The 116,534-nt window shown below is 41.9% G+C and overlaps 2 protein-coding genes, 1 long non-coding RNA gene and 1 other non-coding gene across 6 annotated transcripts; 3 read left to right on the top strand and 1 right to left on the bottom strand.

The window, feature by feature from the left end:
• Positions 1 to 1,651: 1,651 nt before the first annotated feature.
• TET1 (tet methylcytosine dioxygenase 1) lies at positions 1,652 to 61,578 on the top strand. The gene is made up of 12 exons (XM_072340051.1): positions 1,652 to 1,817; positions 8,630 to 10,669; positions 15,225 to 15,275; positions 28,019 to 30,530; positions 31,761 to 31,851; positions 32,448 to 32,541; positions 42,030 to 42,238; positions 43,396 to 43,546; positions 46,202 to 46,291; positions 46,731 to 46,868; positions 55,268 to 55,607; positions 60,238 to 61,578. The coding sequence occupies exons 2-12, from the start codon at positions 8,753 to 8,755 to the stop codon at positions 61,377 to 61,379; spliced, it is 6,735 nt and encodes a 2,244-aa protein (XP_072196152.1). The 5' UTR covers positions 1,652 to 1,817; positions 8,630 to 8,752; the 3' UTR covers positions 61,380 to 61,578.
• Positions 61,579 to 63,374: 1,796 nt separating this feature from the next.
• Positions 63,375 to 76,628, bottom strand: LOC140254308 (uncharacterized). Its single transcript, XR_011904138.1, has 3 exons — positions 76,277 to 76,628; positions 71,288 to 71,423; positions 63,375 to 64,879 (listed from the first exon to the last, which is right to left on the bottom strand). It is a non-coding gene; the product is annotated as an uncharacterized lncRNA (long non-coding RNA).
• Positions 76,629 to 76,731: 103 nt separating this feature from the next.
• On the top strand, positions 76,732 to 102,617 carry CCAR1 (cell division cycle and apoptosis regulator 1). 3 transcript variants are annotated; one of them, XM_072339857.1, is made up of 26 exons: positions 76,732 to 76,865; positions 77,451 to 77,567; positions 82,157 to 82,329; positions 82,885 to 82,929; positions 83,584 to 83,616; positions 84,565 to 84,758; positions 85,266 to 85,380; positions 85,463 to 85,655; positions 86,745 to 86,877; positions 87,228 to 87,389; positions 87,691 to 87,916; positions 88,821 to 88,934; positions 89,773 to 89,939; positions 90,659 to 90,869; positions 91,676 to 91,759; positions 92,417 to 92,602; positions 94,225 to 94,416; positions 95,465 to 95,701; positions 96,050 to 96,161; positions 96,391 to 96,432; positions 98,194 to 98,276; positions 99,210 to 99,356; positions 99,513 to 99,633; positions 100,211 to 100,396; positions 100,749 to 100,954; positions 102,087 to 102,617. In XM_072339857.1, exons 2-26 carry the CDS (start codon positions 77,495 to 77,497, stop codon positions 102,144 to 102,146), a joined length of 3,495 nt encoding a protein of 1,164 aa, XP_072195958.1. In that variant the 5' UTR covers positions 76,732 to 76,865; positions 77,451 to 77,494; the 3' UTR covers positions 102,147 to 102,617. The 3 variants fall into 3 exon arrangements, with proteins under 3 accessions (XP_072195958.1, XP_072195960.1, XP_072195959.1); XM_072339859.1 differs by lacking the exon at positions 96,391 to 96,432; XM_072339858.1 differs by lacking the exon at positions 83,584 to 83,616.
• Positions 89,558 to 89,621, top strand: LOC140254506 (small nucleolar RNA SNORD98). Its single transcript, XR_011904241.1, has one exon. It is a non-coding gene; the product is annotated as a small nucleolar RNA SNORD98 (small nucleolar RNA).
• Positions 102,618 to 116,534: the final 13,917 nt, after the last annotated feature.

Raw genomic sequence — 116,534 nt, forward strand, 5'->3', positions numbered from 1 at the left:
TGCTGGGTAGGATCGTCCTGCTGCTCACCTTCCAGCTTGTTAGCATTGAGAAAGGCTACAAGCATCTGTTTGCGTTGGTGAGAGTGAACCAATGATAGTTCTAATTTGTCTCCTAGATTTTAGCGGAGTTCTGAATAGAGCAGTAGCAGTACATATTAGTATATGACAGGAGCAAGCAAACACTATGTTCTAACCAAACCTTTGCTATCTTGCTGGTTGCTTTCCTTTGAGTTACTTTTGTTTTGTTCAAGCCCACAGCTTGCAATGTATTCCCACCTTCCTAAGAACCACGCTCTGCTTATGTGGGCTTTTACCATCAAGTTCCAGTTCTCTTCCACTTACGCCATGTGCAGCACTTGGACAGCAATAGTTTTGACTTCTCAAATCATGCATTTTCTCACAAAAAGAGGTTGTTACCTCTTCTTTTTAGCAGTGCAGGCCTTCAGCATGACAGAGCCCTTGATATCCAACACTGCACACCAGTAATCTCTGGTTACAGCCAGAACAGAGAACGCCTGCACACAGTTTAAGTTAACAGCCAGAGAAAGCTGACTAGGCAAATGCTTGAAATTCAGGTGTGTGTGGGTTCACTTGAGTATATCTGAAGTGTCTGCGAGCTTGGCTAAGATTCCCAAATGGTCTTGCATTTTGACTGCAAGGAAAGGAAGGGGAGGAGAGCAGAGCAGAGGATGAAGTGAGGGAGGTGATGGGTAGCCCTGGCACTGAGCCACTGCCCACAGGAGCTGGCAGTGACAATAAGCTGCGTGCGCGTCTATGCTGCTGCCTCTTCTTTCTCGTGTGCGAATGAAAATAGCTAAAAAATGTGAGTGTTTGGAACATCCTTGTAGGAATGGAGAAGGGCAGAGCTGCTGCTCTCCTGCATAACGAAAAAGCCTCCCTGCAGACTCGCATCTGAATAGCTTGCTTCGCATTTTAAGTGCTTTGTAGTAAGCAGCGAGGGATTTAATAATGACACTTAAAAACCCTGAGCTGCTTGGGGGTATTGTTTCATAGATCTATTTCCAACATCTGTTCTCTGAAGGGACATCTGAGCGGACAGCAGATTGGTGGCTGCTTTGCGCCCTGACAAAAGGCTGCCGTGATAACGACTGGGGAAGAGGACGAGTGGTCCAGCCTTGATATTAAAGCATACTGCTCACCCCTTCCCTCGGGAAAGGAGCAGCAAAAACCACGGGTGGCTTTTAATGGAAGGGGTGGAGGTGAGGAGAGCAGGGCACGGTTTCCCCTCGCAGAAGGCCGGGGCGACCCAGCCGCGTTTCCCGCTGTTCGGTGCGCTGTCTCAGGGCTCTTCGGCCGCGAGCGGAGGACGGAGCGAAGCTCCCTCATCCAGCCGGAGCAACAACAACAAAAAATGGTGATTTCAGTGTCACCTCCTCAGCTGGAGACATCCAGGCGGAACGGACCACCCGCCTCCCTTCAGCACTCCTGGGGCGGCAGGAGCGCAGGATCCGTTCCTCCGGCCCGAAGCCCGCTCCGGGGTGCGCGGCGCTGCTGCCCGCTGCCCAGGGGCGGGCGGCGGGGAATCCCGCTCCTGCCGCGGGGATCCAGGGCGCGTTTTGCCGCCTGCCGGGAGGGCTCGGTGCGGCGAGCGCCCCGCCGAGCCGCCCCCTCCCCGCTCCCTCCCGGAGGGTCCGGCCAGGGGCGACGCCGAGAGCACGTTTCGCGGCCCGGCGCCACCGAGGCTCCGTCTGCCGCGCTGCGCTCAGCGCGCTATGGGGACGGGCAGCGAGGCGTAAGCATGACCCGTGCCGAGCCCAGCCCAGCCATGCCCGCGTCGCCCCTTCCTGTTAGCTGCGGTACGTACGTGGGACGGCGCGTTGCTTTCTCCCTCTCCCCCCACCCCCTCCACTTTTTATTCTTTGCCCCGCTCCCTTCTAGCCCGGCCCAGCGTGGAACCGAGGCGGGGAGGGGAGGCTGCTGCCGGCCTGCGGGGAGGACGGGTCCGGTCTGCGCCGGAGCCTTCCTGGAAACCGGAGGGACGGAGGGGCGAGCGAGGTACCCAGCCCGGAGAGCCGGGACCCGCAGCCGCTCCCGCAAAACGGCGGGGGAGCTGGGACGCGCTGCGTTCTCCTTCTCCGCGGGCGCCGCATCCCCTCCTCGAGCCCCGGGATACAGCGGGAGCGGCCCCAGCCTCGGCCCCTTTGTCTGCCCCCTGCAGCCCCGCTGCGGGCCGTGGGGCCACGAGGAGCCTCGGCGGGCCTGCCCCTGTCCTGTCCGGCCTCTGCACCCGCAGCGGGCGGCGGTGCCCGCGCAAAGCCACGCGTGGCCAGGGCGGTGCAGCCTCAGGGTCCGGTCGGAGCCCTTCGTGCAGCAGCTGAGGAAACGTGCGCTTGCCAAGCTGGGTAGCTAGAGCGTGACCGAGCAGGCTGACGGGGCAAAGGTGTCTCTTTACATTTTAAAGCAGGAACCTGTGAAAATAATTTTTAAAAATTAGCTGAGTAGCGTCTCTTCCATGCTGTGCTCGGTGCTCTTCTTAAGGCGCTTTTGTGGAGAGGCAGAGAGCTCTTCCACGCAGTAATCACCTTGTTTTCATTAATGTCAGTCAACGCAAATTAAGCGTGGAGATGGAATCCAGAAAGCGTGGCGTTGGCCGTGGGGCTGGGCTGCAGCCCGGTGCCCGGCTGGGAGAAGGCGAGGCGCTGCCCCCGAGCGGCGCTCCCTCCGGCAGCGCAGGGGTGGGAGCGAGGTGGCTGCAGGCAGGAGGGGGCCCGGGGACAGCGGGCAGGGCCGGGCTGCACGCAGCAGGTAATCGGGGAGGAATTCGAGGCGAGCACAGAGCAGCTCTCTGATATCAGGGACTCCTGTAGAAACTTTGCTGGGTAATAATTCCCAATCCCCACTGATAGTATTTTATTGTGGCTGTTGTGCTATCCGTGGTTGCCGAAGCCGGTCCAAGCATTTCCATCCTACTTTCAGTTACTTACGTTTCAAAACATCTTTCAGGCAGAAAATTTCCAGGCTTAATCTTTGCCTGAAGGTTCTCCTCCACCTCCCCCTTCTTTTAATTGAGTTTGAGATAAGATGATCCAGTTAGGGTTGTTTTTAAAGGTGAAACCTTCAAGGAAGGGAGTCAGATATTGTCAGAAAGAAAGACACTGTTCAAAGCATCAGAAAAGTATATTTAAAGGGGGAATATGATTAGCTTAGGGGTTTTTGCTTGCTATTTTTATTAGTAAGTACCTGGAGCCATGTGGTGGAAGAGTTTTGACTTGATGAGCCTCAAGAATTAATTAAATGTGTTTACAAGTTTGCATTTGTCGGCATTAAGGTCAGCATTGGGCTGTGCAGAGCAGGCTAAAGTGGAGGCACGCTCCTGCCTGGCTGGAAGGGGTGATGCTCTCACATGCGGCTCAAGCCTTCACAATGGGTTTCTGCTGCCAGTAGTTTGCTTGAGGTTTAATCTGGTTTTGTGGTTTAAGCATGCATGATTCCTTGCAACTTTCTGATTGTTCTAATAGAGCTTTCCCTAAACTTGGAAGGTTTTTTTTTTTTTCTTTTTTTCCCTGTGGTGTTTTCCCCTGTTTTGCTCACTGAGCGCGTTTCAGAAGTTTATACTGAACTCATTACGCTGCAGTAATCTAGATGCCCTCAGTTCCTGCCCAATTCAGTGAGCCAGAGTGCATGCTTCACAGCAGCCCTCTGCTTCCCCTGCAGTGGGGGAAGTAGGACTTGGGGGCAGTCCTGCTTAAGTCATGTGGCACCTACTGCCCCTAGAGCAGAGGTGGGATTCTGAGGCCAGGAGGGGCAAAAAGTAGGATGAAGTGAATGTCTTGGTTCACGACCTGCTGAACTTGTGCAGGAAAAGAGTTTTGCTTTCAAAACGCATCCTGCAGTGCTTGCCCCAGGTTTGCAGTTAAGCTGCTGGAAAGTGTTGTCTTAACTCAGAGTTTTGAGTGAGTGGATAAAATACGTTCCTTTCACTCAAGAGTGGCAATGATCCTGGAAAGCAAGGTGGCAGGTGTATGCACAGGAAAACAGAAAGCGGTTCCTGGAGGGTGTGTGAGGCTGCAGCCCCGTTTGAAGCAGTGTTTCTGCAGAAGGAAAGCTCTGGGAGGCTGCGTGGCGGTGAGCGGCAGGCAGGGCTGCACTGCCTAGGGAGAGCCTCTGCGAGAGCGTGTGTGAAGTAGTTCCTGGTCCTGAGTTTCGTTTTTATTTCTTAACCAAAACCAAATGGATACTCAAGGATTAAAGAAGGGGGAGGGAAAATTAAAGCTAATTCCCTCCTCTTAACCCATTTCCCTTCTTTTCATATACAAAGTGTTGTACTGAACAGTCAGTAGATGCAGAGAATGGAGCAAGATTGAAAAGCGGGCTGACTTCAGTACAGCTGGGGAGAACATGCGAACATGCAGATGATGTGACACGGTTCCAAGAGGGCTGAAAAACGATTTTGTGCGTTGCATAGGGTCAGCTTTTCTACTTTCTGTCTTCCAGTGTCTGTTTTGTCTTCCTTTTAGAACACTTGCTGCTGGTAATGAGATGCTTCTCCATTCAAAATTGTAGATAAGAGGTTGTATGACAACTTGTAAGTCAAATGGTGACCCCTATTGCTTGGGACCTGTGTATTGTTATTTAAAATGGTTCTTATGAAAGTTTCTAGGTTTTGTTCCCCCACCAGGCTAATCCCGAGTGACTTTTAAAAAGGCATTTAAACACTGAAACAAAGTACATTAGATTGGTTCATTCTGGCTGCAGTGAAACCAGGCTCAGCTAGTCCAAGCTGCCTGATTTTTCTCATACAGCTGTGTTTTTCTTAAGGGTCACTTACTTTCTTTTATGATGTCAGATAAAGGCTGCCACCATTTTATGAAAACACACCTTCTAAGTTTTTCATCTGGTTATGAAACAGAATCTTAATGAACGCTACTTTGAAAAGGAAAATTCCTTTTTCTTTATTATTATGTGCAAAGAAAATGAAAGAGAAGCATTTAAAAAGAAAATTTTATTCTTTTTCCTAGAGGCATTCCATAGGGTTAAATCCCCCCCATTGCCTTGTAGGCAAGATTCTCATTATAATTGTCTGGAATTTTGACCTGGTTGGGACTAAAAGATTTAGCCCTTGATTAGCTTTTTAGCAGTATTTGCTGAGGATTATAGCAGTCAGTGGGATTGCTCCAGACTTATTACTGGGAGCAAAACTTAAGATAGTGGCCTTACAGCCTGCTTTTGTTTTTGCACATGAATTAGAAGAGAAGTCAACTCAAGCCACAAGCAGCTTCAGGATGCACTGCTACTGGCTGGGGCTGTTCTCTGCAAACCCTCCTGTACTTATTACCCACTTTATAGGGACGCCTGTCCTCTCTCAGGAAGGGACTTTTGGGGGGAGGGGTCCCATCTGACTCGGAATTCAGAAGAGACCACTGAAGTCAGTTTTTCTCTCCGGGATGATGAATACTGACAAGTTATTGCATTAAACCATTAGATTTGTATTTAATAATCCGGGAAGTTAACGTAGGTGTTTTGGTAGTAGGATTTCTTGCTTTGAAATGTGACCTGGTGTAGCTATTAGTTGTCTTTAAGAAGTGACATGAGGCAGTTTGCAACTGCTGCAGGCATCAACACAACGTCATTGACAGCCCTTTACATGGAAGAAGGAGGGTCAAATATTCCATAGTGCTGCAGAAAACAAATCTTGAGTACCGAGCTTGTAGCCACCTAATATTCTGATCCTAGATGTGGCAAAGTAAACATAACAGCAACAACATAAATTTAGTTGTTTCTTCTTCTGTTGTTGTTGTTATTTTGTTTATTTAAATTAATTAACGTATTTATTTTTCATAATCTACCAATTGTGGTTATTGTGGCAGAGCAGTACTCATCAGGACTATGGGAGTTTCTTTAAGGGGAAGCAAAGCCCTGGTGCTGACAGGCATTTCTCCCAACAGGCTACAGTCATCTTGGAGGTCAGGTGCTCTGTTCCAGATGGATGAAACTGGAGTTCAGTAATATAATAAAAGAAAAAAAGATGTATGTCCTTTAGGGAGCTACTGCCCAGGTGTCTTCTAAAGAAAAATTCTTTCCAGTGACAAAATTGAAACAAAATGGATAAAGCTGCTGCTGTTTTCCATATGTCCTTGTCCGTTTGTCTCTGACAAGTGCTAACAGCCACCTTTCCCATCACAGTGCTACCACAGTATCATATATATTCCTTCCAGTCTGGTGTGGGGTATTTTTGTTTCTTTATTGATTTGTTTTTTTGTTAAAACAAAGCAGGATGATCTTGCTTGTTCAGTCTTTGAAGCACCTGTGTTGAAATCTCTAAATGCAGGTAAAGACATATCATGTAATCACGATTCCAAAGAAAGGTTTTGCAAGGCTGTTAAAAATGAAGCTTCTGATTGGCAACTCTGCAAAGTTCCCCAAGTTTCTATAACAGCAGTGCCAAATGTTTATGTAGAAAAGTAGCATGAGCAAAGCATTAACACATTCAGTGTCTTCAAAAATCCACTCACTGTTTCCATTCTTGGTCTCCTGTTTTCTCTCACCCTTCTACTTCTGTTTCAGAGCTGATAAAGAGAAAAGGCCTTATCTCCTCTCCTCTGCTCCCCTCCCGATTCACACATTTCCATGATGCATGGCCCTTATTTGCTTGCTTTCTTTTTTGCTCTCCTGTCCATAGTCTCTGAAAGTGGCTTGCATTTCCTCTCCTACCACTGTTATGTAGCACCAGACACTAATGGCTACCAATGGGCTGTCTGCTGCTTGTTTGCAGCTGGCTTTGCAGCCCTCCAGGCTGTCCTTTGGAGGCTGGTTTCATCAAAACCACAGGAAAGTGGGCAGCCCTTTGCAGATTGCCAGCAACTGTTTCACGGACCTGTTAACCTGCTGCTGATTTGATGCTCAGCTTGTGGAGCGACTGGTTTTGGCCATATTCCTCTTCCTCCTTTCCATTCAGAAAAGGGTAAGGGAAGGAAAGCACTCAAATTACTTTAACTTCAGGTCTGTATTTAGTGTATTTCAGTGTCCAACCCAACTTCTGTGGAGCACCTCTGTGGGAGCTGTTTAGGTCTTTTAGCAATGGCCTTTGAAATATTACCTGCATGGCTATACATGTGTATTTAGTCTCTCTGGGTCAATTCTCCTGCAGTGCTATTAGTTTGTTTGATGTGAGTGGTTAGATTTGTCTTCTGATGTGACCTTAGAAGTGCGTTGAGCCTTGTGCTGTACTGCAATGCTTACTCCAAAGTGTTGTTTGAGTGCATGGAAAAAGTGATGTCTCAGTAATGTTAGTTTGATGTGCTCCTGCAAGATGCAGATGAGATACAGAATGATCACAGCATGTTTACATAGACACATGATATATGTGATTTATGTTTTCTATTACACAGGATCATTCAGCTTACTGCTGAACAGATGAGCTGGGCTTCAAAGAGCTTTAAATAAGCTGCTCAGAAGAGAGTAGGGAGAGTAGTTACTGTTGGGTTTTTCAAGTATTGTGACTGTGCAGCCTGTTGATGGCTGTGATGGACTTAGAGGTGAGTTTGCTGCCAGCATGCTGGTGAGGAGCAGTGGGAGCTGGTAGTCCTGTGCAGCAGCCATGCATGGTGGATATACTACACCCTTTGTGCTTGGATGGGTTCTTGTAGAGCCTGCCCTTTGCAAGCCCCATGCCATTGTTTGCCCAACACAAGCTGAACCTGGGCACTGTGATAATGTTATAAGTTTCTGAGGTGCTAGGAAGGCTGGGCTGCATCAGCAGGGCTCTGCCCTCCTTCACTGTAGCTCAGACTGGGCTGTGGGTAAGCCCAGCCTTGGTGACATCACCCTGCTGGCTTCAGCATGGGGTTGAGGTCATGAGGAAGAGAGTGCTCTGTCTCTCTTGCCTTTTAAAGTGGTGGGGTTTGGACCCAGCAGCATCCTTCTTCCTTTTTTTTCTTCCTTTATGAGTTCCTTTTTTTTTATTCCCCTCTCCTTTAAGGGAAGTATTTAACAGAATTTCTTTACATTTAAAAAAACAAACAAAGAAAAGCAATCTGCCTTTCAGAAAATTGCTCTGGAGCCAGAAGAGTTTGTTGTATCCTCTGAGATGCGCAGGTTGTGTTTGGGAGTTTGGGGACTTTTTCATCACAGTCATATTTGAAGACAAAAGCTTTGGATAAATATTGTGGTGTTTTGTTGATGGCAAATATAGTAGTAGTCATGATCATGAAGCAGAGGTGATTTCTTGCATAATACATTTGGTATTGCTGGAAAGGACCAAGACTTGCAACCTAGTACAGCGTGCTTGTACATGATCCCGGGAGATGACACTTGGAAAGGCAATTCTTCCCTGATCCAGTTACCTCCATGAGTACAAATTAAATGTCTTTAGAGAGGTATAGTTATTTCTACAATTGTAAACTGGATGTATATCATGATAGACAGCATATGGATGAGATGCCCTTGTGGTGGTGTATGGGTGTAACGCCAGCTAAACTCAGCTTTGTTGTTGTTTCTTCCCAAGTGACCGTACAGTAGTAGCTTTGTGCTCCACAGCATATCTGAAGACGCAAAGTTTAGCTGTCCTTACCCAAGGGGAGGGATGGTTAAGAAAACACCAATAAGATTGTAGATGCTTTTTTCATTAATTACATTTCTATTAATGTTATTTTATCTTTTTCTGTTTCAGAGTTGACTCTGTGTCGCTACAGAGAGCCGCAATGGGAGAGTGCAGTTTTCTGTTGAAAAATTTTCTCAAGAGCTCATGATTTTTTTCCATCTCTCCTCGTAACATTTCTACTACTCCGCAGACATGGCTCACCATGCAAGGCCTTCCAGATTAGCAAAAAAGGAAGAGATAGGCAAAAGAAAAACTAACCAGGGTAAAAAGAAATGTAGCCAAGTGAGAAAGAAAACCACAAAGACTTCCACAAAAGCTGTTAGTTCTGGAAAAGGCAAAAAGCCGGCACAAGAAAAAGATGTTAAGAAAAAGCAGCAAGAAAAGAAACCAATCATGAGCTCTTCAGGTAGATTTCTCAGGAGCAGTGTCACCAGAACCTTGTCTGGAACGCCTTGGGTGAGTTTGGAGAAAGCTGACAATATCCTCTTTCATAGCCAGGAAGCTTTCAACATCAATGGTTTTACAATGTCTCTTCGAAACCGATCATTCTCCCGTAGATTTTCTCAAGCTCCAACAATTGCAAAACCCAGAAAAGCTGCAGCACAAAAAAAGCTAGAAACAAAGGAAAAACATGAACAAGCTCTGGCCGTAGAAGAAGAAAACAATGTTGAAGCATCCGAAAAAGTGTTGGAACAGAATTTAGCACAAGATGAATTAGCTTCTCTGTCTGTAGAGGATATTCCATGCAGTGTAAATGAAGAGCCTGCTGCTACGTGTGCTGGTCAAGAAGAGGAGGGAGAAATACCTGAAATGAAGAACACTGTTCCATTCACCCAAGTAACAGATGACGGTACAGCAGAGTCAGAGGTGGTGTATGAGCACAAAGACCTGCCCTGTGAGCAGACACTCGTTGATCTCAATGCAAGTAGTGCAGCTGAAGCATTTGTTGAAGATGCTGCATTGGTGCTTCTGTCTTCTGATTCCATAACCACCTCTGAATCAAACTCGAAAGTGTGTATAGAAACTCTCTTCGACCTGGTGCCTAACAGTAAAGAACCTGACTCTGGTTCTATTGATACCTCAGATCCCAGTTCAGCTGTGCTGTTGGAAGACTTGGTCCCACTTGCTGAATCTCACACTGAATCAGAGTCAGACTTGGTGCTAACTAGTGAAGGGCACAACTCGAATTCTGCACCCACAGTTACCTCTGAGTTAAATTCAAAAGAATGTTTAGAAGATTTGAGTTCATTTGCAGAGTCCTGCTTAAAAGCAGATGGAGGTTTGGAGTCCGCAAATGAAGACCTTGGTTCACATTCCATCTCTGAAGCTGCCACTGGATCAAATTCACTTTTACATTTTGAAAGTGTAAGCTCACTTGTGGAATCCAGCATGAAACTCGTGGATTTTGTGCCCTTTCACAAAGAGCTTGACTCTTATTCGGATTTGAACTGTACAGTAGAGAATGCAGAATCAGATTCAAAAAATGTATTTACAGTAAGTGAACCGGTTTCTGATACCTCTTTAGCCAATATTGAAGTGGAGGATATTGAACAACTTGTTAAATGCATTGATGCAGAAACATTAATTTTGAATTCAGGTTATGTCCCCGCTCTATCATCAGATATAGAAAAAAGAGCAGTCGATAAAATGTCCAGTGAGAGCTCCAGAAAATTCTCTGAAGGCTTTGTTTCAGAATTGCCTTCAAGCCCGGAAATCTCTGTTCTTGCCTTAGAAAAAGCCATAAATGCAGATTTGCCAGCTGACTCAAGACTGCAGCAGAATGATTATTCATCACAGCTGGAAAGTGTTGGAATAAGCTTGAATTTGGTTCAGGACAACGTGAGCAACAGCACTCAAGCAGTTGAGGCCTCAGGGCCATCCTCTCTCACAAATCCGGCTGGTGGTTACCCTCCTGCATATCCATCTCTGCTCCCCATGTTAGAGAAAAAGAAACGAAGGCGTTGTGGAGTCTGTGAGCCCTGTCTGCGGAAAACCAATTGTGAAGAATGCAGCTGTTGCAGGAAGCGCAAAACCAGTCACCGGATATGTAAAAAGAGAAAATGTGAAGAACTGAAAAAGCCACCGCCACCGATCACACTACCTCTTGAGGTAAGCCAGAAAGGTCTCAAATTCAGTCACGATTTTGGGGATTGAGGTATGTCTGAAAACACTGCAGAGGGTCGTTGTTGTACAGACTTAGAGAATGAGGAGTTTCTGTTGTAGCTAGCAAGTTACATTGTGACTTTCTCTCGCTAGCCAGAGAAGCACAAATTAAAGTGAGCAACAGTTACTCTTGTTCCTGCTGTATTGATACAACAAAAAAAATGAGGGGCAAGCTTGGCTTTAACTCTGTGTTCCAAATACTGGCATATTGGCTAAAGCAATCGAGGGCATGAAGAGGTGAGAAAGATTTAAGTGCAAAATGTGTGGAGTGGGGAAATGAGGGTAGTCTTAGGATACCCTGAGATCTTAGGGAAAGGGCCTGTGTTTCAAAATAGCTATGAAGGTAAAAGGTAAGAGAAGGAAGGCTGCGTGCTCTTTCGAGTTAAAGTGATTTGCTTGTGATTACACGTTTGGTGGAAACAAATCAATAAACTTTAGGATGGGATTGTAGCTGCCTTTTTCCCCTTTCACATCTCTCTGCCTTTCTAATTGTCTGTTCTTCTGTTTCTTTCATTTCATTTCCCCTGCCTCTCTTATTTTGTATATCTTACCACATCTCCCCCACATATTCTCTTTCTGTTTCTTACTCATTTTTTCTGATCCATCAGCATTTTATAATCCAGGTCATTACTTTTGGACCAAAAAGGAGGGGCAAAGACAGTCTGTATGCCCCTGTGATAGCAGCCCTGACCTTCTGAGAGCTTTCAGTTCAAGATCAGGCTTTAAATCAGGTAAGTAGGGAACTGAACACAGATTTCCCACATCCCAGCTGACCTCTGAGCTGCAGAGTTAGCCTCTGCCGTCTCCTGAAGTTCATATAGTTGAATGGAGGCTGAGCCATGGAGAGGAAGTTGCTGTTTCAGTTGTTAACTTGCTGGGATATTTGCCTTGGGATGTGGGAAACATGAGTTCAAGTCTCTGCACCGTTATGGCACTCTGTGCTCTCTGAGCAGTTCACATTGCAGGGAATGAATGCACCTGCAAAACATTTCTGAACACCAGCTTCATTAAAACAGCGTGTTCTTACAGCAGGTAGGAATCCCAGCTTGCTGTGGAGCTCTCAGGAGACCTTCTGTTTGCAGCCCTCTGTCCGGTTCTTGCTAAGGTCTGCAGATGTGCCTGTTCTGTTTTCACAGTAGGCAGGCAAAGAAAAGAGTCCCATAGCAGTGAGGGGATATGATATGGGTAGATGCTTTGTGCAGGAAGTGTATTTAAAAGTAAAATGCTTAGGGAAGTAGGTTTAAATAGGTGGGCTTAAAGTTCATTAAAAACCCTCAATGTCTCAACTGCTCATAGAGAGCAAAGTGAGGGAAGGGACAACTAACATGTGACTTGAGGACATACAATTAAGCAATAAAGGTGGTGGAGGCTGATGCTGACTTCTTGCAGCAAGAGAGTAGCAACATTAAACCGTTCTGTATGTTTAGCCACTGGAGCTAAAGAGGCTTGTGGAAGAGAACTGATGGAACTGAGGTAGGAAGTGATTGAAAAGCCATGATTTAGAAAAGTTTTTGGCAGGGTCAGTGAAAGGAAGCACTCCAGCTTTTCTGTCAACCTTTGTTTTCCAGGCCAAACGTACTTCTTTTATTGTTGCTCAGCCTGACCTTCTCCTTGCAGATTTGCTTTGCCCCTTCACCTCTTTCTTCTTTAGGCATTCCTTTTTCTTTCTTTACAAGGAATTTCTTGTTTATATTCCTTTGGCAGCTTATTTCTTGTGTGCTTTTGTTTTATTGAATTGGTCACGTTTTGTTCAATGCATTTAGAGCTGCACCAGAGGCCTCTTTCATTTCTCGTTAAATTTTGTATGAACTTTGAATACTGCATAGAGGAAATGAAGTATTCCTGACATTTAACAACACGTCAGGTATTCTCTCATAAAACTGGATTTGAATGAAACCCGGTGCCTGTTCAGATGTTCATAGGAGCAAGTCTGGTCTCTCATGTTCGATAGAAGCACTGCTCAGAGGAAAATGAAAGAGGAAACTATTTCTGCAGTGTCTGTGTTGTAAGAAGGCTTTGAAAATGTTGAGATATAGGGGGTGGTGCGGGGGGATGGGAAGCACCGTGCAGCAGCAATCCTTTAGATAAGATTTTAGCACTCCAAAAGGGAATCCCGTCGTGTTTTCCCAGACCAAGATGGGGTTGAGACTACTGCAGCTGGGATTTCTGTGCCAGCGATGCCTCACAAATAGAGGGCAGCTGGGGGAAAAGTCTGTAGGTCTCTGTCCATGGTATAGAAAGGGAACTAAGCAATTAAAGAGAAATTAGATTGGCTTCAGTACATTCCTCGTTTGGAGGAGCTGTGTGTCTCTGCCTCGTATTGGTGGAATGTAAGCATTTTTTGGAGGTGATTCAGTGGGAGGAGGATGTAAGGGGATAGATGTTCTCTGCGTGAGCATAGTTTGAACATCGATGTTTTGCCTTAAAGGGAATGATTTCTTTTGACTTTAACTAAACAATGCAGAAGTCAGCAAAGTGGATGAGAGCTGTGTGTTGAATGACTCTAGGATAGCTGGTGCTGGGCTTCAAATCCCTGCACACCGTAAAGCGGTGTGTAAAGATAAAAAGGCTCTTATTCTTAAAGAATAACATCCACATAAACCTTCAGTGATATGTTACCATGTTACCTTGTTGAATGTAACGGGTTTTTCAGGGATGCAATGTGGGGAAGGCCTGGAATGGTAGTGCTGCTTCCCCAGGGGCTACTGCAGGGAGGCTTGCTTAGGCGTGGGGTAGAAAACATCCTGCAGTACGGAGGCAAAAGGGTTGCGTGTCACTGCTTTCTGGGGGAGCAGCCAGGTAAGTGAGAGGTGTCAGTAGGCATTGGAGAGGAAAAAGGCTTCATGCTGCATTATTGTCCCACTCTGGGTGAATAATGCAGGAATGCTCTGCAGTGAAAAGAGCATTTTGACAAGTTCCACCTACACAGGAGTGTGGAAATTTTGCATTTTCTCTCGTCTCTGAGACTGCTGCTTTCTGCAATAACATGGTAGTTGCTGGAAGCTGTTTTGAAGCTATTTTCTACCAAAAAGCCCATTTTATCTCAAGCAGTGGTCTGCCTTGCTGCTATTGCATCACTGTGCGCATCTTGGCGGTCTGGATATGTTGCAGGTCAGGGCTCAGTAGGTTGCAACAGCTCAGCATAGGAGGGTGGTGCAGGATTCGTATTGCCTTCTCCTGGGGAAGAAGCGTTGGCAGCAGCCGGCATTGCCGAGGTGCCCACGTTTCAGGGCCGCACTTGGGCAGGAGCCCTGACCCGCTGCCAGCTGGCTCCTGGGGAGCGTTTGCCTGCAGGTGGGTGACAGTGATGGCCCCGGGAGGCTCCCGTGGGACCCAGCCTCACCGAGGTGCCCTGAGACGTCTCATTCAGTGGCTGTAATCTGAGCAACGGGGAAATACGGAACAACAGTCCGGCCTGTTTCCTTGTGGGTTCTTACGTGCTGCCCAAAGCCCAGGCGTATTTAAGGAGCGTGCTGCAATTAGGGGAGGCTGGGAGCTTTCCAGCAGCCGCTCTTCTGTCTTGAATGGGAAATGGTGATTTAATGGAGAGCCCCGCAGCTGCTCTCTGAGCCGAGCCGTTTGCGGAAAGCTTCTCGGGGCCAACGTGAGATTCCGCTTGAACCTTTCCGAGGGGAGAGAGCCGTGCTGGCCGGGGCGCGGTGCACCTGGGCTTCAGGACCGAGAGCTCCCCTTCTGCCCAGCCGCAGTTAAAGCCCATCAGCGGCGCGGCGTCCCGGGGCTGCCCTGCTGCGGGGCCCGCGGCCGCCCTCCGCGCCCCCCCCCTCCTTCTCCCCGCCCCTCCCTCACTGTCGGCCGCGTGCACGCGCCGCGCGTGGGCCGTGTCCTCGCCTGACCCCGCGTGCCGCAGCCCTCGCGAGGCCGCGCAGCGCGGGTGGGGGCCGCGCTCGGGCCCTCGCGTTCCGCCGTGCGCGAGCCGAGGCGGGAGCGCGCGGGGCCGGCTCCGGGTCCGCGCCGCGTCTTGCCGGCGGCCGCCCGCACAGCAGCCCCTTTGTTCGGCCGGGGCCGGCGCGAGGGCGAGGGGCGGCCGCAGGGGGGCGCTGCGGGGCCGCGGCGTCCCATTGGCCGGGCCGGACCTAGACTTCGGGCGCGCGCGGCGCGGCCTCGCGAGGGAGCGGGAGGGGGGGGGGGGCGAGCGCCGCCGATCCGCGCGCGGCTCGCGCCCGCCCCGCCGCGAGGGGAGGGAGGGGAGGGCTCCGCTGCGGCAGGAAGCAAGATGGCCGCCTGGTGGGCGCCGCCGTGAGGAATGCGGGGCACCAGCGAGGTCGGCTCCAGGGGGGCGGCGGGGCCTCTCCCCTCTGCCGTCTCCGGCGTCGCCGCGTGTCGGGGTGGCGGCGGGGGGGCCGCGTAGAGCCGCCGCCGGCCCGCCGAGGTGCCGCATGTGAAGCACTCGGGTATTTGAGAAATATTGCAGTTCGATAATAAAACTGGAGGCGTCTGCCTTTGTGACCACCGCTTATTCTGCGATTTGATGTTTTTTTAGGTTCTAACTGAAAACAAAAGACCTCAGAGGAGGAAGCAAAGAGTTTTTAAGGTAACCGATGATTGCTTTAATATTTCTCCCTCACGTTAAGCGGCGTTTCTTGTCACGTTTAACAGCAGATCGAGGGTTGCGCGCTGGGACGCGGCGCTTTCAGCCCTTCAGCAGATGAGCTAATTTTAACGGCACAGAACATGTCCTTTTTTTTCCTTTTTTTGCCTCTCCCTGTCCCCCTCCCCCCATCCCAGCATGTTGTGTATATACACACCGGAGCCTCTATGCGGGGCGCTGCGGCCGGGACATTCGCTTCCCATTGTGCTGTGAGCCGCTTCACCCTCCGTGTTCCTTCCCTACTTGCAGAAGTAACAGCTGAATGCTGGGGGTGTTGAGCATTCGGATCGGAGGGCGAGAAGTCGTTGCTCTCACGTAAACTAAATTAACGGCATAGGAAGCTTCATGCTTCAATTACGGTGGTTTTGATTTCCTTTTTTCTTTAAACTTTAGAGCACCTCAAGTGAAACTGAAAATTCTATAAACTTACAGGGGCCTTCGGTTCACGTGGTAAGGCTTCAGCAGGGCTCTTAAGATGGCTATCTTGCATAGTAACAAAAGATTGGTGCTTCAACTCAACTGTTTCAGCTTGTAATACAAGTTTACTACATTTGTACCTAACTGGTAGCGGATTCGCGCTGCACTTTTCAGTTTGCGTTTGTTTTGTATGGAAATAGGTTCTGAATTCTGTTCTTTCAAAGTTAAAATGCTAAAGGGTGGATGCTGAAACTGTGAAAAGAAGTTAAAGAAAATGAGAAGTATGTAATGTGAACGTGTTCTGAAATAGTTTAGCGCTGTTTCAATACATAAACATTTCAGAAGTTGTCGGACATGGTGAATGTGATAAATGCTGAATGTAATATGGTTTTATTTGAAATCATTGTGGCTCCTTAGCAGCTTTGTCTTCACTGTTACACGTCATAGAAACTTGCTCAAAGGAGTCCTCAGTTTGTAAGACAAAGTTAGAAGTTAAGAGTAAGGAAGGAGCAAATAAGCTTACTTGGCTTGCAAATGTGTCTGACTTCTGTGTGTGTCTCTCAGTGTGGGTGCTGCTGTGCAAACCACCTCCCCCTATGCCTATGGGAATGATGATGGCACAGCACTAGCAAGTGTTCTTTTAAGAAATATATTAATCCATGACATTTGATTATTTCATTAAATCATAGGTATGCTCTTAATTGCCTATTTTAGTGGCTGCCACTTTTGCAGCGTAGTTCATGGTGTAGCTAAAGCTTTCGCATTTGTTCATCTTGTGCAGTGAAGGAGATAGTGTGTGAAATGAAAACTTCCTGTAAACCAGTCACTGTGTTTTGTAGCGTGGAATTGGTGCATGTACCTGTAGAATTAAGAGGAATGTTTCTTGACTTGGGTAGATCTGTTGTGTTGGATGTCTGTCTGCAGTAGGGGTTTGTAGTGAGTCTGCAAACTTTCTCTTGAACTCATTTTACCACTGCTTCTTATTTGATGGCAGGGGAAGTTGCTATGTAATATGATGCTGTCATTCCTATCCTTTCCAAAAAGCTTTCTGAACAGTTTTGTTGGTCTTTTTTCTTTTTTTCTTTTTCTTTTTTTTTTCCTTGTCTCTTAAGTGGAAAAAGGCTCGTCTGTTTTTGTGTGTGTGCATAGTATCATATGGTAGTCATTGGACTTGTGTTTATTTCTGGTTTGACTTTTCCTCTGCTGAATTGATTCTACAGTGTTTCTTTCCCCTTCAGTTTTAGAGAGCGTTCTTTCAGTTCGCTGGTGTTTTGTTCTGTGGTGCTGAATTGCATTCGAGTTGATTCACTTGTGTGCACCAAGTAAGGAGGCACGGTGCCCCTGAAGGCATCTCGTGGAAGCGGTTGTGTTGGTGCTGGGGAGGTTTTGTTTTGTTTTTGGTGGGGTGGGTCGGTCATGTTAAAATAGGTTGTGTTTCTGTCAACTGCAGGAAACCCCCCAAAAGCTTCACCATTTACAGTCTTCTTCTGAATGGCACTTTGGAAATATGATGTTCTGGTGTATGATTATGGCCTGCTTTCTTGGTGGGACTGCTGTGTAAAGTGGTGTTGTATCCACTGGGTTATAACTTCAGTCTTTTAGTTATCAGTAGTGGTCGAGTGAAACTTACCAGTGACATGTCAAAATAAATCAATAGATGTTTTGAATTATTATTAATATTTTGTTATTGTTTTACTGGGGTTTTAATTGTGTTTTGCTTCAAAAAAGGATTGTGGACTTGCTTAAGGAGTATTTGTAGCACTCTGCTCCAATGACAAATGGGTCTGCGTTTCTCCAGTCATCCTAAGTTTGTATAGATGCACATTTATTTCTTTGGAGAGCTAGCAGTTCCTCCAATGGTACTTTTATAAACCAACATATTTATGAATTCTACTGTACCAGGTTAAAGTAAGCAATGCTTTCCTGTTGAAAACAAGTTTGACGGATGCAAACATTATGAACTAAAGTGATAAATACTGTTACGTTGTAGCTTTATTAACTGTATGTCATTTTTTCATGCTTGCATTTTACTGCTTTTTCCTATCTATTGAAAGAGCAGCCATTTAGGATATTCTTCTGTGCCATAACTACTGTGTTTCATTCTCCATACTTATTTTGAAAGGATGTCCAAAATATTCATCTCTTTTAATGGGCAAATGCTTTTTCAAGAAAGAGTCATTATGGGGTCATGGAAATGGATAACAAAGAAGGAGCACTCGTGCTTTTTAGTCCAGGTTATCTTGTATATTTTCCCTTGTTAAGCAGAAACTTCTTACATTTCATCATCGGTAATGGAAAATCTAGATAGAAGGGATTTGTACTTAAAAATGTGTCTGCCTGCATTTCAGAGGGCATATTATACATCCTGCTTCACTTAGTTATTATCGTTCTCCTTCTAGCAGTGTGCTCACTCCATTTGGGCAGTGCAGCGCACCCCTTCTTAACCATGTTGGCAGTCACGTATAAATTTATAAATGCTGCTTGGGCAAACAGTGCAGTTGAAGAAGGCATCGTATTGTCCAGGAGATCTACAGTTAGCGGTAGCATCAGAAAGGAGAAGCCTCCTCCAGATCAAGATAAACCTGACAAAGAGGCACAGGCCGTGGTCTTTCTAGTGGGCTCTGTGGAGCTATGGCTGCTGTTTGGATGGTTGCAGACATTTGCTGCATTCATGGAGTTTTTAAAAACCAACCAACAAAAAGGGGGAAAAAAAAGACTGAAGAGAGAGATCCTCAGTAGTATATGCAGTGCTAAGTGAGTATTGTAACTGCATGCCCATTCTTTGTTCTCTGCCCGATTCTGTTTGTGTGTTTATGCATAAACACTATAGTGCTAATCTGTGCACAAGAAAAGCATAGACAACACCTGCGAAACTCTAAAATCAATTCGGTTTAAGTCAAACCAAAAGCAAGAGATTACTTGATATCCAGCACTTTGGGTTTGTTGGTAAGCCTTGTATTTAGGGGCTAGTGGGAGTCCCATTTCCATCGAAGCTACAAATACATACGTGAGCACTCTAATTTTTTTCTTCAATGTGTACAAAGCATGGTATTTCGTATCAAAAACAACGTTCAGATAAGAAGTTGCTATGACAGAGCAGCTGTTGCTAGTCCTTCTTAAAATGTTTGTTTTGGTGCTTAAATTGCACTATTTCAACCTAATGTACGTGTTAACAAAAGTTAAGAGAAGCAACTCTAATATTATGCACACTGATGCTTTGAATGAGCATGGCTTGAATGGATTCTGGAACATCTAAGTATGATTTTTTTAGCACAAAATGCCTGCCAGGATATTTAGCTGGAACTAAGTCAACTTTTCCTTTTTTTTTTTTTTTTTTTAAATAAGATATCAACAAGTCAGTGGATGGAATTGCAGTGCTGTGGGATTTTCTGACAGAGGAAGAAGGCAGAATAATAGGAGTTGGAAGGGATGTTGTACAGAAGACATGCTTTGAGTTTTTTAAAAGGACTTAATCATCTTGGAACGTACTCACTTGAAAAATAGCAATTAAAATTGCTTTGAGTACTGGTTGGATGTGTCTGCCTATTTCTTCTGAGCCTTTTTGCTCCCTTTTCCATCGGGAGTTTGCTTTTGGCACATGGCTGGCTTACACAAATTATCCAACTCTTACTTTTAGAACTACAGTAACTAAGGAGTAACTTAGCAGTTGAATGCTTTTAATTTTGAAATAATAATCTCGGCATCATTTTAAAAACAAATTATTTTGAAGGACCTTTTTGATAGCTGGATGTGTGTCTAAATGGAATTATATTCTCCTTTTGTGCTTAGTAGGCTCGTGTACCTCAGATGAAGTAAGCAGGCATGATTGTGGTTGTAATTCAGTACCACACTTTGTGCGGTCTCCAGTGCTTCCTCATGAGTAACTGTATTTCCTTTGTACAGTACCATTAAGACTTCACCTGTATATGGACATTCTTTTGAATGGAATCCTAACAAAAAAGGTCAGGTCTTTGTAAATGGTCTGTAAGTTAGTAATTGTACTCCGTGTCTTGGGGCTTGAAGCCAGTCCCTGGTGGGCTTTTTGTTATGGTGCTGATAGGGCTGAGCTGGATGCAGAGGTGCTCTTCCCTTACAGCCCCTGTCCTACAGAGTTCACCATCAGTGCTACTTCCTCTCCTTCCCAGAACTGGCATCCTCCTCCTCTTTTCCCCTGCAACTCACTGCTGGCTGCATGAAGCAGCTGTGGAGCGTAACACTCCTCTGCTTGCTCAGGGAACGCTGGAGGCAGAGGCACAGTGAGGCTGAGCCAGGCAGAGCCTGGCAGTTAGGGTGTTTGGGGTGGGAGGAGGGGGAGGTTTGAACGTGCTTTGAATCACTATTTGTTTAGATCTAGCCTGTCACTATGTGTTCTAGTGGGATGCTGAGGGTTCCACTGCTTTCCATTTGAGGAAAGAGCTTCTTAAAAATGCCTGTGATCAAAAATGTTGGTATCAGTGAAGTAATATTTGTGGGAAGGAAGAAAAATATGTCAGTGTGTTCAAGTAGGGCAGGTTTATAGGTATGTTTGTGCATGACTTACTTATTTCTAAGGAAGTTACAGCATTACTGCTTTCTTATTCTGGTTATGTTTTGTTGATAATAATTATTAATTATGAAACCAAGAACTTTATTGAATACTTGCTAAATGTAAGGTAGGCAATTGAAATAGCTTTGTAGATTCCAGTATTCAGTTGCCAGTGTTTGATGTTTGATACTCACACATTTATAGGTAATAACAGTATCTAGAAAATATGAAAATGGATACTATTCATGTATAACCCTATTCCACACTGCTAAGCAAGTTTTTTGTTGCTTACAGTAGCTGTTGCAGGAAGAAACCCAGTTAGAAGTCTCCACATTACTCGAGTGGGAGCAGATTTTCACTTTTGGGTGCTTTTTCTCTCTCTGATGTACTAAGATTTTACATACAGCATTAACACGAGAAAGATCTTGCAGGTACGATAGCAACAGGTTTTCCCATGGGCATTAGGGAGACTTGGCTTTGTAAATAGCAAAAGATTTAGCTTCCACTACAGTAAATTGATAGTGATGGGGTTTCATTTGGGCGCTATAAGCAAAGGATCCATGAGTTTTACAAAGGTGCTTTCTTTTGAAATGTCAGATATATGAAACTTATCCAATGTCAAGAAAAAAGCAAGCAGTAATTGCATAAAGGAAACCAACAGAAATCACTTGTCATTAATTTCTCTGAAGTCAGTGTATAGAACATGTTTGTCTGTCTTCTTACCCCAGCACTGCTAAGCATTCAGCCTTTTGGAACATTAGGATTTTATCAAGGCAAACTTCAAACTGAGTGGCACGTGGCCTGACATTCCATTTGGAATTCCTTTTTCAGTCTTCTTGTCCAAATTTATATCATTTAATTGACTCTCTGTAGTAAAAATTTAACTCTTAAGTTTCAATTGTGTAAAATAAGAATTTATTGACATTGTAAATTAGAGTTTCCATGTATTTAAAAGTACAAAGCGTTTAATTTTGTAGCAGATGATCATTGCCTGATCACTGTGATCACTGCAACCTTAAAACTGTTATTTTTGCAATGATGCAGGATCCTGAATTCTGCCTTGTTGCTGGGTAGTCTATCTGATCAGTTTTTTGTCTGAAAATTGCCTTTCACCAGTCCTCTTAATGTAGTTATCTCTGACTTAGTTATTCTTTTTAGTCTATTGCCCTCTCATTGGCTTTCAATCAGACTAGAATGTATGTGCCTGCATTGCTGGAATTTGTTGGTATTTGGAAATGACTTGGTGAATGACTTGCTTCGGTGTGTTCTTTGAAGCCAGGGCTGGTTAGCACTGTTAACTTAGTGAGCCACGGTGGCTTGGGATCTGCTATGCCAGCATGTAACAGGCTGTGAATAATGTAACTGGTTGTGGGACAGCTGGTTAAGCCCTCCAACTAAATCCTGTGTTAAGGAGCTGAATACACTTCTGGTTAGATGGTAGGAACTGGGGCATCACTTGAGGCAGCAGTTCAGTTCTCTAACTTGCATTAGCTCGGTTCACGTACCCTAAAGCTGTGCAAGGTCTTTGTGATATTTGCTCTTGCATTTGGGGGCTGTAAGGCTGAGTCAGTTTGTGATGATTGAAGCACCATGTTTTCAAGTCCCTTCAGGTATTTTTAACTTGTAAATTCCCATGGATGAAAATTGCAGCAAAGCATCTTAGTGACATGCTTGAAAGGTTCTTTTTACTCTGTACCTCTACAAAGATGTGCAACAAAGTTTCAGTCCAGACTTCCCAAGCTTTAAGTTAAAGTCGTTGAGTCTTGTTATACTTTTGTCTACCAGAACAAAGAGCCTTCTGTTATTAGCTTTCTTTTCTGCACAGACTTAGCAATAGTTTGTGGCCTTTCAATTTTCTTTGGTAAATTGTAGAAAGTGGACTTGAGGCTTTCACTCAAGATACTTCAATCTTTTGTTTTTCTCCTGGTCCTCCAAGACCTGTCCAGCATATCAATGTCTTGCTTGAATTGGGTATGCCAGGATTGGACGCTCTGCTCCACTGGCAGGTGTAAAAGTGCCAAATACAAGGCATAAAATAATCTGTCTTTTCCTAATTACATTGTTATTTATGCGCTGCAGAATCTTGCTAACTGTTTTGGCCATAAAGTTGCAACAGGAGTTTCTATAGTTACTGTGCAGTGTTTTATTGACCATGTTAATGTTCCTTCCAGGGTCATTGCTTTCTGAGATAAAACCTGTATTATATACATCAAGTCCAATGTCTTTGTTGTTAGATACACAGCTTCACCTTTATCTGTATTGAAGTGTTTGCTTGCAGTCAAAAAATCATGTCCAATTTTATCATTATTATCTATTCTTCTATCAGAATTATTTTCAGTTTTCTTCTAGGTCATTGCAAAGGATCTTATATAGCTGTGATAAGTTCCCTGAGGACCCTATTAAGAACACTGCAGGTTCTCAATATACACTTATAGGCTTAAATGTATGGTGATGACTTCATGAATGGGTAAACTATAAGAGATTAGCTAGGATGAGTAAATTCAAAGACTGAATTTATTCTTTCTCTGCATTTTAATTAAAGCATGTTAGGAGAGGGTTGTATTAGGGAATAGATACTGCTGGTGATTGTATGTCTAATTTTTCTTTGTGGGTTGAGTGCTGTGTTTCCCAGAGCTGTCAGTGTTTCTTTGAATGTCCCATTTCAGTGTTAAAGGTAAATGAATAAATCAAACAGAAAAACCCAAGCAAGATACTAGTTTGTATTGGCTTCTGTAGCAGAAAAGGTTCTGTAACAAGTTTTTCTTTAACACCTCCGCTTTTGGGAACCTGTGTTAGGGGAGCAGGGTGTCCTTCATGGTGGGCTTTTTGTGGTTTTGCTTTGCACTTTCACACCCCAGAGCACAGGGTTGACAAACAGAAATCTGAGTAATCTAATAAATATACTTCTCTATGGATCACAGTATGGAACCTTTAGAGTCTGAATAAGTGTTTTGCCCTTTTTGCTAGTAACTGCATCCTTTAGTGTCTTCTTGGGGAAGATCTTGTAGGCCTTCCTGTAAGTGGTATCACAGAAGTGTTACATAAGGTGAGCAGGAGAACTGTGATAGTGGTGTGGATAGATAGAGAAGTGAAGATACCACAGTGTAGTTGTTACTATAGCTCATTCTGGATATAAATATAGATGACTAAATCCTTACTCTGTCTGGTAGAGTGGATTTGCTAGCTGTTAAAAGATCTAGCATGAAGTCTTAGCTGCTGTAGTAACTGAGTTCCAAACTGAGGTTTGGAAGGGCTGGATATTCTGGGGCACAGGGGAGTTGTGAGTGGAGGGGGATCCATCCAGCAAATCACAGCTGGCTGAATTTCTCCAGCTTCACAGAACTTATAGTTGCTGTGAGGTTCCATCTAAACCTGCTTACACTTCTTTACATCCTTTTGCCAAGAGCAGTGATTATTTTATTTTGTTGCTGTAGCTTCTAAAATAAGGAATTATGAGCCTGCTGTAAATGCTCCCTCAATGCCATTGTTCCTGTGAGGAACAAAACATATTGAATGGGCAGGTTATGTTCTATTATTGTAGGATCCAAGTTGTTCTCTTTTCCTGAAGATCTGTGGGAAATGTGCTTTCTGTGAGCTGCTGTACAAGTGCGGTGTGCTGTGAGACGCATACCATTTCATGGCCATGGTTAATATGTAATTGGTGATAATAGATTTAAGTTTCTGGTGAGGTTAATAGGAATGAGCCTCTGCTTGCAGCTGGGCCCCTACTTAGCTGTCCTTTCCTCTGTCCTGGTTACCTGCCCAGAAACTCTGCTCAGCCTGCAACCTTGGGCAGCAACTATTTTCTTGTCTGCATTATGTCAGTCAGTGGCCCTACACTTTCCACAGCATCATTCCTCTGTTCAGACCAACGCACAGGGTGGCTTTCTTGGTAGAACCCAACATAGATGAGTGTTTCTCCAGGCCTGTGCTTTCTGGCTTCCCATGTGTATCTTCCATCCAATATCTACCTTTTTATCCCTATATGATACTCCCATACTTACACCTCTACTAGGCAGTATCCATCCTGTATTCCATGGAATTGCCCCATATCCTGGGGAGTAGGAATGCACTGCATAGGAGTAAATCGGTACTGGTCAGCTGTTGGCTGGTTCTTGCTTATCTCTTGGTGAAGCACTGACATCTGACAGCTGGACCATGAATAAAATACCCTGTTCAAATATTAGATTAAGTATATTGGTTGTCTTCTGTTTTTTCTTCTTCTTTTTTTTCCCCAAACAGTTTTTCTGGGAGAGCGTGCAGGGCCTGCTGCGTGGCTGCAGATGCTGTCTTAGGATCCAGACTTACCCACAGCACTGCAGAGGAAAAGAGGTGCACAGTGCAAGCTCTCCTCACTCACCATCCCTTTGCACTATTGAATGTTGTGATGCTGGAAGAGCTACCTTTCAGGTCATCTCTGTCATTAGCACAAGCTAGGATGTGCAGGCATTATTCTCATGTGTTGAGAACTCTGTTCCTATGGGGGTGAGGGAAGAATCTAATTGGGATGTCTACTTAGGGGATGTAGGTTGTTGTGCAGCTTGTCAAGACTTGTTCTGAGAGCCATTTTCTCAGTAGTTGATCTAGGTATCATCTGTTATTTCTGGTTTACAAGAATAATTACTGGCTGTTACCTTCAGTATAAAATGTGTTGTTACCACCTGTAGAGACATGGAGCGAGGTATAAACCTGCAGTCTACTCTCAGTTGTCCAGAAAATGTGGAAAAGTCTTTAGGGTAGCCTTGACGTTGTATTTTGGTTGTGAGTTACAGATATCTTTGCATTACTTCACAGTCATGTTGTATTAAAAGAAAAATCAATATTACAGTCTGACTCTTTTGAGAGTGATTTGCTGTAATTGGCTTTTCATGTATGCTTGGAAGCATCACCTCCTGCAGTGAAGTGTGTGTATAAGAAGAAAAAGATAGAATGTTGAAGTTTAAACAATCTAGCAATGACTACAGCAGGTTGCAATATTAACAATTGCAGTTTTATCTTGAGCATGGTTTGTTAGTGTTCTGTATATCCAGCTAGAACAGTGTTCCACTTCGTGAAGAAGAGATTACTTTCACTGATCCAGTTTATTCTACTGCTTTCCATTACACTTGTATGAAAACTTTACAAATCAATTAGATCACTCTTCCATGCTCAGCTTCCATGAATGTTAAGACTTGCTTGGAAGCGTGGTATCCTTCACTGTAGTTTTCAGTGCTTTGATTCAGGACTGGAAGGCAGACTTCTCCAACCAGGTTGTTCAGCTGCAAAAGCATTTGCTGAGCTATTGGTTGTGGTCTGCCAGACCTTGGCTGAGGAGAAGAATCAAAGGAGCTCTGCCCCTGCTGGTATGACTGTACTTCTTTTTATATAGTGAAACAGTAGCTTTACCTATTAAACAGAAAAGGCCACAGGAAAGTCCGGTGAGAGAAAGGGGGGGGTAGGAGGGGAAAGGGTGTATTTAGGATTCATTACAGTACAGTAATAAAAGAGGAAAAGTAGCACCGTGCTCAAAAGGAGGAGGGGTTGATTTTTTATTTTATTTTTTTTCCAAATCAAATTTTATTGTAATTTCTGTTATTTGTGTGGAAAAATAAAATATGAAACAAAGCCAGTGATACGATTCAGCTGGTTCTGTTTTCTTCCTTGTTGCACGTAGGCTGCTTCCAGTTAGTGGAAATTATGATATGTGTGGGGAATAATTTTATTAATAATGCCAGTTTGCTGCTGAGATCAGTTGGGTCTTATGTGGACACAGCACTGCACTTACATGCTCCTAACAGCTGACATACTTAGTATTTTCAAGCACAGTATTGCTTTTAGGTCATTAAAAGTACTTTACTGAAAAGCAGCGTAGTTGAGAGAGAAGAGGGACGTATTGCTGATGATCATGGTTGAGCCTTCCTCCTTTCTCTCCCTCTCTCGTTACTCTCAGTTTTGCAGACTTAGTTTTTTGTGGTTGGATTGAAAACCTGTAAGCACTGAGGAATGACTTTACTCTGTTTGCTTTCATCTCCTCAGCCTCCTACTCATTTAATTTAGTTTTAATAGCAGTTTTGCATAGTTGGGACAGCTTTTGGACTGATAGAGGTAGACTTTTATTGGTGAAAAGTCAGTAACTTCTTATTATAGTTCTTCCTGAAGTGCAGAGGAACAAACTATGTAACTGAGGTGCAGCTTTTGTGTGGGCATAGAATTGTGTGCTTTTACGTTTTAGTGATAGATCCTTCCAGTATTCCTCGGTACAGTTATGAAGGCCTATGTATAAATCCTTTACCTCTGTTAACAGTAGATTTACTTATCCACCTCTGTGGAATTCTTAGAAATTGCCTGCTGATCTCGGTTTTGGTATCATCTGATGAAAAAAACCTCAGGATCCAGAGCAGTTCAGGCTCAAAGATCTGAATCAGCATCTGTAATGTAATGAAGAAACATGTATGGTGTTTTTCTTAATTTCCATACATTTGACATGGCTGCAGAGGTGCTGGATATGTTTTTACATAGCATTTTCATAGGACTTCGGTGTCTGATAATATTTATGGCACACTAAGTATTCTCCGTTATATTTTTTATCATTTAGTGATCTGTCGTGAGGCAGATATTGGGCTCCAGATGGAGTTAGGTCCATATGCTTCATTTTGCCTAGGGATTTCTGAAAGGTTCGCCTTAATGGTTATAATTAATCATAAATCCATTTTACATTTGTTCTCATTTCTTGGAGAAGTCCATGCATTTTAGCTATGGCTGCTAGATCATGTTTGATTTAACTATTTTAAGTTTGGTGCTAAGAGTGAACTGCTGAAGACTTCTATGCAAATGTATTGTTAATTAACCAGTTCTATTGCTTGTGTCTAATTTGAAAAGCAGTACTGTTTTCTGTGCTAAGTAGGGCTGAAAGCTACAGAATATTTAAGTAACTCTTAGATGCTGCAATAATGTTGCTACCTCCAATGAGGTCCATATGTACATATTCTCCAGGACACAGGATTTTGACTCGGCTGGTTTTGACATTGTTGTAACCTCATGAATTGTATCATGTCTGGGAAGATGAAGGATGTATTAAACTAAATATTAAGAGTTTGATAAAATAGTAACAATGCTAGCTCAGTTACCTGCAAGACTGTTCAGAAATCTGAGAGGTACCATCCAAATGTACAAGGCAGTCATGGTGTTTACATGATAACTTTCAGATACACTGACACCATGGCTGGCTTATTAACCGTCTCACTTTAGCTTTTGTCAGTTTTGAAGGAGTTACAACTAGCCCAAAAATGGTGATTCTTACTAGAGTGTCCAAACAAGATGCATGTCAGTTTGAGTATAGCTGTAGAAGTATAATTATACCCAACTTTTTGAAGTCCAAGCTTTTAGATTTCCATCTTGCTTTGAACTGGAGGGAGACTTTCATCTGCTTATGCAAATTCAGCAAAAATAAACCCTCAGATCAGTCTTTACCATTTAGTGACGTCCTTTATGTGCTAATTCATTTTTTAAATTTTCTCCATATGCAAGCTTTCTTCTTCTGTGTATCCCATTAAAACACCTTAGAAAACACCTTACAGTAAATATGGATAGACTTCAGGCTTTTTATGATTTCCTATTTTGTTTTTTTTCAACATCTGTGACTGTGCTTAATTAGGATATTCCTCATATATTTACAGTAAGGTTTAATTGCTATGAGTCACATGCTTCTTATTTGTAATGTTTTTAAGCAGCTGTTACAATGTTTTTTATTATTATTATTTCATAGGCAAATTTAGAAAACAAACCAGTAAATGGCCGCAGACCAGAACTCATGGAATGCAGTATATGTGGTCATGGTGAAAAATACAGGGTGAAAGCAAACCAAACACAACACTTTGAAAATGCACAGTCTAAGGAGAAAGAAAGAATGACAGGCGTCGAAGCAGAGAAGTGGGCACATAACGAGAAGCCATCTTTTGGTGTTCATGTCAATGGAGATACCCATGGGACTGTGACAGGCCACGAACACTTGAGAAATGTAGAAAGAAGTGAAAGAGCAGTCTCTCCCAGTCAATTAGCTGAGCCAAAAAAATCATTTGCACAGACCATCAAAAATGGCATAAAAACCCTACATTACTCATCACCAGAAGCAGTTGCTTCACTGAAAAAAGCATCTGTGGAGGAAAGGACAGATTTGACGAGCGACTCCCATGCCCAGTGGATGAAGGCTACCAATCTGAATGACATAGTCAGCACTCTGGCAACGAGTGTTAGCTGTGTTCACCCAGACAGACAAGGAAATCTGTTCATGAAAGAGGAAAATTGTACTTGCAGTGTCTTTCAGGATTCTGATAAGTCAGTATTGCAAACCAGTTCTGTGTTGGATCCGCATGAAAGCACGTTTTGTCCTCCATTGGTTAAAGAGGAAGTGCATGGAGAGGATGGCTTCCAAGTACCTAGCACAGAGACACAGCATGAGAATCCTTCTCTCCAGCCAACCTTCTTGTCCCTGATTAAAAACAGAAACCTAACTGTGGAGCAGGTTGTAGCTATTGAAGCTTTAACACAGTTATCTGAAGTCCCTTTAGGAACATCTTCCCCAGCTAAAACGGAAAATACCGAATGTACAGAAGAAAGATCTTCCAATTTGCTCCATAGTTACAAAAGGGATATTTCATCCTCCTTTACATCTTCTACATTAAAAGAAATCAAAGACACTTACTTACAGAAAGAACAACAGCTCTTGACTCACTGTGCTCACTCACAAAAGCAGCTCCCAAATAAGCCAGTGTTATACAATGGCCAAAGTTCGATTTCTGAATGGCGTGATAAACCTGCCAATCTAGCTAGCGAGATGTATAAATTGCAGTTATCCTCAAGAGATACCAAAACTTTATCTGAGTTAAGGTCTAATGCAAAATCATTTTCAGGACTTAATACCAAGAAAAACTATGATCCAGTCACCCTTTCGCGGTGTTGCAATGTCCAACATGCAAGCAACAACTTGGATACTCTTGGCCAGTTAGATCAAAAGCCAACCTGTAATGATTTGAGCTTGGAAGCTAGTTCTTTAATCAAAGAAGGAGGAATTCACAGCCAGGATGAAGAAGACGTAGCTACACAACTAACTCAACTTGCAGCATTAATTGAATCAAACCGGGCAAATCCAGAACAGAAGAATGACATAAAGACATCACTGCTTAACCTAATATCCCATGAGAGGCAAGCAAAACATAACCAAGATCTGCTGCAGAGAAAAGAATCTGTATTTTTTAGGCAACATTGCAGTTCCTTACTGTTAAAGCAAAAACAGCCGACAAATAAAAAAGGAAATGCTGTACCATGGAAACCAAGGCACAAAAAAAAGCCTCAAGAAGCCCGCTATCAACAAATTAATCGAAACCAACTACAGTTGTTGTCATGCCAGCATAGCGAGTTACAGGACATTTGGATATCATCAAAACTGCACAAGCTTGGGCAGACTGTGCCACAGGACTCCAGAATAGCCCTGTCTGAAAAAAAATCACCACGAACCAAAGTACAGAAAGCACTGAATCAAAATGCGCTAACGTTGCAGGAAAAACCTAGGCTGTTTCTTCCTCAAACACAGATAAAATTCCATAGATTATCTGAGGTACCGCAGGAGAAAAAAAAAGACAGGTTGTTTGGCTATGAAGTGCTGAATGAGCAAATCAAAACTGCAGGCTCCAGTGACCCACCAGGCATCGTTCCACTGAAAAAGGACATTGCTGCATGTAACCAATATAGTGATCTGCTCTCCCGTAACCCTCTGTCAGTTTCACAGTTGAAAACAGCATCCTTGTTAACCAGACCAAGTGAAAACACACAGATGTTTACAGAAAAATGTAATTCTCAGGTACAGCAAGCAGTGAATGTTGGTCAGACACATCCTTTGCCTCAAACTTTTAGTCAGTCTAACCTGAGAGCTAGTGAAACACACAGTGAGGATAAAGCCCATGTTCAGCAAGGTGCTGTTGATCGGCAGGTAGATCTGAAGTCACAGATGCTGCCTGTTTCCTGCAGTGCAGGCCAGGTGCCAGGCACTGTGGAAGCTCTCAGGAACATGGAGTGTGCGGGTGAAGTTACCATCCTAACGTCAAGAAGTTTGGGTACTGACCATCCGCAGAGCACAGGCGACTCAGGGTGTTCCCCAGCGAAAAACACACTCAGCAGTTTCCTCGAATCACCTATGAAGTTTCTCGATACTCCTACCAAAAATTTAATAGATACACCTACAAAAAAAGGACAGCCTGAATTGCCAACTTGTGACTGCGTTGGTAAGTCATCCTTTCACTAGCTTTTGCCTGTACCTTTCTCACGGGTGTATGTTTGTGTTGCTCCCCTTAATTCAAGAAAGTATACTTGATGCTTAGGTGTTGCAAAAGGATACTTGTGTTGCTGTTAGGAACTAGAAGAAAATGATTCATTCCCTTCCTGTAACCTTTGCCCGGTGTTCTTCAGGCCTGCAAATAACAGCAAAATTCAGTATTTTTGGCCTTGCATCTGACCTGTTTAAATTCAGATTGAGGAAAATGAGTTTTTCTGTTTGTTTTCTCATTGCTCGCTTGTATGCTGTGTAACTTCATCTGAGTATATCAGATCGTGATTTCTATGGTCTCAAACTGGTTTCTGCATGAGCTGGGCAAAAACTTTCTCAATACCTTTTCATTGTTACCTAAATGCCTCCTGGCTAAGCAGCAGGGAATTGTTGAGGGCAGTTGTGTTCCTGTCATTGTTCGCCCTGAGGGTGATGGGAGTTCCTGTTAAGATTCCTATGTAAGGCTTATGGATGTCTCATCTCAGAGATAAGAGGAGAGGTGGAGATTAGGTAATAAATCCAGACGTGGAACAGTTCGTGTTGTAGCATGAGGTGTCAGATTGAACTCGGTACTGGGAATTTTGCAACGTAGTTTGATTGATGGTGTTGGACATGCTGTGTTTTCAAACTATCAAAGCACACAGATGAGGAGAAAAAAAAAACACTTCAGGGACTTAACAACATTGTACATGGGAAGATTTTTTCATCTTTGCTGCAGTGTTCTGAAGCAGCACTCTGCTAGTTAAGAGACCCAGATTGCGTTTTTTTGTTCTGTAGTATGTATGTGACTGTCAGCTGATGTTTTTTGGCCTCGATTCTCTGTTGTCTAAAATGAATTGATAATGTTTGTCTACTCACAAGGGCACTGGGAAGCTTACTTAGTCAATATGTGTCAGGTCCCGAGGTGAACGTTGCTAAAGAATGCAAGGTAATACTATAAATAGGATCTATTTGCAGCATTGAGAAAGAAAATCTACCAGAAGATTAACAGGAGAAAGCAAGCATAAAATAATATAATTTCGCTGTCTCTGAGGAGAAAAATCAGTCATGCTACTTATTCATTGCATTTCAGGGGCAGATTTTGTGTATTTAATTTGGAAGATGTTTCTGTAAACCATCTCTAAGCTGACTTGTAGTGGCGTAAATGAGATATGGATGTGCAAACTTAATTTTCTCAACCTGTTTATAGAGCAAATTATTGAGAAAGATGAAGGCCCGTATTACACACACCTCGGGACAGGACCAAGTGTTGCTGCTGTGAGAGAAATAATGGAGAACAGGTGAGAAAATGTGCTTTTTAGTGCTAACAGTATCTTTGCGTAAACAGGAAAGAAGAGGAGCTGTAAGGACACGAGTGCTGTTTGGCTTTGCTTTTCTGAAATTTTAGTTGTACTCATTTGTAAAGCATTTTCCTGTTCTGATGTGCTTGAGGGAAGCACTCGCCTTCCAGTTCCAAGTTCATGCGTCTTGTCTAAGCTCCAGCAATTTTAGCCAGAGTGCTCTTAGGTGCTGTTGAAGTCCATAGGGATGGCAGAGATTGGCAGCTGGCTTGGAGTTGGCTTTCTGGTGTCCTGCATGCAAACAACCTGTCTCAGATTGGACAGAAGGTGACTTAAGTGCTGTAGGACTTTCAAGCAGATAGCATTTCCTTTCCAAGTAACGTTCCCTTAGTGACAGAAGCTTGTTACTGGAGTAGATATTTCAAAATTGCTTTTGCAAATAGGACTTTGAATTTAAAAGTGGTTTTTGTTGTTCTAAATATTTTTTTTTCCTCTTCTGTTTTCAAAAAAGTAAAAAATAAAATTGTTGTTTTATTGAATGCATTTACTGTTTTAAAACGTGTTTTCTGTTCCACTCCTGAACTTTCTTAATGCAGGTATGGAGCAAAAGGAAGCGCTGTGAGAATAGAGGTAGTCGTTTATACAGGGAAGGAAGGAAAAAGCTCTCAGGGGTGTCCAATTGCCAAGTGGGTAAGTTTTTATGTTACAGTAGTAAAATTGTTCTGTGCGGTTTTTAAGTATCTAATGATGTGTAGTAACTTAAATATAATCTGATCTTTAATCAAAGTCTGCTTCTTCTTCATTTAATTGATTTACAAGTCTAACTGAATGATGAAGCTAAGGATGTCACTTTTTAATCGGTGGTTAGAATGCATTTGAAAGAGGTGCTTCACGAAGATGGCAGAGATGGGCAAATCAAGCGTGAGAACAGTTGGCAGTGTCTGGAAGCTGGAGGTCTCATGAAGTAAGCTGCTGGGAAGCATGAAAGGAAAAAAGGGAGAGTTGGAAAACTATACAGTAACTTTTTTTTTAAACCTTCTCAATTGTATAAACTGTCTCATATAGCGTGGAGTGCTTTGAGGGACTGAACTCACTGTGTGCAAACATGAATGTTATGGTGATAGTTTTCACCAAAGCCTTGTCTCGCATTGCTTCATGGGAGCCAGGAAATGAGGTAACAGACAAGCTCCAGGAAAGAGCTTGGGTAGAATTGATTGTCCTTAATCTTTGCTGAAACCACCGAGGGAGGTAAAAGTAGACTGGAAATCTTGTACGCTGAGTTTGGAAATAAGAAGTCTTTGCCTGTTGGAATATATATTTTTAATTGTTGCTGTATTTAGGAATTTCAGAATTAACGGGCTCATCTGATGAGGATGACAGTGCAGTTGGTAGAATGGCATTTGTGACTACAGAACAAAAATAAGAATATTATATATCTTATGTGAATGATATTGACTGCTTATGTGCTTGGAACAGTTAAAACGTGCTTTTCATACTCCACACGTAAACTGAAGTTCAGGAAGGGAAGGATGTGTGTGTTGTTTCAGATGATATTTAATAACAAATAGGCAAAAAATAGATGGCCAAATTTCAAAAATAACCAACCCCAAAAAAGGGACTTTTGAAAGAGGTTGGGAATTATAAGTTTTACCTCAGCAAACAGTTGTGAGCCTTTGAAAGGAAGAAGGGATTTAAAACTAATTCTTAAACTTTATTTTTCTGTTGCCAGTATCAACATATTGCCTTTTATGTGAAACAGAGATGATAGATTCAATTGTGCATCTGCATGGGTGTAGGTGTCCAACATGTGTGTGCAATGTGACAGCCAGAAAGCACTCAGTGCATGTAGAAAAGGCTGTTTACGGATGATGCTGCAGTTCAGTTAAATTTCTACATGTCCAGCATTTGTGAGAGGAAGATTTAACGTTAATTGAACAAAATTTCAAATGTCTTTTGTGGAGCAAAGACTTTTGGTGTGCAAGCTCAGACCTAAAAGGAATGAATGCCTTTCCAAGTCTGCTGTTACTGTGTGACTGCGTGATACAGGAGAAGGAAGGAAATCATGGAAATCTTCTCTGTTTCATCCTGTATATAATCTACGTTTTTTTAGTTGGTATTTTTAATGTGTGACTTAACTTCCGATTGGCAATGCTGACTTTAATCCTTAAAATGAGGCATATTTCTGTTTTGATTATGACCAAAGAAGTGTAATTTTGAAATCTGTTTGAAAGCGTATGGAAGAAGTTTGCTGTGCTCTCAGATGTTTGCAGTCATGAGGTTCTGTCAGCTGCACAGAGGCTTTCACTTGCTCATTACATTGCTTGCTGGGACACTCCTTTCTGCTTTGCAGATGGACGAGCTGCTGCCCCTAGGGCTCTTGAGAGACTTGTTGGCAAGAGCACCACGATGAAGCTCTTCCTTTTCACATTTGCTTCAGCAATGAATTGATACAGCGGTCATATTTAGCTGTTTTTCCCCCAGTAATTTTCCCTTTTGATGTGAATTTATGGGTGTCGTTAATCAGTTCATTTGGAACATCTTAGAATCAAAGGCTGTTTTGTACAGAATGTGTATATATGTCTGTATTCTATATATATTATGTATATTTGTATATGTACAATGCATGTATGTAATATACATATTATATATAAAATATGTGAGAATATGTATGTATTGTTCTGTCAATGGCTTCGTTTCATAATATTCATTTCCTCCTGAATTGTTTTCACCTGCGTGGCTCCATTAAACACTGAATGAGACGGGCTTCTTTTCTCCAAAATGAGCTGGCTTTTTCTTCCTTAGTTTTTAGTGTATAATTAACTTACAGTATCTATGGAGGTGATAACTGTGTGATTAGAAAACAGCAGCCATTCTGTGACGTGTGCTAGGGGTTGTCTGTCTTTGTCTTTCTTCTTTTTAAATTTCTTTTGCTTTTTTATTTTGTGCAGACCTACCATATTTCTGCATTATAAGTTAAAGGAAAAGGAGCTTGGAAATAGTGGGATTGCCGACCTGTCTTTCTCAGTTAGACCTTTCATATAAACATGTTGCAGTGCCTCCCCTGTTGCCAGCCAGCAGTGAGCGATTCATGTCATTCCCATTGTTTTATCATCACTTTGTTTGATAATGGATGCAGCCTCTCTCTTTTTTTTTCTTCTGCTCTCAGCATATCTGATGGGAAATAAAGATCACCTCAATTCATTTAAGTGAGATGGCTTATAAATCTTCTATCTCTATGATGTTCATAAGTGTCTGACTCCAGGTATGATCCTGCTGCACTAAATCCAAAGATGATGTCAGTGACCGCAGAGGACAGCTTCAGGTCTTAACATTCCAGGATTAAACCCATTTCTTTCAGTTTTCTCCTACTTGTTTCAGTGGATGTTGACTTGGATCAGCTTTCTGTTGTCTTCATTCAGAATCGCAGTGTAATTTCTAAGGCTGTAAGTTGGAATAAAGACAGGAGATGAGAACTGATAAGAGCAGCCAGGTTGGGTGGGAGGTCCTCCTTGCTGACAGCCTGTCTCCAGTGAGACACAAGCAGGGCAGCCAGCTCCCAGAAGACTCATTCACTTTCCAGTAACTCATTCCTCTGGGGTTCCCTAATCTGAAGGCTGTGGCTTGATTCTGCCTGTTATAGGTGTCTTTCTTTCATTTTGTTCTCTTGTGCTTGGAATTACAGTGGTGGTGTGGTAATGTTTTCAGCCTTGTGCTCTGTTCCCAGCAATTCCTAGCAGTTGGTTTTGCTTTTCTTTCTGTTGCAAGGCAGTGATTTCTACCATTATGCAAAATTCTCATTCCTGCATGGTAATGGCTATTAATGTGCATTGAGAATGGACACTACGCTGAATTTTATCCGCCATGCTTACTGCCCCCTCAGCAGAATGAACTGCTTCATTTGTTTGCGGATTGTGCTTGTCTTCTCTTCTCTGAATTACTCATCAACTCTTGTCACACTTCTATTTGCCTTTGACAAACAAGGATGCAAACAAATACAAACTTGAACAGAGTTCTGCAGAGCTCCCATCAGACACATAGCAGCCTTTGTTTCTTGTCGTTTCAGCAGTTATGGTCTTTTCCTTTGTCCCAAGAGACATTGTTTGCTTTTTTCTTTCTCTTCTTTTTTTTAAGAGCCTTTCCTAAGGGACCTTACTGAGAGGCTTCTGAGAATCTAGCAAGCCATGAAGTACGGCCAGATGATTCACAAACATTTGGTATCTCCCTGTGCATCATGCTTATCTATGTGATCACTGGTTTGTGCCACAGAGCTCCAGATCTGCTCCGTAACGACAATGGGGGTAATGCTATCATTGAACTGGGATATTCCTCCTAGGACCATTTCCAAACTGCTATCCTCTTCAAGCCTCCTGATACCAATGTGTTATAAGCCAAGACTACGCATATCAGATTTGAAGGTTCAGTCGTTTCAGTGCTCAGTTTCTGGGATGGATGCCATCTGATCTTGGCAAATCATGACTGTGTTTTGGGAAACAAGTGATCCTTTTCTCCTGTCGCTACTGTCCTATAACTGCTTCTTTGGGGGCTTTTAACTTCGTAAGGGGCGCAGCCAAGGGTTTTTTTCCTGAAGTGGGAATCCTCCCAAATGTCTTTTTATGAACACAGCAGAAGTGGTTTTTGCATCTCTGGAATCATATTCTCTGAGTGCGTTGTTCTTTTGTTTTACACCTGGGTGATCTGTTGACCCCTCCAGTTCTGTTAGCCTGCTAGGTGCTGTAATTTGTTTGGGAAATGTGGTACTGTGTGGCTTTTATGTCTTTCTCAAACTTTTTCACTTCTGTTTTGTTCTGGTTCCCTGTTTGGGCTTCCTACTTATAACTTAACAGAGCTTTTACAGTGTAAATATAGTTAGAAGCATAGAATCCTTAGAGTTGGAAAGGATCTCTGAAAGCCATCTTGTCCAGCTGCCCTTGGAGTGGCAGCCCTTTTTCTAAGGGCCTGGACTTAATATTAACCACTGAAACCAGATTTTCAAAAAGTAATGCTTCGATAATGCACTGTTAGAACCAAGCGTTTACAGATCATTGACCTGGGAGGAATTTGTGCCTGAATACTAGAAACTACATTTTGTAGAGTGCCGTGAGCTTTTGTTAACAATTGATTCTCCGCAGAAAAGAGTGTTTGTTTGCCTGTTTTTTCAGTGTGCTATCTTGGCTTCAGTTGAGAAAGAGATTGGGAATAGAAAAATTAAGGAAACTGAGAAGGTACGTGAGCTTCTCGGCTGCCTTACATGTAAGTTAGGGCTAAAAGGAGTGTGCAATTTATTAAAGAAAATGTAGTGATAAATGTGCGAGAGACTCTGCTCTGGCAGAGGTGACCATTACTAAGCAATGCTATCAAAGAGCTGCTTTATGTGGAGTCCAGCACCTCTATGCAGATTTTATTATTTCAAGGTTTTATTTCATACGGTTAACTCTCTTTATGATCAGATGGTAATACCCATTTGAGAAGTCTGGAAGGAAAACAATACTGAGAGTGGTTGGTGGTGATTTTAGTTGTAGTTTTGGACACGGTTGCATTAGAGCAGCACTTTCTTGCCATTCTTCAACGTACTTTGAAGGTAGCTTGTGTAATGGGTGCTATAGCTGTGGAGGTACTATCTTCACTGTTTGCGTGAAGGCTTATGTGCTGAACACAGAACTAGAGTCTATTTTGGATGTAACGTATTTGTCATGTCCAGAGTCAAGCTGTACTTTAAGAGGTGCAGTGCTTTGAGATAACAATTATTATCAGTTCTTACAGTTTCTGAAGCATCTTAAAATGTGGTGTATTTGGAAAACCTACCCAACAGTTAGAGTGAACATAAAAAAGCCAAGTTAAGGTAAGCAAATCAGGTAAACCAAAGTTTGCTCTGAGAGGAATGCCTGCCATTTATTTCCATGGAAACTACAGCAGATAAAGAAGAGCACAATAGCACTGTTTGATAAAGCAAATCCTCACATACAAAGTAGTGTTTTCCAGCGTAGTCTCTACAATCAGCAGCTATGCGTGATGAACAAGAGCCTGCTTGCTACTCTTGTGAAAAATGTGAGCCAGTGGAGGTGCCTCCTTGTTGCATTGCTGACAGGCACCGTGCATCCCACACTGTGCTCACATCTGTTTGGTATCCATAAATGTTCAGCAAGCATCGATAATTTCACCAGGTGCCATTTTTTCTGTGTGGAAGAATTCAGTGACACACCTTCATATTCATTTCCACGTCAGACACTCTTCTGTCAGGCTGCCTCTCTGCTGCCATCTGTCACTTGGCACTAAAGGTGTAGCAGGGTACCGGTGGGGAAAGGTTCAACCTCTACTGCCATCCCACCGGCATCTGCCTCTGTGACTGTGGACTGACGTTATAAAATAGGAGGCATTACTTTTGGAGCAGCCCTCATATTATGAAAGCCTCAACATTTAAGTTTCTGTTATCACTACATTAAAACAAATGGTGATATCTGAACAAACATCGCGTAGGTTCTTGCATCAGCAGCTTTTGGAGCTTAGATTTGCCAGCTGATTTGTGCATTGTCTGTAGTCTGGGAAGCATTCAGATCGCTCTGCTGCATCTTTAAATCAATGTTCAGCTTCTGAGTGCTTCATACAGAAGCCATAAATGCACTGGGAATCGTGTTTACCAACTTCCAATAGCACGTACATATATGTTTTAAATTACTGCATGAAGAATTGATTCGAAAGTTACATTGGCATTGTATCCTGCGGCTGTAACTGCATACTAATGCCATTTGCCATACTGAAGAGAACTATTAGGTCAAATACGTGCTAAAAAGGGAAAATGAAGAATAGGCTGAGACTTGGTGTGTTGCTCTCTTGATGACTTTGAGGTGATGTTGCTGTTGCATGAATTTAAGATGTGTGATGTTTTCCATAAAGTACTGGGGGAGAACAGTTGGTTAAAACACTGCCTGGGCTGGGGGCATTTAAAGGATTAGGAGACCCTGGGACCATCCCCAGTCATTTCAAGCTACAGAAGCAGGGCAGAGATAGAGAAATATCTTGGAGTCATCTAAAGTTAAGAGGAGTGATTCAGTAGATCATCCATCAGTAAAACCTTGCTAGGTCTGTTACTTAGAGAAGCAGTGACAGATCTGGCCTGTTAACATATCAAGCAAGACCTTGATAAGCAACGCGCAGCTTGTGCTCATATTTTGCATTTTACCTGTTACTCATCACAGGTTCACTAAAACAAACACAACTAAGTGCAGACAATTCAGCTTCATATTTTACCACTTAAGTTCAGAAATGTTTTGGATGTGAGCAAGTACTAGAAAACAAACAAGAGGTTGGAAGTAACTTTGATTACATCTGTTCATGTAACTAATAAGTCTCTGAGTCAAGGAGTGGAATTTTCTCCATTAGAAAAACTGTTGTTGGGAATTATGTGGTGTTTCTGTTGGCTGGGCTCGTCCTCATCAAGTGTGGTTCTCTGTGTATTAAGGTTGTGTGGTATTGCTGTGGATTTGTTATTGTTGCAAGAGAGTCTCTGTTCATTATTGCCTTGAGAACAGCATCTGTAACACATGCATGGGCATCATCGGTTTACATGGGAAAAGCAGCACAGCTCCAGCTGTGTTGCTGGCTACAAGCCCCGAGGAACTGCAATAGCTTCAGTGCAGGTTGTGCTCTTGTAAGACTACCAGGTGAGGAAAGTGCCTTATCTCCAATTACCAAAGGACAGGAGTGCTCCAGCTGCAGCAGTAACCTCTTAAGAGCCACAGAAATCAAATCCAGATAACTCATAAATCCTTTGGTCACCTTTGTGGCCTGAAAGACAATGGATTGCAGAATGTTTGTGCATCCAGTAAGAGCACTACCTTATCTCTTGCGTGCACATCAAAGCAGGTTCCAGCTGTGTTTATCTTCAAGGTGGGGTTATACTGGTTTGAAGCAGACTGTAAATTGCTCCCCTTTTTATTTTTCTCTTTTTCTGGACCCAGTTGAGGACTATATGAGAGCTCACAAAAGGCACCCTGATGTTGTACTGAGAAACTAAGAGAAACTGCATTTCCTCATTGAAGTTACAAAGTCTAGGAAACTAAGAAAGAGGAACGAGATTAAAAGCATCACCCTTCATGCTGAGTGACAAAATTAAATTCCTCTGTTTCTGACTGGAAGGAGCTATGCTGCCTCAGGAATGCACAGCTCACACTGATGTGAATAACCTGTATTATGGATCAACCATAATAGATTTTCTGTAAGTCTCACTCAAATGTAAATGAGCTGCATTATTTCTCTTTCTTTACAGAAAATACTCTACCAGTTGTTCAGTCACAACCAAGAGGAATGGTAACTCAAATGCATTTACTTTTCTCATTCAGTTTAAGGCTGATTGTGAGACTGTGTAATCAACTTGAAAAGGGCGATTCTTTCTCCCTTGACACAAACTAACTTGCGTCCTGTTTCTTCCTGCAATGCAAGAATGCATTGTCTCAGAGTTTTAGTCTGTTGAAAATCCTTTCATTTGCAGATTAACTGCAAGGGTATTTTGGTTCCCACTTTCAATTAGTTTGAATAATTTAGATACTCACAGTTGATCGGGCTAGGGGTCACATGAATGACCACTAGCCACGTGTCTGGCAACAAAGAAGCTTTGACATCAGTCTGATGGAGAATCTACTTGAAAACCCAGACATCTGGAGACATTCAATGAATAGGTGAAATTGTTGCCTTTCTGCTTTTATAGTCTATCCTTATTAACGTGGTTTATCCTTATTGTATGGAGTGGTGCTTCTGACAAGTTCTTCACGCTACCAGACAAAGTACTGCTGGGAATACCAATAGTCTCGTACAGAAACAAAGGTTGACTCATCCAGCTGGCAGTGATGGTCTCTGATTGTGGAACGCTCCTTCCAAGGAAGTAACCTTCATCTAGGAGGTGTCCTCCCCTTACAGGCTAGTCCTAAATAAGCCCAGGGGAGTCTGAGGCCCTGGGTTCACCCTTTCCTGTCACATTGGAAGCACATGTAAGTTGTTTGCACCTGTGCTTCCCGGCCAGCCATACTCCTTCACCAGGTGCTCCATCATCAGTTCAGGCTGTGACCTAACAGTTTCCCTACACACGCTTATGGGGCTCCTACCGATAGGGTGGTGGTTGGTAAAACCAGAGTGGCTTACTGCTTGCTCTGAGCAAGTGTGCTGCTGCAGAGCTGGAGGAGTATCTGCAGTTGTAAGGGCTCACTGGCTGCATAGATGCACCTTTTGTTAGGAAAAGAAACCTACGCACCCCCATCCAAGATATGATATAGCAGGGGAGGAGATGCAGCTTCTAGGCATACTGCCTTTGTTTTGAAGCTCTGAATGTTGAAGTGTAGCACTGAGGACTTGACCCCTTTTTTGTTGGAGGCCTCATAGGGGCTCTGATGAGTCAAACATGTCTGAAGAATGGATAATGTGTGTCAAATATTCTATTATTACCTAGATTTAAGGCATCTTTTTGGTCTTCTTACGAGGCAAAAATTGTGTCAAGCTATGACAAAACCTAAGTATGTGGCATATTGTTATTTTTGTTTAGTTCAGTGCTATATTAAAACCCATTGTAGTAGTGTTCTGTGCATGTTAGTCTTTTATGTATCACGTGGATAAAATCGACAGAGTTCTTTCTATGTCATACGGGTCACTAAGATATTTCAGCACTCTGCTAAGTACTTTAATGTTATGAAAAATCTCTTTGACTCCTTCACGCAGTTTGTTTTCATTGCTTTTGTCTAATGTAATGTTGCAAGATGGGGATAGCTCAGTGTACTGGTATGTAACTGTAGCAATCACCTTAACGGGAGTGTGTTTGCTTTTGGGGTGCAGCATATGTATCAGCTTTCTGGGTTCTGACAATACATACTCAGTATTATTTCCAAGGTAACTATTAGGTTTTCAATGTCTCTGTCATTTTGGGATTGTTATATACTTCTAGTGTTGTTTTTGTTCCTCAAAGCAGTCATTATTGTTTGGTAGAACCTCTAAGATACTCCTTCTGTAAAACACGCTGCTATTTCTTTTACAGACAGAAAGGCAACATGAAGTCACATGCTATACCAAGAGACCAGTATGTGATGCTTTCCCAGTCCTACTTGCTGACAGTCACTTCAGACAGCAGTTTTATTTTCCCTTCCAGGCATTATGTGTTTCCTAGTTATATCTTAGAATAAACAAAATGATTCTTTCAGGTGATACGAAGAAGTAGTGATGAGGAGAAGTTGCTATGCTTGGTACGTCAGCGTGCGGGACACCACTGTCAGACTGCTGTCATAGTGATTCTCATACTGGCGTGGGAGGGGATCCCTCATCTCCTGGCTGATACGCTGTACAAAGAGCTGACGCAGAGCCTCAGAAAATACGGCTGTCCCACGAGCCGCAGATGTGCACTGAATGAAGAGTAAGCAGCTGAAATCATCACCGACTGTTGTGTTACCCTTCAAGTGTTGTTCTGAATTCAATAGCGTGGAAATTCAATAGTAGTGCAACTGATAAATACAGGAAAACTTATTTAAAATTACAAACCACTAGGTGTCATTTTAGTATAAAACTTAGTTTCTGACCTTTTCTAGAGGCCAGGCTCTAAAGGCTGCTTGTGCAGTGGAAGCCCAGGGAAAGGGCAGACAATGAACTTCTCTCCCTCGTTTGCACACGCATTACATGTGCAGCCATGGTGAGGAGCTGCTAAGAAGGTAATTCCTGACTTCCACCACGCCTGTGAGCCAGGCTGGCCAGTTGTGAGAGGAGGACATGCTGCTTTTCCTCCTCTACTTGGATGTGCTGCATCAGACCTTTCAGAGACCTTGTGCACATCTGCCCAGCACAGGGAGTCTGGCCAGGATAACTGCAAATGTGCTTTGTTTACAATTGGAATTGTTTTCAATAAATGAGAGAAGCAGTAAGTGATAGTAACCATCAGCTGCCTCAGCTAATGTTGCTGTAATTCTACCTAGGTGTAAAATTAAAAGAAATGGTATGCTCGGAACAGGGGCTTTCTCTGTGCCTTTTAAGAGAGGAATTCAGTTTAATTAACAAGATGATGCTGCAGGTTCTGGAATAGAGCTGCCTTTATGCTGACCTTTTTCTGTAGCCTACATTTAACCAATCTCTAATAGCTGTGCAGTGATCTGAATCTAATGCTTGTGGTCTTGAATGGCCAGAGGAAGTAGGGTTGTTCCATTTTAAAAACTGGATCACTCTGGAGATAATGGTGTTGCCTCACATAACATATTTACTGTATTTACGGGCAACCTTCAATAGGACTCGTATTTGTTTGTCAAAATCAAACAAGCATGAGAGTACGCAGGCAGCTGTAGCTCAGTGTTATGTATTTCTCCAGGGTGGAACTGGTGAGAACTCAGAGAACTGCAACTGTATGGGGAAAAAAGTCCTCTGCACACAAATGTTTCATTAACGGAGAATGCCTCGTGAATCCATGTTTTGGAAATTCCCGTATTGTTTTGCTATGTATTTAAAAAGAAAAAGCAAATAGTATTGACCACTAAGAAAAAGGCAAGCTGCATCATCAGCTGACTTCTCTCTTATTTCCTTTCACAGCCGAACGTGTGCATGTCAGGGACTTGATCCAGAAACGTGTGGAGCATCGTTCTCATTTGGCTGTTCATGGAGTATGTATTTCAATGGATGTAAATTCGCCAGAAGCAAAAACCCCAGGAAATTTAGGCTTCTCACTGATGACCCTAAACAAGTAAGGTTTATTTTATTGTTTTGTTTTCTTGTTTGCCTCCAAATGTTTACTCAGCTGATTTTAAGAACTAGAAATGGAGTCCACAGATACCACTGTTCTCTCACATTTTATGCATAGCTTATCACACAGGCACCCAATTGAATGTTTTGGAACTGTAGCAACCTGGTCCTCTGTCTGACATCCACAATAAAACAGATTTTTCTTGGACAACACTTTTCTGAACTCTCGAGTGTTACAATAAAATATGATGCATCCAAGTAGTCCCCTGATTGCAGCTTATGGGCATCAGTGATGACATAAAGCTCAGCACAGAAAATAGGACGATGGATATGATGCAAAGTAATGTAACTCTTAGAAGAATTGCTTGTGATGAAGGAGTAATGGTGGTGTAAACCCCTCATTCTCCTCTGAGTTGTGCTGTCCACTCACATTGTGAATATTCACAAACTTCATTAGCCAGAGCGCTGATGGGGCTTCAGCCTAAGCCAATTAGGGCATGCACCGCACATCTGTCCTTGTTCTTGGTGAATACCTGACTTAAGGCAGTACAAGCTGAAAATATCTCTGCTTGTCTCAAAAGCCTTAAGGGTGTCTTTTAAATAAACTTGCATTTTACAGAAAGATGTGTTTGTTGGATATTCTTGTTCCCCTTCTTCATCCCTTTCCATTTTCTGTGTTTTAGGTTCCCTCCCTGCTTATTGTTGTGTGTGGAACATTCTTTGCGTGTGTTTTCTCTGTAGGTTTAATAGCAGTATTTGGGGGATCAACGAAGTCAGAGATCTTCATATGTGCTGTCTAATGACACTTTAGTCTACATCCAGACCTCCTAAAGGACAGCTCAAACCGATTTCTCTTTGATCAGAACGCATTGCACAAGGCTCAGCTGGCATTGCTTCCTCTGTGTCCATGAAGTGGCCACCTTGAGCTGCAGAGCTGCATTCAGACACTTGGTTAAGTACAGCAGCATTCACGGTAGCATCTAGAAATGGTCCCTCAGCAGTGGGAGCTGTTTTGCATTGCCTGTTCACTTGGCAGGTAGCTGGAAGATTTCTGGAGGGTAATACTTTCTATGACAATATATTATCAGTTGGCTGAAAGAGAAGGTTACTTTAACCAGCAGTGGGTCATGTTCTAGATGTGTGATCTAGAAGTGCATTCTCTCATATCCCTTTTTCCATTGAAGTTTTAAAGCTCTTTGCTTATGCAGCAGAGAGCATGAGGGTTGCAGAGCACACAAGGACTGGTGGTGTTTGCCTGTGCGGGCAGCACGTGCACCCTGAGGCTACTGCTACGCAAAAGCCTCAGCTCTGGCTGCCAGTGGTGCCTGCAGCGTGTGCTAATTGTCGCAGTGCCTCAAAGGACTGAAATTACTGGTAAATTTTCTCTTCATTTAGTTTTGTCATTAATTTTCTTAGCAGATAGTTCTTCCAGCTAACTGGATGTTGATGATTTTGCAGATGACATAAAGCGAGGAGGTGTAGCAAATAGGAGAGAAGTTAGGTTAATGTCCTGAAGAATTTGGATCGTTGGATCATTTGAGGCACTGGATGGAGTGAGATGAGGCTAAGGGTGTAGTTTACCTAGGTAAGAATAGTAGTAAGATAGATAATTAGGGATGCATTACCTTCAGCGTGGCTCAGAAGTAAAATATATAATATATGATGATAAGTTGATTTTGTGTAACAAAATAAAAGTAAGCTGTTCTAGACTATATGCTATTCCAGTGAGCTGTTACAGACTGGATGTCTTTTAGAGGTCCCTTCCATCTCTACAGATCCTGTGAGTCTACATTTTGCCACTACACAGTATGCAAAACTGAAGCTGGGGGTGTCTCCAAAAGCCTGTCCCTTGCAGGGAAGCAGAGTGGAGGGATTATGTCGCCCCGCATTCAGCCTGCTGCCTTTTCTTTCACAGCTGCTTGGTGGTTTTCCCAGAAAAGCAAGAACTGAGGAGTTGTGTTTCTGTAAATAAGAGTTTAAGTGTGACTCTGCCATAGAGCCAGTTCTGTGTGTATACGGGCTTCCCCCAAGGAGCTGACTGTTACTTTCAGTTCTTGTAGGTGTTTCTATAAGACCATGTGAGTTTTTCACCTCCAAAATACTCATCAAGTCTTCCTCAGAGTGCTGTCCCCTTATAGCTGAAATTACCATTAAATGCTCTTGGAAGTAACAGATTAAATGTCAAGGAAGGTTAAAAGCCCAGGATTCCATCAGCAGAACTTTATCAACACAAATAAAGGCCTGATAAGCAAAACACTTTCAGAAGGTACGGGTTTCCATAGCCACACAGAATGTGGTCTGATTTTTCAGTCTTTCTCTATTTTCTGTGGAGTAGATCTCTTCCCTTGATTGCCTGTATATGAGAAGGAAGAAGTGATGTGAAAAACAAATTTCTCACGTGTTGGGTTTCTCTATCCTACCGCACATCCTCTGTTACTATTTTGCTGACTTATAATGATCATTTTGGGTATTTTAGTTGTGCAAGAATAGGCTTGTTTATGTCTGGTGATGAAAGAGTGAGGCATAGAAGTCTGATTAATAAGATGGAGGTGGATGTTACTAGCTTTGCTGGCTCAGGTCAGCCATCTCTAAGCTGGATTCTTCTAAATTCTTCTAAAGTAAATTGCAGCTCTCTAAGCATCGTCTTTCCCTGCAGGAGGAACTTCTTGAACATAATTTGCAAACTTTAGCTACTGATGTGGCTCCGGTTTATAAAAAGCTTGCTCCTGAAGCTTTCCAGAACCAGGTAGGTCTGTGACCTTCAGTCAGTGTAGCTGTACCTCTAAACAGGCAGTGTTGTTTGAAAAGAAGATGAGACCCCAAAGCGTGCTAACGGGTAGAAGCAGCAGATCTCTGATGTGATGAATCCCATTGCTTACCCGCAGCTATTGCTTCTCATGGTTAGCTCTAGAATAATGTCTTTTTTGTGTTTCAGCTAGTGATTAAGCTATGCCCTGAGCTCTGCGTTTGTAGAATTCATACTCGTAACGCTGTAAAAAAATATTATTTAGGGATGTTTTCTTTTTGACAACCAGTAGTGAGTATTGCATGTTTCATGGGAAAATACGTGCTTTCTCATTATTCTTGCTGGCTGTATTTATTCAGCCACGAGGGCATTTGTGGCTCACGGGGTTTTACGTCACGCGCTTTCAGTCCTGAGTACCTGTAGTTTATTTTATTTTCAGGTGGAAAATGAACACATGGGCCCAGACTGTCGGCTCGGATCCAAGGACGGTAGGCCTTTCTCTGGTGTCACAGCTTGCATTGATTTTTGTGCCCATGCCCATAAGGACACACATAACATGCACAATGGAAGCACTGTGGTACGTACACAGGATTTTTTCTCTTTTGTACTCTCTACCCTCGTGATTACTGCGTGTTCCAAAGTGGTGCTCGATTTAGTGGGTACATTTTCATGAAGTTTTTTAAGGCATCATAAAATGAATTGCGTGTTGTCATTTATAAATTCCCGTGCTGTTTACATCTATTTATTATTAATCTACAGAGGACGTAATTTAATTGTGTTACAAAGCAATGCTCTGTGAGTGGTCTTTCCTCAAACAACACCATAATTCTTTGAGGACACTCAAGCCTTTTGGACAGGGTTGTGCATGGGATGGAAGATAAGTAATTCAGAGTAGAGGCTTGATGTTCAAAGGCAAATAACAACCTACCCAAGGGAGTTGTGTGGATGTCTGTAGAAGAGCTTAAACTGATTATTAATTTACTTCCATCAGCCTGAATACTTTCAAAATTCACTTTTTACTTGCACTGTGTACTTACCAGACTCCATGGTTAGCAGTTACGAGTCAGAAAGTACAAAAGAATGATGTCAGGGAGTAGGTGGTGGAGTTGGGTGCCTGTTGTAATCCTTAAAGTTAAATCTGATTGTGTTATTGGGAAAGGAAAATTGACAGGTGTGGGTCATTTCTGTTTTGGTTTTGCTGTTGGTGTGTACCAAATACTGAGCTGGTTGGCTAGCGAGAAAATTAATCACTCGCTTAAGTGATCTTTTAGAAACTGAGACCATCGCTGTGAAGAGGGGCAAGCTCAAAAGGAAGCAAGATGAAATAAAACTGACCATGCCCGTGTCACTATGTGGATTTAATAGTTAGAATATAGAAAACATTTAGTGATAACTTCTTGTGCATCAGGGGAGGTGGCACTCAATTTCTCTATATATAAATAATTTCTCTACCAAAGGGTGTGCATACAGAAAAGAGGAATACATCTAAAATCTCTGCCCTTTTAGAAACTGATATGGAAATGGAAATTCAGTTATGATGTTGCTGTGATTCAAAATAGTGTTGCATTTAGGCATATACTCAGCAGCATTTTAACGTACAGTTAATGAACTGACTGGAAGGATTGTTCATGTTAAAGGTCTACTTGCATGCTGGGTAGCCTCCTGTTGCTTTGAAGCATGAAAGCAGATCTTAGAATTCACAAGGAATGCCAGTCATGAATGGACTAGTATGTTTTTTCTAATGCTGAATGTCACTTATCTGCATCTGTTTAATAAGAAACTGCTACTTTGCAACATATTAGTTAAGATGCTATGAATAAGCTCATGCGCAAGGGCGGTCACTTCAGAGCTGCTGAAGCATAGCAATTCAGACCTTTTAAAGGTCCCAGGTTTGATAATGAGACTTCCTTTTCTTGATGAAGTGCATGGCATAATTTTTAATGAAATGTAATTTGGATATTCCCAACAATATTATTTTAAGTGCTACTGTAAAGACAAAATGGAAACTGAGCTTGCTGTTTGTTCAGCAACATTGGATCCCAGAAAGAAAACAGTTCTCCTCTTGGGAGAGTTATAATGTATGGCCAGACATGCCTGGAGGGATGATTAGATCTGAGGTGGTTTGTGTTGTTGCTTGGTGGTTGTTTGTTTCTTTGAGGATTTTATCATGTACCATTTCCATGACTGTGTATTTATCTATAATGATCTGATGGTATTTCGACTGCAGATTATGCTTGTTGGTATTGGTATAGAAAATGGTGGCCTCTGTAAGGCATCTCATTACATAGGCCAGAGCTCATCCCTGTTTGTTTCAAGTCCTGACAAGCTTGTGAATGTTGCAGAACGCTGAAAAACTTGCTTTTATTGCTGAGAACTGCTCCTTGAATTGTGATCTTCATCAGATAGCTCATTCATACAAATAACTGCTGTGCATTTCCTACCCTCTCTGTTTAGGTTTGTTATCTGTTGATTTTCATATACTTGAGGCAAAGGGCTGTATGTAAATAGGAATGGTTGCAAATGCTGGCACTGAATTTAAATAACAAAGTTGGGCTATTTTGACAAGAAGGTGGTGTTCAGAGCAACCTGATGATCTACATACAGCCTCCACAGTAAGATATGAATGTGATTCATAGGATGTATAGGCTGTTTTCTGCTAGTGTATCTATCCATACAGTTATAGTGATGCATGTGGAAGCCTAAGGCAAATAATTTTGTTGTTTTGCAGACAAGGTAATAGAGATTTGCTCAGGATAGGGAAGAAAGGGACGGACTTTTCGTATGGTCTGTTGACAGGACAAGGGAAGATGGTTTCAAACTGAAAGAGGAGTTTCAGACTAAAAGATTTAGATTAAAAATATATGGAAGAAGCTTTTTTACAGTAGGGGTGGAGAGGCATTGGCGCAGGCTGCCCAGAGAGGCAGTGGTGCCCCAGCCCTGCAGACACCCCAGGTCAGGCTGGACGGAGCTCTGAGCTCCTGATGGAGCTGTAGGTGTCCCTGTTCATTGCAGGGGAGCTGGACCAGATGGCCTCTAAGGGTCCCTTCCAGCTCTTAATGATTCTAGAATTCTGTGACATGCTGGGCTTTCTTCAATCTGTATCAGCTTGTTGATGATCAAAATTAGGGCTGTTGGTTTTGGCTTGTAACCAGATCTGGTAACCAAGTAGGAAAAGTGGTGGTAAGCATATCAGAATTACCATGTGCCATTTTAACAGCTGTCCAATCGCCTCCTACATTCCCTTCTAATTCCAGCAGCTACTCCAATGACCTGTTCAGTCTAAAATAAATCACCATTTCTTATAGGCCACCAGTGGTAACGATGGAGCCATTTGCGCCCTCACTGTGACGTATTTTGTGTGCACCATGTAGTGCAGAGTATCACACCTTACCGAGGTGGCTGCTAGCATTCTTATGGGTGATTGTTCTCCAAAAATGAGCCAATAAACAGAACAGGGATGATTTGCCGCGCTTTTTCAGCCTTAAAGTTAATTTACTCTTTTTTCTCTTGTTTTTCCTTTATTTGATTTAAAAAATGTATATAAGTGCACCCAGCGGTTACAAAGCACACTTGTCATCTTGCACCTCCTCAGTGTTGGTCAGATTGCTTCCCCTCCTTCCTCAGACACAAAATCTCCATTGGTAAAACCCAAAGTTCCTCTAGACTAAAAGAGTAGGAATAAATCCTTCACAGGATGCTGTGCTTAAAACGCTGCCAGCTCCATTACCAGTAGTGATGGCGTAAGTGACACGTTTTCATTTCTCCTCTCAGTTGTTGGTGAATCACTTTCACCACAAGTATGAGAGGAATACTGCTCAGTGCACCAAAGGAAAGGAAAAACTGAATGTATCACAGTGGTTTACATCAGACACAGACATGCAAAGCACCGGAGTGAGCTTAATGACCAGCACGGAGTTTCCTGTATATTTAAAAGAATATCGTATCTAATCAGCTGCTATAAGAATTTCCTCTCTCTGTCTCTGCCAGAAAAGCAGAAAAGCATTCAGAAGAGCATTCCTATGTTGCACCAGGTACTCAGGCTTTGATGATCAGCTGAATTATTTGCACGTGATTCTGCAAAGAAATGATGGTCCTTTTTGCTAGCAGTGGAGGAAAAAAGGGTCTTGGAAATGGCTTCTGTAGATACAAGTAGGATAATACATTGTAACTTGAAAATTGAGTTTAAAAAACTGAGGTTACTGCAGGAATTTGACTTGGCTGACAAAATCCCAGCCTGAATTGTGCAGAACTGCTTTCTGGAAGAAAAGCTAAGGGCAAAAGTGGGTATTTCTTGTTTGTAGTAGAATGAAAACGTGGGGCATTTCTACAGAGGCATGAACTGTTTATCCGAAAGAAGCAAAATCAATCTCTGCCTGTGAACTGAATTTCTGATGAACCAGGAAGTCAGTAAATAAACCATCCGTGACTTTTTGTCACCTTTTGGTGTTGTCCCAAGGGCCATGGATGCTACAGGGCAATGCTAGGATACAGTGTTGCTTATAGACGTTAAATGAGCAGCACATAAGTAAAGGCTTTATAGTTGATAATGGATTCCATGAAATGCAAGTCATGTTTTTAATGGCTTGGCTGCTAAGGATTATACTCTTAGGATTTGTGCAAATCCGTGTAAGTCACAGACATAGGAGAACAAAATGGTGAATGAAGGCTTTGCTGAGGGTGTACCACGTATGGCTCTGACCGTGTGGGATCTGCTGCTCTATTTGCTGGCATGGAGGAAGGACAGAGAACAGCTGCAGTTCTGTGCAGTCGTTGGTGCCACATGATCTGTAGCAGGCATGGAAGAAAAGAGGAGAAAAGAGGAGAAAAGAGAAATCTGTGCTTTGTGGGCTGCTGCCATATAACATTTATTACTGGCAGCAGAACCACGTTGGTGTCAATAAGCAACTGCTGACAAACTTCCTCTTCTGTTTTTTCCTGTTATATTTTTAAGAAGACTCTCTGCTCCTGCAGTGAGTTACTGTGTTTCTGTATTTACAGCTCACCAAGTTATCACTGTGTATAGGTCCAGGCCTTTGCAATAAGTGACAGAACGTGTCTGGCGATGGTTAATGGCTGCATGTTGGATTGTGTCCGTGCTGCTTTGTGAGCTCCACACGTGCTTAGATCCTTAAGCTGGTGGGTCAGATGATAACTAACCAGGGAATCTCCACAGCACCTTAAGGGGAGGGTTTTTGTTGCTGTTTGTATTGTGAAAATGGAGAAACACTAGAATTTCACTCCAGTAATCTGTGAGCTCCCAGGCAGTGGGTAGTGCACCACGTCGTGTTACAGCATACAGCAGGACGGTGCTGCCTGAGGTGCGTGTAGCCAGCAGCTGCTGTTAGCTTCACCTCAGGTGGTCCGAGGGAGAAATGGCTGGCGTTCCCTTTGCTGACTCTAGGATTACAAAAGCTCATTCAGGTTATAACAAGCCAATTAAACGGTGGTTTTTCATCTGTCACAGAAAAGAAAGCGAATCTGTTTGTATTTGTGATGATGAGCGGTGGCCACACAGCATCTCGGAGTCCCAAGTGGCATCCCCTCTCCTTTCCATCTGCATGGGGGAGATGAGGATGGGAAATCTGATTTTAGTCTTTCAAGCTCACAAACGCCGTTTGACTGCTTTTGCTGCATCTTGAATTTAAAACATCTGTTCTTACGACACAGTGGAAAAGGCTGCATCATTTCTGCATGTGAAGTTCAAGAGGCTGAAGGCAGATCAAAGTGGCTCAGAGTTATGCATTCAGAGCTGCGTGGCTACAGATGTGTAGGAAATTTCATGGAGTTCGTGGGTGCGTTTCAGTGGGGAAAAGAAGTCTCATGAATATGCAGGTTTTTCCATGACATCACAAACCCCAGCGTTAGGCCTGGATTTGATCACCAGGCACTCTGGAAACATCAACAAAGTACCTGACCAACATTTTCTTTGGCTTTTGAGCAGGCTGGATGATTTAGCTGCACATTCTGGAAGAAGTATTGAGCCTAGCAGGACATGCAGCTTCACTGTGTAAGTGAGGTTTAACTGAGTCCATGGCTCTCTCGTGGTCAGTTTCAGTAGCGGGCAGTTTGCACGCGCTGTCAGTACCAATGGAAAACATTGCTTTGAACTTCACAGCAGTTGTTTCCTAGCGGAAGATTTTGCACAAATTTCAGCGTTAGAGTGGCTTTTGAAATGGGTGTTTCACATGTGCTGGATTACTCTGCTTCAGCTGTAAATTGCCAGCTCGTCTGTAGGGCCTGAATTTGTAGCTTGTCTCCTGGTAACATGAAGTCTTGGGCTATCCGCTTGCAATTATGTTCTTTTTAGAATAAAATACATTGTAAAAAACAGTGACCCTGAGGAATTGCATGCCTGAAGCTTTCTTGGGCGGTTTTTAGGCTGTCCTGGCACTCCATTTACTTTTCTGCATGATTTTTAATATATATTAATTTCATTTTTTTTCCTTCAGTAGTTAATATATTGCATGTTGGAGGTGCCTGTCGCCTCTTCATAGTCCTGCCAATATAGTACAGCCCTTATCTAATTCCTTTGGCTTCCTTCTTGTTCCTTGTGATTGATATTGACAAATAGCTCATTTCTACCTAGAGGAGGCTCTTTAACCTGGCAGGAGCTTAGATTTTTCTCTCTGTTTACGTGCCTCCCTCAGGTCAAGCAGTGCACAAATGTACTCCTCATCTACCATCGCCTCATTACTAATCAGATTAAAAGTAATACATTCTCAAGAAGAAAATCTCTTTATGGGAAAGAATGAATCTAATAACTGTACAAGATAAGATTTCCAACAATGTATCTAGTGAAATGTGTGAAAATGCAGATTGTGCGTTGGGCGAGGGCCTCGATTTTCAAAATAAACAAGACTGTGTGGATTTGAGTCTTCAAGATTTAGGCATTTTTCAGACTATCAGATGGGTCCAGATACAGGATGGGCAGAGTTTTAACAAGTGAGAATCAGGCAGTTTTGAATAAAAGCAAATGGAAGCTGAGTGACTTTCATGCAAACTCCCTTTCTGGTTTTAGTTTGGGAGCGGGGGATGCGCTGAGCCGTATATAGTTGTGCTCTCTGTGTGTCTTACCCTTTCTCCCCTTCCTGAATAACTTGGAATCTGCTGGCAAGTTTCAACCAAATCTCACTGAACTGTGCAGAAACTTGTCTTGGAGGCTTCAGCCTCTTCTTCCACGCTTCGTGTTGTGGGAGCTCACTGCTGAGCATGTGAGAGCCCAGGGCTATCCTGGCCTGTAGCACAGAGCACCAGCAGGGCCAGCTTGCTGTTGCATGGTGCAGCAAGGTGCGGAATGGGCAGAGATAACGGTGCTGGGAGCGGCTGTGTGGGAGTGTGGGGGCAAAGAAATCCATAGGAAACCAGGTGTCATTTGCTGCTCATGGAACAACTTGTTTTTTCTAAATCTTCCTTGTAGTCCAAAGGCTGCGCAATAGAGGTAAGTGCGCATGGAGCAAGCACATCAGTAAATGCTACTCATCAGCTTCTAATTGCCCTTTCACCTTGCCTTCTTAAGAGCCCGTCCCCCAGCCCTTTTAAATGCCACCTGGAAAGTTCTTCTCCTTTGTCTGTGCCCCTCAGATTTTCTCCTTTTGCTGCTCTGTGACTGTCAAGCTTTGCATACAGCTATTTCTAAAGCCCTAACCAGCACTTTATTTATTTAGGATTTTCAGTTTGTGATTCTGTGATTCTGTTGTGGAAATAAATCTGTGATGCTTTTATGTGAAAGCTGTGCTATAAAGCATTTGTTTCTCCTAAATTATAGTATTATTATTATTATTTCCTCCTGTAATGTTAGGCATGGTGGCAAGATTTTGGAAAGTTGAATTAACTGGTGATACATTCAACCTGCACAATGATGGATGAGAATGTCTCCGTTTAGGGGGAGGATCATCTCATCCTTGTTTGGTGCTCAGATTCCTTTGTGTGTGTAGTTAGTAACTCCCCGTGAAGCAAAAGATTAACCACGCCGTGATATGAGCGCATGGCTTTCAAGTAATGCAGTACCTTGTGGAAAAACAGCATCGTCCTGTGAATTGGGTGAATGAAATTATTAACGGTGTGTTTGTATGGACACTTGCCCAAACGCCATCCCTTGGAAAGCACAGAGTGAAGCCATATGAAGGAGTTCTGCTCTTCTGGTCTTAAGAAAGGGATTTTTTTGGTGGTTGGTTGGTTTTGGATTTGTTTTTAAGGTGAAGTTTTAATACTAATAATTGCAGCTCTAGAGGAGCTGAAAAGCAGAAAGTACTGAAAAGGTTCAGCAGCGACATGGAAAAACTCGAATAAGAAAATCATTGCAATGCATTTGGATATTGCTTCACATTTTTGATGTGCTCTTATCAGACTGGATCTAGCCAGCGTGCTCCTCTTGGCTCCCGTATCTCACAGCAACACATAATTTAACAAGAGAAAGTAGGTCAGTGGCCGGAGAGAAACCAAATGTCTGCCGGGTCTCATGACTGTTACAGCAGGCAGAGCTGGGGGAGCGTGCATGCATGAAGATAGAGCTGAGATCTGTTTTAAAAACAAACAGCAAAATAAGCAGCAATACGGATAACTTCATTTGCCAACTAAAATGGTGTCATAGAAACTTCTGGTTGAATTCAAATTAAAATATTTTCATGTTCTGATGCCTTACTCTTAAAAAAAGATTCTAAGCATCGAGTACGTATTAAATCCCACTATATTTACAAGTCACATTATTTGTGGAGTTTGGCAAATATCTGTGGATAGTGTGAGCTGAACCAGAGCTGCTCTTTGAGACAGAATGCCTTCACCTCATACTTCAGGTACCGGCAATTTTTCTGCATCACCACCAATCAAACAAAATACTTGTCAGATGTTCCTGCTCAAAAGACCTGTGGCACTGAGGCTACAGAACAAGAGGAAACCTTGAAGTCCAGGCTGAGTGCATAAGCATTTAAATAACTTTTGTGTTCTGACTGCGTTTGTAACTGTTCCTGTTCTTGTCAGGTCTGTACGTTAACAAAGGAGGACAACCGGAGAGTCGGGGTGATTCCAAGCGATGAGCAGCTCCATGTGTTGCCTCTCTACAAAATTTCACAAACGGATGAATTTGGCACTGAAGAGGGATTGGAAGCGAAGATTAAAGCCGGAGCCATACAGGTGCTCACAGCGTTTCCCAGAGAAGTACGAATGTTAGCCGAGCCTCTGAGAGCTACAAAGAAAAAGAAACCTGACACGAGGAGGACCCCAAGTGACAAGCAGCAATTAGTGGATAAGAAATATTCAACACCAATAAAGCTGAAAACTGAAGCGCCAGAAAATCTCAGTAACACTTTGCATTGCTTAGGTGAGTGCTGCCCATCCAATTCTGCTGGTCTTTTCTCATGTGATGTTGTGACTTACCCATCTCAGGGGAAGGAGAAAGGAAAAGCTCCTTCATACTCTTTTTTTTTCTCCCAACATACTTTCATACTCCTCAGGGCTAACAAACAAGTCCTAGTTGATATTCTATTGGCACAGGAAAAAACAGGTGAAGTTTGGTAGTGGTGTTTTAGCAGTCGTGAGTAGTGATTGTGAACCAATGAAACGTGTTCAAGATCCCACATTCTGATAAATAACACCGATAGAAGCATCTTCACATACAGTTGTGGGAACGTTTATCTAAGTAACAGGCACTAAATTCTATCATTTAAAGTACAAGAACTGCCCTCTGCTTTGTATGAAAGATGATGGCTTTCTGACAGTGTGAGCTGATGAGCATTTCCTTCTGATACTTCTGCTGGCACAGAGGAAGAGGCTCGCAAAAAACAACACAACAGTATTAAACTTATCAAAACAAACAGTAATTTTCACATTTTTCCTTGAAATTCCATTGGTGAGGGTGAGAGAAGTGGAACAGATTCCACCTCACAGCAGATAGGTGACAAGTTTGCTTTTTGCATGACAGGACTGTTGCTTTGCCCACAGAGTCTTCTGTGACAGTACGTGTGTGTGCAGCATAGAGCTGCTCCTTGAGCAAACTGTGCAGCTGCTGCTGTACCTCAGGTCAGGTTCTGGACCAGCATTTTGGAGAACAAAAATCTTCTGTGAGACTTTTCAGTAATGAAAAGTAGAAATGCAAGGAAGCCAAGGAGTAGGCTCTGATTAGAAGGGAGAAAACAAATCTGTGGCATTGAAATACACACTGTCTACCTTTGGGGAAGAAAAGTGGAGTCTTAGCCTACCTGCTTTAATTTTGAGTTTTAATTAATGAGATACGTGGTGATAGATTTAACGTGAGGAACAATAATCAAATCTATTTGGAAGAGTGGCTGCACTTTCTAGGAAAGAGACTGCAAACAAAACCAGCCAATTTGACATGTCTGTGATTTGTACGCAGCGCTCTGACTGCACGTTTCTCTTGGCAAAATCGGGGCAACAAATAAGGTTTTGCATAGAGCAAGATGGAATAATTAAATCAGTATTGCTACTCTCCTAGGAAATTAGACAGACACTGAGTTAATCTTCATGCAGGTTTGGGAGGTGCAGCCCAGGCTCTGAAACAAATATAAAGGTTCTTCTCAGGCCGAGGACGTCGTCCAGCAGTTCCTCCAGTGCAGTGATTAATAACTTCCAGTGTGCTCCGGGTGGACTGGAAGCCTTGGAAGGATTAGAGGACTCCGGCTTGTGAAGGAGTTCTGTAATGGTTTGGTCTCACTGGAAAGTTGTTTTGAAACATTGAAATAGCTACCAACTGCCTACCTGCATGTGGCTCTGTAGTTAAGGCATGGTTTCTTTATTTGAAATCCATGCCTTGCAATAATGGTGTGCTGTCCGGAGTTCTGCTGTATGCTTTGGGAATGTAAGATTTTATTCCCTTAAACATACAAAAGTAATTAAGTAACTGTGTCATCCAGTAGGTTTCCATAATTTGTTTGGGCTTGAAATATTCAGGTAATTTAAAAGGGCTGCAGATAATAATAAGAGTGATGAAGAAATACCCAAAGGAGCAAAGAGGTTTTTCAGAGATGGAAAGATCAGAAAATGAATTAAAATATTTTGCTTCTATCTTGAAAGCTTTTATCACGGAGATTGTGACAGTGGAATCCCTGAAGGTTCTGTAAGTGGAACGCACAGTTCACGTCATTATTTCTGCCTCTAGAATGAAGTCAACACAGTAAGCCCGAATGTGCAGATGGCACACATAGCTGCAGATAGCCAAGATTAATAGCTGGAAGCATTTGTGCACATTGTGTGTGCTTCCTGTACAGGGCAATGGCTGAGTTTTGCTGTAAAGATCTCTGTTCTGCCTCTTGCTGAAAATGTAAATGTCTGTAATTATGACTTTAGAGCATTATGGCATTAACTTACACACCGCTTTTTGCTGTAGTGGGGGATCACTCCTTCGGTTGATCCTCTTCATTTTGCCAATGGGAGGTGTCATTTTAGTCCTGAGAAATAACCAGTCTGCCAGAGATGAATAGGTTCAATATGAAAACAAATCAAACAGCCGATGAAACGGGGGAGCTGAAATTAGACTATGCAGCAGCCATCACTCCTGATGGTAAACTGGAGAAAACAATTATGTAACGTGCATGTCTTCATTATACACAGAGCTGGAAATTGAGGAGTGATAAGACAGGATGATCTTCTGGTTTTAGCTAGCAGCAAAGATGGTGGGGAGGAGGACCTTTACAGTGCTGAAGCCTGCTCATTCTGCTTGGTAGTAGAGCACACGTAAGTGAAGACTCAGTCTGAAACAGTTCTGCCAAGTCTGGTGTAGAGGTTCAGTAGGGTGCATATATCACACAACTCTAGTCAGTATCAAGCAGTGCAACTTGTTATTTTTTGCATTTGTGCTCATGCTGAGAGCATTCAAAATCTTTAACTATTACAAAATAGATAGTAAAGATAAAAACCTTACATCCTTCCTTATCCATCATTAACCACGTTATTCTGGGCAACTAAACTTTAAAGATAGCAATGCTATTTTTGTCTCTGTAAATATTGGCAATTCTTCTTGGCCTATACTGTATAGAACAGAGCAGCCAGCTGCTCAGCTGCCCACAGCAAAGAAATCCTTTAGCAGGCAGATCCTGTTCCAACAGGAGGTGTTCCTGGGCAGAGATGCCGTGTGGTCCGAACCTGTACTGTTTCCTCTACCCATACGTTTTAATTAACTTCTGCTTATTAACATCTGCAATATTTTCCTCCTGACCAAAACATTCTCTGACTTTGGTTTGATCTTACATCCAAAGGAACGTATAGCTCTCTACATATTACCAGAACAAATAGAGTTCTATATCTTTCTGGTATGCATATTCCCTATGTAGAGAATATTTATTCCAACTGATGCTGTTAAATGTCTTTTCAGTGTCCCAGATGGGTCATTAGTGGCAGTATATTGCTGAGCAAGTAAAAACAGCAACACAGGAGGAAATTCTTTTTCTCACCAGGACTTGTGATTTCAATGTGCATTTGTTTCTCAGCCTTACAGTGCAAGATACCATTTGAATTACCATTTTTCACATTTACAGTCTGCTGGTTAAAAGTTAAACCAGTGCAAAACCCAGTCCAACTTAGAAATTGATTCAATTTTGTTTTCGATTAAAACAAAATGCACCTCCCCAGATTGTTCTTTCCCCTGGGATGCTGCTGCCTCTGTTGCCTTGTATCCCACCTCCTCTCTTCTAACTGTGCTGCTGCTTTGATCTCTGCTCCTTTGCCCCACAAAGCAAGGAGCTTCTGGAAGGCAATAGGGAGTTTGCTGGACGTGCTGCCTGAGTGCTTGCTAGAAGCATATTTCCAGAAGACATCTCTTAAGAGCTGATAGAAAGTGCTGTTCTCAAGCACTGCATTTCAAGTCTTTTGAAGGAAGGCGTTGTTTTGGGTATGTTTTGTTTTGTTTTTTTCTTAATTCAATGAAATGCTTTGAGTTTGATTTCATAAAAAAGAGCTGATGCAGTTTCCTCATGTCACCTTCAATTACAGTATTTGTACACTAACAGTTTCATTTTTTTCCCCCATTCCTGAAAGAATATTGAAAGAATATTTTCTAATCTATCACTGTTAATAAGTTAGTAGAAGAGAAAATAGTTCTTCTGTGTTTGGTAAAGCAGTTCAACGTTGTGTGTTTGTGGAACAAAGAAACAACACTGACAGAGCTGGTCCTTTATGAGAACTTGGAAGAACTCTGATGTACCGTTTTGCCAGACATAAGGCAGCTTTGGGGTGCGATGCAAAGCCCATCAGTCAATGGAATTGTTTTCCACTGCTCTGTGGATACCGGCTGAAACTTCACTCATGACCAGAATGAGTCAAATATTTGACACGACTTTGTTCCGCAGATGAGCAGAACTGCAGTGACCCGGGACTAGAAACTGGGAGCTGACATGAACTGAACAAGCCATCCCCCACAAATTTGAATTGTGGATGTGTGCCAATTAGATGCAAGGCAGAGCAAATCACACGCTGCTACCTGCGGTCTGTTGCCAGATATGTTTTAATTCTCAGCAGTTGGATGCTGATGCCCAAATTGTACTTCAGTAACTTCCCTTTCTGTGGTGGACAGGGTCTGTAAACACACTTTTTCCTTCTCTACTAAGCTGGGGGTCAATCATTTCTGTTGTTTTGCAGGCTTAGTTTTAGACCTTTTTCAGCAGCTACTTAAAATCTCCTGTGCGCTGCTGCCCACTAGATGGAGCAGTGCTGAAGGTAGGCAGCAGCTGCTGGGCAGCACCTGCATGAACTGCAACTGTGCACTGAATTGATTTTGCCTGTTTGTTTTATCCATCCCTCTGTGAAATACCTTTCTATTTTATTTACCAACAGCCTGGCTGGAAAAGGTTAAGGAAGTAATTCAGAAAGGTAATTTTGTATGTCGTTTTAAGTTAAAAATCACTGTGTCGAAAAATGTGTAGCAAGCATGAAAACACCATCAAAGGTGTGTTTGATTAATTGAAGAAAAGTACTTACACTTTGGTGTGCATTTCTTTTAGGGAACAAAGCAGATGCTTTAAAACCTGGGATAAAAACGGAGACTTCAGATCACCTCTGTGCCATGAAACATACTTCAAACACTACTAAAAATTGCTCCTTATTAAAACAATATACGGCTTCCTCCCCTTTTAAGGTGGATAGTTTACATCCTTATTCATCGTTAGCACATAAGCCTGGCATAACAGCAGTGACTAATATTCAACAAGATTTTTCAGTTCCCTACGGGTATTTTGAGTGCAGTAGTAAGCAACCTCACGTGACACCTTATATTAATTGTAAGAACTTTGATGTGTCTGTCAAAGATTATACTGGAATTTTGCTGAATGATAAGATGAACGGTGTGCCGCCAATTCTTCCAGAGGTCACTGCTCCAGGCCCCCCAGCCCACAAAGATCCCCTGCCCAGTATACTTGAACATCAGCCGGACAAGCAGAATTGTCAGCCTCAGTCAGACAGTTCTCCTTCTTCACAGATGATCGGCTCTTGCGATTTGTCAGTACCGTTAAGCTCTCCAGCAAAGGACGCAGTTGGAAATGAAGCCGACTGTTCCCACAGATGCCCGGTGGAAAAGGGTAGCTCCCATCGAGAGCAGATGTGTGATTTTGACTGCACTGACGAAAAGCAAAACAGTGCGCTGGGACAACCGACTGATCCCGAGGAAAAAGCTGAGGAAATGTGGTCAGACAGCGAGCACAATTTTTTGGATGATGACATTGGCGGCGTAGCTGTGGCGCCTTCTCACGGTTCCATCCTCATCGAATGCGCGAGACGTGAGCTCCATGCTACCACACCTATTAAAAAACCCAACCGCAATCACCCCACGCGGATCTCCTTAGTGTTCTACCAACACAAAAATCTAAATGAGCCAAAACATGGTTTAGCCATGTGGGAAGCAAAGATGGCTGAGAGGGCGAAAGAGAAAGAAAAAGAAGCAGAAAGATTAGGAACGGAGAACACCGAACTGAACTCCAGCAGCAGGAAAACAAAGCAAACGAGTGACAACAGAGAGATTTTTTATGAAGACAATGAGTTCAACCAAATTCCATCACGCAGAGCATTAACAGTAACGAAAGATAACGTAATAACAGTATCTTCTTATGCCCTCACGCGAGTTGCGGGGCCTTACAACCATTGGGCTTAGGCTTTAGTATCAAATGCCTCCTCCTGGTGCAGCGTTACGCAGTGTTTCTTTAAGGTGCTGTTAAAGACGAGTCTCGTGTCGTTTACTATTTGCTCATCTCAACCATTTTAAGGCTGAGGTAAAAACATAAAACAAGTGGGGGGGATTTCTTCTTAAACTGTGACTTTAACATTTGGTGGTGCTCAAGCACATTTTAAGCAAAAAAAGAAAAAAAAAAGAAAAAAAAAGAAAAAAAAAGTTGTATAGTTTTAATACATTCTAAAAAAAGATTTTGTTTAGGTTATTAACCTTGATTGAAATCATTCAGTTTATTACCTTTAGGAATTTATATTTTGGTGCTTTAAATCAAGTCTGTTTACTACAAAAATCATTTATAGGGATTTTAACAGGTTCACATTTTATGGTGTTAAATCAAGTTATACAGTAATAGCTCTACACAGCTCTTGGTGCTTAACCACATCAAACAGTTAAAATAAATAAGCTGAATTATTACTTCATGGTGCCATTGCTTTAACAACTTCCAACCATGGCTACGCAGTACAAATGGCAGAGAAAGCTTTTAGAAAACCAATGATTGTTTTCCTCCAGATATGTCCTTCCATATGAAATGAAGTTCTTGGCAATGATGGCTGGAAGTTGTTCTTAAGCTGTAAATATATATTTTAAAAGCACTTTCTATTTTTAAAATTAACTTGAAATAGTATAGTATAAGGATCATATTGTCTAAGGTTTGTGCATACTCTACAGAAGAAATCATTTTATTCTTGCTGTGTAGAGTTCCATATTGTTACAGCTGCAGTATGTATGCTAATAGTATGTGATTGTTTTTAGACTTGCCCTTTTTTGTGGAAGATTTTATTACGTATAAACAACTTATACAGTGCAGAAACATTTTATTATTTGAAAGAGAGCGTGCAAACATGAAACTGGGAGACGTCAATACGTGTGTCACTATTGAGGAGTTACGAGTTTTGTTCTTTTAAAGGCAGCATTTGTTACGATTTCTTTGAGCAATAAGTGCATAAGTCTCATTCATTTGGAACATTATAAGTTAAGGTGACAGCCAAATGTTCCTAAGACCTCAGGGGTAGAATTGTTTTGGGATAAGAAATACCCCCTAGAGTTGCCTTATTCTATTCTGAAAAAATATGTATATTAATTTGAGGAAAACATAAAGGATGTGTTGAAAAAGAATAACATTTCTAATATTTAACAGCTAATTTTTCATTGAGAAAACCCATCTGTGATGTTCACCAGCTGAGTTCGGGTTTTTTACAGAAATGTTTTGTAAATTTTTAAGTGATTTATACATTTTGAGTAGAAAAGGTCGTATTCCAAGCATACAAATTTTGTTTTCCGGTTCTCTTGGAAAAGTGTCGTACCGTGAAATGAGTATTTGCCAAACCAGAGAGAAAACAGGCACTCCATTGCTTTTAAATGCTGTAGCATCCCACTCTTCTTTCTGATTCTCCTCTCCTATGTATTTCCTTTTAAAACTTATTTATTTAAACCAATTACCAAATGGCAATGTTAGCTAAGGACTGACCTCATCCTGCAACTTCCTCCGTGAGAACAGTTCCACGTAGCCGTACCTGCCAGTCCGAGCGAGGAGCGCTGCCCAAGCCAGGCCTCCTCTCCTGGCTGAGAGCTGCAGGATCAGGGCCCAGAGACAAAGCTGTACCTAAAGTCTGCCTCAGAGTCCTCCCAGCTGGGTAACCCATGGGCATAACGAGGTTAGAGTTCTCCAGTGTATACCAATAATATACTTGATGTTATTATACTGTAGTGGTGCTGTAACAGAGGAACATGAATTTTCTAGGTCTCCTATATTTAAAATCTAGACAAGGTGCTTTTTCCTTGAAAAGTTGAACTGTAAATGCAATGTTTACAGTTTTGGTACGAAATGTACTTAAATAGTATTTTTCACATATAGTGCCAGTCAGGACCTTGGTGCTACAGATACTTAAATACGGCTGTAGATCATTGAGACTGTTCTCCTGTGTAAGTGCATACACACGTAGTGTTTGCAGGAGCAAGGTCTGAAGTAGCAATCACTATATAATGACCTGGGGTTCAATTGCACAGACTCCTGTAGAAGTCAGCAGCGATGCTGATGGCAGGAGACGGCTGAATTGAACCCGTTCTTTGTATCTTAAGTAAAATTTGTAAAAACCGGGTATGCTGCAAATCTTAGTTCAAAGCTTAATATTAGTTCAAATAGAGGATATGAAGGGATTGTAAATAATAATAAAACAAAGACAATATTACACCACCGTTTTGTACCAGCAGTTTTATGCTTCTTGACTACGTAATATACAGTATACATCAAATCATTATGGTATTTTGTGTGCCTTAGATTTCCATTTTGAAACTCGTCTATTTTTGGTGAGCCTAAGACTAGTAAGAACTCCAGCTGTCCATACAGGAAGTAGTACTGTATGTTCTGTAGCTATTCCATTCCTGTATTTGCTATCTGGAAACCATTGTCCCAAGACCATGAGCAATCGTGTACAGGAAATACTAGTTGATCGGTTTCACTGCTAGTGCTGATGGCTTTAGTTTGTGTAATGCAAATTGAAAATACCATTCAGCACTCTTAAATGAGTATAACTTTTCTACACAAAACAATGTTATAGAGCCATCTACTTACCGCTAGAAATGTTCCGATTGTTAAAGTGGATCAGTTTCACTTGAATCGCCCCCTATAGGTGTCCGGGTTTAACTTATGTATTGATAGAAACTCCAAGATGAAAATGTTCCATTTAAAAACCAGCAGCTTCCCTCAAAGAAGTGAGACGTGAAAGGTAGATCTGAAAGGATACCTCCAAACACAGCTTGTGGCAAGTCACTGCTCTAGTGACGGCACCAGTGGGATTTCAGCAAGTTCAGGTCTACCTTATTGAAAATGGCAGTTTTGAGAGAAAAGTATATCTTAACACAATAGTAATGCTATTAACTGATAGGTGCTAAAACTCAGAGTTTCTACTTATTAAGATTACTTATATGAGAAATATATATCATCTGTACAATAGGTGCTCTTTCCTCGATTGTCTATAACGTAACTACTTTCTCAGTGTGTATCTAACAGGCAGGTTAGCTGGCCACTTCTGTTTCCTGCTGTGGCACATAGCAGGTTGTGATTTAAGAAGTTAGTATTTTCTATTGCTGTACTGCGGTGTGAAAAATACAACCATTTACTGTTTTTACAACTGTGTGCTATTTATTGTAACATTTCAGAATATTTATCAGCCTCGTATACAAATTATGGGTTTCGGCTTTTTTTTTTTGAGTAAGGTTATCATTTTTATAACAGTAATTGTCTGTTAAGATTAGTAAATCTGTGGGTGCTTTCCTTCACAGCCCACATTGCCGCTTGCAATTTGCTCTTACCCCGTAAAGTCCTTCCAGGATGGCCAGATCCAAAACTGGATCCAAAGTTAACGTAGATGACTAGGCCAGGCCCACGGATTGTACTTGGCTTCTAACAGCTGCCACTGTTCCTGGTGGGGAAAAAAAAAACCAAATGGATTCAGGTATGGGGGGCTGGGGGGCTGGGTTGCCTTTGGATCCTCTTTCACAGTTCTCTAGCAACAACAGTTGAGACCCAATGTGGAACACCTTTGGTTTTCTGGGAGAGATGTCTGGCATCCCTTTCCCCATTGGGTCCAGCACCGCCGCCCCACCTCCACTGAGAAGGAGTGAGGAAAGAGCAGTGCTTCCTGCAGGAGCCACTTCTGTGCGAGACACTGAGTCCCTCCTGGGTCACTGCAGTCATGCCCGACTAACACTGAACTGAACCCATAGGGGTTCTCCATGTTACTGTTTGTAACATGCCATCCGGAAAGCAGCAAAAAATACAAATATTTTAGTCTCAAGATCCAAAAAGCTGTGTAAGAACATACAGATATTAGTGACCTTCTGGCTGTAGCAGTTGTATGCAGTTTTACTTTTTTTTTCTTGCAAGGACTTTCTAAGCTAACTCTTCTACTTAGGAATAACTGCTGTTAGAAGTCCTTATCTTACCTACGGCAGTACTTCTCTATACTTAGAACAGGAAATAACTGTAGTATCTTAAGTAACATCTTATGGTAAGCATGGGTAAATTACAACTTTGTTAGTACTAAAGGTAATCTGTAACATACAACTGTTTGGGGTTGTTTTGGTTTTGTTTGAAAATACCTTTATAATATCATGGCAGTATTACACTACATTTGGTGGGTTAAATTTGGGTCTTGTTTGGGTCATTGCTGCAGCCCTGTTGACTGCAACGTGGTCATTTATCAAGCTTTCATGCAATTTTCATATTTAACTGGATGGATATGGGTGCAGTTGACCAAAGTGTGTGCCAGCTCAGACCCTTGCAACACTTCCACAATGAATAGCTCTTGCAAGGGCGGATGCAGAGAGATTTGGAATCAATGTTCGTCCTGCTAAATGCAGAGGTTACGTTGTTTGTAGCACCAGAAGTAATTCCTGGTCTGTAGAGATGGTACCTGCACCTTGAGTTTCACACATGCGAGCAGATCTCTTTCAGACCTGTTTTGGGCTTATGTTCTTGTCATCTTAGGCTTTTCTTATTTCATAGTTTATCCAAATTTTAATTGAAACACGCTTAATAAAACTGCATCTTCATGGTTTTATATTTAAGACCTACGGTTCGATCTTGTTCTTTAATTTCCTATGAAATTCTTCTCTTTGAAATCAGCTCATTTTATCAAGCAGTCATCAGCTTTATAATCTTTTCTTGAAACTATACATATGATTACTCCTCTTCTACCTTCTTCCCCCCCACCCCACTGAAATACTCTAACTTAGGCTATCAGGAAGAAATAACCACACTCTCGCATATACAGAAACCAAAATTGCATGTCTGCTTCTCACTTGCTGTATGTGACTGCAGTTGTATTCATGCAGTGTTAAGTGAACTCTCCTTCAGGTCCATTGTGGTTATTCAAGTTCAAAGTGAGTTCTTTGTGATGCATCTTCCATAAAATTGTTGGTGCTTTATTTCTTGTGTGTGAAAAATGTCCGCCCAACTGTGCCCTGTGATCTCCTCTCCCAAGTAATTTAGAGATAAAGAACACTCCAATCACGTATGGAAATACTGTCTGGCTTTAATTTTTTCAGGCCGTCTGACTTTCAGGAGAAAGTGAGAAGGAATCTCTTACTGGGAAAAAAAACCAAACCAACAGCTGCAGAGAAAGTTTGCATTGATTGTGGTGACACCACGGTGCTGCACTGCAATCTTTGCACTGCAGCATTGCTTCTAACCAGTAAGAGGACGTGTCAGCGTGTCCCACAGCTGTGGATACATTCATCTGCTCCCACAGTTCTTCTGGGAACAGTAATTGTTGCTTTGTTCTCTGCCTAAGTATATTGGTTTGTTTAAGGAACAATAGAAGAAAGCAAAAAGCAAAGAGTACAGGGAGAGTGTTGGTCAGTGTGTGTAGACAGTCATAGGCAAATAGTAGTGGGTACAGTACTTCTGAAACAGCCTTCTCTGTTCGCATGGTGTGGTTGCTAGGGTACTTCTTTACACTGACCCTTGTCTTGGTACCTCTAATTTTAAATACAGAAGCTTTTTAAAGTCCATGTTATGTTTATATCTGTCTTTAACATGAAACAGAGAGGCTGCTTAGTGGGACAGTACACAAATTGGTTTTGGTGTCTTCTTCCGTGATCTGATCCTTTGTCAGCTTTCACAAGTTGTCCACGTGGTGCTTCAGTTTGTTGCTGCAGAATGTAGAGATTTACATTTGAGGTTTTCTCAGAGACCAAGGATTTCTAATGGTAATGTCTACTCAGGCGCCAGTAAACATAGAGGTCACTTTTTTCTTCTAAGCTCTTTGAAAATTGATTTAATGTGTATTTTATCATTGTCCTATTGAAACACTTTTAGTCATGTCCGAAGCTAATTTTTTTTTTCCTTAACACTTTATGTACCTGCTTGCTAAATTCAGACAGTTCTCATGGTAATGCTGTGTTATCTCCTTGAGGAGCACTTCATGTGATCAGTGTTGATGGGTAGGCACCACCATCTGCCCTGTACAGACAGCACCAAGTACCAGAGGCAGCTTTCTCATCCCACGGTCTCTTTATGGATCCTCTGTTGTGGTGAGCTGTCGGCCCTAGGTGATGTTATAACCAGCTGCCGAAAGCTGTAAGTGCTTCCAGCTGCTCCAGCAGTCCTTGCTATCACTCTGCAGATCTGCTTCAGTACTCAGCAGCAGGACTGCAGATGTCAGCCTGCTCACGCATCCTCCCCCACCTGCTACTGCTTTGTATGTTAATCATCCAGCCTTCGTCTCAGGAATATCATAAGAATTTATTGTTCTTGTGACCGTTCCAAACTCTGTTTTCTTCATTCATCTTTTATTCTGCATAAGGCAGATCTATTTTTTTTAAACTCATGTTCTGTCATAGAAATCCAGAATATTTCAGTTGGATGCTTTTTCATTCCAAGAACGAAGGACATTTCAGACTCTTTCACCCATCAGTGTTTTCTTGCTTTTTACATATTTTTCCAGCTAACCCCAGATCCCTTGCAGTAGCTGTCACACTGTTGTTAGGAATGCATGTAGCTAAACAAAAGTCCCTTTGCTCGCAGCCCTCACATTCCAGAGTGGAAGATTTTTCCTCCTGTTGCTAGCACCTCTTTGGAGTGAGCCCTCTTCTCTTCCAAGTTACCAGCTCTGCCCAGGCCTTCACTCAAGGTCTGGCAGACCTTGCACCATCATAAAAGTATTACTTTACATCTTGCAGCTACGTTCTTGTGCAGAGGTTAGTTACCATCCTTGTGAGAATCCCTCATATGGTGCAAGTGGCACAACTTAACTGCCAGCACTGCTTGGAAAGAAGGACTCCAACAGCGGATGATTTTTTTGTACTTGCTCTGTAACAGCAGTTGGAACTGATTGAGCTTGAGCAGAAAATAATTACATACTAACTGCCTTTTATAAAAGGGCTATAGGGGTGTTGACGTTGCCTTTCTGAGACGCAAAGGCTTTAGGATTCTTTTACCAACCCAGTTCATCCCACCGGTGTTTTTATGCTTCTCCACCTCTTCACCATGTATGTGTGATTTCAGCTTGTAAAGATGTGAGATGCTTCTCAATGCCCTTTCCTGAATTCTTGTAAAACAGCATCTTTTCTGTTTCCTACTGGACCATTATATATGTTGCTTTTCATGGACAGTTCGATGTAAATGCTAGAATCTTCCAGCAGTGTACTTGCAGGGAATGCAAGATTAGGGTGCTCAATGATTGACACGAAGGTGGCTTGTTCTGTGTGGTGTAACAACACTTTTTTTAACACTTTGCACACCCTACCAGCATAAAACGAGAGGACAAAGTGCAGGTCTGAAAATCCTCCTCCTGTAGGTTTGGAGGGATTTGTCAGCTAACATACAGAGTTACTGGTTTCAGCAGCTGGACTGAATTCCAAAGAAGTGCTGCAGCAGAGGTGTGAAGGAACAACGAGTTTGATGGTCAGTGTTGCAGTTGTTGCCACGGAACATTTTAATGCTGTTGTGGGAAGTTTTGTGATCTTATCAATATTTTACATGTACGTCTGTAGTTCTGTTACTTTGTAATGGAAAAGGGTCTAGGGTTTGGGAATCTTCTTAAAATTAGGAATGAAGGCCCTAATTCTCCCTTATACCGCTGTCCTTTGCACCATGTTAGAAGGACAGAGAGGCCGTAAATGGGTGCCCACTGAGCTTACAGTACCCTGTTATACTAATGACCTTTTAACCGTGATCATTATAAATTGAATCTTACCCACAGATGTGTACAACCATGGGAAATCAATGTCATGATAGCCCTATTTTGTGCATACTGGCCAGTAACATCCAGATTGTTCTCAGCATAGAAATACAGGTTGAAAAGAAATTTCTCCGGCCTGTTTTGTAATGAATACCTAACAATCTGTTTATACTGGCTGTGTTATTTCCCAACCTTGTCTACAAAGAGAATATGGTAGAAGATTTGTACCTCAAAACAACGACCTGGCCAGAGATCTCTCAGAACTGTCGACAGGACTATTTCTAAGCTTGGGTAGTGTTTCTTAAAATGCTTCCTCGCCTTTATTGTTATTTGAACCTTTTACACAATTACATAAACGGGGGTAGTGAGAGCGTTCCACACTCCATGCCTTTCTGACTTAGTCCCCAGCAGGGTGTGTGGTGCTGTGTGATATTGCCACGCTGGGATAAGTTTTGAGAGGCAAAACTAAAGCCGACATTTTGTGAGTGCTCACCGTGTGGCACTGAAACTGCTGGCACTGCCCTGCGTGCCTGTGCCACAAAGAGCTTCCCTTGCTGCCAGTGGCAGCGCCATTCCCCATAGCCTTGTGATAAATGTTTCTCTTTCCAAAAGATTTGAAGGAAAAAAAATCGTATATTTTCATTTTGTAATTTCTGAAGTGCAGTGATTCTGCAGAGCTGAACAAAAACAGAGTCGGTGCTAACTTTGTGGGTGCCAGACTGTAATCCATGCCACACGAGAGGCAGTGTCTGAACATCACCACTCTCTTGTCCTGTGAACCAAAAGCAACTGCAAGCAAGAAAAGCAAATACGATATCCCAACCCCACTGAAAGCAAGCCAGTTCTAACCGATGCAAACACTTTGACGCTTTCAGCTCCAACAATTCATCAGTCTAAGGCAATTTGTTCAGTTTAGAAGAGACAGCTCTTCATAATGTGACAGTATTACACCAGGTCATAAATGTTGTTCAAAATCTTCTATCATGAAAGCATTAATTTGTAAGGGCACACTGCACCAAAATGCTACGGCTGGTTAATTCTTCCCCTATTTAAAAAATTAAAAGATTAAACAGTATGCCAAAAAAAAAGAAAAGAAAAAAAAAAAGGATTTTTTGTCTTTCCTTGTCTCCTTTTTCCTCTCTTTCCCTGTTTTTCTTTCTCTCTTTCCTTGGGATGCATTTGATATTTATTTTTCAACTTTGAGGTTTTGGATTATTTCATTTAACAACCTACTGTATTTAGATCTGAAACACAACTTTGATAAAGCAAAAGTACAGGGAGAAAAAAAATCAGAAAGAAAAAGCACTTCACTACGTCAACGAATCGACAGGAAAAAGTGTCAAAATTCCTTCTTTTCTCAACAAATCCCCGGGGCCTGATTCTTTCCTAGTCTAACTGCGCACAGCTTCACCAGTGGTGGAGCTCTGACGAGTTACACTAGCTGAGAAACTGAACCTTCCAATCTTTGCAGACAAGGGAACCCTTACCAGCAGTACTTGAAGACTTGTGAGTTGTGACTGCATGTTACTTGAAAGATCTAATTAAGCTATGTTTTTTGGTGCAAGCAGTTGTTGTACATGATTTCATGTTTATGTAGCAAGATGCATTGAAATGTTGATACTAGTATTGAAACATACATGTAAAAATTGTTGTTGTGGAAATTGTCTGTTCTGTTCTATTTTTCTTGTGTGTCTCATCTGTTTAGAACGTAAACTTTCATTTTTTTATTGTCCTAACTGAATAAGGCTAAATGAATACTGTAATTGAAAATATATTTTAAATCTTGTCATGAGTTTTTAAAAAGACTATTACAAATTGTATCATTCCTGATTACACAGAACTTTGTGGGTGGTTTTAAATAAATTTTATACTTCTATTTTGCACTTAGTCGTCTAATTTTTCTTTCCTGAAGTGTGAAATGTGAACATTCTTGTAAAATGCCTTAAGAGGGGGGAACAAAAGTTGCTTTCCCAATTCAGAACAGGACAAAATCATGCTGAAGTAATTAAGGATTGAAAATTTGCACCATACAACTTAAAGTTAATGCCCTTCTTCATAGTACAGAATATAATGTACACTTATTTGTGTGTATTTATAAGTACCCAAATGTATATGTGCATATATAACGTATAGTTTATTATTTACCATTTAAAACATGTCTGTCACTCAGCTGCCTGTTTCCCTCTGCTGTCTGCCTGCCTTTCCTCGCGTGTCACGCTGTGCTGTCCCTCGCAGGGCCGTACAGCAATAGAAGCTGTCAGAAAATCCCGGAACTGAGAATCTGAAAAGAACAAAACAGTTTGTGATGGTCGTACAAACAGTGTCTCACTATTCTACCTGTCTTATCTGGCAGAGGAAACTTATGGAGATTGTTACTGCAGTGGAACGAGTCCAGTTTTTATTTGCTTAAGCTCGGAGGTTACATTATTTTTTTCTCGAGACACAACAGGCCGTGGCTCTGGACAGCTTTACTATGTAACATTTCAGTGTACAACAATACAAGGGAGAAACTCTGTTTTTAAATCTGAAGGAGAAAAACAACTCGCAGCGTTTGCATTTGCTTCTTTTCCTTTCCAAAGAAATGTAATAGCAAAAACTGCCTGTCAGCACAATAGTCTTCCAGAGAACTGGACTCTCCCAGAAGGCAGAAAAATGCTTCTATCCTCAGGCTCCAGTAAGTCCCTAGCAATGTAAGAGACATTACATTGCACAGCGTGTCTAGTCCCTGGGAACCAAAAGTGGTAATCCAATAGGAAGGCCTTTACCCTGCTATGTAATTTGCTGTGCTTTTAGAGGATAATCATTAATGGGTTTTCATAGCAACAGATCTCCCAAACTGCCCCAATCCTTCTCCAAACAACACTATCAAGCCTTTTCAAGCAGTACACATTCCTTGGTTTGATATTAGAGCCAGTATCCTCATAGCACAGGTGTCTAAGAACGTGCTGGACTTTGAATGGCACTAAAGACTTGGGAGCAGACCCAAGAACAGGGGGAGCAGATGTGGTCGAGGAGCAACATTTTCCAGCTACTTTTCAGGTATTGCCAGCCATTGCATCCTGCCTTGTCCTGGCATTGTTGCCACACAGCTTGTTTCCTGTTAGAGCTAACTTTCTTTGGGTTATAAAGCATATGAACTACAGAGATTTTAAAACAGATTCCACCCATAGCTTGTGGGAACAAAACCAAACCTCGGCTTCTGGTTTTGCACAGCGATGACTCTGACTCCCTTCATCTGAAAAATCCCCCAGGAAAATGAAGCATTCAATTCTGTTCTTCTATGGCAGATTCTAACTCTTTCCTCATAGCAGGAAGCCTTGTTAGGATCCACCTGAGTCACAGCTGCTCTGAATTCCAAAGGGTGAGATCTGTTGGGCCCTTGTAAATGACTCTCTTCATGGAGAGCAAGAGGCTACTTACTCTGTAAGTAGCACAGGTGTGCCACCACTTAACCACCTTCACCGCAGGCTGCAGCTCTTGGGAGAGCTGGCTAGCAGTGTAGTCAAGGGAAAAAATAAAAGCAGGAAGACTTCTCTCTGCTAAGGGCCCAGCAGAAAGCCTTGCAAGTGCTAGAGACCTTGAATGAAAGGTCTACTGCCTGAGCAAACTTGAGTGCAAACCAGAGCCTAAGTGCTCCTCCTTTTCTCCCTCACACTGAAGGAGGTGCTGCTGGGAGCTGGTGCTGCACAGACAAGTTCTGAGCACGTTTGTGAACTGCAGCCTGTGTGGCCCATGGTGAGCTAAACCTCTGAATCTCTGCACTGTGCTGCACCGTGCCTGCCTGTCCTTCACACCAAAGGCCTTTGCCCTGCTGTAGGAGGAAGCTAAATACTGTGGGCAGTGCTGACAGGTGAGTGTTTCTGACTGAAGTGAAATGTTAACAAGTTAAATATCAAGCAAGTGATAAAAGATTTGGCTTTTATAGTTAATATATTGCCTTACTCTTAAAAGACATGGCTACACTTTTGTGAATGAGGTTTCCCCCTTTTGTAATTGTGTGTTTCTCTGGAATTTCAGCACTAACTGCAGTTATCCAAAACAGCTTTCAGAAGTGTCCTTCTAATACATCTTTCCTATCATAGGAACACTGGTTTGTTTTAATTTTGAAGCATTAGATGGGATTGTTCGGAAGAAAAATATTGGGAGAAGATATTTAGTTGCTTATGTAACTGAACGAGCGTTGGTTCAACTGAATGAAAGCCAGCCTCTCATGGACTGTCAAAGCAGCTGCAAACACAGAGCTCTGTGTGGGATCTGAGTGTGGCACTGAAATGGCAACGCAGCCGTCACTGGGCAGCAGTGAGCCGCCTTCCTACCATGGCAGAGAGCTGGCATTGCAGCTGTGCTTCACCCAGACACTGCTGTCAATCTGCTTTCTCCTCTCATTATCTCAGAACAACCCTCTAAGCGGTAAGAGTTTCATTTTCTTATTGCTGCAGAGTCCAATTTTACGTATGGCTTCAGCTCGTGGTATTTATGTAACTGCAGAGGCAGCCAGCAGCTACAGTTTTGGTAACAGCTGTGCTGTGTTGAATAGCACCTCCCCTGCACTGCCACGCTGCAGCAGCTCTGTATAAGGCATTCTTCACTTCTACCTAGCGAGCCCCCTTCTTCCTCCTGCAGAGCTGACAGTTTCCTCAGCAAAAGTATGCTGTAGCTCCCTGCGCCAGGAGTGACGCCAGGCACTGCTGAGACTAAATTATAGCTATTAACACCAACCAGCCTCAATAAAAGGGTGGGATTCTTCTTATTATTATTGTTTTTCATGCCTGGGAAAGGCAGTCATTGCATTTAGCTTCTAAGTGCAGTGTCTAACACCACATGGGAGTTAGAGGTTGTTCTTCCCAGAAACATGCTGCAGATGTGGTAGAAAACCAGCACTGTGCTGGCCTTTCTTGGTACTTTAAAATATTGATCAGCCATTTCTTAACTCAGAATGGTGAATATTCACACCAGGATTCACAGACGAGCCATTCAGAAGTAGTTCTCAATCTAAAAGGTGGACCTGTTACGGACTGTCACCTCCTACTGCTCTGACAACATGAATAAATGAGGGCCAAGAGATAAGATTATCTTTGAGCTCCCTGAAAACATGATTTCTAATCATTTCACTGCCCGTTCCCTTAGGCAGTGAACTTTACCAGTTAAATGCACTGTGTGTGATGATCCCTGTGCTCCTGGGATGTGTGAACTTCAAAACAATTAAAAGTTTTCTTCTTATTTATCTATACCAATCCATATTGCTACAGCACATCTGTAGTAATTCACACAGAAATCTCAACTTCTTTAACTTTGTCCCAATACAACAGACTGTGAAAACCTTTTTCTCCTTGCCTTGGGACTCTTAATAAACAAATGCATGCAGAATGTGATCTGCAATCCAGTAAACCCAGTCAGGTTGATTTACCTTGATGATGTCCCACCCTTGTTTTTGAGGGCTCATGTCAGTTCAGAAACACCTCCGCCAAATCCTTTCTGTAGCAGCACATAACAACTAACAGCAGTGAATAAATCACGTGCTTGGAGAAACATAAAGCTTCGGTGCATGTGAGGTCACAAGGAAAGACTACAGCAGGTGATTCTGTGCAAGAAACCTGCTGGTCTGCTCTAAGGGTTCCAGACTACACTTGACTCCTGCAATTTCAGCACCAAAAAAAGCCATTAACTGAACCTTACTTCTCATCAGTGTAGATTCTTGTTTCATTTCAAATGCAGAACTTCTGCTTTTCCAAGGCTGTCAGGTATAACTTATTTCACAAGGCAATGACAGTTACTGTTTGCAGCTGATACCCAGTCACTCCACTAGATAGAAAAAGCCCCGCAGCAAATGTTTTATTTTGCGGTAAGCTGACGGTACAGTCACAGTAAGGAGATACCTCAGGGGTGCTTTGCAGACAGTAAGGATTTACTTCATGTCATGATTTTTCTGTGGCTTCAACTTCCCACAGATCCAAAGTTGGAGTCATTTGTTTGTTTTACTATTGTCAAATTCGCATTGTCAAATGTCTGCATCTCTAACATGAGTTATAGGACATATTCGTGTGTGTGTGTGTCTTCAGTTGAAGGCGAGATACAAATACAGTGTGGCAAATGTTGATAGACAACAACAGTGCAGGTGTAAAACTTATGCCGTATGCAGAATCAGCACAGTTTCACAGTCCCTGGGCTGATGGGGAAACCCCTGTGTCTCAGAGCAAGCCACACACAAGGGCTTTGAACAACCAGCATGCTCACTAGAGACCTGTGATAACCACATCTAAGTCTGCTCTGGTTACAATGCCAAGATCAGCATGCTTCTGCTTGTGTGTTTATGAGTTTCGGTGCATTGGTTGCTCCTTCTGTACCAGTAAGGCTGCCTGGCTGTTGCTGCCATGGAAGATGTATTTATTTCAGTGATTGTGCTGGGACGTAAAAAGAGGTGCTGGTTCTGAGAGCTCTTTCGGTCATGGATTATTAAGAACTACAACCAGAAAGCTGTTAGTTTCAAACACTTTGCAGTAAGTGTTTCATTTACTACCAAATGAACGTCTGTTCAAAAAGGATATATATGTTTTCATTCCAGAAAACCTTTGGATAGTAAAGAGCATACTCACAACAAGGATGGAGAGCCCAAGGAAATCAAAAGGAGTCACGAGTGTACTCTATAGGGCAACGGCAGCATTTGCCAGCTATGGCTGCAATGTGTATACGTGGAAAGTAGAAAGTACACAAAGTCATGTTCTACTTTAGGTTTTCCTGTGAGCTTCTAAGGTTTTCTCTGAGAGCATCACAAAATGTTAGATTGAAGGGCCCTAGACTCAATGGCTGTAGAGCTACTTGTGACATCCTGATGTTTGCTGACAAATTTCTACCTTCATCATTTTGTCTTTCCATTTATAGCATCAAAGAGATGTCTTTTAGCCTCTAAGTCCTGTTTTTGGGTCACAGAGTACAGATCCTTGGTCAAAGCAACTGCATTTCACTTCTGTGTAAGCTCCAAGGCAGCTCCGCCTTTATGTATTACTGAATACAAAGTGCTGAGAGGAATTGATGCGGCAGTCTCCTTTCTCTCTAGTTACCCTCCTGCAGCTATGTGCTATTAGCGACGTCACTTAGAGACGGATGAGAGCTCAGCGTTGGCCTCACACTACTTACTGCAGTGGCTTCTGACTGCAGATCGCCCCATTGCGGCTCCCCGCGCAGCCTGCTTTCCGCCCCCTCAGGCGCTGCCGTCACCCCGCAGGCGTGAAGCTGCCGTACGCGGCCGTGAGACGCCGTGAGGCAGCGCTCCTTTCTGCAGCTCGCTCAGGCGCTTTGTCTGGGCTTGGAGGCGGCCCACGAGGCAGCCGGGCCGCCGGGACAAGCGTCTGACGGTGCGCTGACACACGCCAGCTGAAAAGGGACAAAGGGAACGAGCCCGTCGCCTCTGTACGCCGCAGGACAGGCGCTGCCCCGACCCGCGGCGGCCCTCCCGCCCGCAAGATGGTGGCCCGCCGAACCCGGCCCGCCTCGGCCAAGATGGCGCCCGACAGCCGCCCGGCTCGCGCCCAACTGGCAACTTGGCCCCGCCTCGAGCCTGCGCGCCGCGCTCTCTCCGCCCCGTGCGGGAGGGCGTCGTGACGTCAGCAGCATGCGCCGCCGCTTGGCACCGCCCGCAGGAGTGCGCGCGCCTGCGCAGTACGGGCCAGCGGAGGTGCGGGCGGCGCGGACGGGCCGGCGATGGCCGCGGTCGGGTGGCGCGCAGGTACCGGCGCGGGGCGGGCCGGGCCGCGGGGCCTACTCGGGGCGGGCCGCTGGGGGAGCCGGGACACGGTGGGCGCGTGGGAGCGCGCTGGTGGCTGGGGGAGGAAGAGCGGGGGGAGGAGGAGAAGGAGGAGCGGTGGGGGGAGGGCAGGCGGGCGGCCGCTTCCCGCCCGGGCCGCGCCGCGGCCCCGTGGCTTGTGTCCGGCGTGCAGGGCCCGCCGCGCCGAGACGGCGTTTCGTTACCGCCGCGTTAGTTTCTCCTTTGTCCTTCTGTTGCCTCGGTTAACAATCTCCTCGTGGCGCAGGAGCGGCGCCGGGCTTTTCCCGCGGCCTGAGGCTGCTCCGCTCCGGGCTGGGGCCGCCGCTCCGCGCCCACCGCTTCCCGCCCGCGGCCCCGGGAGCGCTCTGCGGAGCCGCGCTGTTTTGCGGCCCGGCCGGGCCCGCCCGCGGCGGCGCCTCCGGCGGCAGTTTGTGTTTCCCGCGGAGCCGCGTGCGGGCGGCCCGGAGCGCCTTTCTTGTTCTTTTTCCTTCTCCTTGTTTTGTCTGTGTGCGTCCCGGAGCTCGCAGCTGCGCTCTGTTCCCGTAGGTCGCAGTTCCAGAAGCTAGGCGCCGCGAGCTTTGCCTTTCGCCATGGCTCAGTTCGGAGGACAGAAGAACCCTCCGTGGGCCACTCAGTTTACAGCCACCGCCGTGTCCCAGCCAGGTCAGTGTCTGCGCGGCGCTGCCCGCACCCGGTGTCTCTGCCGAGCTCCCATCCGAGCTGAGAGGAAGCAGGTTCTGTGTAAATGGCTCGTGTCGGCAGCTTCTCATGCCGTACAGGCACTTAAAGACATTGACTTAATATCACTTGTTTCTGTGAAGGGGGACGAGTAAAATCGCAGATGGATTTCTGTTGATTCTCGGGGTTAGTAAACAAGGTATCGAGTTATTCGTATCCAGTGGTGCGTAAATCTAACCGTGCTGCTCCACGTTAAGTAATGTCAGCCCCTGTAAGGCGCTGCTGTTCTTGAAGTGCTGCCAGAGTTTCATTTCCAGGGCAGCCTAAATTGGTGCTTACAGAGTAATTCGTCTTTATTAATACTGTGCTTGCCTGGCGCAGTGATGACATCTCTGAAGTTTGCTAGTTGGTGGGGAGCAGCTGTGTATGTGCTTGTGTGTGTGCATCTCTATGTTTAACACCAACACAGAACTCAGAGGTATCGCCCTGCTGATAACAGGGTGTCTTTTTGCTTTACCTGGGAGGCCTCTTGGATTGCAGCAGGGTGTTTTTGAAAACCTAACAGGCTATGTTTTGTTTTCACGTTGTTTTATAGTGCTGAGAGTTTGGGGCCAGAAATGTAAAGCTTGCCGTGTGGTGGATTTCAGGGCTGCTTTTTTCTGCATGCAAACTGTTTCCTAAATGTTGCAGGTCGCCTGATGTGAATAAGGCTTAAAAAAGAAAAAAAGCCGTGGGACTTCGAGGTTTCAGGATAAAGAATTGTCTGTGGTTTGTGCCACTGTCCCTTGAGTCTTGCTCCTGTTTGATGTGAAGCCCCATGCCATCCCTCCCTGGTCAGGGGCTTCAGTGCTGAGCACAAGCTGGGGGTGCGTGCTTGTGGTTACTCCTTTGCAGCCCTTTGCCCCTGCTGTTGCTGTGCCCCGCCAGCTGGCTGCGTGCAGTTCTCCTCCTTTCTCTGAATAACTCATGCTTCCCTCATTCAAGTGGTGCCACTCCTCTAAGAAATTGCTTACCGACGGGCAAGGGCAGCCATAGCGAGCATGGGAGAGACAGATGTTGCCTTTGGCTGTGGTGTCTGACTTGGTGCCGCCTTGGAGCAGTTGAAGGACAGCTTCAGTTAAACAAAGTGCACAATTTAATTGGGATAGGACCATCAGTTGCTGCTGTGTGAGGTGTTTCATCTGCTAAATGAGGACAGGGAATCTCCAAGGATTTTCAGCTGTTCATCTAATCCAGGAGCACCTGATGCTAACATAGCAGCCACTAAAGACTAATGTTTAATTGCGATTCTTCCACCTTCTTGCAGTGTTTCCACTGCCCTTCATGATCACTTGCAAGCATTAAGCTCCTTACATTGCTCTCTGTGGTCCCTTCCTGTTCCTGCTGCTATACGCAGTTGCTGTGTCAGTGTCCTCTTTCATTCTTGTCTTTATCGCTGACTCCAGTCACTGGGATGCTGCCACTCTGCTCCATTTGTAGTGCTCACATATGCAGAGTTCCTTTCTTTATTGGACTTAGTTACTGTCTGTTGAGAGCTGAAGCACTTTAGTTCTGAGCTGCAGATGGGCAGCCCCCCTTCCTGCAGCTTTCAGCATGGAGGTGTGCCTGCCTGTGCACCGGACTGCTCTGCTGCTGGGGGGTGCTGACTGGCGCATGCTGCTTCTCACCGGCAGCTGAGCTCAAGAAGTTGTGCAAACTGGCTTGAGTAAATCTCTGTGTTCATGAACAGATTACAAAGTATTGGTGGTTTGTTTTTTTTTTTTCCCAAAAGCTGTTGAAAAGATTTTTGAATGGCAGCTGTTTTTATTGGAGTGTTGGGTTCCTTCTCCAAAGCATCAGGGTGCTCAAAGAATGGGGAAAGAGATCCTGATTTTCATGATGCAAGCTGTGTGATATGGAGCTCTAACTAAATTTTGGTCACAAGTGATGACTGATTATATTGTAAAATCAATGTGGTTGTTGCAAAGAGATAATTTCATTTTGTTTTGTCTTGCTGACTTTAATAGTGTATTGGCCATTTCTGGTGAAGAAGTCACCATTCAAGTTTAGACTTTAATTATTGAAGTTCATCACTCTAAGGTAGTAGTAAAGTTACGTACCATGTAAAGAAGTTCCTGGCATTACAGGCAGGTAATTCCAGGGTCCAGTAAATGCCTGGTGAGGAGACACTCTGATGTGCCATGTAGTGAAGTTGTTGCTCTAGTCATATTGTTTTTGTGCATCATACAACTGAAACAGATTAAAGTCCCTACTGTGCTGCTTCAGAATAGTTAAAGAGCAGATTGCACCATTGAAGAAACCTGAAAGTTAGGACATAAAAACTGTGAAATGTCTGGATAAACCCAAGTGCTTGCTCTAAGTACTTCTGATTCGGGTGACAGTGCATACATTCCTCAGATGCCTTCCTGTTCTCTCTGTGTTTTGTTGGTGACACAGTGCTCAGCACGTGCTGTCTCCAGGATTGAGACGTCCCCCCCTTGTGGTTTGGAACGTGTTTTTGTGGAGCTGTGGTCCAGGGCAAGTCCTGGCTGTGTTGAGTTCTGGCTGTTGAGCGTTGTCTTCTTTGCTGCATCTTTGCAAGTATCAAGACCTAAGGCAGCAGTTGTGCCCTTCTGGTTGTTGCTGGTGACTGCCAGGAGATGACTAAGAGAAGCATCAGAGAAGGACAAGCATGTGGAAGTCACATTTGCTGTCAGTTCTGAGAGGTATCCAGAGCCCTGGGTAGGCAGGGTGCTTATTTACAGTAACACACAGATCTGTGTCACTTACCTCTGCAATTAAGAAGCAGCGAGAGGAACTGTTAAATGTTGCTTTATAAAAAATAATAATCGTGACAACAAATTTCTGTTAGATAAAAGATTGTTTGAGCTGTTGAGACTTAGCATCTGTTTAAGGTGTGTTATATAAGGCATTGGTGAGAGCCTGCTTCTGGATGGTCAAAAACTCACGCTGTAATTGAAAGTGGCAGAGGGAGAAGAAGCAGTAGGTGTGAGGATGGAGGCAGTGCAGGGCCTGTCGTGGCAGGAGCCCCATGTTTGGCTTACTTGGCTTCTGAAACCAAATGAATGTTGGAATTTTCCAGGGAGAAAGCGGCATCGTACCGGGAATGCTGTGGTTCTGCTGTACTGTAAAGTGGTTGATTTTGCTGTTAAAATAGTTCTACTTCCTGGAATAGTTACGTGAAATAATGGATATAAATCATAGCAGTGATAATTATTTTCATGGTTTTTAATGGATTTCTTACAGATTTCATTCCAAAATTGTAAGATGCTTAATGCCAACAACTTGTTTTCTAAGTATTTTTTCCTTCTGGTAGGGAACAGTGTGGCGGAGGGGTCTGCTCCTTCAGAACCTGGCTTGCTGATTACAGCACCTGTGTATTTTCTGTTGGTCACTAAGCACAGAGCAGTCTTATTGCATCTGTGGGTCAGGAGTGACAACTTCATTTGTGGTCAATAGGAACAGTGTGGAGTGTGAACTCCACAGGAAGAGTACAGTACACTTGCTCCTAATATTGTGTCTTTAGTAGCTCTGTTCACCTTGAATGTTCTGAAGGTGTCTGGCTGACCTCTTTTTGCTGGCAGCATATTTCTGTGCCGAGCTTCTCCTTAGTTCTGTTGAAGCACATGAAGCAGACTGATAGCTTGCTTAAATGATATTTGGTCACGCAGTTGAACGTAGCTTGCTTGAAAAACTCGTGCTGTAGGTGGAGCAGGTTTCCTGATAGGTTTGCATTTCTTTACTGAGATTTGCATTCTACAGTTTTCTGTCCCTAGGAGTTCCTTAAATAAAACTTGAAAAAAATTTGAAGCGCCAAACCACATAGATAGATAGATAGATGCTGCTTATGATTTACTTCATATTCGACAGTGAATTGAAAGCTGATGTGGCAATGAAATTATGACTTGTTTCCTTCTGTACAGTGTGGATTTGTGCAGCAGAAACTTGCTAGTATGTGCTGGAGACAGCTTGGCTTGCTCCCTTTATACGTGAGGAGTGATGAAGCTCCTTGTTGTTACAAGGCTGCTCCCTCCCTACCAGCTCCCACAGCTGAGAAATTCAGCTTACTCTGGGACAAAGACAGCACTGAGTGAAGTGAAACCTTGTGCATTCGCAGAGCACGTGTTCTATAAACCTCAGCCTCAGAGCTGCTGCTGCAGTGAGGATTTCTCGAGCCTTCAGAATGAAATGCTAATTGATGCGCAGAAGAGAGCAACGATCCTCATTGTGCTCATCCAAAGCCTGAAACACATGCTGTGTCTTTTCTTGAATGTGTGTGTTGGGAGGAGGCGAGAGACAGGGCTGATGGTTACTATAGCCATGCAGTCGTATGCAACTTGAGAGAAGGAAGTTTGTCTCTATGCCTCTACTGTAGTGTACTATTTGTAAATACGTTTAGTTAAAGAGTGTGTGGTGGGATCCTCTGTGCTTTTGTTTGTTTTTTTCAAGTGGGATTATCTACTTCTGGAGCTTGACTGAGGAGTAAAGGATTACATACTGTGTCTAATATAATTGTGGGAGAGCGAATCTATATAAAGCCACTCACAGTGCTGGTGTGTGCTTTCTCATTTCAGCTGCTCTTGGTGTGCAGCAGCCGTCACTGCTTGGAGCCTCTCCTACAATATACACCCAGCAGACGGCGCTGGCCGCAGCAGGCCTGACTACACAGACACCAACCAACTACCAGCTAACTCAGACGGCCGCTTTGCAGCAGCAGGCGGCAGCTGCAGCAGCTGCCTTACAGCAGGTAAAGGACAGAGCGTTTGCGGTTGTTATAACCTTAAGAACATGAAACACTGGCTTTGCAAAGCAGAAGGATCTATAAGGAAAGAAAGTGGGGAAATACCTACTTTTGTTTCGTAAACCTTTTAAAAAGAAACAGTAGGATTGTAGGTCTGCAGCTATTGACAGATGTATGAATCAGGGAAGGTGGGAATTTTGGCTGTCGACTGTTGGCTATGGAATGCAGTCTGGGAAAAAGGAGTTCTGCCACACCTAAGCTGGGTGTCTCAAATTGCAAATATCTCCAGTCACCATATATAACTTGATGTCATTTTGCATGGCTTCAGGCAGATTCTGCTGTATGTACTAATGTAAAGCTTTAGCTAGGAACTCTGGGCAGAATCCAGCCTAAAGATGAAGAAGATTTATGAAAGTAGTACATATTGATGTGTATTCCTATTTTCTGTTGCTACTTTTGAAAAGTTTTTGTCTCAAACATGTCTAGCAGTTAATTGGATTTGATATCTTGGACCTAGTAATACTTCCTGTTCATGAAATATTTTGCTTTTGTCTGTTTCAGCAATATTCACAGCCTCAGCAGACTCTCTATAGTGTACAGCAACAGGTTTGTCTGATTCTTACTGCATACATCACAAACGTAAAAAGCAATGTTGGTTGTGTGTATTGTAGGAGCTGTCTGCAAAAACATCCTCGTGTGGGAAGTTGTTAAAGTAACGTTTTTTGTAGTGGAGGAGAGCTTGAAGTTTACAAACATGGAGAGATGTATCCAGAATGGATGCCTGCCTTCATGCAAAAAGAAACTGAAACGTGCATACTATTCCGTGTGTACACGATTCCTTCTAAACTTTGCTCTAATCAGGGCCATGTATTTTAACTGCTGGAAAGATGCTGTCCAAAAGAAGTTCCCTCTTACATATTACATGGTCTTTGAATTTGCAGCACTTTGAAAAAGACTAAAAGGACGTGGGAATTACAGGCCTAAGCTTCTCCAGCTGCCAAAACTTCTTTTAATATTCCTGTTAACTTTCAGTTATGAGGAAGCAGCGTCTGCTTACTGAATAAATCTGGATTACACAATATTACAATTAACCAAATGAACACAGGTTTATGAATATGCAAACCACTTAAACAACCGAACCCCCAGAGAACTTTTGGTGACTCACAATAAGGAAAAACTGCTCTTACTTGTAAAGAGGAGGTGAAATTGTACAGTTTCCTTAAGCACATAAAATTAATTTATAACTTTATTTATTTTAAGTTGCAGCAACCTCAGCAGACCATTTTAACTCAGGTTAGTTTGGTTTTATTGTTTGGTCTTCACCCCCAAACACAGATAATGCAAGAGCACAAATTTCTGACTTCCTGAGCATTTCAATCTGTCAAATGAACTAATATGAGTGGGCATCTTGTTGGTATAGGTTTCCTTTATCCAGATGTTAAAATATGCATAGCCTTGGTTTCAAAAGTTTAATGGCAACTACGTTTCCTTCATATTGAAGGAAACGTACGTTGAATACTTTTTGTTTGTTCGAACTTCAAGTATTCAGCTGTTTTACAGTAGCAGGGAAAGTTCTTTAAAGAGGAGTTTAACTTGTGCTAACCTTATTGCAGTACGGATACTAGAGGTCTACAGAAAATCTTAATGAGCTCGAGAAGGTTGAACATGCAACCATTTTAACACTTGAATTAGTTCTATTACTGTTTACACTTAAAATAACCATGCTTAGTAAAAAACAGAGGTAAACATAGTTTACTTAATTTCAACACTTCATTGCGTTTTAATAAAAGGACAAACACTTAAAGTTGTTGAGTTAGAGAAGGGCTCTGCTAGCCTCAACTTGGAATAATATAGTTGGGATACAACAGGGGAGTGATCTGTAAGCATGTGTTACTAGCAGACTTAGCGTTTCTCTCTCTCTTCAACCCACTGTATGGGTTACGTGTAAGCAATAATGAAGTCTTCATTTTTTTTTTTAGACAGTGTTAATATTTTGGGAAAGTTGACGTTTTTAAAAAGCAAAGGATAAAGCCAGACTCCATTCAAAGTGGGGAAAAAGATCATCTTCAAAATTAAAAAATAATAATAATAAAAAAAATAAAGACTTCTACCTTCTGAAAAACTCTATTCAGAATAGTTGCTCTAGAGATTTCATAAGCAGGTCTTTACATGGGCAAAAACTGTTCCTTGGAGACATATCAGCTGGTTATCAGATTGACATTTTGTTTATTTTGCTTACAGCCAGCTGTTGCGCTACCTACCAGTCTTAGCCTATCTACTCCTCAACCAGCAGCCCAGATAACTGTTTCTTACCCAGCGCCCCGCTCAAGTCAGCAGCAAACGCAACCACAAAAGCAGCGTGTCTTCACTGGGGTTGTTACTAAACTGCATGATACATTTGGCTTTGTGGATGAAGATGTCTTTTTTCAACTTAGGTAAGGTGGGAACCTTTGTCTGCTGATGTCTTTGGTGGTGCCCTTGCAGATAAAAGGTGTATGTTACTGCATTATAATTCTGTGACTCAATTCACGGTGTCTGCAGTTAGTTTTTCTCAGTCGGCACTGAGTCAGATCTGAGTTAGCTGATAGTAGATCTGAGTTCCTTACATGAATTTTTGAGTTTTCCTAATGCAAAATCCAAAGTTAAGAGATGCAGAAGATAGTGAGCTCCTGATAATACAGAATAGCAGAATTTATGGATGATGAAATGCATATATTTTGCTATCTGCCTATCTTAATACAGTATATTTGAGGAATTTCTGTTAAAGCCAAATTTGAGTATTAAATTCCTTTGTGTACTTCAAACTGAAGGTGCATGCTCTTCCTTTAAGTCTTCGTTGTGAACATTATCTGCTTTCCCCAACTTCAAATGTAATTTATAAATGTAGAAATAGTTTTTGTAGCTAAATAAGACTCACAATATGTTTATTGCAATATTTTCAGTGCTGTTAAAGGAAAGACACCTCAGGTGGGCGACAGAGTTTTAGTAGAAGCTACTTACAATCCTAATATGCCATTCAAATGGAATGCACAAAGGATCCAGACGCTTCCAAATCAGGTAGAAGAGTTACCCAGTGTATCTTTTACTGACTGTTTACGGCTTAAGTGCCTTCACAACTCATTTTCTTTTCTGTTATTAGAACCAGACACAGGCTCAACCATTACTCAAGACACCTCCAGCAGTTCTTCAGCCCATTGCGCAGCAGACGGCATTTGGTGTTCAGGCACAGCCTCAGCCACAGTCCTTGCTGCAGGCACAGATATCAGCAGCTTCAATCACACCTCTGCTTCAGACGCAGCCTCAGCCATTGCTGCAGCAGCCACAGCAAAAAGGTGCCCCTTCGGCATGCTAAGCTTGTTCTAGTCCTTATTGTGCTTAGTGTGACTTAGTGCAAAGTCTGAAGTAAAAGCTGAAGTAATGTGGAAAGAATACATGGAAAGGCAGGTTTTTCAGCTAGAATATGCATCTTGCAACTGTATGCAAGGCAGATTGCCTCCACCGCTATCTCAAGAGTGACCTGGTTAGTGATGTTCCTGCAGACTTCTGTCATTTCTGCTAATCAAATTTGGTATAGTCTTTGTTCTGATACTTTTGTAAACAAAGGGGAGAGTTGAAAATAGTGGTAGTGCTGTAGTTCTTCCCCATCACTGGGACTTTTCTGCAAAGTCAAGTTTCTTAAAACTGTTATTTCCGTATTAGTGTTTTATTCATTTCAGTCAGCTGTATTGATTTTTATGGGAGTAAAGATTACTGAATGTGGCAGACCTGAAATGAAGTCTGTTGTGATATCACTTGATCTTTGGGTGGCTGACAAAGAATTGATAATAAGACACAATCGAGGCATTGTCTTCCTACCCATAAGAAAAGCAAGGAGAGAACATCATCTTAGCAGGACTGTTTTGGATAAGTGCTTATTACAGTCTAATTGGTCCTCGTTGTTCATTGGTGCTTGTTTGCTCTGTTCACAATCAGTTAAGTGTGTACTGTCTTGAGCCAACAGAATTATATGTTCAGGAATTGATACACCATGATGATCAGTTGATATAAGAGTAATTTATATAAGAAGCTAGTTGCTATTCATAGGTAAAAACATCATAGATAAGTTGTAAGTCTTTATGAGTATGTGGTGTACCCGTCTTAAAAACTTTTCTGGGAGGTATTTATTAGGATAACTACTATATACTTAGATTTGTATTAATTTCCATATTAAAAATATATCTTTAGAACAGTTTTGCTTCCTGAATAAATCCTAGAGACTAAATTTGTATCAGTCAAGAAGAGCAAAGGTCTCTTGAGTTTCTTGGTGAGGACCATATTGACCATACATGTACACAGGGAAAACAACAGTGAAGTGGCAGTGTTTTTAGGGACTTCTGCAGTCATCCTCTGCTATGTACTGATTCTGTACGTTTTTGTTCCAGGTGGTTTGTTACAGCCCCCTGTCCGTCTAGTTTCACAGCCTCAACCAGCTCGGAGACTGGACCCACCATCCAGATTTTCTGGGAGGAATGACAGAGGAGGAGATCCTATGCCAAACCGAAAAGATGACAGGAGGTGCGCTGACAGATCTTCATAGCGTGCTTTGATTATAATCTAGTCTAACAAAGCTGAGCTGCTTTCTCTACACCGGGCCAGTGATATGCACAACTGTTTATAGCATTAGATAACTGATAACATCAGTTAAATGGAACTCAGTGAAGAGTTCTTATCTGTGTGAAGTAAAATAACGGGATTTATCATTCTCTTTTGTGAAGAAATTCCTCATAGGTTTTGGTTTTTTTCATCAAATTCTCCTTTCCCTTTTATGAGTCACCCCTGAGGAGTGTAGCTTCTGTTGTGGTAGAAAGGTTTTTGTGTTAGACGTGTGCTTTGCATGTCGCTATCATGTGTGCATTCTTTTAAAGCCGTGAGAGAGATCGGGAGAGACGCAGATCTCGGGAAAGATCACCCCAGAGAAAGCGCTCCAGAGAGAGATCGCCTCGACGAGAGAGGGAGAGGTCACCTCGAAGGCCGCGACGGGTTGTTCCTCGCTACACGGTTCAGTTTTCTAAGTTTTCATTAGACTGGTACGTTTATAAAACCAGATTTTCACTTAAAAGATCTCACTTTAATAGTGGGCACAAATTACCGTGGAAAGTGTCAGCAAATGTATTTAGTGAATGTTGTGATCGTAACTTTGAAGTAGTGTCCAGTACGTCATGTTCAACACCCTTATTAGAGGACTGTTTAATAGCTGGTTTTTAATATGTGACTCAGATATATTACTCTTTTAGATGTCTCCAATGGAAAAGTATATTCTCACTTAGAATGATGTGCTTTTCTTAAGTTTTTATTGCTGTACCTTACAATTGCTGTTGTTTGTTTCAGCCGCAGCTGTGATATGATGGAGCTGAGGAGACGTTACCAGAACTTGTATATCCCAAGTGATTTCTTTGATGCTCAGTTTACTTGGGTGGATGCTTTCCCAATGTCTAGACCATTTCAACTGGGAAACTACTGCAACTTCTACGTAATGCATAGAGAAGTAGACCCTATAGATAAAAATGCTGCTGTCCTTGATCCACCTGATGCTGATCATCTGTACAGTGCTAAGGTTTGTACTGTTTCCAGTATTAAAACTGCTCCTTATATTATTTTTATTTACACTATTGGCAAAAAATACACGTAATTGAACTGTTTTTATTTGAGCAAAGTGCAGTTGTTTAAACATTTTAGTAAACAGTTAGACTGAACTTGAAGAAAGCTGGAGGATCTCTGAATGCATCTCTTAGGCAACTTTATCTAAACAGTTCCTAAAACCCTTCCCTTTGACAGCTCTTCAATTGAAATAACTCTTGAGATTTCTGAATCAATTAGGTTTAGAAACAAAACTGTATTTTTGAAAGTTGTATTGTACTGATTGTTTAAAAAAAAAACAAAACAAAACAGCCTTGACTAAAAGATCAGGTGTGCTGTTGTTTTTCATTCTACCAATGCAACTCTTTCAGAAAGTTGAGCTTTAAAATACTCTCTTTAAATGAGAAAATAGCATTTGGTTTCATAATATGAAGCTGTTTAGGTTATTAAGGAAGGTTGTTAGATTTGGCAGGGCCAATGGAATGCTAAAAAGATGCAGTTAAATGTCAGCCAGCTCTTGGGATTGTAACAAAATGGAAGAATTCTGTTACTTGAACCAGAAATGTACTCAGTGTACTTCTCAGTATAGGTTATTTTGAATACTGTGGTAACATGTGAAGCAGAACAGCAGTCTGCATGTTGCTTTATATGCTTTCAGTTGATCTATTTTGTAAGATCACATGGCCTGCACATGGAATAGTGAGGGACAGAGAGGTCTTTGGCAGATATTTTAAGCTCAAGTTCTGCAATTTCTATTTACTCTATTCTGCTATTTTGTGATATTAAGAAAAGTGTAGGTATGTATGTGTTCACAAGTTTTGGTCATTGTTTACCAGTTATACTGGGAGGCCTTCACAAGACTGACCTGATTTACACAACAGGTGATGTTGATGGCTAGCCCTAGTATGGAAGATCTCTATCACAAGTCCTGTGCTCTGGCTGAAGATCCCCAAGAACTTCGTGATGGATTTCAGCATCCTGCTAGACTTGTAAAGGTAAATATGCCAGATACTCTTGGCAGTGAAGGTTGGTTATGCCAAAAAGGGAAGAAGCAGCTAGGTGAATTCATTTGCACTCTGAAGAGATCTAGTTTGGATATTACTTCTTTTTCTAATTTGTTGGAGTTCATCTTCATTCGTGTTTACTGTTTTCTTCAACTCATTCAACATAGGTATTTGGAGAAACCTATCTATAGTGTTTACTTCGTTAGCCTTTTTTTTTTTACAAGCGTTTGAACCTTTTTAAGGTCTCGGCTGTGACGAGAATACAAATAAAGCAACAGATCAGTATCTATTGTAGTGAAACTTAACAATTGTTAAAATGAACGAACTGTAAGTGCTGTGATATTTCAAGACAACACATTTGTTGTTTATCGTTTAAACTCCATCCTAAAACCAGTGGGAAAACTCAAATTTCTAGATATGATGTTCTTGTGATCTTATCTTTTGTAGCTGTGCTTTGTCACTTCTAAGCAGGTACATCTGCAAATGTGTGCATCGGAATTAAGACATCATTTAAATTAGTATGCATTTGTTTTCTGTGTTAGAAAGGTTTTAATTGCAGAGGAACAAGCCTCTACCGATAAGGAAGCTTGATGGAAAGTCTTGCAAACAAGAATGAGTGATGATGTTTTAAACCTATTCCATTACTGAAATAGTCTGTGGAAAAAAATAACTGAACTCTTTCTTGACTGACTTTCATTTTCAGATTTCAAAATAATCTGAGAGTTTGCTCACGGATTTCAGTGTGTGTGCTATGAAATATTCTTTACGCTTTGGGAAGATGACTTTTTACCCCTAGCAGGGGAACATTCAGAAGACTCTTTCTGTCTAGTTTTTAGTGGGTATGAAAGGCAAAGATGAAGCTATGGCTATTGGAGGACACTGGTCCCCATCACTAGATGGACCTGATCCCGAGAAGGACCCTTCGGTGCTGATAAAGACGGCTATTCGTTGTTGCAAGGCTCTTACAGGGATTGACTTAAGTGTGTGCACACAATGGTAAGTACTGTACTGCAAAGTAAAGTCTTTTTCTGTTATGAAAAAAATAAAAAAATCATAATTAAAGGAAAGAAAAGAAGATGGGAAGACATTTTTTTTTCCTTGGCAGCTGCTGTTGGTAGTGCAGGTAAACTACTCAAAGGGTGTTCTGTTTTGTAATAAGTTCGATTGGTGCCTGCTTTGCTCGGTACTGTATTAAGGACTCATTAAAGATTCTGAATTTATTCTGACTTGTTATGCTGTAATTTTTAATGAATGTGTGTTGAAAATATTTTTCATTTTGTACATAGCTGAAGAAGATCGTCAAGAGAACTTCATTTCATTGTTCTTTTGTAAATACTTAGCTGTTGGTTATATAGCCATATTTTCTCTTGATGAGTTTATTTATCCCATGTTGACATAATTTTACTAACATCACAAAAATATCTGTTGTGTGCTAAAGTTCAAGGGCTTCAGTGCCTCTTATTTGCGCATTAGACCTGTGCGTGCTAAATAACAAGCAGCATGAAACAGGATTTTGTGAGTCATCTTCCTCTCCAATTCTGATACATCTTTACAAACGTGCCGAAAGAGAAAATATGGCTTCCATAATTTTTTTCTTTAGATAAACTTCAAGGTCTTGCAGCAAAATTTCTTTACTTGATGTGCTACAAGTGATCTAGGCTCTTTAAAATGTATTGTAGAATTTTTTTTCCAACATGCTTCTTCCCTTGCAACAGGTACCGTTTTGCAGAGATTCGCTACCATCGCCCTGAGGAGACGCACAAGGGGCGTACAGTTCCAGCTCATGTGGAGACAGTGGTTTTATTTTTCCCGGATGTTTGGCATTGCCTTCCCACCCGCTCAGAGTGGGAAACCCTCTCCCGAGGATACAAGCAGCAGCTGGTCGAGAAGCTTCAGGGTGAACGCAAGGAGGCTGATGGAGAACAGGCACTGAACGCTAATCCCTTTTTCTATTTCTGCTTCTCACAGGCACAGGAACACAGGCACAAAATGCACATCACATACTACACAACATACATACATAGGAAGAACATAACTGGTAACAATGACTGGTAAACCAGCTTTCAGCAGTGTAGTGAATGTTGGTTTTTATTTTTGTTTCAGCTAGTTTACTAACTTTAACTGTGTATGCCGATACCACAAATGGAATTAAATTGTGCTTATGATGCGCAGATCAATTTTTATCGTAGAAGTAGTTGCTGGAATCTGGGACCAGTTGTTGAGTGAGATGCAGTTCATGAATAGCTGTCTTCAAACATTTTGCCATTTTCTAAAATCCCTAAATTCTCTCCTGTGGCCAGTTCTAATTGTGATATTTGAAACTCAACAGACACTAGTCTGAAACATCCGAATTTCAGGCCACGTGGCTGATCAGCATCTTGGATTAAGGGAAGGTCTGACTGAACAAAGAGTAACTCTGGGGATTTAAAAGCTGGGGGAAGATCACACACTGTGCGGTTGATGGAGACCGGCAGTGTCTGTGTAACCCCGATATTCTTTGTGGTGTTGCTTATCACCCTTTTGTGTTCCACAGATCTGGCTTGTATTGGCTGAGTGGCACTGTGATCATTTATGAAGTGGTAGAATGTGCGTGTGAACTTGTCTAAACAATAACTTTAGGAGAAGACTGTCTGAAACAGTTGTGACCTTGCACAGATCAGCAACAGAATTTAAAAAATGACTGAAATATTTTCGAGCTTTCTGAAAGGTAAATTTAAAACTTTATTTGTCAGGATGAAGAGGAAAAGGATGACGGGGAGGCAAAAGAGATCTCTACACCTACACACTGGTCTAAACTGGATCCGAAAACGATGAAGGTAACTACGTTTCTAAACTTGATTCCATCGTACCTTTTCTTTTTTAAAGCAGGATCTGAAGTGCAGCCGTCATTCCCTTAACCAAGGAGAACATTTTAGTAGTGATCTTTGTTCCTTGCTGATTTTATAAGTATTGCGTATGACATCACAGTCTGAAATTGACACTTCCTATTGGAATCAGTGATCACCGGTAGTTGAAGCTTTTGTGACTTTTGAACTTTGTTTACCTAAAGCTTGTCACATATGATGCAGTTTAACTGGAAAATGAAAGTTCTGCGTTCATCTGGTCATATCTATTTACATTTAAGAATGTGGGGGCTAAAATAGTTTAGTGTTAGTTTAAAAGGCAATAATGAGTTGAAAATGTATGTCAGGAGGCACAATAAAAAGTTTCCACAGAGGAGATAATAGCCTTAAGCTACCAAATCTTTCCCTGCCTCTGTGAAGCCCTTAAAAAAGGGTTCTTTAAGGAGCAAACTGACTATGAACGTTCTGTTTTGTATTGATATATACTGGTGCCACTCAGTAGAGACTTAAAAAAAAATACACTTTTTGGTGATCTTGATTTTCTTTTTTTGTTTTTACTTCACCTTTTCTGCTAATGACGTGTTTTGAATGTTGCTGGTTGATACCACTTACAGAACTTTTATTTGCCAGGTAAATGACCTTCGCAAAGAATTAGAAAGTCGAACTCTTAGCTCTAAAGGACTGAAATCTCAGTTGATAGCTCGACTGACAAAGCAACTGAAAGTAGAGGAGCAAAAAGAAGAGCAAAAGGAGCTAGAGAAGTCTGAGAAAGAAGAGGAAGAGGAGGAGGATAGGAAATCTGAAGATGACAAAGAGGTTAGGTTTTGGATATATATGGTTTAAGTCTTATTAAATATACTTAAATACATTAAGATTAAGATAAAAATTGGTTTAAATATGTAAGTATAAAAAGTACAGAACTATGCCTTATTGTATAGTTTTCAGATGGCTATGCTGAGAACTCTTGCTGTAATTTGAGATGCTGAATTGGATTGAGATCTTAGCAAGCTTCAATTCTTGTATCAGCAAAGTCAGCTGAAATGTGCAGCTGCCCTAAAGGTGACTGAATTAATGTCAGACTATAAGTGTAAGCGGAAAAAATTGCAAACTTTCCCCCAAAAATGCTCATTTGCAAACGAATTAATGCATTTAACGAGATCTTCAACTCTTAAACCTGTATGGAAAGTAGCTGCTTAGTTCTGTTTCTGCTTATTGATGTTCAAGCCATAGCGTTACATAGAGTTACTGTGGAAATTCTTATTTCGGTCTGTGAAAAGCTGCAGTGTCTCAATCAGTCCAGTTCCTTCACATGCCTCTTGTTTTGGCTACGTTGTTATTTCTGTATCATCAAACTTCATTTCTCAGTTTTGGGTAAACTCCCTGTGCAGTGCAGTTTTTCAGTGTTGTAGCTGATAGTTTCAGGACTGCTAAACTTCTTATATTTCTAGAGTGTGAACAAGATCTGTGCAATAATGTTGGAGTCTAGACACATCAAATGGGCATAAACGTGTGGAAAACATTGTGTTGTTTGCTTTTAAACCTGCATTTTTATGTATTCTTATCTGCTAACTAGTATGGGATAATTTGGAATTTTGGACATCTGTGTAAACTTGTTCCTTGTCAATGGAGCAGAGGCTGTGTACGTGCTTACTAATTCTTTCAGCTGCTGCCTTCTTCCAGAGTTTGGGTGAGCTGAAGAGTCTTGGGATTCCTTGCAATATCTTCCTTCTGTGATTAGGAGCAGGAAGATTAAATTGTTTGCCTTTTAGAGAGCAAAAGTTCTGCCGTGACTTACATACTTGTAAGACTTTAGTGCTCCTGCCGTGGCAATCGATAAACTGCTTGGTGTTTTACCTTTAAGCTTCATTTAAATTTGCATTAAAGGTGTCTCTGTAAATTCTGTTTCTCATACCCAAAATTTGAGTTAATTATTTCCTGCTAGTTGTTGAAAGTGTTGGACAACTTTGGGAAATTATCAAATAAACTTTATTCTTCCTATGTGAGAAATAAGATAAGATTAAGATTGCTGCTCTAAAAACATCAAAACAAATGAAATAGTCCTCCAGATCTGACTCCTTTGCTGGTTTAAGTACCACTTTTTGAAGTGAATTAGTTCTATTCCCTCCAGTGTTGAGTAAACACGCTGCACCTGGCACCACAAAATAGTTGGAAGATACTCATTGCTTTGAGGTTAAACAACGTGGCACTCCTGCTTTGAGTTGCTCAAGTTTTCAGTCTTCACTCTTAGGCTGGTGTTGGCAATGGATGTGGAATACATTCTGTAGGTACTGGTGTAATTTCTGTTGTCTGTCATCTCATCTGCCTTGCATTAAGCAGTCTTAGGCTTTCCTTTCTTCAAAGCAGTGAGTCCTAAAAACTAATATAGATAGAAGCTGCAACATTGGGAATATGCTTTGTGTTATTCTGTGCCTCTTCAGGAAGAGGAAAGAAAACGTCAAGAAGAAATGGAACGTCAGCGGCGGGAGAGACGGTACATCTTGCCTGATGAACCAGCAATCATTGTGCATCCTAACTGGGCAGCAAAGAGTGGCAAGTTTGACTGTAGTATAATGTCACTCAGTGTTCTTCTGGACTATAGGTTGGAGGATAATAAAGAACATTCCTTTGAGGTAATTTAGCTCTGCTAGTATATTAAAGCAACTTTTTATTGAGCTACATATTGTAACGTTGTGTTGAAGGAAAAAATATTGCCTAGCAAGTGCACATCTTTATAGTTACTTATTCTTTTTTATTCTATGGTGATAGTGGTTTTTGGTGAGGCTGCATCTCAAATACTGTGTTCAGTTTTGGGCTTCTCACTACAAGAAAGACACTCATGCCCTGAAATGTGTCCAGAGAAGGGCAACAAAACTGGTGAGGGGTCTGTAGCACAAGCCTTATGAGGAACAGCTGAGGGAGCTGGGATTGTTTAGTCTGGAGAAGAGGAGGCTCAGGGGAGACCTCATCGCACTCTACAACTTCCTGAAGGGAGGTTGTGATGAGGAGGGGCTTGGCCTCTCCTCCCAGGCAACAGACAGGACCTGAGGAAATGGCCACAAGTTGTACCAGAGAAGATTTAGATTAGACATAAAGAAAAACTTTTACTCTCAGAGAGTGGTCAAGCACTGCAGTGGCTGCCCAGGGAAGTGGTGGAGTCACCATCCATGGCAGTGTTCAAGAGATGTCTGGATGAGGAGCTACGAGAGATGGTTTAGTGGCTTGTGGTAGCAATGGTAATGGGAGGACGGTTGGACTGGATGATCTTGTAGGTCCTTTCCAACCTTGTGATTCTGTGATTCTACTTAAATTCATGATAGAATGACAAAATAAAACTTAATGTGAAATAAATTCTTTTGTGCAAGACCTAAGAATAGCAATCCATTATTTAGTAGCAGGTTTGTAATAGCAGTGTAATCAGAGTATAATATCCAGAAAGAACAGAGATTGTAGTTTATACAGCTAGTGTAGGTCCTAAAATACTGCAATACAGGAGAGGAATATAAAGTTCAGTAAGGTTTGCATATGCAAAACAGCAAGAAGTATCAAATGCATAAAACTTTGACATGGTGAAAATTGAGTAAGATGAGATGAGCACTTTGTTACTTTTTTAATCATAAGTTTTAAATTTCTTTTAATATGCACATTGAAACTTTGTCAATTCTCATTCTTTATGTGCAGGTTTCACTGTTTGCAGAACTGTTCAATGAAATGCTTCAGAGGGATTTTGGTGTCAGAATTTATAAAGCTCTGATTTCCCTCCCAGAGCGGGAGGACAAAAAAGACAAAAAAAGCAAAAAAGATGAGCGAAAAGAGAAAAAGGAAGAAAAAGAAGAAGAAAATGATGAACCGAAACCTAAGAGGAGAAAATCTGGAGATGATAAAGATAAAAAAGAAGATAATAAAGATGAAAAGAAGGTCTGTGTTAGATTATATTTGAAATACTATCCGGTCTGGATCAATATTAAACTGTTAGTTGAATTTCACTTTGTTGCGTTCTCAAACTCAGTCTTTATAGTGTTGTTTAATTGATCTGAATCTGATTAAATAAGTTTCATTCAGTCATTCAAAAATTTTATAGTTTTATTTGTTTATTTTAAGAATCTCTCCCTCTCTCCCCTTGTTTACCACCTAGATTTGAGTGTGCGTGGTTTTAAGTGACTAAACACAAGCATACTCAAATTCTGAATGAGTGCTAGTGTGATGGCTTTAACTTCACTGTTTTTCAGTTCTGACTGGATTAACTTTTAGCAACTTTTGTTGCAGAGGGAAGAGAAAAGGAAAGAAGATTCCAAAGATGAAGAAGAAACTGAAGATGACAATAATCAAGAAGAATATGATCCAATGGAGGCAGAAGAAGCTGAAGATGAAGATGAAGGTATCTTGAATTGGGAATTTTTTGGCTCTGATTTTCTTTCAAGCTGGAAAATGCACTGAAAGGAGAAATCTAAAAGTGCTTTATTGCACTAATTCTATTTCAGTAATTCTGACCAGTGCTGCTTAACGTGAGCCTTTCTGCTAGGTGTTTTATTAACATAGCTTAAATAAATCTGTAGCTGTGGTACCTACGTAAGGCATGCATATAGAAGTGGTTTTATTTTTTTCAGAATGCAGACCACTCGCAACTCCCATTGAAGTCAGTAGGAGATGTGAGTATTCAGCACCTCTGAAAAACCAAGCCACTTTGAAGTGCCTGACTTCATATTCCTCAGTTGTAAAATGTCATCCTGTTTGTATTAGGGTGGAATGTAGTATGGGTTTTGTTTTATGAAGCTGTAAGGAGTTGATTTCTTTTTGAGTGGAGTTACATTTGCCTGAAGAAGTGGGAAAAAGGACTGGGGAATGTTCTCTCTGCACAAGCAGCAGGTAGCCCTCTTTCCCACCTCTGAGATTCAGGAAGATGTAAGGCGTGCTGTGTGCTTTTTGGTTTGTACTTTTCAGTAGGAGGAAGGTGCTAAAACAGGGTTTTCACCAGACACGTAGGATTGAACTTGCTTACATATTGCAGTCCTGGTGTTTTCTAGCAAGTATTTTCAGGTATATGCATTTTCTTTGCAAGAAGTATTGCACCAACCCTGAAAATGGTGCTATCTCATTTGTTTCTCCAAAACGACTCTTCATTGCTTGTAGTCTGTCCCCTGAGCACATGCCCTGGACTTTTCTGTGCAAGTGCTGCTAATTCCCATAATCTGCCCTTGTGCCGTTCTCAGTGAGATTTAGTGAGACTGCTCCAACTTCCCATAGAGGTGCAGGAGAAAGTTTGTAGTTGTCAGAAACGTATTGGCAAACCTAGAGAAATGTTTGCATGTGGATTTTTTCAAAGTTTTCCTCAGAAGAAAGGCGAGCAGTTCCTTAAAGAAATTTGGCACATGGTTCTGTGATTAAAAGAAACTTGTGAGGTACAGAGCTGCGTGCCATGATACGTCCCTGTAGCTGTCACATTCCTCTATCTTTTAGGTTTAGTTTCACAGTACTGTCTTATCTTTTTAAAAACAAAAAAAGCCACTGCACTTGCTTCATATCTAACAAGCAATGCAATCCTTAACACCGAGAATCTCAAGTTTAGGATCAAACACCAGTAATGCCACAGTCAGTCAGGAGTATAAGCATGTTTTTAATATACAGTTGTTATTGTTGTTATAATGTAATCTAAAATACAGAAGAGTAAACAGCACTGATTCCTATTTTTTTTTTACCTAATAGGAATAACCATAGCTGAATGTAGACTTTGGCAAGCCTCTTTAGGAAGAAGTAATTTTCTACACACCACTTAAACAGATAGTGATGTTGGCACAACTGGTTTTGGTCTGGTTAGCATTTATTTCAGCTCTTCTATCCTGTGTGTGTGATAACTAAGAATCTACAGGATAAAATAGTTAAATGTTTTCGGTTAAAATAAGGTCAAAATAAGATCAACGACTAAGAGGAGTGATTTAATCATGCCATAGAGTGGCTTGGGTTGGAACGGACCTTAAAGATAATAGAGCCCCAACCCTGCAGTTCAGGCTGCCCAGGGCCTCATCAGTGGCACTGTGTACCTCCAGGGATGGGGCACCCACCGTTCTGGGCGGCAGTGCCAGCACATCTGAGCTGAAGAACCTCTTGCTAACATTTAACATAAACTTGCCATCTTTTAGTTTAAAGCCATTTCCCCTTGTACTGTCAGTATTAGGTGGTGTAAGAAGTTGCTCTCTCTCCTGCTTAGAAGCTCCCTTCAAGTACTGGAAGACTACAATGTGTTCTCCCTAATAAATGTCATTTGTTTTTTATTCTGGGGGGAAGTATGTTTTCAGAAGTATGTTTTCAGATGTTTGAGGGCTTCTGTGAGCTTCTTAATGAGCATGTGTTTTTGAGATAAAGTTTATTGAATCATTTACTGTGGGATTGTTGAATTTTTCTCTGTCTTATAGACCGGGAAGAAGAAGAAATGAATAAACGAGAGGACAGAAGAGAGGGAAATAAGCACTGTAAAGAGAGATCATCTAAAGATAAAGTAATTAACATCTTTCTTCATATAATGTTGTATAAAGATGTTATAATCAGAGTTTACCTTTGTTTTCATTCTGTTTACACTGTTGATTACTTCAGCACTTCAGAAGTGGAATTACATAAAAAGGTGTGACAGCTTGGGGCTTGGGGTAAGGTGCAAACAAGGTGCTTCAATCTACGTATTAAAGATTGTTGGATTAAAAACTCTTGGGGAAAAAAAATCTTGCATAAATTCAAACTGATTAGTTTGAGTGTGTGGGAGGCAGATGATCACTTTAGTTTTCAGCTTCTGTATTCTTTCTTAAAATAAAAGAAGCAGAAGTTTAGCTTATCTAATAAACTGGCTTTTTTTTTTTTTAAGCTTGTCTTCATAGTTCAGGTTAATGAATAGCATAGGTTAGATTTGTTATGCTTGAGCTTTCCTTATAAGTGCTAAAATAAAGCATCTGATGCTTTTCATTTCCCCAGTGGAAATTAGGAGATGAAGAACAGAAATAAGAGGGGAAAAACAGGCTGCAGAACTGTTTTACCTCAGAGAGCTGTGAATGTTTGTTCACTACATGCTTACAGGGACTTCATTTTGGAGGTGGCACTTCAATTAAATCCTTGGCTGGGGAAATAAGGATTTATTTATTTTTACTGCTTTTTCAAACTTTCTGACATATCAGCCTGGACAAAATGAAGCTGCCTGCCAGGCATTGCTGTTCATTGTGCTGCAAGTCTTCAAAGTAATTAAAAGACTGCTCTTTCTAAATAGCTTGCTTATATTGTATTTGAGTTCAGTAGGTAAATATTAGCTGTATTAATCTCTCTTCTCAAAGAAAAAATAAAATGAAAAGGGGTAAATATCAGCTATCTGAAAAGTTTACTTGTTTTTAATGTAGGCGCACATGGTATTTTTGCCTTCCTAATGATCCAAATATGTTTTTTTCTGCAGGAGAAAGACAAGACACAAATGGTCACTGTTAATAGGGATCTTCTGATGGCTTTTGTTTATTTTGACCAAAGTCACTGTGGGTATCTTCTGGAGAAGGACATGGAGGAGATACTGTACACTCTTGGACTACACCTGTCTCGTGCTCAGGTTTTGCATCTTCTTTTTCTAGCTCGTTTTCATTTTAAACCCAAGTATGTTAAAATTCAAGAAGCCGTGCAATTTCTTTAGTTAAGTTTTTCAAGTTAATTCACTCTTGGTACTTTAATTTGTGTATTAGTCCCGTACTTCTTTTCTGTGTTTTAGGTGAAGAAGCTACTTAATAAAGTAGTCCTTAGAGAATCCTGCTTTTACAGAAGACTAACAGATACTTCTAAAGATGAGGAAAACCAAGAAGAATCAGAAGAACTACAAGAAGATATGTTAGGTTGTACTTATTTATTTCGGAAACTTATTGTTCCTGTGTGAATGCTTTGAGAGTTGTGAGATGCTTGCTTTCTTACTGTTACTAATTCAGATCTGCAGAGAACTTGCCAGTTTGGAAAAGTAAATCTTGTGCAGTTTGCAACAGTTCCTAAATGTCTGTATTTCTGGCTTCCCTCAGGCTTTGTTGCATTTACTTGGATGAGTCTTGGGGGTCCTGGAACAGGAAGGAGGGATAGAGATTAAGTGTTGGATGTTGATTAACAACATTCCTAGTAGGTCTGCAGTCAGGAGGATCAGTGCTGTAGGAAGTAGAACAGAGTGTGATGTTGTTTTTAGGGTTGTTTTTTTCAGACAAGTTACTGCAGGGAGGGAAAGAGGAATGGCATGAAGGAAACTTATTCTTTTTTCCCACATAGGAAGAGACCACATCATGAACTTGTCTGTAATATTGAAGGTGTGACTCGAAGTTAGTATGGAACGTTACTTTTAAACTGATGTAGGAATTTGTAGGTTGATAGCTGGAACTGCAGGCAACCAAAAAATGACTATGATTATTTGTTAATATTACTCTACTTCAGGAAACAGATTGCTGTTGCCATCACCTACAGTAAAGCAAGAATCAAAAGCTGTAGAAGAGAATGTTGGCCTTATTGTATACAATGGAGCCATGGTGGATGTTGGGAGCCTTTTGCAGAAGCTGGAGAAGAGTGAAAGAGTTCGGGCAGAGATAGAACAAAAGCTTCAGCTGCTGGAAGAAAAAACAGGTGTGACATTGCTTTGAAGATGGTACTTACATGAATACAAGATACTACATTTTTTTTAGTAGATCAACCAATTTGTAATCTTGATTTCTTAGATCTTTGTACATTATGAATTCTCACATTTTCTGCTTTTCAAGCCCTTTGTACTTGCACACTAGCAATAGTGGAAGTACAGTTTGTCACCATGCTGAAATCCTTTGCCATAAGGCTCTGAAGTGTAGCTAGAATTTATGATAAATGGTAATCCAGTGCAGTCTTTAACAGTCTTCCAAATAGTTAGGTGTTGGCATGTGAATGGAATGTCAGAGTGCAAAATGTGCTGTTGGAATTAACTGACTACTTTGTCTTCTTGAAGATGAGGATGAAAAGACCATCCTGCAGCTGGAGAATTCTAACAAAAGTCTGTCTGCGGAGCTCAAAGAAGTCAAAAAGGACCTAAGCCAGCTGCAAGAGAACTTGAAGATCTCAGATGAGAAAAATTTGCAGTTTGAGAGTCAGCTGAATAAGACAATCAAAAACCTCGCTACTGTTATGGATGAAATGCAAAGCGTGCTTAAGCAGGTTTGAATTCTTTTACTTTCATTTTTGATGGTTAAAATTATGTGGTTAAAAAGGAAAAAATAACCTTAAAATAAACCTTTTAAAATCAAAATGAAAAATTACACTAATTCAGAGCAGTAGTGTCTCAGTGTGTATTAGAGGCTCAAAGATAACGACTTTTTGCTTTTAAAGAGAAGTGCAGTATGCTTTCGAAGCTGGGATCCCAAATTCCTCCTGACTTAAATATGAGAAACTTTATAAATGTAAAACGATGATAATGTTTTCCTGTTCTGATCTTGTCCAAATCTGCTGTTTCATTTGATGAGAATGATTTTTCAAGGCAGAATGTAGGTATTTTGATGCTCTGCAGCATTCCCATCCCATATGGAAAGTTACTTGTATCATATTGCTGCGGAGACCCTGTAAGTAAGGCTAAACAGCTGTAGCTAATGAGGGAAGCTCAGTGGCAAACTGGTGCTGTGAGGGTGCCTTGCTGCTGCTTCTGTCCATGTAGAAACTTGCCAAATGTCTGACATTTGTCTCCTTGTAGGATACAAGTAATGCATCAGATAAGTCACTGCAGCTTATTCAAGTGTAACATGCAGCCAGCTGCCATCAGTATTGTCACACAGTGCTGCACCCCACTGTGTGTCCATAGTACACCCATTGCTCCACCAGAACTGGCTAAAGGTGCTGTGTAATTGTTCCCACACTTAGTACAGTTAGGTAGCCTTGGTGTCATTCTGCCCAGTGCTTCAGAGCTGAAAATGTTCTGTGCCTATAGTGCTTTCAGGTTTCTTTGACCAGTGGAGATATTTTGTGTTAGAGCTGGTACGTGTTAATGTAACTTACTGGGTTTGGTGGAAACTGCTTTTGTTTGCTCATTAAAAAGAATATAAAGCAAAGCTTCTGAGGATGGCTGTGTGCTTATTTTTATAGGTAAATAGGTCAGTCAGATTTAATGTCTGCTCCTTCCATTTTTCAGGAAGATAGAGAAACGTGAATTAGTTATAAGTAAACTGAGTAATATACAGTATTAAAAGTTCTTTTTAAGTTGAAACCAAACTGTATCTGTCATGCACTGCTTTATAGTTCACATGAGAAGTGTTACTTCCAGAACTCACATTATCTTCTCCCTTTTTTCCTTTTAAAGGATACTGTGAAAAGCGAAGATAAAGATCAGAAATCCAAAGAAAATGGAGCAAGCGTATGATAAAACTGCTGCTGTTTAGAAGAATGGTGTTACATAATGTAATATAAAATCATGATTCCAGAATGGATGGGAAGTGATGCATGTTTGATTTTAGTAGTATAAATATCTTAGTTCCAAAAAGATGTATAAAGTTTTATGAAAGTGAATGTCTGCTTCTGGAGATTGCTTGTAATTCTTAGCGTTCAATTTGAGACACTCCTTGAGTGAGAATAATTTTGCATTGCAAAATGTTTTAGGATGAGCTTTGTTACAGTTTCAACCCTAATAAAGTTCATCACCGTAATACACAGTAGCAAGTATTTAATTACCAAATGTTTTTCATAAAAGTCTAGTGAAATCAAAACTTTCATTATTTATAGAACGCCATTTTTAGGTTTTTATTTTTATTTCAGCCTAATTAGTCTTTTTAAATTGAAATATAACTCACAGAGTAGCATGCTGCTTCATTTTGCCAGTAAAGATCTTTTTTTTAAGAGCTTCTTGGATTTTTTTGTACTTGTCACGACTTTCTTTTCCCTTTGCAAATGTAACTTCCCAAAAGCTGCTTGTATTCAAGCTTCATAATATACAGTAGTTCAGAGTTAAGTATGAGTTAAGAAAGCAATAGAAACCTACCAAAATACTGGTGGGGTTGTGAGATTTATATGAAAATATATGGGCCTGTTTTAATGTTTGTCATTTGTGTTTCTTTAATTGTTCTTCCCTTTTGGATTAATATATATGCTTCTTTTTAACAACAAATGTGGTGTATTAATATGTATGGTTGGATGCCAGGCCAGTAAGTGTCAGAATAATGCCTTACATGGAGAAAATGCTACCATTGTAAGCCAACTCTAATTAAATTTGGACTTCTTTCCTAGTATGTGTAATTACTTCAAATAATCCAGTCCAGCAAAATAGTGGAAACATAAGTACCTATACTGTGTTATAATTCCTAAGGGGCAGGACACAGTTTTTGTTGGAAGTGGTAGGATCGCCTTTCCTTGATGTTTGCAAGGAAATCTAAACTTAAAGTGTAACATGGCATATGTCAAAGGCAACTTACACAAGTGATACGAAACATGAACAATTGTAATTTGGTGCAACTTCCAGGAAAATTTGGGATTTTCAAGGTTGGGACAAGAGTGTTTCATTACAGAATTGGTTAATTTTAGGTTTTGGGGGTTTTTTTGGCCTGGGTGGCTTAGGTAGCTACATAGCTGTTTAGGAGAGTCCAAGTGCCATAATATTTATGAAGTACTTACGTAAAAGCTCAAGGAAGCTCAAGTGGCTTTTCTGAGAAACATACTAAAATGTCTGAATTTATGTTCAAAAAATTGAAGCTGGTGCTTTTGTCACTTACCTTTCTTGGCTCTTTTGCAGTCAGACAAGTGAAATCTCTCTTTTCTATTATGATAACATGCATAAACTTCCCCCTCCCTCATCTTATTTGAGTCGCTGTGTAAACATTAACTGTTTAAACTAAGGTAAACTAATTATTCCATACAAGTACACAGAGAATGCATGCTTCATGAATTGAGATAACGTCAAAGCGTGAAGATAGTTGTAAATTAATCTTAGGAGAAGCATCAGCTGGTATGAAAATGTCATAAAGACAAATTCTTTTGTACTCATCTTTCATCTTTTCCTTTGTACAGACTGACAGCATCTATCATTAATGTTGAGCACCATCTAAAATACTGAGGAAAAGATCAAGCTGGAAATACCTTCTTTCATGAATTTTCAGTAGAGCATGTGAACATGCTAGAGATTGATTTTTAGAATACAAGATAACTTCTAGATGCACTGTGAAATTTCTGTTGGAATTTCTTGCTATTTTCTTTTGTTTCTACCTTACATGGCTGATACAAAAGCAGCTGTCACCTCAAACAGGCCTCGTTTTGTGAGATAATTGCTAGTGACACATTTATTTTTTACAGTATTTTAAAACTAGTGCTCGGTTGAGTGTAACCTTGTTCTATGTTGCTCTGATGTAACGGTGTTTCAATGTTATGTACAGTTTGCATTTATGTTGGAAGGAATATGAAAGGTTTAAGAATAAAGGGGGAAAAAAAAAGCCTATGCAGAGCTTGGCCAGTCTCCTGAAGAACAAACAACCTGAGGAAGAACAGACAACTTTGCAGCGTGTTAAAGTAACCTCACCAAGTGGCATAAGGTTCTATATAGATATAGCACCCGTGCTGGATATTAGCTAAAGCCTGTGGATAACATTCCCAGGAATGTAAGTAGTTCTTAGAAACATCTAATAGAGTATCACGGGTGGGGTTTGGAGAGGCACTCTTTTATCTGTTTCCATTTTGAGAAGTGTTCTTATATCTAATGCCCACACTTTGCCTGTTACAGGCTTACCACTGCTGAATGTCACTGGCTGGCAGTTGCTACCTGGTGAAAGCGTGGAAGCCAAGTCTTAACTCTCATATGGTTGAAACACAGGATTTATTTTAGCTTTGAACTCATGGCAGCGGTGCTTTACACAGAAAGCACTGCTATACCAGACCACTAAAATAGATTATGTCAGTTTATAGATTTTTTTTTTTTTTTTTCCTTTTGTATTTCTCTAAAATGATTAAATTGATGATGTGAACCCTTAAAGAGGGATTCTCAGGCCAATGGATGACCATGAATAAAGCTGGGAAGAAAGTTCCTGTGATCCAGCTGCGTCAAAGTGATTTGGAGTAGAGTGGACTCTCATGCTGCTCCTTTGCTTGCTCTGGTAATAAAGGCAGGATTACATTGTTTCAGAGCTACTTAGCAACTGTGGCAAAAAGGCTAATAAGTGATTTTCTTTTTTCCCTCGAAGTTTTCTGGAGAGGTGGGGATTGCTGAAGAGATAACAAGAGGTAACTTATGTATTGTAGCTGTAGCACCTGGGCGCTTCCAGAGTTGCTTCCAATTGTAGTTCTGTTTAATCTATGTCCTACTCAGCCTGTGGAGCCCTGAAGGGTAAATGCCAAAGTTAGACTTGTGCTGGTGACTGCAGATTTCCACAGAACGAGCATTTACAATGGAGTCATTTCAGAGTGTAGCTTTACAAAGCCTGGTTCATGGACGGAACGTTTTTTCAGTATTCACACTGGAATAACTGCTCTGGGAGAGAGAGTGGCTTTCAGCCCATCTTTCTGCTGAGTAATGTACCGTGTGAGCATCTGTTTGGATTTACATAACAGTAGAATTGATCTGAAAATGTTATCAGGAATGTGCACAAAATGTGTTTTTTCTCTTGCTTCTGTAATCTTTGTGTGCCCAGGTCAGGTTTCTAAATCTGGAGTGCATTTGTTCTGTACAGTTTATATCGAGAAATATAAAAATTCATTTTTAGTAACTCGGTCTTAAGGCCGCTGGCTGTGAAAAGCGTAGGTAGGCACAGTCAGTGCGTTTTCAGAAAGAGGAAATGGTTCAAATAGGAATTCGACTGGAACTTGTATGTTGCCATGTAGTACAACAATAAAAATAGCATAAATAATAAATACCTTTATTTGGCTATTGGAACTGACAGTATTTTCCCAGCAAAGTTATGTTTCTGTCTACTCTGATTCATTGGGTGTATTGCATTGCAGAGCCATTACAGTGAAGTATCTTTGACTATAACATTACTAGTAATGTTAATAATGAGCACAATATTTTTTTAAGCTATTACTATTCAGTATCTAATCGGGGTATTATGATGCTGTCCATTTGTTTGTATTGTTGGTTGTATTTTTGTCTGCTGGGTATGAGGTCAGAGTGGTGGAGTTTTTCTCTAGTTTTTGCAGTACTCTATCAATTACACTCCCACTACTCACAGAGCATATTAAGCCACAGACATGTTAGCCTTATTTTGTCCTGTTATTTAAATACTTCAACAATGCCCTATTTATAAATAATACCTATATCAGATTCCCAGGTAATTTTCCCTTAGTCTAGTGCAGGGCATGAGTGAAAGGATCCTGCTGACTGCATTGGTCATGTTTTGTCATGAACGTGACTGGGGAGAAGGGGAGAGCAAAGAGAAGGAACAAAGTGAATGCCAGTCTGAACTCATCCTCCATCCTCTCCTCTGTTTCAGCAAATATTTTTAGAGTTGTAGTTCATTTTGTTAGTTGCTTGCATTTTGTTTTAATATCATATACAAAAGTTTGTTTGAGCATGAGTCGGTTTTCCTCCCTGATTTACTGATGTTTTTTGGTTGTCTTGACAGAAGAGTGGGTCATCTGGTGACATTCCTGCAAAGGCAGAAGCAGATGGAGAGCACTGCCCTTCATTTCTGGTCCCTTCTTAGCAAGGCTGGGTGGTAGCCAACAGATTTGAAAATTAAAAACAGAAATTGCTTCCACATGTAACAGCAATGAACAGTTGGAAACAATGATATTGGTCTCAAAAAACAGTCTCAGACCAATGTGACTTACTGAAAAACAGACCTAAGCACACATGCAGCAGCAGTATCAAAGCAGAATTAATTGGTTGCCACTGCATGCCAGTGAAATTGTACGTGCTGATGGGGAGATGGGTTGTCAGCTTTCAGCTTAAGAGTTTTAGACATTTTCAGATGGTCTCCTGATGCTTTGTTTTATCCGAGAGCTACTCAAGAAATTGAAGTACTTTTAATGAGTACATTACCTTAAACAATTGGATCATTTGCATTGCTAAATCATGAGGAACAACCCATGGTGAATTAACTTATCATTATCTTCTCTGATATAAGTTCTCTGATATAAGGGTGCTTTGCCTGTATTGTACTGCTAAACAGCTGAAGATGAGTAGTTGCTTAGCAATGTTGAGCTTGGTTTTCTGTTGTGGTCTCTTTCCTGAAATCCAGCTAATAACCCCTTGGTTTTTTGTTGGAGGTGGGGGTCAAGGAGGAATTTATCTTCTTAGACCAAGGCGAGGAAAAATGTATGACCTTTTCAGGGGACACTGTTTGCAGTACATCTACACATCCTCTGGTCATCCGTGGATATGCTGGGGGTATAATGATGGAAAGCACGAAAAAGGACTTATAGAGGTGATACAATGGATAGTAATTGTGAGCTATTCACAAAAGCAGAAACCGTGTGCCATTTGGGTGGAAGAGGCCTGGAATAGGTGGGGTTAAGGGGTACATTGCAGTGAACTCATTCAGATATTTTTTTACTTAAAAGTTTGAGTATAAGGAAATATTCCTTCTTATGTCCACTGTATTCCAGAGTGAGCAGTATCTGTGCCTTGCCAGGTAAGGGTTTTCCTCAGTAAATGAGAAGAGGCGCTGTGCAGATTTGCCCGGCAGGAATTAATGTGTAAAAATATGCAGGGCAATACTAATGCTGAAGCATGGCCTGTGTGGCCTGCATGCCCTTGCAAGGCTCCCCTGCCTCCTCAGCTGGGGCCTCACTTCGGGAAAGTGTAACCTGAGACAGGGTGAGAGCCATGTTCTAGGGGAGGAAAACACGGCAGAGGGATGGGGAGAAGGGAGTCTTTTGTCTAGGTGAAATTTTAGTGCAAAATTGAGGTAGTTTCCTCCAGCAGTGGGTGAGAGCCCCATGATGAAGTAGCAGGATGAAAGAAGAGGTGGGGCAGAGCAGACCACAGTGGCTGCAGATGGTGCTCCCCCACGGGCTGGTGCAGGCAGCTCTCCTGTGCCACTGAATTTATTTCCTCTCTTCTTGGCTCTGTTTCTTGTCATCTTCGCTGCTTGCCAGCGTGATCCCGAAGGTGAGATCCTTTCTGCTTTGCAAAGCTGCTGGTTGACTGAGTGGGGCAGCTTGAGCTGCCGCTGGAGACTTTATTTGCTGCAAGAGCCAAGCCACGCTGTCAGGGTAGGTGTCTTCTGCCTGTGTGGCATTTTGTGATTAGCAGCATCACTGTGAATCCCAGCAGGCAGATGTCCTGCAGCCGAGCTGATGGAAAATTAAGGGAGCAAGCAGGGCAATGCTACCTACCTCAGCCTTTCTGCAATACAGATACAGATGTCTGCACAAACCAGGGTTCAGCTGCCAGTGGCCTGGTTTGAAACTAGATTGGTGCAACCTGGTGAGTTGTTGCAGTATAGACATGGGAAAAATGCTATAGGAAGCAGATTGTTTTGGGTGTTTTGTGCAGGTTATGTTGTTTCCTGGAGCAGGTGACTGTCTGGAGAGTGATGCTCAAGTTACCTGGAAGGTACATCCATAACCAGTGGAAGACTAAGTCACCTTCATTCATCATGAATGGTTTTAGACAAAGGATGATGCCTAGACTGAATAACTGATGCTGGATGTTACAGATTGACTCAGCACTAAGATGCCTGAGAAACAGCTACAATGCGTGTTGCCACTGTGGCAGGGAAAGGTGGAGGGCGCAGCACTCTTACCTAAAGCAGACGTGATGCTCTGATCTCAGCAGCCGCTTTTAGCCTTAATTCCTCTGGAAATGTCAACCAAAAAGATCCAACGTTATCATTTAAAGCTTTCCTGAAAATACAGAAAAGAGAAATTGATGAAAGATCTGAAATGAAATCAGACATATTTAGGTTGCTACCTTAAGAATATAATTTTTCACACAGAAAGATCGAGTTTTGCAAAGACATATTACAGCTGTAGCTGTTTTGGTCCCCCTTTTCACTAAAATTATTGATGTTAATGGGATACACAGAGAAGATGCTATCACATTTGGCAGTAGAAAACAATGATGACAAAACAACCTTGGGGAAAAACTGATGAGTATCTTTAAGATCATATTGATGAATATTGTATTTAGACATCATTTCTGTTTACTACCTGCAATTTGTTAATATTCAATTAATCGCACTAATGACCTTTCTAGTCTAATGAGGCCAAGTTGCAATTAATGGATTTGTCTAATGCATAAAAGTACAGCTGCTAGACTACTGATTGCTGAAATGTAGTTGTTGCACTGAATAAATTTCTGCTCCTGGTACCAAATGCTGCTTTACGGCTCCTCGGTTTTTATCTGAGGTTTTGGTTTTGGTCAGTAAAGTCCTTTTTACTGTTTGCAGCACTTGGAGGGGGAAACAAACATCAGTATGCTGAGTTTGTTAATCTTTGGGTCTGTTTCACCCCTTGGTCCTTTGCAGTTTGTATTGACATGATCCTCTGAGGATCCTGTAAGGCTGTTCTTTTCTGACTGGTCCATGGTGGCAGAAGGCACTACTATGGTGCTACTGTAGATTTTCAATTTTTCTGTGTGTTTTTTATATGGTTAATTATTGCCTTCTTTGGAAGATAATTATAGGAGATGCTTCTAAGTGGTGAGATGGAATTTGGCATCTGTTGGAAAACTTGAGGAATTAATCAGTTTCAAAACTGTTAACATTTCTGTTGTCTAGCCTGTGTTGTCCTTGGCCAGCTAAGCCTGTTTACACTTCTCTTTACATTGGCTTTAGTTTATATCACATACTTGTTTTTTTTTTTTTCTTTCCTTCTTCATGGTACTCATCTGTCTTTCCCAGCAGTTTGTAGAGAGTAGCCATTTTCTGTCTCAACCCTATTTTCTGACTTTTCAGCCTCTTTATGCAACCCCATTTCTCTGGGCACCCTGGCAACTTTCTGCACCTGCTCTGGTGTGAGGTCCACTGACATCCAGGAGAGGAGTTAGACAAAAAAGCGGCTTACCTATTGGGTTCCATCTAAAATGATGTTATACCTCTAGATATGTCAGGAAATATTCTCTCTTATTAGTTATTAGGTAAGTTTTGTTCTACATGTGATTCCTCAATTCCTTTGGTTTTGACCTTATTACTTTGCAGTAACTTATTTTCTGAGGCATAGTGACAGGCCAAGTCCAGATGGAGATTACTCTGGTAAATGAATTACATAATTTTCCCTATCTTCTGCCACTGCAGTGATACCCAAAGGAGTTTCTAACAAGTTAGGAGTTCTCTCATTTATTTTATCAAATGCCTTTGCAGAAGTTTCTTTGTGCATTTCCTTTTTTCAGACATTTGCTGTTGAAGGGATGTTTTCATGGTTTAACTTCCATCTCTGGAAGCTCAACTGAAACCAATTTGCAAATTGAGTGTCTTTATTTAGGTAACTTTCTGGTAAAAACAGATGTGTTGTGTGTCTTTTCTTCCATCACTCATTATAAGGACCATGTTCTGCTCTGGAAGGCTTTTCTCCTATTCCTTGTATATATTTTGTTCTGTGAAAACCAGCAACAAGTTAGACAACTGAAATGCAAAGTGGAAAGATTCCTTGATTTTGATTTTTAGAGAAGTTTATTTAGAAATGAAGCTATTGGTATCACATTATCTGTCTTTGTTTTATCGAGAGAGATTTGACTGCTTGTTCTTATTTACTTGCTCTGAAGTTGTTGTTAAAAGTAATCGGAAATTCAAGCCACATAGATTTCTCGTGGTTCACGGCTGATGTCTGCGATGTAGAGAACAAAGTCTTAAAGAATTCTCAGGAAACATTCCCTTACTGCAGCACACAGGCAGTAACAGAGCCTGCAAACTCCATTATCGTTGGGTGAATTTCTACAGATACCTCAAGCATGAGCAGTCAGCGTAGGGAAACACTTGCCCTTGGCCTGTAGTATTTCCGTCTGTGGCCACAGCACGTGAAAAAGGGCCAAGACTCTGCACGCTGCATCTACGGGTCTGGGTGGGAGCTGTAATATTCTCCTCCTGGGGGAATGGAGGGGAGGAAGGAGTGAAAATTACGGCAATCCAGATCTACCTCGGAGGGAGAAGAGGGGTGACAAGTTTTGAAAACGTTTTTCTTTTGATCCGATAGCTGAGCAGCCCGCGTGAAAATGCTAACATCCCTCTGCCAGACCATCTCCGGTGCTCAGCTGAGATGTGCGGCCAGTTGTTACGCAAATGAGGGGTATCCCTCCCACCCTTCCTCTGCTGCTCCTGGAGAGGAGCAAGCGACTGAGATGAAAGCGACCTACAGAAGACCGTCGTTGAAAGGACAATACACCTTTATGTGAAGTGCTTTGTGCATTTTTGCCCCAGGTGTAGACAGAGCTGCAACGAGGTCAGGCAAGGAATTGTTTTACGTTTCTATTTGCGCATTTAATGGAGCAGTCTGAAAGGTGTGGCTCCTCACTTCTCCTCTTTCCCTGCTGCGAGTCCCTCCCAGAATTTAGAGAGAACTAAACGCGGAAAGGAGCGAAATATCTCAGAAGTAGGCTCTGAAGATTTGAAGATCCTGATCCTAAATCAGGATTCAGATTCCCTGCGATTGGAAAGGGGTGGAGCTGACTTGGCAGGCTTTTAAGACAGATCTGTTTTAATTTCAGTACGTTAAATTTGTTCGCAGCAATTAGGAGTCAGTGTCAACAGAAACTACGGCTGAAATTACGGTCGTCTGAGTAGCAGACTCTGTTTTGCCACTTCTGTGTTTTACCTACGGCCGGTGTTGCCCCCGGAGTGTGCTCTGTTTATCGGGCCCTCCACGGGAGCACACGGTCTTCATGAGGACTGCAGAGCAGCAAGAGGCTCCCCAGCCTGCTTCCTGGGATTACTTTCTTCTGGAGTCCCTTTCTTCCACTGACTTTCATCCTTTTCACCATTTCTTTTCACCAGAGGGGATGCAGGTTTGCAAGTCAAAAAAGAATAATCTTGTATTTCAATGGTGCTGGCTTCTGTGAAGTGCAGCTCCCAGTAGGTGGTCAGACCTCCTATAGACTGATTAGGATTGTTCAAATTTCCGTTCCTTTTCGTTCTTGTCAGGCTTGAGAAAAGAAGTGGATGATGGTTCTTTATTTTGCAGGGCTGTCTGCAGGCTGTCAGAGCACAGAAAGTTTGTTTGTAAGGGTTTTGTTCTCAAGCATTGCTTTTACAGTTCTAACTTTACCACTAACTTCAGACGGCACCATACCTCTGAACATATCATGCTCTTCTACATCAAATTGTTAGTAAGGTATCAAACTTGTACTACAAAAGGCTTTTCTCAGTGCTTTGCACTAAACCCAGCTGCTATATCTGAACTAGTTTGAACTGATAGCAGCAAGGCGTGCAAGGCACTGTAGTGTTCTTCAAAATCATGCTGGATTTCCTAGATCTGCTCAGTTTGGATTTCCTGTAAGGTGTGATGTGCTGAAGCATTTCTGTACATATTTTATCCGCTGTTTCAGCAAGCGTGCTGTAGTCAGCTGTGGGGTAGGACCAGATTGCTCAGGGCTTTATTGTGTTACGTCTTGGAAACTTCTTGAGACTGGAAACTGCAGAACTCTGGGCAGCCTGTTCTCCTGCTGGGCTGTCCTGAAAGGTAAGAAGATTTTCCTTACAGCCAGGCTGAAACTCTCCTGTTCCAGCTGATGCTTGTTGTCTTTTGTCTTCCTGTCATATACTGCTGTGCAGGGACCAGCTTCATCTTCTCCAGGGGCAGCTGTCAGGTCTCCCCTAAACCATCTTTTCTCCATGCTGAACCAGCCCCATTCTGCCATCTCCTTCTCACAGAAAGTGTTTCAACTCTGACCATTTTGGTGGCCATCTGCTGAACTCAGTCCCACATACAGGTGCCTTTTTGATACTGATAGACCCAAAACCAGGCTTACTATGCTAGATGTGGTATAGCAAGCACTAAGAATAGGTGAATAATCAGTTTCTCTTGTCTTCTAGCTCTGGTCCTGTTGATTCAACCCAGGATGTTTCATTGCTTCCACGGCACTCCTGAACAAACTAAAACAGAGAAGCTAATGCTGCATATCATTGCTGTGACTCACACAGTAGGCTTACAGCTAAGTGAGAATTCAGTGAAGCCCTTGGGAATAATGTATGACATGAAACATTTTTTTTCTTAGTATGCCTTATCTTGCATTGATATACCTGTGGTGATCCGCAGTCTATTTGCTGGCAGCCTCATTTGTACTGAAGCAGAAAGCATCCTGAACAATGACAACTGAAACAGCAACTGCCACTTGTTTAGTAAACTCCATCTGTTTGAAAGCTGAAATGCTTGTTTTGTTTTGCTTCAAAGTGAAATAAAGTGAATCTCTGTGAACGATATCCTGCTTTTCTAAAACAAAACCTATCCTGTGGCTATGTTCTCTTTTGGATAACTGCTATCTCTAAGAGTGCTGTTTTCTCTTAATAGACCAGTGTGTCTACCCCTTGGCTGGGGTATATGTGTGAACTGCAGCCAGGGAGCAATGCAAAGTGAATTTTAGTCCATTCTGAGAAGGACAAGACTGTAGTTATATCTTACTCCTGTGACTGTAGCCTTAAGTTGTGTGCTTCTTTTGTGACTGCCTTTTATGTGGCAGCACATTTCCAGGCAAAGGAGTAAACTTTGGGAAAATTACAGTAGTTAAAACTGACCTTTAGCTGAAAACACAGGAAAGTGCAACTGCGTGATGGAGGTTTTAATAGTGGTTCTTTTGCTATATAGATCTACAGTGCCTAACCAGCACCCAGTAACAATTTCCGCACAGAACAAAGACTTTGACATTACAGAATTATTTGGATGGTTTGAGATTTATTGCAGAAGGGGGGTGGGGTGGGGCTGGGAACAAAGAAAAGGCAGAGCGGTTTTAATGTAGAAATGCCAGGGCTGCAAAGAGACTTACTGGACCAGGCCAAATGGAAAAGATGTGCTTGTGTTAAAATCCTGTAGCACTGGATGGCAGCACCTGCAGGCAGTTACAGGAGCCAGAAACGTTGCTGCTGCTGACAACTTGCTTATTCCTCTGCTGTTTGCCTCCCTGGGTTGGTTGTGTGGTTTTTGCAACTGTACTGAGACCGCTTCATTTTATGTCATTTTTATCTCCTCGCTGTGAAGCTGTAAAGCTTTTGAATCAATCTGTCTTTTGTGCCAGACGCTGAGTGCTGAAATAGTTAAGGGTGATTTTCCTTGCTATCAGCAGTGCTGGAAGTATCCAATGCCTGGTGTGAATTGACTGAAAAGCTGTAGCCCTGTTAAGGTATAGCAAAAACATCATCTTGAGTGCTGTTGCCAGTTATGCTATGAAGAGTGCCCCAAAGGCAGATGTGCTTATATGGTTTTGTTAGTTGGCTTTTTTTGTCAGTTGTGGGTAAAACAGATCTCCAAGCATTGAACAATTTGCCTGCTAATCCTCAACTAGCAAAAGTGTTGTTCTCTTTTCAACAGTCTGTATGAAGCTGTATGCTTGCTCTTGCTTCAGCCAGTGCCTTTGGAGCTTGAAGTCTGCTCTCAAGATGTTCTTGGAGCATCAAAGTGAATATGCCAGTGGCCTCGGTAAGTGTTAAAGGAGGCCAGCTGCACATTTCAGTGGCAAAAACTCTTTCCCACTAAGTTTGGCCTAAGGAAAATAGTAGTATAGTAAACATATTGCTGACTGCTGTGTAACTTGTTCTTACCTGGAGTATCAAACCACAAGAGAGAGCTCGATTGATCTCAAAAGCCTTTATTTCTTTCCTTTTTAATCCTGCTTTGCATTCACCATATCTATCTGTGATGGCTACGGGTTTCTTATTAAGCCCTGAGATGAAAGTAATTGAAAATGTCCTTAAAATCTTGACTATGTCTTTAATAAAATACAGAGAAATTTTATCCTTTAGTAAGGTCTTGAATATCTCCATTAGTGTTCAAAAAGCGATATTGCAAAATTTCTCCAACTTTGTGTTCCTATTAACTTTTTTTCCTGCTTAAAATTCTTCCTTATCATTAATTATGAAATGTGATGTTTACTACAAAATATGACCAGGATGCACTTTAGTCTATAGAAAAGAAGCCTTTCAGGCTGTGACAGAACTGTACTTGCTGCTAGTTTTCCTCCCGCATTCCTGCAGGCAGTGAAGTGAATCACAGGATCAGTGGGATCACTATCACAGAATCATAGAATCACCAGGGTTGGAAAAGACCTCCAAGATCATCCAGTCAAACCATCCTCCTACCACCAGTATTTCCTCACTAAAATATTTTGCTGTTATACTCAGCTTAATGCTCCTAGATAGACCTTTCTAACTATAGAACAGAATTTCTAGCTGTTCTTGTTACTGTGTCTATTGTGTCTCAGTGGAAGTGGAATCATATAGTAGAGATTATTCTTGATTTGCATTTATTTTTTTCCCCTATAATTATTTACTTTGTGTTAGTCAAGAACATCCAGAGGTTTTCCTGTGCATTCAGTTCTGAGGCTTTTCCTGTACACCAGTGCTCATGTTACAGATGACTTGCCCACACTGTGATGGATATGGACTCTAAAAGGTTATTCTTGGGTTTTGAGTGCCCAGGTAATGAGCGGAGTTTGAACAGACTGGCAAACCAAACAAAGATAGTAATGCATGACTGCTGGCAGTCTGCCTAGATAGAAGTCAGTAATTACAAATCTAGCTTCTATTTCAAAGTCAGGAGGGAATGATGTTCAATATGCCTATTGTTAGCACTGCTGATCTACACAGGGCATTTTAAATAAGTTTGCACTGTGAAGGAATGCGATTTCAATATATATTTATTTTCCTTCAGTATCAAGCTGGTTTTTGCTTTCTACTTTGCTTAATGTTACCTTGAAAGAGCCCTCCCTTAAAGAAGATGTGGGATTTGAGGCTGTGAGGCAAACACACAGAGTGATGGAAGGTAATTAATATCAATAAAGATAATACATTCCAGTTACATTTGGTGTTTTACTCCCTAGCAGCTTGGTGCTCTACAGGAACGAATGGTAGAACTGGCTGCAACACTGTGCCTACAGCAGAGAGCTGAGACAGCAAATTGTTCTGAAGACTTATTACTGAATGCTGATGGGTTTTTCCCATACAAAAAGAAAGATTGCAATGGTTCCTGCACCTGCAAAGAGTATCCTAGCAACATCACCGGGGAAACCGTGTGCCAGGACTTTTTCTTTCTGAATGCTTTTTGTTGAAAGTAACTGCAGTTGGAAAACAAAGGTCAAGAGCAATTTGAGCTTTCCCCAAATGCAATAGCTTAACTCATTACTGAAAGAAATGTTTGTGTTGTTGTTTTCTGCTGAAAGGCTAAATATCAGGTTCCAATGTCAGCCACTGGAATATCCTATTGCAGCTCAGTCAAACCTGAATGTTAGTCAATCTCAGATGTCACCTCTCACTTGCAGGAAAATTACAGTTAGCATTTAACTCCAGCTTTTGCCTCATGAAGTACCAGCTGGCAATGAGGACAGCTAGAGCTTTCTCTGCAACAGAGAACAGGGAAGAGAACACAGAATACCACCAGGTATAGGAAATAGATCATTGCTTTAACAAAAGGGAAGAAAAATCCTGTTTATTTGTTTTTTTGTCTGAGAAGGCATACGTGGTCCTGTCATAATGCATGCACAGACCTCAGGTAAGTTTCTGCTTTGTGCTTTGTCACCAGCTTTCAGGGAAAGTATTGATTTCAGGTTTTCCTACATCATTCCCATTTGATTATTGGACGCTGATATTTTTCATTAGTTACTCTGAGAACTATACATTCTGTATGGGTTCATACATAAGCAGTCATTAAAAAATCAGCAGTCGTCAGATACAATTCTCTTCTGATTATT

Source organism: Excalfactoria chinensis, chromosome 6, assembly GCF_039878825.1.
Source record: "Excalfactoria chinensis isolate bCotChi1 chromosome 6, bCotChi1.hap2, whole genome shotgun sequence".
NCBI lineage: Eukaryota > Metazoa > Chordata > Aves > Galliformes > Phasianidae > Excalfactoria > Excalfactoria chinensis.

Excerpts from the sequence above, each read along its gene's own strand:
- CCAR1 (XM_072339857.1), top strand. The coding sequence starts at position 77,495 with ATGGCTCAGTTCGGAGGACAGAAGAACCCTCCGTGGGCCACTCAGTTT. Across the intron at positions 82,930-83,583 it reads TCTATAGTGTACAGCAACAG|TTGCAGCAACCTCAGCAGAC; the intron begins GTTTGTCTGATT and ends ATTTATTTTAAG. Across the intron at positions 98,277-99,209 it reads AGAGATCATCTAAAGATAAA|GAGAAAGACAAGACACAAAT; the intron begins GTAATTAACATC and ends TTTTTTCTGCAG.
- TET1 (XM_072340051.1), top strand. The coding sequence starts at position 8,753 with ATGGCTCACCATGCAAGGCCTTCCAGATTAGCAAAAAAGGAAGAGATA. Across the intron at positions 32,542-42,029 it reads GGTGTCCAATTGCCAAGTGG|GTGATACGAAGAAGTAGTGA; the intron begins GTAAGTTTTTAT and ends TGATTCTTTCAG. Across the intron at positions 55,608-60,237 it reads TAACACTTTGCATTGCTTAG|GGAACAAAGCAGATGCTTTA; the intron begins GTGAGTGCTGCC and ends CATTTCTTTTAG.